The sequence below is a fragment of the Larus michahellis genome, chromosome 9 (assembly GCF_964199755.1).
Source record: "Larus michahellis chromosome 9, bLarMic1.1, whole genome shotgun sequence".
Classification (NCBI taxonomy): domain Eukaryota; kingdom Metazoa; phylum Chordata; class Aves; order Charadriiformes; family Laridae; genus Larus; species Larus michahellis.
Genome location: NC_133904.1, coordinates 50376421 through 50512333, shown reverse-complemented (window position 1 = coordinate 50512333; position 135913 = coordinate 50376421). Strand labels below are relative to the sequence as shown.

The 135913-nt window shown below is 56.9% G+C and overlaps 6 protein-coding genes and 1 long non-coding RNA gene across 16 annotated transcripts in view; 3 read left to right on the top strand and 4 right to left on the bottom strand.

Moving 5' to 3' along the window:
• LOC141748241 (uncharacterized) overlaps positions 1–4700 on the top strand; it is an 8211-nt gene extending 3511 nt beyond the window's left edge. Inside the window, exon 3 of the long non-coding RNA XR_012588954.1 lies at positions 2693–4700. This is a non-coding gene — a long non-coding RNA (uncharacterized LOC141748241). The remainder of the gene's footprint in view (positions 1–2692) is intronic.
• Positions 2670–8638, bottom strand: LOC141748240 (uncharacterized). The gene is made up of 10 exons (XM_074599954.1): positions 8539–8638; positions 7966–8310; positions 6758–7027; positions 6134–6250; positions 5482–5583; positions 4774–4896; positions 4461–4553; positions 4097–4189; positions 3776–3833; positions 2670–3208 (listed from the first exon to the last, which is right to left on the bottom strand). The coding sequence occupies exons 2-10, from the start codon at positions 8273–8275 to the stop codon at positions 3157–3159; spliced, it is 1218 nt and encodes a 405-aa protein (XP_074456055.1). The 5' UTR covers positions 8276–8310; positions 8539–8638; the 3' UTR covers positions 2670–3156.
• An 8581-nt stretch (positions 8639–17219) lies between these two features.
• Positions 17220–22520, bottom strand: LOC141748615 (uncharacterized). Of its 2 annotated transcripts, none has more exons than XM_074600985.1 (5): positions 21907–22520; positions 20790–21197; positions 19648–19752; positions 18882–18922; positions 17220–17820 (listed from the first exon to the last, which is right to left on the bottom strand). In XM_074600985.1, exons 1-5 carry the CDS (start codon positions 22160–22162, stop codon positions 17635–17637), a joined length of 996 nt encoding a protein of 331 aa, XP_074457086.1. In that variant the 5' UTR covers positions 22163–22520; the 3' UTR covers positions 17220–17634. The 2 variants fall into 2 exon arrangements, with proteins under 2 accessions (XP_074457086.1, XP_074457087.1); XM_074600986.1 differs by having other exon boundaries at positions 18882–18916.
• A 1473-nt stretch (positions 22521–23993) lies between these two features.
• Positions 23994–27716, bottom strand: LOC141748148 (uncharacterized). The gene is made up of 4 exons (XM_074599653.1): positions 27629–27716; positions 25805–26206; positions 24865–24983; positions 23994–24590 (listed from the first exon to the last, which is right to left on the bottom strand). Exons 1-4 carry the CDS (start codon positions 27687–27689, stop codon positions 24456–24458), a joined length of 717 nt encoding a protein of 238 aa, XP_074455754.1. The 5' UTR covers positions 27690–27716; the 3' UTR covers positions 23994–24455.
• A 7450-nt stretch (positions 27717–35166) lies between these two features.
• On the bottom strand, positions 35167–52536 carry TMLHE (trimethyllysine hydroxylase, epsilon). Of its 3 annotated transcripts, none has more exons than XR_012588970.1 (10): positions 52397–52536; positions 51908–52159; positions 47111–47292; positions 45339–45515; positions 44281–44560; positions 43037–43156; positions 39669–39905; positions 38821–38959; positions 36282–38155; positions 35167–36175 (listed from the first exon to the last, which is right to left on the bottom strand). XR_012588970.1 is itself a non-coding variant. In XM_074600311.1 (10 exons), the coding sequence occupies exons 4-10, from the start codon at positions 47289–47291 to the stop codon at positions 38024–38026; spliced, it is 1266 nt and encodes a 421-aa protein (XP_074456412.1). In that variant the 5' UTR covers position 47292; positions 48048–48179; positions 51908–52159; positions 52397–52536; the 3' UTR covers positions 35167–38023. The 3 variants fall into 3 exon arrangements, 2 of the variants coding, with proteins under 2 accessions (XP_074456412.1, XP_074456411.1); XM_074600311.1 differs by adding an exon at positions 48048–48179 and having other exon boundaries at positions 35167–38155; XM_074600310.1 differs by having other exon boundaries at positions 35167–38155.
• A 16328-nt stretch (positions 52537–68864) lies between these two features.
• SPRY3 (sprouty RTK signaling antagonist 3) lies at positions 68865–82399 on the top strand. Of its 6 annotated transcripts, none has more exons than XM_074600788.1 (2): positions 68865–68969; positions 75445–82399. In XM_074600788.1, exon 2 carries the CDS (start codon positions 75492–75494, stop codon positions 76410–76412), a length of 921 nt encoding a protein of 306 aa, XP_074456889.1. In that variant the 5' UTR covers positions 68865–68969; positions 75445–75491; the 3' UTR covers positions 76413–82399. The 6 variants fall into 6 exon arrangements, with proteins under 6 accessions (XP_074456889.1, XP_074456893.1, XP_074456891.1 ...); XM_074600792.1 differs by lacking the exon at positions 68865–68969 and adding an exon at positions 69322–69405; XM_074600790.1 differs by lacking the exon at positions 68865–68969 and adding an exon at positions 70616–70638.
• Positions 82400–94339: 11940 nt separating this feature from the next.
• Positions 94340–99501, top strand: LOC141748465 (uncharacterized). Of its 2 annotated transcripts, XM_074600582.1 has the most exons (5): positions 94340–94707; positions 95085–95350; positions 95644–95806; positions 97371–97759; positions 98010–99501. In XM_074600582.1, exons 4-5 carry the CDS (start codon positions 97576–97578, stop codon positions 98879–98881), a joined length of 1056 nt encoding a protein of 351 aa, XP_074456683.1. In that variant the 5' UTR covers positions 94340–94707; positions 95085–95350; positions 95644–95806; positions 97371–97575; the 3' UTR covers positions 98882–99501. The 2 variants fall into 2 exon arrangements, with proteins under 2 accessions (XP_074456683.1, XP_074456685.1); XM_074600584.1 differs by lacking the exons at positions 94340–94707; positions 95085–95350; positions 95644–95806 and having other exon boundaries at positions 97057–97759.
• Positions 99502–135913: the final 36412 nt, after the last annotated feature.

Below are 135913 nucleotides of genomic sequence, written 5' to 3'. Positions count from 1 at the left end.
GGGCTGAGAGGGACCTCGTGCAGTGCCAGGGGACATGCCAGGGGACACAAGTCCTGTCCCTGTGGAGGAACAGCCCCAGGCACCAGGGCACGCAGGGGCTGGCCGGCTGGGAGGCAGCTCTGCAGAGCCTGGGGGTCCTGGTGGACTCACCACCTTGACCACGAGCCAGCAATGCGCTCGTGCAGGAACGGCGGCCAAGGGTGTCCTGCATTAGGGGGAGCATCACCGCAGGGTGATGGAGGTGACTCTCCTCCTCTGCTCAGCGCTGGTGAGGCCCCATCTGGAGCGCTGAGTCCAGTTCTGGTCTCCCCAGTACAGGAAGAACTACGGGCGCTCTTACTGGAGAGAGTCCAGCAAAGGGCCACGAAGACGGTTCAGGCACTGGAGCATCTCCCATCGGAGGAGAGGCTGGGAGAGCTGGGACCGCTCAGCCTGGAGGAGAGGAGGCTGGGGGGGGCGTGTCTCATCAAGGGGGATAAAGATCTAAAGGGGGCCGTAACGAAGAGGGAGTCAGACTTTTCAGTGGTGCCCACTGAGAGGCCACGGGCACACATTAAAAAGGAAGTTCGGTCCGAATACAAGAGAAGGCTGTCTTACTGCGAGGGTGAGCCAGCGCTGGCGCAGGTTGCCCAGGGATACTGCGGAGTCTCCATCCTTGTCCGCACTCAGCAGCCATCTGGCCTGGTCCTGAGCAACCGCGCACCCTCGGCGCGTCTAGCTTAGCTGGCTGGATTAAATCAGCCATTTGTGTTTTTAAACCTTAATGATATTACAGCAAAGCAGACAATCTGTTGCCAAGGACTACAGAAACGTAAAATCAAATAATTTGTCTTCACTGCTCCTGCTGCAGCAGGAAAGCAGGAAGTAAGGCTGAGAGATATATAAACATGCCCCCCTTCTTCCCATCTGTTACTGTTAGAGAACCTCCTGACATCGCTACAGGCTGTGGTTTCCCTGTATCCCAACGGCTAAAACCACCCACAGAACTGGGGGGAGCGGGGTAAAACCACAGGGTGCTCAGAGCCTAAGCCCCCACTTTTGATTTTAATGTCTATTTTTCTTACGTCTCCACCTTACTTAACTCCTGATGCTGAGCTGCAGGCTGCTCCCAGGTCAGGCCGTTTGGAGAGGGGTTGCGGGAATTGTACACAAGAGGTTAAAAATGCTGGAGATCCACGAGGCAGGCGAAGGAGGGGGTTTTGCGGGGTAGGACTGTCCTGTTTTGGCTAAAGATTGCAGGAATAAGCAGATAAACAGTATCTTGAAGTTGGTGGCGTCTGGAGCGAGAGCTTTTGCTTGATTATCCGTCCTAGGAACATCAAAGCTGACGCCCTGAACACGACAATGAGCTCCACGGCGGCCATGCTGAACACAGATGACTCCCCACCCAGATCGTGGGAGGGGAACGGATAAGGTCAGGATTTAAAGGCCACTGAGGAAAGTCTCTCTGCGGGAGAGCAGAGGCTGGATGGAGACCCAGAGGAGGCGGAGGGGGGCTGTGCCCCTCTTCCCCCCCAGGCCCCGGTGGGCACCATCACCTCCTGGTGTGGGTTACCCGGGACAGCATTTATGGTGCTGGCACCGTCACCGCGCGTTACCGCCGGTGCAGCCCGTGCCTTTACCAACGGCGATTCCCAGCCTGTTCTGTCTGTCGCTTCCGTAAATCACCTATCTTTCCGCTTTGTGAAGCCGTCCCAGGGACGCTCCTCGGAGGGGCTCTGGGCAAACGCTGGGAACTCTGCCCGTGAGGCGCCGGGGCCCTGGCGAGCATGGCTCCTGCCCAAGGGAACGGGATTTCTCCATGTCCTCATGATACCAGAGGCCCTGGAGCCGTCGTGTCTCTACGTGGGAAGAGGGGGAGCGGGGGGCGCTGAGATGTGGATGTTAAGGATATGACACACCTTCAAGCAGGAAAAAACAAGGACTTAAAAAAAAAAAAAGTTAATAAGGATCCAGAGTGCTGCTGAGCGCAAGGAGCGAGACACACACCCCCCCCCCACGCTCCCCCCGGAGTGCAGAGTAGGCAGCACCCCAGTCCGGGCCCTCCATCGCCCCCCCAGGACCTGCCCCACAGCCGAGCCCCCTCCTTGTAGGCAGGAAAACGCCGGGCGGGGTAAGTGGAGGGGGGTGGGGAGGAGATCGTATCAACGCTCCCCCACAGCTCAGGGCTTGTACAGAGTGATTTGCATTTAAGCAAAACCATTAACGAGCAGGCTCAGGGCAGCTGCTGCCCCCCCCACCCCAGCCTTGTGGTGGGAGGGGGCACACGGTCCCCCGGAGATGCTGCCCATCCGAAAGGGGACAGGCAGCAGCCGGAGCTGTGGATTCGGGGGGAGAGAGCCTGACACCCCCCCTGTCCCCCAAAACTGCCCTGAAATCACCCGTGGGGGCAGGGAGCAGCCAGGCGCGGGGGCGGGCGGCGGGGCGGGGGGGGGAAGGGTGGGGTCGGCGCTTTTGGTTACCCGCATGTGTTGAAAAAAAGATCCGGGCTCATTACTGGGCTAAACTGGTGTGAGAGACTCCTGCCGCGACTTCTAAAGGCGCTTCTCTACTGTAGGGCCTGGCTTGAAAGAGAAAGAAACGGAAAAAAATGCGCATTTGGTGTCCCACCCCCCCCCCGCCCCCCCCGCCGCTTCGGTGTTAAAAAAATAAAAGGGCAGAAATGAGTTCATTTCGTGACCGTTTATTACAGGTGTCGCAGAGGATCAACCCCCCTGAAACCGAGAGCCCCGAACCCACCAAACCTGGGAGGAAGGTTGGGTTGACTCAGCCGAGTGAGAAATGCCCCGACCGACCTCCACCGGGTGGAGGAAGCATCCTTGCTGCTGCGCCGAGACATCTCGAGGGAGATGTCCTCCCGACACAGCCGGGAGGACGAGGCAGGTGGGACGTGCTGAGCATCGCCGCTGCCAGGGGCTCCACTGTGCCCGTACGGACCTGCCTGTCCCCAGGCAGAGGCCAGGGCTGTGGTGGCGTCTCTCTGTGCCCTCCCTTGCATCACCCAAGGACACGTGGAGACCCTACAAATGGCTGTGATACTCCTTCCTCTGCACCTCCGGATGGTTTTGGCCAGGGGAAAAAAAGAAGCTGGCTGAGCCCGTGAGGTTGCGATGGGTTGGGTTGACTCAGCCGAGTGAGAAATGCCCTGACCGACCTCTACTGGGTGGAGGAAGCATCCTTGCTGCTGCACCGAGACATCTCAAAGGCCCTGGGAGGAAGAGGCGGGTGGACATGCTGAGCATCTCTGGAGCCAGGGGCTCTGCCATGCCTGTCCGGACCTGCCCGTCCCCAGGCAGAGGTGGGGGCCTCTCTCCATGCCCACCCTTGCATTCCCCAAGGACACACGGAGACCCTACAAATGGCTGCGATACTCCTTCCTCTGCACCTCTGGATGGTTTGGGACAAAGAGGAGCTGCTCCCCCATGAGGCTGTGATGCCCCGGGGGCTTTCCCACAGGTTGGCTAAGCCCAAAGGCACCCATGGCATAGCCGAATCCCAAAGTGCTCGGATGAAACCAGCAGGAATTAAGGCTTAAACGCTTCAGGCTGAGGCCACGAAGGAGAGGTTTGTGGGGAGACTCGAGCGGGGCTCAAGCGCTTTGCTGGATGGGGACCTCCACCAGAGCTACCCGGGGTGAAAGCAGGGGCTGGCAGAGCAGCGCTGCGCTGCATCTTTCTTGGGGTCTAAGACTTAAAACAAGGATAATTCCCTTATCCTGCTCTTTTCCCTTCAAGACGGTTTGAATTTATGGGGAAAAAGGCAATGGGGGATCTACCTCTCCTTGTCCACGCAGCCGGCGTCACGTTCCTTCAGCCACCCCTGAGTCGTGTGATCTGCGAACGGACAGGTCTGTGCCCAGGCGTCGGGAGGAACCGCGTGAGAGGCACCGACGGCGCAGCACAGGATGCTGCCCTCGGGGGACGGGGTCTGGGACTCATTGGGGATGGGACACGCTCAATGGAGGGGTCTTGGCGTCTCCACAAGAGCCAAACACGTAATTTTTAAATAATTCACACGGCTGCTTGATGGCGTGGGGACAGAGGGAAACCAGCTCGGTAAACACAAGGCAGGGGCATGCAGGAGCGGGGAGACTTACAGCAGAGGAAGATGGCGAGGAGCGGGAGGGCCGACACGGCCGCCGTGCTGACCGTCAGGGTGGTCACATCCACGAACTCCGTGCATCCTTCTTCTGCGGCCAAACAAACCCGGCGTCAGCACAAAACGCCGTCCGAAGCAGAAGGAGAGAAAGGAGAAAGGCAAATGTCTGTGTATGTTGAAAACTAGTTTTGCTTTTGCAAAGATTTCACTTCCCCGGAAACCCCCAATTTGTTGGCTTTATTTTGGAGCAGGTCTAACTCCGAGTGGCCGAGTTGGAGGGATGTTGGGGTTACACATCGTGGACGAGTTTTAGCCTGAGTGTGGCGAACCCTTGGGGTGGTCCCTGGGGCACCCCCTCTCACCGTGGCGATGGTGGATGTTCTTTATGAGGACGCTGGTCGTCAACACCACCGAAACCACCCCTCCGGGAGCAGCGTAGCCCAAGGTGCGCTGTGCTGGCCGAGGGAAAGGCGACAAAGCGACGTTAGTGCGCGTTAGGGGACACAGGTGGGGAGACCCGCCCTCACCCACGGGCTGGTGCAGAATCCACCAGCCTGAGTTAGCGCAGAAGTAGAAATAAAGTTTTCATTTTAAAAAGTTGAGATTTGGGGCAAAGTAAAACCCCCGTTGACCAGTTTTGTCTCCCTCCCTGCCACCCTTGGTAAAACCGCTCGCCTGTTTTGCTTTTGAGTTGGGTGAACTTTGTAGGCTGGAAGGTGACAGTGGCGGAGACGAGGAGGTTCACCACGACCACGTACGTAAGGGCAATCTCTGGCAATATGATCGCAATAGAAGGGCCTGAAAGAAAGCAGGACAAGGCAGAGCAGCAGTTCTTGCGCTTGCCAGCCACCTTCATAATTTTGTTAACGCCCCATTGTATCCCTTTCCCCCCTCTCCCGACTCCCAGCCTTCCCAGTCGGTCCTTGCAAGAACCCTCTCCATCCCTTGATCATCCCTTGTCCCAGCAACCTGGGCTGGTGGGAGGTGTCCCTGCCCAGGGAAGGGGGTGCCACTGGGTGGGCTTTAAGGTCCCTTCCCACCCAAACCATGCTGTGATTCTGTGATTCTATGATTTTCCATGCCCTTCTGCAGTTAACTCTGGGAAAGGGCTCTGGGTAAAGGAGAACAGCTGTAGTAACTGTATGGATGGTGGTCCAGGCGCCCATGACTAGCTGAGATCGCGCCTGGGGCAGCCACGTGTGGCTCTGGCCGGGTCTATTCCCGCATGTTTAGCTGCGTGACCCTCCCTCTGCGGGGCGCTGCCTTCCTCCCTGACCTCCGTGGGACTCTGCCTCTCCCGTGGGCTCTGCACCCCGTATGGTTTGCACAGCAAGGATTGCTTTGGGGTCCCCCACCCCAAACCGCCCCGCGGCCACCTCGTACCTTCCTCTCGCATCCAGAGGATCCCGGCGGTGCCTGCCAGGACGGAGGCGATGCACACCAGCCCGCAGGTGTAGGCGCTGAGCCACCTCCACAGCTCCCCCCCTAGACACACAGAGCAGCGTGGGGTGACAGCTGTGACCCCTCCTGATGGCCCGCGCCAGCCCCCACCCCTTCCTTAGGGTGGGATGCAGCCCGTCCCCGTCTGGGATGCTCCGGGGTATCCCTGGCCAGGGCCCGGTGGGTTTGACCTGCTCTTTAGCATGGGTAGCTGGGAAGGGCTCTGTGCCCCCCGGTACAGTGTGTTAAACTTATCAATGGAGCCTTGTAGTAAAAGGAATGCTCCCGAGAAACATCTTTTTCCGTAAAAATTTCAATCGATTGCCTCAACTCTCTAGGACAAAAATGTCTGGGAAGTGCGAGGATCCAACCCCGCTTGAAAACAGAGTAAAATCAGTTTTCACCGTTAAAAAAACATTTGCCAAGGAAAGTTTTTCTACTCTTAGGAAGACCTGCCAGATGACATGAAGATGAGGTGTTTCGACAGGTGGAAAGGGAATTAGCTGATTACCAGCTCTTCCCACAGCAACGCTCCTCGCTCTCCCCCACCAGAGAAGGGAAATGGGGTTCAGCTGCCCCCGAGCTGCAGACTCACTTATTCTTAGCTTTTCAGACTGGCAGACGGGAAAAATTAATCCCCATCCCGAGATGGCAGCAAAGACCAGAGCAACCACCGCAAGCCTCAGCGCATCCTGCAAGGGAGGGGAGAGACCTGGAAAAAACCCAAGGAGCCAGGAGTCAGGCCACCAGCAGGACCAGCATGGACGGCGCTGGTGGGCCATGGGGCTTCTCTGTCACCAGGACAGATTGAATTTATTCTCCAGCTGGTGGCCAAATCAGCGCTTTCTGGTGCGGTCGATGGTCCATGAAATGCCCAACGTGGGATGTGTGCTGTGCACAGGCTTTCCATCCACCACCCCCTGCCCATGTCCTCCTCACCATCACCTTGGCCAAGTGCCGTCACTTGGGACCTTCTCCAAGAGGGAACAGCCAGTCTCCTGCCAAGGATGGTGCCTTGGTGGGATCAGAGACTGGGAATTGCTGCTGTTCATCCTGCCGTGGGGAGCTCCTGTCAACAGCACGTGGACCACAACCCTGGGAGGGCGGCCAGGCCTTGGGGGATGGAGGCAGAGGGATGGGATGAAACCACCCAGGGAGCCCCAGGGAAGGGTGGAGAGCAGGAAGAGCGGTGGGAGGGTGAAACCCCAGCAGCGATCACCTGCAATGGTGACGTTCAGGGAGGTTTCTTGCCAGCTTATCCCATTGCTGGCGTTGCAGGAGTAGCAGCCGCAGTCCGACTTCTTCGCCGATCTCAGGTACAAAACGCTGAGGCTCTCGGAGAGGCGGAAACCTCTGTCTGGGGGAAGGGGCTGCCCATCTTTCTTCCAGGCAACGGTGTCCACCCTGCCCTCTGCCACATCGCAGAGCACCTTGCCGGTGGCCCGGGCCACGAGGACACTGGTCCACAGCCGAGGGCGAGACACGGGCTCTGGAGAGGGGACAGAAACACCAGCACGTCTCTCAGACATGACCTGGAGCATCCGCGATGGGGATCTGGGCTGCAGTTGTCACTGCAGCATCCCTGGGGCTGCAGCGGTGCAGTGGCAGGTGCTTCCCCTGGAAAGTCCTGTCCTGGCCAGGGCTGCTCCGCTTTCCAGGTTTGGGGCGGTTTCTTTTCCAACTGAGTCATTGTTTTTATTGCGTTTGGGTAAATACGGGGCATTTTAAAATATGTGAGGAAATGAGAAAAAAGAGGAAAAGGATTCAGATGCCTCTGGGATTTCTGTGTGGTGGAAAGGAGAAGTGGGCGGTGAAGGGCTGTGGTGGCATTGTAGCAGCAGTGTTATTATAGCAGGAAAATATAGCGCCAGAGCAAATTAAGGGAAGTGCGAAGAGCAATATTGAGGAAGAACTTCTGTGTTATTTAAAGTGTGCTCTGATCTCTGCGACGGTGGCTGGCGCCTGCAAATTGCAAACAGTCACCATGGTCTGAGGGGGAGATTTTCTGTGACGTCTCCACCCTGCTGGGCTCAGTTCCACGGGCTCTGCCAGGGCCCCCTCTCGAAAGGTGCCGGGGGTTCTCTCCGCAGGTGGCAGCGGGTACATAGCATCCCACCTGTCCCTCCGTCCCCGCACAAGGGAGGGAATTGCCTTTCCAGGATGGAGCCCAGCCCTCTGTCACAGCCAGGCACCCTAGAAGGTCTCCTTGGGCAGCACCACCAGACCTCCACTGGGACAGGTTGGGAACCTCTTCCCAAAGTCTCCCTGGTGATGTCTCCACACATGGCAGGTTCAAAAAAACCTCAAGATTAGACTTAACTCAAATCCCTTCTCCAAATCCCTTTGGCATATGGGCCATATACAAATAATGCTGCTGCTCTGCTTGCACCCATCACCCCGCTCCTCCCTCCCATGCCCACCACTTACTGAGGACTTCCAGCAAGATTTGCAGGCTCTCCCTCTCTCCCACGTTGACAGTCACTTTGTAGATGCCACTGTCACTTTCGTGGACGTCCTCCAGCAAGAGTGATCCATTGGATGGGTGGAAAATGGCTCGTCCTGCGTAGGGCGGGTGGATGGTTGGGCTGTGGGACCCGCTGTAGTACTGCAGGATGGTGCGGGAGCTGGTGCCGTTGAGGTGCTCCCACCGCGTGGAGTAGATGTGCGTGACGTTATCCGGCCCGGGAAGCAGCACCGAGGATCCCACAGCGGCAGTTTTTCTCTCGAGGGGTCCCATCGCCTCGGCAGCCTCTTGCAAAGGCAGCAGCAGCCCTGGGTGGCAGGGGAAGGGAAGGTGGTCTGGGGAGACGGAGCAAGTGGGCATGGCTTGGGAGAGGCTTTGGTACCCCCTGTGCCAAGGACACACGTGGGGCACCTGGACTGCTCGGTCACAGCCTCTCACAAAGCCATTGCCATCGCCCGTCGTGCTGCCGGGCAGGGGGACATCCCGGCCAGAGCTGATACGGGTGCCTAAATAGAGCCCGGGCTCCTTGGAGATACCTGGCTGCAGGGCTGCGAGCCTTTTCTGCTTGAGCTTTGTGGTGGCATTGCCTCCCAGCCTGCGCCCAGAAGGGACTTTCTAATCCTGACCTAATTTCCATGGCTCATTCCCAATTCCTGGTCTCGCTTGGGGCTGAAGATGTCGACACCCTCCCAGCAGAGCGGGACGCAGATGTCTCCCCCAAACACAGGGCAATTTCTGGCCTTGCCATGACTTGGGCTCGTAACGGGCGCTTGAGGACTTGAAGAGGAGCCGCTGTTGTAGGTCACAGCTCCAGCCCTGAGGAAAAAAATGAGCTTTCTAGGAAAGCCAGGCAAAAATCACTGCTACAGCCCTATCTTGTAAAGGTGATTAAAAAAAAAAAAAGGTGAGGTTAAAGGGTTTAAAGCAAGGAGCCAGCCCTAGGCAGAGGAAACAAAAGGAAAGGTATTTATTTATTAGAGAGTAGATATCTGTTAGGTATTTATCTATTAGATTAGACATTAGGATGACGTTCTTTACACTGAGGGTGGTGAGACACTGGCCCAGGTTGCCCAGAGAGCAGGTGGAGGCCCCATCCCTGGAGACATTCAAGGCCAGGTTGGACGGGGCTCTGAGCAACCTGATTGAGTTGAAGATGTCCCTGCTCCCTGCAGGGGGTTGCACTGGATGGCCTTTAAGAGTCCCTTCCGACCCGACACATTCTGTGATTCTGTGATTCTGCGATTATCCACCCAGGCAGAGGGGCAGTTAATGGCAGCGGCAACCCCAGGACTCCTGAGAGGCACCAGGATTTCTGCTAAAGGTGCTGGTCTCCTCGGCGGAACCGCCAGCCTGGCCCTTCCGTGGGAGCGGGGGCTCTGAGCTGCCCGGGGGCTGCGGGGTCTGTGCAGACCCGCAGCCCCCGCCCGCCTCGGCCCTTCGCCCCCCAGCCCGCGCCGGGATGGCCCCACCGAGCAGCCCTCGGCGTGCGTCCGCCCCGCCACCCGCCAGCCCTGACAGTAATGATAGGACACAGGGTAACAGCCTCAAACAGAGAGGGGAGATTTAGGTGAGATCTGGGGAAGAAACTCTTGGCTGTGAGGGGGGTGAGCCCCTGGCCCAGGTTGCCCAGAGAAGCTGTGGCTGCCCCATCCCTGGAGGGGTTCAAGGCCAGGTTGGCTGGGGCTTGGAGCAACCTGGGCTGGTGGGAGGTGTCCCTGCCCAGGGCAGGGGGTGGGAATGAGATGATCTTTAAGATCCCTTCCCACCCAAACCATTCTGTGATTCTGTGTGATTCGCATTTCTCACTCTCATAACCTGGAGAAGCAGCTGTCGGCTTTTATTTCTGTGCCTTCAAGCCCCCCAACCTGTAAGACGCGCCGGGAGAAGGAACAATCTCGTGACTGAAAATCCCCTTGCTGTAGCAAAACACTGTTTATACGGGACATGCGGGACCACTAGCAGAAGGTAAGAGAAAATACCTCATCACAGGCATCTTTTACTACTGCGATATCCAAAGCTCATCCTATAGCCACTCAAACAGAGCTCACTGACCCCCACGGCATCTGAAAATCTAGCTTATTACAATTAAAATATTAGCTTATTATAGCTTATTATAATTACATAGCTTATATATAATTATATATTATTATATATAATAGGTAATTATATATTATAACACAATTATATATTTTTATACCTTATTATAATATAATAATTATAATATTATAATCTAGCTATATTAAGTGGGTTTCTTTTCTATTTCAGATTCTCACCCTGAAAATCTTTGTACATTAGTGCTTCAAGGCAGCCAGTACATACGTAAAGGACCCCAGAGAGACAGCTCACATAACTGCAATAAATTTGGTGTTATTTCGTATATCAGCCCCGGTATAAATCTATCCGCAGTAGACTTTTAGCCCTGGCACCGCGCCTAACGCTTGAGCTGCCTCTGCCTCCTCAGCCTGTGGGCAGCGGAGCAGAGACACCCTGCCCGTTCAGGTTAAGCGTTTTGCCCCGTCTAAAAAGTCAAATCTGTAGGGACCAGGGATCCCCGTGCACGGCTGCTGAAGCCTCAGGCTCTCCGCGGGTCTCCAAAAGGCGAGGATCTGGCCCGGAGCCTGCTGGACGGCACGGGCACCTCGCCCAGCCTGGGCACCATTTACCTGCCAGGAGCATCCAGTTGGTCCCCAGCAGCTCCGCGAGACGGCACATCAGCATCTGTCAGGGAAAAACGGCACAAAAATTGCCATGTTTTTAAAAATCCCCCTTAAAAACCCGCTCTTTAATGAGAATAACAGGTCAGGCTGTACCGTGTGAGGAAGGACTGGGTTCCTGACGATGGTGAGGGCAGTGCTGTGGATGGTCCCAGCCTGGACTGGCTCCAGCCTCACTGTTTTCCTGCCAACTGCTCCTCTCCTTCTTTGCTGCCTCCTCTCACGCGGATCCTTCCCGGGTGGCAGCTCCCAGCTCTCTCCTGGCTCCCTCCCGCTCTCTCCCGGCTCTCTCCGGTGCCGGCCGCTCCCTGTCGCGGCGGGCGGCGTCGTGGGAAGGCAGAGCTGGCTGGTGGCAGCAGCGGCTCCCGGCGCTGCGATGGCTGCTGTGCCGGGGATGCCCAAGGGGACGTGCGGCAGCCCCAGGGGGCACACGGGCAGAGCTGCTCATGCACCCCAGAAACGGCCCCCTTGCGAGAAAAGCCCACGCCAGGGAGAATAACCCACCTGACTCCGCTTCTAGGGGAGGTTTCCTATTTCAGTTCTTGCAGCAATAAAAATTACAGGGGATGTCCCGGATCATTTCCATGCCCCGAGGCCAAGAGATCCGTCCCCGTCCCTTTCTTACACTTCGCTCATCTTCCATCCTGCCCCCGGGGAGCGTCCCAGCTCCCGGAGCAGAGGTTGAGCTCAGCCTCCAGCCTGTTTCCCGCGGTGGCCAGGGGCTCGGGCAGGCTCCCCAACACTTGTCCCACTGCCGGCAGCTTTTTCCTCCACCGAGGCAGGTGTGGACCGGGATCATCCATGTCCCACAAGCTTTCTGCAAAGGCAATTTCAGTTTAAGGCAGAGACATTTCTGGGATCAGAGGAGCACGTGGGGACCTGGGAAGGGCTGAGCTCTGCCCCAGAGCACCAGGGAAGCTCTCCTGCCCTGCCGAGCGCGGCTGGCCCCGTCCGACTCCCCCGCACCAGCAAAACCAGAGGGAGACGGATGCTGGGCAGGACAGCTGCGCGGAAAGCGTTGGGAAGCGGCGGGTGGGTGTAGATGTCGTGGGGTCCAGAGCACCGACACGATGACACCCGTTGGCTCCATCAGCCCCGTCCGTGTGGCCCTGCCAGCCAGGGAAAGCACCCAGCCCGCACCGTCTGCCTGGAGCGGGGAGAATAAAAGAAAACATCAGCCATTTGGTTTGGGGGACAGCCCAGCCCAAACCCACCACAGCACATCCGACCGGTCCTGGTTTGAGCAACACAGGACTCATTTCTCTTCTAATGCTAGGGAAAACTGCCCTTTTGGAAGGCTCTAGTGTCTGAACTGGTGAAACTATTTACTTTACAGCCAGCTCTGGGGTGTGGAATTCAAGCTCTTGGTGTTTTCAAGCTCCCCAGGTGCAGGGACGAGGAGGAGCAACACCCGAGCACTTGACCCAAGCTGCCAACGGGATTATTTCATCCCATGAATGACACATTCAATATAAATTAGAAAGTTTGCTGAGGAGTTCTCTCTCTCTCTCATCCCGAGCACTCCCTGCCCCGGTGCCGGAGCCCTGAGCCCTTCCCTTCCTCCGCAGCCGCAGCGCTCGCGGGGTCCCACGTTGGCTGTCCCTGCGGGGAGTGCACGGCTTCTGCTGGGGAGCGGGCTGGGGATAGTCCTCGTCTATTTTCCATTAGTATTGGGATCGATATTGCTTCTTTAGTGTTATTAATGCTAATTATCTAGTCTTATTCTATTAAATCTGTTTACATTTCAACCCTCGGGCTCCCTCGTTTTCCCGATTCCCATTCCTGGGTGGGGAGGCGTCATCAGGTGATGGAATAATTGTCTAAAGGACAATAAATTGCTGTGGGTTCCTCAAGCCATAACAGACCCTTATGCTGTGGTCAGTCTGATGCTGACCTTGCCACCCCTTGTCCCATTTCTTGACCCTTCCTTTCTCCACCTGCCTCCTTCCAAACAAATATGCCTGTAATTACTTTTCCCCATCGGTCCTTATTTTGCTACATCCATCCCCAAATTTAGCATTCCTGGCCCCTTTACCCAGACAATCTTGGCTTTAGCCGGTATTGCCAATTTGTTGTTACCTGGGCAATGTTGGTGTTGCAAGTCTGTTCCACAGGAGGTCCCCAGAGCTCCTCACGCTTATCTGAGAAGTTCGGTCATAGAGTCACAGAAGGGTTGGGGGATGAAGGGACCTTAAAGCCCACCCAGTGGCACCCCCTGTCCTGGGCAGGGACACCTCCCACCAGCCCAGGTTGCTCCAAGCCCCGTCCAACCTGGCCTTGAACCCCTCCAGGGATGGGGCAGCCACAGCTTCTCTGGGCACCCTGGGCCAGGGGCTCACCCCCCTCACAGCCAAGAGTTTCTTCCTCAGATCTCATAAAACTTCCTCAGATCATCTTAAAACTGTTCCCCCTCGTCCCATAGCTCCCCTCCCTGCTCCAGAGTCCCTCCCCAGCTTTCCCGGAGCCCCTTTAGGGACGGGAGGTACCTTTAGGTTCGGTTATTTCTCATTTCCCCTCCTCAGCCACCTCAGCCACGCCTCGTGTGCCAGTTCCGAGTTTTGTTGCTCCTCACGCTGTCATTTGTCACGGCCGCTGATTCCAGCAGTTCCCCGTGCCCTGGCCGGGCTGCGTGGCCTCAGGCTGGAGCCCCGGCAGCCACCGTGTCCTTCGCCTGGGGCCCCGGGGGGACGGACGGACGGTTTTGGAGGGGAAGGGCAATGACCTTTAAGAGGAGCGGAGCTTACGGCTAGCTCAGTGTGAACTGTGTGCCCAGGAAAACTGTCTGGTTTGGGGTTTTAATTTTGTGTGTTAGAGAGGAGGCTGCTCCCACCCAGAGTCTGCCTGTCACATTGCTTTGTGCCCGACTGTGCGTTTTCATTTTTAATTTAACTTCTCCTTTATCCCCTGCCCAGCAAAGTGCAGTTTCTCTATTCCCAGCCGCGCGGTTCCTCAATGCGGGGCCGGGTATTTGTGTGCTCACATCACACGTCCATCGGCGTTTTGTCATGGCAGGGAAGCGTGCTGCATTCTGCCTGCAGTTTATGTGATTTTGGGACGTCTGAGAAACTAAAAGCAGCTGGAAGCAGTGCGAAGGCACGGGCACAAGACACAGGCAGGAAAATGTGATTTATGGAAAGGAACAGCTCTGTCCTTTCCCCAGCACATTCCTGGGGTGGCCCTTGGAAGCTGCAGCGTTTGGGGTGACCGTTCCCCCGATGGTGCCTTCAGAAGGACGCTGAAGGGGGAACCTTTCGCTCTCCAGGCAGATATTTCATTTGCTTGCAGGACGGATGAGCTGCCGTGGATGAGTGTCGCCCACCCGCCGCTCCCACCACGTCCCCGTCATCCACATCCACCTTCATTAAACTGCTCCAAAGAGTAATTTTTATCAGTCAGGCCCCTCTGGCCGCATTAATCCTTCCAGGTTGCTGGAAGGAAACTTTAAAAACATTCTCCACTTAATTTTAAATAAACTAAATGAAAAACCGAGGCAGGCTTCTGCTAGCGCTTAACTCCTTTCACAAGTATTTTAAAAGCTTTTCCGGCACTTCGTTGCACCCTGCGCCCTCTGAGGGGCTGGGAGAGACCAGGCGGCAAATACAGCGGCGCAAACCTGTAAGTGTTGGCGGGGAGGCAGAGGCTGCACAGCTGCTGCTTGGGGGAGCGTGGCTTACTGTGGTTGGGGAGAGATAAGAAGGGCAGGTGACCCCCAGCAGGCGAGGAGCTCATGCCACAGGCTGTCTGAGAGCACAGCCCCGGTCCCTGCCTCCCACGCTGCCGCGACCTCAAAGTCACGACAGGACGATCGTCGGTTTCTGCTAGAAATCAGAAGTGCGCAGATGAGAAAGCCGATTGCATTGTCTAGTCAAAATCAGCATCCCTGTTGCAGGCAGCGGTTGGAGACCCCTCCACCGCCAGCAGGACCAAGCCCAGGATGCAGCAGGCACGTGCAGGGAGCAGCTGATGGCTGCTCACCCCCTGCTGCGGTCCCCAGGCTGGAGAAGACAAACCGCCACCCCCCTGCAGTCAAGGGCAACGGGGAAAGACTCATGAGTCCTGCCCACAGCGGGACAGTAGCGTGCTGGGGCAGTCCGGGCAAGGAGAGGGCTTTGCTCTGGCCGGTGTGCTCCTGGCCATCACCAGTATCCATCTGGGTGCCCAGTGGAGGTGTCCACGCAGAGCTTTGCATATGGGGGTTCCTGAAATTCTCCGCCTAGGGTTAAACGAGAGAAAAAAAAGCAATCAGTAAAAAGGAGTCGGATTCACCCGGTCAGTCCCAGTGGAGAAGGTGGTGCCTGGAGGCCCAGCCGTGGGACACCAGGGGACAGCGAGCTCTTCCAGCCTGAGGACACACAAAGAGGGGCAGCTCGGAGCCTTGGCAGACAACTGTAATCTTGACTGGGCTGTGTTCATCGCTTGAAATCAGCTCGGGTAGCCGTGATACGCATCCCATAGGCCCTGAGCAACCCCCGTATGAGGGACAACTGTGACATTTTTTGCCTCTAAACAAATAGTGTGGCCAAATCCCAGAAGGACAGAATAGCTGAGGTTGGCAGGCACCTCTGGAGATGAGCCAGTCCAAGCCTCTGCTCAAACAGGGTCACCTAGAGCAGGTTGCCCAGGACTGTGTCTGGCTCCAGTTGTCTGGCCCGTTTTCAACCGATGAAACTGATAAATCTGCTTATCTAACCCACGCTTCGCCAGCTGCTCTATGAGGATGCTATTGGAGATGGTGTCAAAACCTTACTGAAGTCAAGGTAGACAACACTCACTGCTCTGCCCTTGTCCACCAAGCTATTGCAGAAGGCTGCCAGGCTGGTTAAGCAGGATTCCTCATTCAGAAATCCATGCTGACTCCTCCTGATGACCTGCTCGTCCTTCATGGGCTGGGAGATGGTTCCCAGGATTAGCTGCTCCATCACCTGCCCAGGGACTGAGACGTGGCTGTCTGCCCTGTAGTTCCCTGGGTCCTCCTTCTTGCCCCTTTCTGAGGACAGAAGCTCTCCCCCAGTCTTCAGAAACTTCTCCCAGTTGCCACAACCTTTCACAGACTATCAAGAGTGGCCTCGCAATGCCGTCAGCCAGCTCCCTCAGGGCTCGTGGGTGCATCCTCTCAGGGCCCATTGGCAAGTCCATTTTGCTTAAACTGCTTCTGAACCTGATCCTCTCCCACCGAGGGAGTCCTCCTCGCTGTGGACTTGCTCCAGGCCCTTGGATTGCTGAAGGCCTGTCTTGCTGGCAAAAAAACGAGGTGAAGAAGGCATTGTCCTTTGTCACCAGGTCCACCTTCATTCAGCAGCAGTCTCAAAGGATGATATTCAGCCACATGGGCCTGGGGTGGATCAAAACGTGGAAGGATAAATTATGACGAGCAGCGAGGCCGTTGAGAGGACCGGTGCACCGCTCGAAGTCTTTAGAAGACAATGCGCTGTGCGGATCCAGTGGGAGGAAGCTTGCTCTGAGATGCGACCAGCGAGCGCCTGAGTCTGCAAGCACCCAGCCATTTGTAGCCACAAGGAAAGCCACACCGAAGGTCTTAATGAGCAAATATAGAAGGGCCTGGCGGGCAAAGCCCCGTGAAGAAGCTGCTCAAAGAAGGAAATGAGAAGGCAGAGGTGGCCAGTAAGGCTGAGGTGTGGGTTAGAGACAGGGATGGGAGATACAGCGTGGGCGAAGACCAAGCATATTCTGCGGCGGGAGCTCAGGGTGAGCAAAGACACGGGGAGGAGAAGGCAGAAATAGGGAAGCATGACGAGCGTCGTGGAGCAAATGTGGCCAGCCTTGTTTCCCCTCACTTTTTTTTTCCCTCCCCCATTAATTTCTGCAGTTTCCTCTCTGTTTCGCAGGCAGAAGCGGGACCCCGGCTGCAACCCTGCGGGCGCTCGGTCTCTGGGGCTGCAGGAGGAGCTGTGGGCTTGCTGCGAGGACCTGGCAGCGGCTCGGTGGTGCGAGGCAAGCGTAGGGCCTGTGTCCTCCTCCCGCCCCGGGCTAAGCTTGCCATCCACCACAGAAGTGCAGAGTTTCAACAGCACGAAGCGAAAAATGCAGTTTTTCTGTTGGTGTATCCGCCAGCATCGAGGGCTCATCCTTTTGTAGCATCTGTTTATTATTAGTGACGAAGCCCCATGTTTTGGTACACACTACCCGGCTTTCCGTGGAACCCGGAGGGAAACAAAATCGATTTATGCCCTCACTGAACTTTAAAGATGCCTGAAAATGCCGGTGCTGCTGGGGGAGACGTGGCCTTTTAATTTTAAGCTAGAATTACACAGCTCAGCTTCCTTCCACCCATGCATACAGTCCTGAGGAAACAGCATTACGTGCCAGGACACCCACTGCAGAGAAAGCCCCATCTCCTCGTGCTTCAAAGGGACGTTGCAAACCGACAGCAGAGGAACCTGCTGCCCCGGGATCTCGAGGTCAAGCAAGTTTCATTGTAGGAAGAGTCTGCTCAACAATTACTTGCCAAATTTATAAAAATAAGGACAACTTTTCAGGTCAAAGGGTCTTATAGCCTTTTAATATGACAAGACTATTGGTAGTGAATGGGGGACACACAATGAAAATCCATGTAATGCTCTCCGTTACCCCTCAAGCGAAGGCGAGTCCATGGAAGCAAGCTTCCCAGGGACGAGCTGTTGGCTTGCCTTTGCCTTAGGCATCTTTCTCCTACGCCGGGTGTCTTTGTACTCTCACAAAGTCTCAAGGAGACACTAAAACCAGCTCACCCCTCGAATTCCAGAGAGTCTGCAGTTCGAGTCAAACTAATGCATTTCTGTGTGCCGTGGCTCCAAACCCCTCACGGCCCGGGCTCAGGAGGGGGAGCGCCCAGGGTGCAGCATCAGCGACAAAAACATCCTCTTCGCTTTGGGGCACGACTGCCTTCCGCAAAGCTCCCGCTTGAGGCAGCTCCCACAGTCAAACCAGGAGATGGTAGAGCCCCGTGTCCAGTGCTGGTGGCCCAGGCTCGGTTATGGATGTGTACACGACCTCCGATGGCGGTCTGGGCTGTGGCTCTTCAAACCTGTCTCCAATTCTGGCATAAATGGTTGCCATGTCCCTCGCCGCAGTGCTTCCCATGTGGGGCTCCTCCACACTGGAGACCTAGAGAAGTACAAAGGAAACACCGAAGATGAGGGCCTTCTCCAGAGGCTGCCTTGGGACCAGGAGGGGTCCAGAGCTGCCAACTGGCTGCACGCAAGGAGGAGATGGCAGAGGCAGGAGCTATGTAAAGTCCAGAGAGCTTTACCCGGGGTATCGGTGGGGGAACATTGGGCCCGGCTCCCCCACCCCATGGATGCAAAACTGGCTCAGCCCACCAGGTAGGAAACAGGGATGAAAACCTTGGCTGAAGTTTTGTCGTGGTTTCCAGACCAGAGAGCACAGGGTGGGGAACCTACCCTCGACCTTGGCTATTTTCGCCAGAAAAAACAAAATCACAAAACCTTCTTTGCCCTCTTTGTGTGGAAACAACTGTAGGCTGGTAGGATCTGCAAGACGTGCTCTCGGGAGCACTCTGGTACTTATGGGACACCTGCCACCCCCACGGAGACATCCTCCCCAGCACTACGTGGTGGGCAGAGAAATGACTTGAGCCATCTTGCTCTCGCGTCTCCTACTTACAGAATCATAGAACGGTTTGGGTTGGAAGGGACCTTGAAGATCATCTGCTTCCAACCCCCTGGCCTGGGCAGGGACACCTCCCATGGGACCAGGTTGCTCAAAGCCCCATCTACTTGGGTTTCTGTGCCACTTTCTCTCTGCTTTATTTATTTTTCACAGGTAAAACCCTGTTGAGTCCCTAGGTCGTCCACACGGGTCCCTGAAGAAGTGCTTTAACATGGACTCATGAGACGGGGAAGCAGGGAGGGCTGATTATCTGCACATTTCTCTGCATTTTCCTCGCTGCTGCTGGCCAAAGCTGCCCCAAGGCTTCCCTGCCGTGAAGGTTGAGGTTGGTTTGGGGTCTGACAGGGAGGGAGGTGGAGGGGAAGTGTCCAGCTGGGCAAAGGGCAGGCACTTGGCAGCCTTCCCTTACGATAATGAATTAACTTCCTAATTTTATATCCAGCCCCGATTCTTGCAGCTCAGTATGTTGTATTCGAGGCAGCGGGAAGCAGGTACCCAGCTGCCTGTGCCCAAGAGCCTTCACATCCCCCCTGTACCTGCTGTTTAGTGATTCTCCTCTTCTTCTGCTGAGCTGCACCTAGGAAAAGGACAGTTTTATTATCCAGCAGACACACTGATGGTCCTCACCTTCCTGTCTCCCAGAGCTGGAGAGCCAGGATTACGCCCTTGGCGCTTTCAAGAGGAGGGTGATATGGATTTTGCCTTTAAGATGGAGATTTCTCTAAGTACTTTCTCTAAGTGCAAGTGAAGTCTCCCCCGTGGAAAGACACGAATTTGTTTCCTGACAAAGGCATCCTCAGCGATGAAGGTTTTCAAGGCATCGCTGATGGAAGCCGTGGAGATAGGCACCTTGTTGACTTACTTTAAAGTGGAATCACCCCAGGGTATCTCCCCAGCTGGGGTTTTAAAGTAAGTACAACAGAATAGTCATGGCCACATGTAGAGGATGCATTTCAGAGTCCATGACCTCGTACCTCTTTGACAGACCAGATACATTGCAGGACCTTGATCCTGGTCTCAGCACCAAAAGGTGTGAGTTCTCCAGAAAACCTTTGCAACAGCCCCGTGCCGTGCTTCTGCTTCGTTAGGCTGCATTACGAACTTGAAATGTGTTCAGCAGCTCTTGCGACTGGAAGGAGGTGGCACGTCTGGGAGGTGCTCTTACAGAAGGAACCATTTTGGTGTGAAGAGCAGAACCCAGGCAACTCCTGGGCCCTCCCTCCACTGCCTTCAGTGCCCAAGAGTATGCCTGGGTGGAGGATGGAGCCTGGAAGGGTGAAAAGCAGGAGCAGACCCACTCACCCCGGCGCCGTAGGCAGCAGAAGAGCAGGAACAGCAGAAGGAGGGCGACTGAAGAACAAATTCCAATTGCCCAGTAATAGACGTGCTCTGGCTCCTCGGTGTTCGCTGTTTGAAAGAAAACAGGCAGTGAAGTGTTTTCTAAACAAGCAATTGCAGCAGTTTCACCGCATTTTCCAGAGCGTTCCTGCTGATTATGGCACTCTCCTGGGATCAGCAGGAGGAGCTGGCGGGGCAGCACTGCAGACGCGCGGGCCAAAGGGAATATTGCATTGCAAAAAGCCCACCCCCATCTCCAGCTCGAGTATCGATGAGTTTCCCTTCCTGCGCCTCTGCCTGTGCCGCTGGCACCCACCGTGCCGCGGGGGCTGCCGTGGCTCCGACACCCCCGCACACCGAACAGGTGGCGGAGATCCAGCGGAGGAGGCAAAAACCCAGGGAGGGGATTGGGAATTTACTGGGTGCAAAGCTGGGACTTCAGCCCCGCCGTGTTCGCTGCGGAGAGTGACGAAGCAGGGCAGGGAACAGCGAGAGACAGGGTCAGGGCGAGCGGGGGCATGAGGCACCTCACCGGGGCTGGGGTCAGGGCAACGAACAGCCCGGGCTCCGGCAGGTTAACGAAGGAGCCCGTCCTGCCCGAGGGACCGAGGCTTAACTGACCGCCCTGTGATATACCCGTCCTGCGCAGGCGTAAATCGCGATCGTTCGGTGTGTTTTCCTTAGCCCATGAAGGCACAGATTTATCCCTGAGCGCTCTCCCCTCCCCAGTGAGTACCGCGTTTGCTGCGGTGCAGGACCCGGACCCCAGCTGGGGTTTCCCAGCCCCTCTCTGCCCCGTAGCCGTCCGCAGGTGCGAGCGCCAGGCTGGCAGAAGAGCGTTTCTGGTGCAGAGAGACCCAGCTGCACAGGAAGCCCTTGCGCTCTGGTAAAGCTGGCAGTGCGGGACAGGATGGGTTTCCTCTCAAAAGAAGAAGAGAGACCTACAGCACCGTGTAAGACATCCTTGGGACTCCTCCCTTCCCTGGCAGCAGCCTGTCCCTTCGAGAGGTGGGACAATCACCCTCCCGGCGCCCGCTCCTTCCCACGCAGGAGGCCCGGGAAGCGCGGGAGGCTTGGATGCGGTGGCTGAGCAGGCTCACACTTACATGGATCTAGATGCTCAGGGGTGAAACGCTGCTCGTGCACGGCCAGGGAGATGTGCCGGGTTTGGAATGATGGTCCGAAGGTGACACTGTAAACCCCGCTGTCACTAAGCTTCAGGTGCCGCAGCAGCAGGGAGCCGTTCTCGGGGAAGAGCTCAGCACGGCCACGGTACGTGTGTTTGGGGAAACAGGATGCAGAGCAGTTCCTGGGAGCTCCCCCGGGACCCAGGGAGCAATTAGACACTGTACAGGTGATGATCGTGTTCGAGGAGTTACGGAACGTCCAGTGAATCGACACCGGGAAGCGAGAGGCAGCATCAACCGTGTAGGAGACGGGCAGGAGCACCGACTGCCCCACGGTGCCGTTGAGCGAATCCTGATGGATTTGGACGAGGACAGCCAGGCTTCCCCCTGCCGAGAAGGGGCAGGGGCAGCTCAGCGCCAGCGTCCCCCCCCCGCCCCGCCCCGGGGAGAGCAGGGGCTGCCCCGCTGCCCCTTCCCCTCCCCGGCCCCCGGGCGCCCGCAGCCCCCCTCGCCCCCCGCCCGCAGCCCCCCGCGCAGGAGCCGCTTCTCCGCGACACCCAGCTGCCGCAGCCAGATTTTTGGGGGCATTTGTAGGGGACCCGAGCGCTGGCAGTGCCGGGCTCTGCCTCCCCGGGGCTCGCAGCGTGGTCTGAGCTGGCCTGAGAGCCCCAGCCGGGGCTGAGAGATGGCTCCAGACCCCCAACACCCCCCCAGCGCCGTTTGTCCCTTGGCACTTCAGTGCCCTGCGCTGCGTCACGGCCGGCTGTTGCCCCTCTGCCCATCTGCACGTGAAGCAGCTCTGGGTCCTCCTGCCCCCATGGGAATGGGGGAGGCAAAGGCACAGCCCCCCCCAGCTCTTCATTACTAGCGGGTGGATGGAGCAGCTCCGGCCACCACGGCCCTGCCTGGGACTGATGCCAGCGCAGGTCCCCCACGCCACGTGTCGTGGGGACGAGGGTCCTGGGGGCCACCGCTGAGGTGTCACCGCCACCCAGGCAAGGGGCTCCAGCAGCATCACCCTGCCCCGCACCCCTCTGCCGGCTGCTGCTGGCGATGCTCCCCGTCCCCCACGACCCCCAGCTCAGCCCAGACTCACCCAGGAGCAGCAGGAGGGAGCCGAGGCTCCAGCGGTGCCGGCCGGCCGACATCTCCTCCGGTTGTGGGGGCCAGCCCCGAGCACAGCAGGGGAACCGAAGCGGGAGCTCTGGTCGGTCGGTCACCACGCCTCCGGCACGGGGTCGCACCCACCAGCCTCTGCAGCGAGGCCACCAGCGAGCATCTCCGAGCCGGCGCCTCGGCAGGGGAGGAAGTCGGTGACTCTTCCTCAGTCCCGTGCGCGCCGCAGGGTTCATTTGCGAGCGTGCGAGCCCCGGCTTTCTTCCTGTGCTCGGCAATCGCGGCTCACGGGCGGCTCCGAGTGCCAGTGGTGGGACGCGGGGCAGAGGGGGGGTCCCAGTCGGGGACCAGCCCAGCCTGGCCCCTTGGATTCCCAGGGAAGAGCCGGCTCCGCTCCCCTGCCCTGCTGGTGCTGGCCCTCGCCCAGGGAAAGGGTCTGCAAAGCTCCAGCCAGAGGCGCAAACCCCCAGGTCCAGTGCAGGACGAGGAGCTGCACAAGCCCTCCCTGGGCAGGCAGGGATGCAGGCAAGCAAGGATGCAGGCAGGCAGGCAAGGATGCAGGCAGCGCTCCAGGCAGGGATGCAGGCAAGCAAGCAAGCAGGCAGGGACGCAGGCAGGCAGGGATGCAGGCACATCCCAGCAGGTAGGCCTACAGGCTGGGATGCAGGCAGGCAGGGATGCAGGTGGGCAGGCAAGCAGGTAGAGACATAGGCAGGGATGCAGGCAGGGATGTGGGCAGGGTGCAGGCAGACAGAGATGCAGGCAGGGGTGCAGCCAGGCCCCGGCAGGCAGGCAGAGTGCAGGCAGGTGGCAGCCTGCAGGAAGGAGAGGAGGGCCCATGGCTGCAGAGAGGCACAAACCCACAGGCAGCAGGTCCAGCGCGGGACTGGGAGCTGCCCAAGCCCTCCCTGGGCAGGCAGGGATGCGGGCCCCAGGGATGCAGGCAGGGATTGCAGGCAGGTCGCAGCAGGCAGGCTCCGGCAGGGCTGCAGGCAGGCTCTGGCAGGCAGGCAGAGATGCAGGCAGGGAGAGATGCAGGCAGGGATGCAGGCAGGTCGCAGCCTGCAGAGAGGAGAGGAGGCTCCACGGCTGCAGAGAGGGAACAGCTTCTCCCCGAGCAGGGCCAGGGGAAGCCCCGACATGGCAGTGGTTGTGCCAGGAAGCTGCTGCGGCTGTGGAGGGGGGGACCCGAGCTCGGGAAGGGGGACAGTGAGCTGCCAATGTGGGAAGAAGGGAACAGCTCGGCCCCCGGGAGCCCCCAGCCCCCTGTGTCCCTGTGCCAGCTCCTCGGGGCCGCACTCCTCCGCAGCTCCTGCTGCCCCTGTTAACGATGGCCAGCACCCTGTTAGCTGGGGGGGGAGTGGGGCGGTGGGTGGGGACCCCCTTGCACGCAGCCGCCCCCCCCATGAGACAGCCAGAGCAGAAGCGCAGCCCCCTCCGGCTATTCGAACTCGGTCTTGGTAGCCGCTGTTCCGAGCTGACCACGGCTTGGTGGCCACGAGAGCAGGACGTGGGCTGGTGCTGGGGGGGCCGGGCTGCAGCGGGGACGTGGCTACCAACCTCCGCAGCCCTCCCGGCTGCCACGCCACGGCCAGAGGTGTGTGGGGTCACCCCCTCTGCCCTGGTCGCACGCGGGGAGACGCGAGCATGGATTCCAGCCGAGGCATCCCCAGGTGCCCACTCTTCCGCCCGCAGAGAACCATCAGCAAATCCCCGGCAGAAGCGGCCCCTGGCCCCCGGCAGCCCCGCGCCGAGGATGCCTCGGCCACCTTGGGCTCGCCAGAAGCTCTGGGGAAGTTCTCTGCCCTCTCGCTCGGCCGCTGGGCCGGCCCAAGGGATGCTGCAGAGGCAGCCCCGGGTTCTGCGGGGAGCAGGCTGTTGGAGGAAGGGTGTTTGCTTGGCTGGGGAGGGGGCACGGAGCGGGGAGGGGGTGTCTGGGTGCGTGGCTGACGAGAAGCCGGTCACCGTCCCCTCCCCGGGGTGCGGAGCGGGGCCGGGGCAGGAGGAGCCACACCAGGTGCTGCCGCCGAGGCGTCCGCACCGCGGCTGGCCCTGGGGGCCGTGCCAGGGTGGGCGGCGCTGGCGTGAGACCCCAGCCCCGGTCCCGCCGCCCTGCGGGGACTGAGGGTGGGGGCCGGGCACCCTCCACCCTGCGCCCACGGCGGGGACGGGGCGGCTGCCGCTGCCCGGGGCTGGGCGGGGGGGAAGCGGGGCCAGTCGAGGGGGGTCGCTGGGAGAGCGTTCCACGCTGGGGAAATCTCTGCCCGGGCAGCAGGCACCTCCCGGGCACAGGCGCGGGTGCCGAGCGACGGGAGGTGCCGCGGGGCAGAGCACGACGGCTCTGCAGCAGGACCGTCCCCGCGTTCCCCAGCCCCGGGGAGGAGCCGGAGCGGGAGCCACCGGGCAAACGCGGGCGAGGAAAGAGCTGGGTGTATTTCTCCGGCGCAGGCGTTGCCGTCAGGGCGCTGCCCCGAGCGGCGGCACCCCCACGGGGTCCCGCTGCTCCCCCCCACCTTCCCCCCCTGCTCCTCAGCAGCGCCCGAAGGCGTCGGGACGCGGCGTCGCCCCCCGCGGCGGAGCTGCTCCGGGCTGCGGCCGTCTCTGCCGGCTCCAGGGGTGCGAGACTGAGCGGGGCTCGGTGTTCGACGCCTCCCGGGAGTTTGGCTGTGGGCACAAAGCAGGAGTCACCCCAAAACGCCCGGCTGCAGCAGACCGGCGCCGACCCCGTCCCTCCTCCCACGGCTCCGCTGTGTGTCTCCGGGGGGTCCTGGCCGTGTGACGGGTCTGCTGCCCGGAGCAGCCTCCCCAGAGGTAAATCCCCCCCATGGCGTGGAGCCGGGCTGCCCCATCCCCTGCGGAGGAGCCCGGCAGTTCTGCCCTTCCCGTGGGATGCGAGAGCCCAGGTCACCTCCCCCGGAGAGGAGAGGTGTGCGCTCACCCTGAGCCACGGGAGGTGGAGGAGCAGCTGGAGGAAGAGCAGGATGAAGCAGTAGCAGCCTCCGAAGACATAGCAGGGGATGCGCGGGGCAGTCCCTCCTCCTCCGGCCGGCTCGGTGTCTGTGGAAGGAGACATGGGCACGCTCCCGGGCACGGTTCGCTGCGGAGCTTTCCCCGTGTGCGAGGCCTGGGACCGACGTGCTCGGCCTGACGTGGGCCGCTGCCCGCTGACTCCTGCTCCCAGGCCCCGACGCACACCCCACGGTCCCTCCTGCTCTCCATCTCCTGGGCTTCCTGCCTTCCCCAGGGGCCCGCAGGACGTCTCCGTGGGGGTTCGACACCATCCCCGAGCAGGGCAGAGTAGCTGAGGGCCCTCAACGCCTGCCAGACCCTCCCAGAGCTGGTGTGCGGCACCATGTCCCTTCCCGAGCGCAGCACAAGCCCTTCCCAGGGGGTGTCCTGAGCTGCCCACCCCCCTGCCTGCCTGCCCGGGGCCTCCTCCTCCTCCTCCTCCTCCTGCCTCTGCTGAGGAGAGGGAGCTCTGCCGCCTGCCCTGCACAGCGGGGAGTGCCCAGGCTGGGAAACGCTTCCCATCCCCTCTGCTCAGCAGGGCAGCAGCAAAGAGGACCCTGACCTGCTCCATCCCACAACTGCCCATTCTGCCCTGGTAACTGCACCGATGGCAGCCCTGGGCATCAAGGGTTACTCCCTGTGAGATGAGGAACGGGAATATGAACCCCCCATTGCCCCAGACATGCCACCCCTGGCCAGGGCCCCCCGAAACGTCCCCTCTCGATGGTGGCGAGTGCCGAGATGGGGTGAGGGACAGAAGCAGAGGACGGGGTGGCCAGGCTGGTCCATGACCCTGGCTCCTCTCCCATCTCCAAAGCCCGTGGGCGGGAGTCGTGGGGGTCAGGCGCAGGGTTGGACCTTACGCTTACCTGGACACTCAGGGGGGAAATGCTGCTCGTGCACAGCCAGGGAGATGTGCCAGGTTTGGAATGATGGTCCGAAGGTGACACTGTAAACCCCGCTGTCACTGAGCTTCAGGTGCCGCAGCAGCAGGGAGGCGTTCTTGGAGAAGAACTCAGCACGGCCACGGTACGTGTGTTTGGGGAAACAGGATGCAGAGCAGTTCCTGGGAGCTCCCCCGGGACCCAGGGAGCAATTAGACACTGTACAGGTGATGATCGTGTTCGAGGAGTTACGGAACGTCCAGTGAATCGACACCGGGAAGCGAGAGGCAGCATCAACCGTGTAGGAGATGGGCAGGAGCACGGACTGCCCCACGGTGCCGTTGAGCGAATCCTGATGGATTTGGACGAGGACAGCCAGGCTTCCCCCTGCCGAGAAGGGGCAGGGGCAGCTCAGTGCCAGTGTCCCCCCCCCTCTCCGCCCCGGGGAGAGCAGGGGCTGCCCCGCTGCCCCTTCCCCTCCCCGGCCCCCGGGCGCCCGCAGCCCCCCTCGCCCCCCGCCCACAGCCCCCCGCACAGGAGCCGCTTCTCCGCGACACCCAGCTGCCGCAGCTGGATCTTTGGGGGCATTTGTGGGGGACCCGAGCATTGGCAGCGCCGGGCTCTGCCTCCCCGGGGCTCGCAGGGCACTGCCTGGGCTGGGAAACACCAGTCAATCAGCCCGAGAGCTAATTGCTTGTCCCCTGCAGGAAGGGGCACGGCCAGGGCTGGGGCTGGCTCTTGAAATGCCCTCCCAGGGTGGAATTTGTGATTTCCAATGCACATTGTAAACCAGAGAAAGCCTTTCCACATGTATATTAGCATCACATAGATGAAAGCAGAAGAGATCTTCTGCAGTTACATCCGTCCTGCCCTTCTCACCCTTCCTGGGCTGTCCCGAGACGACCAGTGGGGAATCACACGGTGGTGACACAGCCGTAGCAGCGGGGACACAGGCGTAGCAGCGGGGGGGACACAGGCGTAGCAGCGGGGGACACAGGAGTAGCAGCGGGGGACACACAGCCGTAGCAGCGGTGAGCAGAAGCACAGTGAAAGGCCGCGCTGGGTCCAGCAGGACACTGCTCTCTCAGGGGGTGGCTTTGGCAGACGCTTGGCAGCGAGTGTATGAACCACGTTGTTATGCTTCCGCCCAAATTTCTAGCCTTCTGTGGTTCAGGTGAGCACTCCATGGTCACTGTCAGCTCCTTATCGTATCAGCACAGCATTATCCCAGTCCCAGCTTTCACTTCACAGAACCACAGAGTGGCAGGGGTGGGAAGGGCCCTCTGGAGATCATCCCGTCCACCCCCCTGCCAGAGCAGGGTCACCCAGAGCAGGTGGCACAGGCGGGTTTGGAATGTCTCCAGAGATGGAGACTCCCCCACCTCTCTGGGCAGCCTGTGCCAGGGCTCTGCCACCCTCACAGCAAAGAAGTTCCTCCTTGTGTTGAGGTGGAACTTCCCATCGTCAAGTTTGTGCCCGTTACCCCTTGTCCTGTCCCCGGGCACCACTGAGCAGAGCCTGGCCCCATCCTCCTGACACCCCCCCTTTCAGTATTTATAAGCGTTGATGAGCTCCCCCCTCAGTCGTCTTTTTTCCAGACTGAAGAGACCCAAGTCCCTCAGCCTTTCTTCATCAGAGAGATGTTCCAGCCCCCTCAGCATCTCGGTAGCCCTTTGCTGTCCCCTCTCCAGCAGTTCCCTGTCCCTCTTGAGCCGGGGAGCCCAGAACCAGACACAGCGCTCCAGATGTGTCCTCACCAGCGTCACACACCCCCCGAGTCGCTTTCCGCCGGCCCCCTCCCGGACTCACCGGCGAGCAGCAGGACGGAGCAGAGGGTGCAGCATCCCCGCAGAGAGCTCATGTCTCCCATGCCTTGGAAGTGCAGCGAAAGCAACACTGTAGGAAGTCAAGCATCTGTGCTGACCTCAAAATTTGCATGAAGCAACACGCTCAATGGTCAGCAGCTCCGGGCCGTCGGCTTTTAACCATTTGAGACCGCCCTGGTGAAGTCCGGCTGCAGGAAGGTGCCTCTGCAATCTCCCTTCAGCTCTAAACGATGACACGCAAGGACCGGGCGGGGGGGTGCAGCCAGCCCGGGGGGCTCGGGGAGGTGCTGGAGGGATGAGGGTACATCAGAAGGTTGGTGTCGAAGCAGGGGGGTGAGCAGGATGGGGGGCAAGGACGTTTCAGGAGGCCGATGGAGGAGCTGCAGAGGATAGCGATGCTCTGGGAAAGAACAGCGGCTTCTGGAGGGCGGGGAAAGTCTATAAGGGTTTGGGAACAAAGGAAAGTTGGAGGATGGCATTTTACTTGATGTTTTTGCCTCTTTCCCCAAGGCTGCTCTCCTTCGCAAGACACCCTCGAGTCTGTCCCCCATGGCCAAGCCCAGGCAGCGATGAGGCAGAGCTCGTACCCCAGCACAGGCAGGCACTCTCCGTACAGCCGGCTGCCGGCAGATGGGCACGGCCAGCGAGCACTGCTTTTACTGGCACCCCCAGACCCACACACAGCCCCCACGGGAACACGAAGGATGGGAAGGGCCTGATCCTGCTCCTGCTCTCCAACTGGTGGGGCCGACACTCGCTCGCAGCTCTCACGCTTGGGCACATCACACAAATGGCCGGGACCCGGTTCCTCTCCTGCGCCCAGACCCACCGTCCCTCCTGCAGGTGGTCCCAGACCCCCAGTCTGACACCCAGCCAGGCTGGTCCCGGACCCCCGATCCTGCCCCACAGCCAGGCTGGTCCCACTCCGCTGCGGGGCCAGGGCCAGGCAGGGACTGGGGAGGACACCCACAGAGAAGATAGGTGGGAACTCTCCCTTTTATCCCCCCTCCCCTTTACTTCGCTGCACTTGTTCCCCCCGGCCTTGACTCCTCCCAAATAAACAACCCCCCCTTCATTGTTTTTCACCCCATTCCTCCCAGTTTTGCTACATCCATACCCCAGTTCAGCATTTCCCATACCACTACCTCAGCTATCTGGTATTCCCGACAAGGCACAGGGCTGTGCAGGACTCGGCTCCCCAGAAGGTCCCCAGCATCCCTCCCCGGCTACCTGGGAACTTTGACCATTTCTTACATTGCAGTAACAATATCCTTGGACTGCACAGATCAGAATTGTTTACTGTCACGATTTTAAAGAGGATTTGTCCTCTAAGGTCTGGCAAAGTGACCGTCACCTTCACGGCTCTGCACCCAGCGAGGGTCACGGCCAAACGGGGGATTTATGAGCTTGAATGTTCGCAGAGAATAAACCCAGAAGTGATGCCGGCACAAAGCACCCAGAGTTTGCGTATCCCAGATTAGGCCGAGGTCTGAGCAAGGACCTTGCTTGACTTGGAAACACTCAAGAACTCATTCTCAGCAACGAATTCGGCCTTATTCCAGCGGTCAGCCAGGTATTCCACAGCCATCCCTGTGCCAGAGTCACTTCTTGTTATTACAGCACATTCACGGTCCTGATCCTCTTTCATAAGCTGTAGCTCTGGAAGCTGTGGTTGCTTTTCATTTTTTTAATATTAAAAAACCCCAAGTATTTGATGGTTACACGAAGTACTCCGCGCAGATACTTCCCCTCTCAGCACCGGAGGAGGGGGTTTAGGCAGCTTTTCTGAAGCCTGTGAAAAATTCAGAACTTCCCTTTAATTAAGGTGGATTTTGTCTCAAAGTTTTCTTGGAGATCTCCTTAGCAGCAGAAGCACAAAGCGTTGTGGCTCTAAGGGCTTCAAGTTTGCCGACAAACCCAGCGCAAGGAGCTTTGAGGGCTGAAGCGAGGGACGGGTGGAAGCTCTGCAGGAGTCTCTCCCTCCCCGAGCTGAAGTGTCCCCCGGCTTGTCAAAGTCCCCCCAACCTCATGAGGTGCATCACAAAATTCGGGTGTGCTCTGCCACCGCCCCGCGACATCCCAGCCCTGAGCACAGCACTCGGCGGCGTCCGTCGCCTCCAGCCTGCTTTGGGCTGGTGGAGGTGACAGTCACGTCGCAGAAGTCCTCACGCGCTTCCAGAAGCCCTTCTCTGCTCCGGTGGCGCCTCGCCATGGGAGGGCACCCGTGTGGGTCAGCTCTGGGGAGAGCAGCCGGGATTTAGGGGCAGATGCCAGCGCTCTGCAGCTGGCCACAGCCACCAACGTTCACCTAAAAAATGTCCTTCGGAAACGGCATTTGCAGCTGCAGCGGATGAGCTCGTCCTCGCCCCCGACACCTCCAGCAGCCTCCCAAGAGGCAGAAGATCCCTTCCTTGGTACTTTTCTGGTGTTGACACAGAAACATCCTGCCTACCCTTCACACCTTCGTACTTGTTGCTAAAAATAAAAGTTTAGTGGCACAGGTGTTGTCTTTAGATGCTTCCTTTGCTCCCGGACCTGCGTGCACGCTCAGGAAATGGTGTCACCCACCACCACCAAGCACCCACTGCAGAAATACCCGAGAAATACCATTTCCATGCGAGCTGCCGGCATGTCCCGGCAACCGCGGGACCTGTGCTTTGCTCCAGGGACCACACGCCCACTGTCACGCCACGGCTATTGTAGAGCCGGAGCGATGCCCGGGCAGGAGGTGCCAGTCCCGGGGTGCAGCGTGGGCTCGGCGCCGCAGGACAGCATCGCCTGCCTGCAGGGTGGGAAGCCACCGCCCCACACGATGACGGGGACCTCGCAGGGCGGCGGCAGCAAAGGCAGGAGGAGGCTAACCAGCAAGTGAAAGAACTAGGAATGTAAGAATCCCTCCATCTACAGCAGAGCTCGAGAAACCACACGGTAATAAGGATGTGCAAAGCACCAAGAGTAACGAACAGGGATTAAAAGTGCATAAATGTTAAAAATATGACCATTTGCAGCAGGGTCCCTGGCACCCCTGAACTGCCGGGCTTCACGGCAGAGCCTGTCGCCCACGGGTGGGCGAGACACGGCCCAGCTCCCACCCCCTCCTTCCTGCCCCGAGTGTGGCCAGGGCCGTTGTCACCCCAACTACTGCTGCCCCAACCTGTGTCGCTGGGGGAAAGACACCTGCGTGTGGTGAGGTGACGTGTCTGGCTGGCACTTGCCATCTGACGGTGACGCTGTACCCCCCACGCTGTCGGTGAGCTGTGGTGGGGACCCGTTCTCGGGGAAGAGCTCAGCGCAGCCACATCCAACGCGTCTGTTCTCCCACAGGGAAACCGCCCCTGCCGCTAACACAGAATCACAGACTGATTTGGGTTGGAAAGTCAAAGGCCACCCGGTACCACCCCCTGCCCTGGGCAGGGACACCTCCCACCAGCCCAGGTTGCTCCAAGCCCCGTCCAACCTGGCCTTGAACCCCTCCAGGGATGGGGCAGCCACAGCTTCTCTGGGCAACCTGGGCCAGGGGCTCACCCCCCTCACAGCAAACAATTTCTTCCTCAGATCTCACCTAAATCCCCCCTCTTTCAGTCTGAAGCCATCACCCCTCGTCCTGTCACCACATGCCCTATGAACTCATCTTCTGAAGAGTTACACCCACAAAAATCTGTATTCGTGAACATTTGCCACGCGACAAACATCCCCCCCTTCTGATCGGCAACATTTACGTCATTTCTTTAGCACCGACATCCTGCGTAGGTGCTGGGGCATCCCCAACGCAAGCAGCATCTCCGCCAGAAAACACACCGTGCAACATGTCTGCACAGCACCAAAAATGCCCAGTTTTTCCCAGCTTTTGGGGAGGACAAGCGGGAAAGAGTAAAATTGTCTCCTTTCACGTTTAGCCTGGAAACCGCCAGCATATTTGAGATATAACAGTACGTTTTCCTAGCGAGGACCAGCTAATTTTGGGACACAGCAGTTCCCTTCTGGCTTCCTCCTCCAAAACCGCTCTGGGAACAGCGGAAAATCCCCTGCCCGACTATATATCAGAGCGCCCAGCGAGTTATTGCTGCTCACAGAAACAGGCGCCTTTCCCACTCCCAGGACTTACTGTCCATTCGTTTCGTGCACAGAAAACCCCCTTCGCCTCCCTTCCCTTCCCCAGGGAAAGCTTTGAGGCTGATTTTATGGGCCACAATTCATCAACGCACTGTGGGAAAAGCCCTGCCCTGTTATCACCTAATTGCCTTCAAATCCTGTCACCTGGGGCCACGGTGAAGGACAAGCACTTGTTTACACGATCCAGAAAGATACGCGCAGTGGCTGCAAACACGTGGAAAGGACGTAGAAATAAGATGAAAATCTTGTGCAAATCAAGATTAAAGCTGAGAACGGGAGGAAAAAGCTTACGTGCATCCTTCATCCAGGTGTTTTGCTGCAAACCTGCGGATGCAAAGCCTTGGCAGGGCTGTCCCTCTGCTCCGAGTGGCTTCAGCCTGTCTTTAGGGAGCTCATCCCGGCGGAGCGCCTCAGCTTCTCCGGGTGAGTTAAATTGAAGTCCTCAAGGACGTGGATATATATAATCTTGTCATTCAACATAGATCCATTTCTTCCTTCCCTAAATTTACACAGGGAATAGTTTTTCCCCTTCTTGCATGTCTCGGCATAGAGCGTCGCCACCCGTGGCTCCTGTGTGTTACATTAACGTGCCCTTCAGCCAAATCCCAACCTTTAAAAGGAATAACCGCTGGCAGATGGAGAGCGGGCAGCACCCAGCAGCGTGTGACGCCCACCAGGACCAACCGCTGCTTTCCCCTGAAAAACCAGTTTTCTGCACAACCACTGTATTAACAGCAGGATTTAGATGCAGGAGAAGGGGTTAACGCCCCGGCTCCCGCGCTCAGCCCCGTGACTTGTGCTTTGTCTTCCACAAGTCTCATTTTTTCCCCCTCTCTTTTAACACTGAAGTCTGACTCGGCAAATGTTGGGAGTGAAACTCCCGCTAGCATTTCACCAGAGCTTAGGTACGCGTATTTAAAATTGTCCTTAACTGGTGCTGGAGGGGGATTGTTTCTTTAAACGTGCAATGTTTTCTCCGAATGTAACTCTGACGTCTGGGAACCTTTATTCCACATCATCTCGTCTGCTTAGCAGCAGCCTTTCACCTCTTGCCTCCTCTTATAGCTTCTGCTTTCCTCCTCTCCAGTGTTTTCAAGCTCAAAATCTTCTTGGAATTCCCCACTGGTATCTCGAGCTCTGCAGAGACCGGCTCGCTCTGCCCAGGGGGGGCCAAACAGGCGTTTCTGAACCCCAAAGCTGGTTTTGCCTTAATTTTTTTTTCCCCCCAGTAAAATAATAAAATTCCCCGCCTTTACGATGTTTTGAGGTTTGGCTGTTCTGAGAAACCAAAGTGCTTTTGAGCACCAGGTTTTATGGTGAGCCCTAGTGGCTGTTTTCACAGAAAACTCCCTTTTTTGCCCACCTTTTGTCTCTCTGTGCCGGCAGGCGGGGGGGTTCTGCCAGCCCCGTCTCCGCTGTGCCCTTACCCCAAACGCCTCAGAGGTGCTGCAAGGCGTTCATTAACCCCCCACCAATTATATCTGTCTGTATAATGGGCCGGTGTGAAATATCAGCAGAATAATTAATCACTGGGAAAATCTCGCTCTGGGGCGATAGTCCCCAGACTCCTAGGAGTTTAAGATCTTCCCTTTATTTCATTAAATCTATTGAAGTTACTAGAGTCAGACCTTAGTGATAATTTGCTTCCCTCCCTCATCTAATATTTTTATCGTGGTCACATTCCCCAGGCTCGAAGTGCTACGACAATACAGTTGATGACGAGTAATGAACTGGAAAGGTACTGCCCGTTAGCAGTGCAGCAACATGGTTAATGAATACCCACCTCTGGCTGATGACAAAGGAGATCTTTGAAATTCAAACAGAAAAAGGTGGGGAGAAAAGAGGCACTGGGTAAAATGAGCAGATACGGAGTGTTTGGCTCCCGGGAGAGGCAGTACTCACGCGTCCCTGCTCAAAACTCTCCACTTGAGACGTCTGCGTTGCTGCTCATTATTTAAGGGTTTAGGCAGAGCAGGAGGCACAAGGAGGAGTTTCCAGGAGAGTCTGTTGCTCAGGTTTGCTGCGTGGTCTGCAGATATTAAATACATTTAATATTTCCCATGCCGTCAGCAGCAGCCCGCCCTTCCTGCCCGTCTCCCAGGCGAATCACAAGGGAACGCGCTTGCACCATCTCTCTTTCCTCCAAGCTGCGATAACCTGCCCCGTTAGTTTGTTCCTGCCTCGTTTGTCTGTGAACTCCTATTGCCCCATGTCCATAGCAACCCCCTCCTGCCTCTCCGATCCCGACAGCTCTGGTCTGACTACGGTTTTTACTCGAGGCAATAATTATTATATTTTTACTACATACTCCTATATTATTAGTATATATTATATTATTATTACTATATATTACTATAATTAATTATTATAGTACTACATTGTTAGTTAACTTAGTTAAAGTACCCTGTTAAAATAGCTTCAATGTTTTCCAGTAGCCAAAAAGGAAAAGAAATGAGGAATAAAGCTAAAAATGCAAATATTTTTCAGTTTAGCTAAGTGCAGAATTAAAACATTCTTTTATATAAAGAAAAGGCTTTTAATCACTACATGTAGATGATAATCGAGGGAAGCATGGCTCAAGCGGTTGCAAGAACAAAACACATAGATTCTTCTCCCTTTTTTGGTAGCCTCTCTTGCTACCAAACTCTTCTTTGCTGGGTTGAAAGTGGCCTATTTATTTTTTTACAAGTCCTGGCTGCACCAGGGGACGGGAGGGGGGGCCACAGGAGGGGACCAGAGGGTGGACACACCAGGAGATGAAAGAGAGCAATCCCGAGACCTAAGCAGAGGGCTTTGGAGCACGCTGGGAGGAAAACACAACACTCTTGGGGCATACTGGAGGAAAAACGGGGGTTCCTGATGCAACCAGCAGGTAGATGGCGGGGGGGTGTGCGTGCTCTGGTTTGGCTGAAGGACTGAGGGCTCTGGGCAGCACCAAAAGCTGAGCGATGGGCTGTACCGCACACCCACGGGGAGCAGAGCAGTCCCAAGGGGATCCCGGGGTGACAAGACACCAACCAGAGGGATGTGGGGGGCACTGGAGGGCAAATGGGGCAGCTCCATTTTTCTCCAGGCACCCTCAGATCACCCCCCCGTGCTCCCTGTATCCCTCCACGTGTCCCCTCTCACCATCTCCATTCCCCTCCCCGCCTGTCTCTGGGATGACGGGCACCACCTCCCACAGCTCTTGAGAAACGTCCACAGTCGCACTGGCTTTTGAACAGCAATTCCTGGAGTTCTCAAAAGCAACGGGCACAGCCCGGCAGAAGAAAGGACGGGCATCGCCGCTACAGCCCTAGAGCCTGGTGGGATGGGACTTGGCATTGACTTTTTCATATTAATTTCTTGCATCTTCTGCCATCGTGTGGCCAGTGAAAGAATGAATGACGAGAAGTCAACGGAGATGCATTGGTTTACTGCTCCTCGCGTTTATTCCACCTTTGAAGGGTAATACAGACTTATTCTCAAGTTCATGATTGCTTGAAATATATATTTTGTGAAGCTGACCACTTTATAAATCATTGGTTTGAAGACCTGATTTCTCAGTTTTGGAAAACGTGTTAAACACATAGATTGGATCCCCAGAGCAGTGGGAAGGAGAAGGAAACAGTTCATCATTTATTGGCTGGAAGGATTGAAAAAGCTCGATTACAAAACCTGATCCGGTATCATTACAGCAAACGGAACCTGTTCCATAACACGGCACAACAAAGGCCTGTAGCAGGCAGGCGGCAACTGCCAAGAAGCCCTGTTCCTTCAAACAAAGTTTTGATGCTCACAAGCCCCTTTGGAAGAAGCGGGGAGAGGTGGAGCACGGGATTACACGCAGCCCTCCCCACTCCACATCTTATTGTTGGGGTGGCTGGATTCATTTCAATAATACCTATGAGGGAACGTGGTTCTTTGACATTCACGGTGAACAATTTTCCCCCAAACAGATCACACAATCACCTCGAGGAGTGTTGGCTTGGAGTTGGCTCAGAAGAGGAGGCTGGTGGCTGAAGAGCACAGCCCTTGGCAGAAAGGCACCTGTGTCACGACAACCTGTGACGGAAACACCTTGGCTGGTTCTCCCTTGTGCTAGCCAGAGTCCCCCACGCTCCAGCTCAGGGTAGCGGCACATTTTCAGCTTGCAGCTGATAAAGATGGAGGTCCCCTGAGCAGGGGCAGGTAAAGCTGATCTCACTGACTAAGGGAAGGTTTCCACACGAGCTAAGCACTTTTCCCTCATCGCCTGGGGGCACAAGGAGGGAAAAAGAGCTCAGGAAATCCTTAATACCCTCAAATAATTTGAAAGAGAGCTCCACTGCCCAAGGGCATCAAATACTGATCAGGGTCCTTTGTCAACCAACACAAAGACTGTTTTGTGGCACCAGCTCCTGCCCCATGCTCCAGCCCACAGCTTCTCCCAGAAGCACTGGGTGAAACCAAGCCCACAGCATGTGAGCGGGGCTGTGCGAGGGACAGCAAACATAACCACCGTGGTTTGCTACTTCAACGTGACTAACGAAGATTTGTAAAACTTCGCATCTAAGTTGTACTGGTGTAACCTGCACCTAAGGGCAACCTACAAACGAAACGCCTGACAAAGAGTAACAGAACGTACGCTGCAGGCTGCTCAGGGAATCCACTGGCTCAGCCTAGAGGAAAATTCAGGTTCCTGCCTGTGCCTGAGGCTGCTGTTCACAGGCCCTGGGAGACGTACCCGACAGAAGCCAGCTCACTTCACGCTTGTATTACCTGCACCACTGCTCCTGCGTCACCTCCTCACACATCCCCTGATCAACAGCTTCCTGCCAAGCCTTCGCTCAGAAACCCCTTTCAACTCCTGATCACCGCAGCGATGGCTCACCGCAGACGCAAAATACTGTGAGAGACAGCATCAGGCAGCTCAGTCCACACGAAGAGAAGCTTTCAAGGGTGTCTCTTAGCACTGGGATCTATATATTCAGTATTTAGGTTAAACAAAGGCAGCAAGTTTAGCATATACGCATCTGCGCTGCACTTGTACCTTGGACACGAGAACATCTTGCTTGCACAGGAAAGCCAGGAGTGAGAGGGACCAGCCCGGTTTTAAGGTCCAGTCAGAGGAGTGAATGCCGCCGAAGATGTGGAAGAATGAAAAATAAACAAATGCTAAAGTCCCTTCCTGGTTCTAAAATTCCAATGTTTCTAATAATGATAGGATTTGCCTTTGTTCCTTGCACTACGGCCCTTCAATGTGCCAGACTCCGGTCTATCCTGCAGCTGCCAGGAGCTGAAAGGCACCTCTGGATTCACCACCTTCATAGGCAGGAGAATCTGGTCAGGGAAAAAAAGGTCAGCCTCATCGAGCAGCCAGTGTAAAGATGCCCTAACACAAATTCCTTCTTCAGAAAAGGGGAAGGAGCAGGCAGAGTAGGAAATTTGTCAGCAAATACTGCAGCTGCTGCGTCTTTGCCCTTGATACAAGCACAGTGCAACAGGCAGAAAGAACACAAGCATTACGTTACTGGAACTCAGGGAAACGTGAGCAACACATCCCTCGTCTAACACAGTCATCTCTCCTTCCCAACATGCAGATCTTGCTACTTTCCCCATTCCCTCTAACCTAAACCTTTTCAGAAACACCCTAACTACACCAGGTTCTCTTTCCAGGCCATCCCTCAGGCAGCACGGCTCCCATCAGTGACTGTTATGGGGTACACAGTGTATTCAAGAGTAGTCACTGAAACACGCCAACAGCCCTCACTTTGAGCAGTGGCATTTTCATTATATAGGCACCAGAGACTTTCATTTCTCTAGACAGGTTAAAGTCCAGGCTGAGGTGAGACAAGACCCCCACGATTTCCATTCTGCTCTGCTAAAAAAAAAAAAATCCAAACCTAGAATGTCCAGCTGACAAAAAGGCTGAACAACAGGGAAAAATACAAAGATTTAAAATCCTGAAGGCACTTGATTGGAGGAGCACTTCACATCAGTAGGTGCTGGAGAACTTCCCGGGGTGCGATTAACCCTGACTCAGCAGAGCTGTGACAGACTGGCTGGCTGGAAAGCCCAGGCTGGGCGCACAGACAGCAAGAGCTGACCATGCTGGAAGGCAGAACACGGTCCCATAAAGCTCCCGTAACCTTTGGCTTCCACCTGCTCCCTCTCCTGAACAGGCTCCGAGAACTGCTTGAAAAGGGTGGAGGTGTCTGAGGTACGTGCAACATCTTCCTCATGGTGAAGCACCCGCACGGCGGTGCTGGAGGTCGGACTGCCTCCCCGCGGAGGGTGCTCTGGGCTAAGCCTGCAGTCCCAGTAAGCGTGCGGTGTTCAGCACGTCATCTCGCGTCAGGTAGCAGCCACAGAGCTGGCGGTACCCTGTGAACGCTTCCCGGCCGTGCAGGACGCGCCAGTTATCTATGAACAGTGCCTGCAGGGGAAGAGGAAAGGTGTCAGAGGAAGGTCAGCCACCGCAGCCAAGGCCAGGACCCTCTGACAGGACAGGTCCCGGAGCCGAAGATCCCTCGAGACTGGAAGAGCAAGTAAGGGTATGGCACAGTGGGCATGACCCTTCCCGTTCAACTCTGTCAGATGCACATGAGACTACAGCCAGCTGTTTTGTGTGATCTAGCACAGCTGTTTTATCTGAAGCCAGCAGTTCTGCTCTGCTGCTAACCACAAGTTAAAACACGACAGCTAGCAAAGCACAGAAATACATTCTGAGCCGCTTCTTTGCTCTTCTACCGGAGAGGTTGGGCAATAGTTCACCAGCAACAGAAAGTGGCCATTTTCAGCCTCTGTGGTGTCACTTCCCCCCAGGCATCCTTGGGAAGAGAGAGGTGTAGGGGCTCTGATATGATCATCTTTGCTGCCTTACCTGGAAGCTCATATTCTTTCAGGACAGTAGGAACACATACAACAGATATTACAACACTGTAACACAGGCCACCTTAAAACAGCTGTAAGGAGGAAAACTGCAGCATATGGAGCTTGCCTGGAGCATTTACCTTAGTGGCAACAAGCGTGCACATCCAAAGGAGCGCCCTGCCTCCCTCCCTGTACCAAACACACAAGCCTCCCAACTCCAAGTCCTACCTTGCCCGGCTTCAGTTTGACCCACAGTTCATTTTCTGGTCTCCTGAGCTCTGTGGTGAGTGTGCGGTGAGCAGCGTACCAGCGATGCACAACATCATAAGGCACGGTGTTGATGACAGCACGATCGTAGTTATTGTACCTAGAAGTAAAGAAGAGCTACGAGACTGCCCACATGGCTCCAGGAGCACAGCCAAGAATTTCCAAAGGGATTCCTGTAGGATTAGTCAGTATTTAGGGGAGGTTAGAGAGATGACTAGGGAGGTTATGCTGCAAGTGCAGGATTTTCAGGAGACTACACAACCCTGGGAGCAAGGAGGAGGTTACTGTCAAGTGTAAAACTGTTCTTGCTGGTTTTCCATGGAAGGATGCGCCACTGCAATGGGCAGGACTGAGGGTTGTGCAGAGTCAGTGGGAAGCAGAAGCAGTGCTGGACAGCCTCCTGCACTCAGCCAGTTTCAGAAAGCAGCCCAAATTTCCTTTGGAAGGGGACCAGTCTGCGCTCCCCCTGTTCCCTATAGGCCAGGCTAGCTTCTAGAGGCTTTTTCAGGGAAGGGCTGAATTCTACTGCCTCTCAAATTAAATGAGATGAGGGCACAGGGCTGAAGGGATGATGACAGGAGTGAAAAATCAGAGCTCAGCACTGACACTCATCTATGTATTGGTGGTTCTGACACTTCCGATAAAGCAGCAATGTGCAGCCCAGGAGGAAATGCACGGTGTTTCTGTGGTTTCACCCCACCCCTCAAACATATGTTGCTTTTCAGTTTACAATATCTTCTGGAACACCACTACCATCTGCCACAATCCCCTCTCCTCCCCATAAGCAAGAGACCTCATGTTGACGTTACCTGATCAGATAAAGCTCGTTGTTCCAGGGATAGACATTGAGAACTGGCCCAACTCCGATCATGTGGTTGTGACAGTCTCCCACGTTCTCAACATACTCGTGCTTCAGGGGCACCTTGCTGAGGAGCTCGAACTGATCAGGGGCTTGCCGGAGAACCTGCTCTGCCGCGTAGAAACCATCCACCAGCAGCGTCCGCCCGCCCGTGCCCTCGTGCTTCAGGCAGTGAAACACTTGGATGCTGCATGGGCAAAAGAATCAAGAATTAAAGTACACCAAGAGCACAGGAGAAAAGACCTTGGCTGCCCGCCCCATGGACAGACAGCATTGCTCTTGGACCCAGTCAGATGTCAATGGATGCATCACCCTTCTCACTTCACTAAGACCTGCCAAGGAATGGAGACAGACCAGCAAGAAATGGCTGTACCTGCCGTTTCTTTAGGCCCAATCTCAGACATTTGGCTTTCCGAGAAGGTGGTTAACTGCTTACACGGCCTCCCAGATCAAGTGACATGAGTCTGGGAGACTTCAAGTGGTGCAGGATCAAGCCTGTGTCACCCAAAGTCCATCCAGGCAGTAGGATGTAGAGGTTCAAAAGCATAAAACCAACTTCTCTAGAATATTTCAGAACAAGAGGACAGTTAAAGAAATGCTGGTTGTACTGTTGAGGTCTCCAGGAAAGACGAGGGGAGTCCAGGGTGACTCTAATTCAATGGTCTCCCACAAACAGTCAAGAGAAGTCCCTCAACACCCTTAAAGACCCTTTGGAAAGCCTGGAGCAGAGAAGCTTACCTACAGGGACATCCCCTCCCCAGTGGGAAGCCATCCAACTCAGCTTCTGTCCTTCTATTCCATCTCTGAAGCTTCTCCTTCCCTTCATCCAAGCAAGGCAGGCATTGTACAAATCGGTTAGGAACAAATACTCAGGAGCTGCCTCGAGCCACCTACTCCCAATTTTCACAGTGTACAAACTTCACTTGATAAAAAATTAATTGCGACCTTCTGGGAAAGCCTTTATCTCCTGATCTCCCTTCAGGGCCTCTTAACCCAGTCCCACAGCAAGTGATGTGGCAGGAGCTCCCCGCTCCACCCTCACCTTTTCACCTGGGTGCTCCAGCCTCCCCTCTACCCACAACAGGTTCAGGATAATTTTACAAAATCAGTCCACCAGCACTGGAGCAAAGGACACACCGTGCCTCAAAGGCACCCGCCTCCTCCTGCGGCTCGGGGCACTGAGAAAGCCTCTTCTAAGGGCAGGCTCTATGGGTACAGTCTTTCCCATCGCTTGGGGAGTTTCTATCCTCTACCCTTTGCAATAATTTAACTTGAAACTTGTCAGATTTGGTTGATTTCAGCAAAGCAGTGGGGGAAAGCAGACATTCAAATGAACACATCTTTCTTGAAAAACACCCCATTTCATTTAGAAGCAGGTCAAAGACTGTTTCAAGTGATTTGGAAGCAAGTCTGAAACAGTCTGGGAAGAAGGGATTTCTGGCAGAGATGGGGGCTCAGGAAAGCCAGAAATTCATGTTTTTCCTGCACAACTATGGTTTCGCAGGATTGCAAGCACTAATAGTTAGGCCTGCTAAATTAGCCCATGCTGTTGTTTGATACACTTCAGTTGGCTGCAGATGCGAATACGCCTACCTGAAGGGAACCCTTCCAAGTGGAAAAGAAAGGTATAAAAATAGCTAATGAGCACTATAGTTCTGGCACCAAGCAGTTTAATCAAAGCTCTTTTGTAGGCTGAAGTTCTGATTACTAATTACTTGATTTGATTTTAGGGAAGATTTTGTGAGCTCCTAACACAAGTCAGCCAAGCAGGTAACACTGTGCAGGTCACGAAAGCACACGGGTTCTGCAGGCAGCTGTTCACCAAAACCAGGGAAGCCAACTAGATCTGGCTTGAAGCATGTGGCAGCACCCATGCTTTATGCATATACTCCTAGCCCCACAGAGCACAACAAAATCCACTTACTTTGCTCCTGACACTGAGCTGCTTCAGAACAAACATCACCACCCAAAATCTTCCTGCCTGGCTGGGCAGAGAACAGTGCTGAGGGTGCCGCCTGGGTAACTCTACCTTCCCTGGTCTGAAGGGCTGCTCCGAAATCCACATTTGTCCCACCAGATCTCACCCCTTAGTCCCCCTCTGCTTCCACAGCTCTGCACCACGGGCCTTTCCCATTAAGATGTTCAGCAAGTCAACTGCCTCACTTGGGAAGGGCTAATCCTGCCCCAGGGCAGGAGGCGTGGACTGGATGACTCCTCTTTGTAGCCCTAGTTCCCCAGGAGATCACAGCACTTCCATCAGCTCTCCCCCAGGCTGTTTCCCGATGATTCCCTTCTTGACTGAGATGAAAGCGGACAAAAAAAAAAATTAAGCTAGAAATTAAGCCTAAATCTCTTGCACTTCACTGTGAACCACGACCAGGGCTGCTGCCTTTCTTTCTCCAGCTGTGTGTAAAACTCACAGCCCAGAGGCTGTACCAGAACAGCAGTTTGCAAACTAGCATTTGGGAAACAATGCTGTAGCTACAAACAGCTTCTAAAAAGCACAGACGGGTGCAAATGTCGAAGGGCTGGGGAAGCCTTGTTTCTGGCTACCCACAGGGCTCCACCACTGTGCCAAAATGCAAACCCCAACCTGTTTGAACCGAGGCAGAGTGACTGCACAGAGCATACGTGAGCACAGCACGTACCGCTCGCGGCTTGGGAGGGCAGAGGCAGTGGCTGCAGGCTGTGCCAAGGCTGTTCTCCCTCCTTCCCTGGAGGCTACCGCTAACAGGGCTCAGCCAGCGAGAGAGAGGTGCTCATGTGGGCGAGGAGGGCTTGCTCCAGGTCAGCAGGATCAAGTCAAAGTGAACTTCTGCAGCAGCTTTGTCCAACAGCTGGTAAGGGACACTTGCGGCAGGAGCTGAGCCTTGCCAAAGATACCCAAAAGACAAATCAGGTCAACTGCTCATTTCCGGGAGGCTGAATGCTGTGTGTCACTTTTGACACCGAGGAGGGTGATTTCAGAAGAGACTGTCAGATAAGCTTCAGGGTAGCACAGAAGTGATTACAGCACTGAGCCTTCTTTGTGGCTACAAGACTACTTGAACCACAGCGTACCACACAGCAGCCAGTTATCTAACAGTCAAACCCTTCATTGCCTGCATTCTGGAAGACGTAGAAGTTTCAACCATAGGAAAAAGTATGTACAGACTATCCCACTCCACAGGGATCAGACAGGCCCCAGAACTGCTGTGTGACTAGCAGAAGTACAATCCAGTGGCAGCACTGGAGACAACGAAGCCTGTGCTGATAGAAACGGCATCACTGAGAATCGCTCCTGCCACTGTGTGTCTGTGAAGCAGCACAAGCACTTACCCGCAGGGTTCCTGGAAGTAGGTTGTGTCTGTGTGACGATCCAGAGCCAGCTTGGTGTAGGCTGTGTCTCCCCGAGAGAAGTCAGAGGTAAAGTACCACATTCTGCCATAAATGGTCTCCCTGCAAAAGAGGCAGGCAGTTACCACAGTGCTGCGGGGACCAGCGTGGTGGTAGAGCAGACCCTCTCTTGCATTTGAGGTTACTCCCCTCCATCCTATGTACTGAGTAAATTAAAGCAAAACAACTTAACAAAATTCACATTGTCCAGAGATGGGGCTTCTAATACCTCCTCTAGTATTGAGTTTCACTATTTCCTCCCCAAAAGACTGATGGCAATGAGTCTTGCTTCCCCTCCACAAATACAGATCTTTCCACACCAAACATCAGCCAAATCAAGGAAGCCACTGAGCAACACGAGGAGGTGCCAAAGCGCAGCCAGCCCTTGCCTGTACCACCGCAGGGTTGCCCAATAATCCCATTTCTTGTTCTTAGGATCCTGCATTTTCCCCCGCCTCCCCCCGACAAAATGCATGGACGGGAAGAGACAAAAGGCAACGACAAACAGTACTCAGGGGGTACAGGGTGAGGGTACCCGGAGAAAAAAGTTGGCTGGTTATTCCTTGGAGCACCTCATTTCTATTTGGAATGACTATTCATTAAAAGAAGTCCCTCCTCCTCCAGTGGCCCAAGGCAAGTTAAACTGTTTCTGCAGCTTAGATAAAACTTGCAGCTCAAACCCCAGCTTGCCACGCTGCTGGTGTGTTTTAAACACAGAAGAAACATTTCTCAATATTTTTCTTTAGGGAGAGCTACAAAAGGTTTCTGCTCTCCCTGGCTCCCAGGGCCAGGGCTGCCCTCCTAACCTTTCAAGTCATAACAGGAAATGTCTCTCTTTGCAAAGCTCAAGTCTTCCCAGACAGGCAACTTCCTTCAGTCACTCCTCTGTGCGCAGTCCCACTGTCACAAAAGTCATCACATGCTCCCGAGGCAGCTCCACAACCTGGTGACTCCAGGCTCCCCCCTAAATAGAGTGCACTGGGGGATCTGAAATATTCCACCTCAGTTCAAGTGGACTGCCCAGAGACTGCAGAAGACCCAGACCTTTTGTTTGCAAACCAGGCTGCACTGCACAACACGTAGGGATAAGACAGCAGCACCTTTCCAAACAAAAGTAAAATTACAGTCTGCCCTTCACAGCTCCTCTCCAAAGCTGTCAGTGGCCTTCCCAGGGCAGCCCTAGTTACCTGATTAAGCTGATCCTTTCCGCTAAGATTTCTGTGTCCTCTTTGGTGGGAGTGACATTATCTACGAAAGCAATCCCGTATAACAAGAAGTTTTGCAGGAACTCCTTCAGCCCCTCGTCTGTCTCCAGGAAACTCCGGCAGTCGACGGATGGGACCTGGGCTTGGCGGTAGATTTCTGCGTTCCAGAGAATGCGCGGGTGCATGACCTGCTGCTTCTGCCCCTCGTAGCTGTTCTTCACCAGCCACTCCAGCCCATACCGCGTCACGTGCCCGTCCGGCCCTTCAACAAGGGAGAAGAGTCACAGTAACCACAATTGCACTGAACAGCCCGAGATTGTGGTCAGTGCAACCATCAGCCTAGGACAGTCCTCACTCTTTTAATTTTGTTTGGTGACAGATTCTTTGCACCCTGATGCCACCCAAAATATTATCTGCTTAAGGCCACCAGTCCTAAAAGCATTGCCCCTGCTGCAACAACTCCAAATTCAGAGCTAAGTGTTTCAACTTCAGCGGTTTTGTTTTCTATTGACAGGACTCCAAGGAGAAGTAAAGCACTGAAATCAAGCCCATAAATAAAGGTAAGCTACAACAAAAGGAAGCAAGCAGCTGGGAAGCTGAGGAGAAAGCTGAGGAGAAAGGACAGAAGATGTGAATTCTGATCAGGGACACCAGCTCAAATAGGACAGGGTAAGAAAAAGAAAACAACCGTTTCTTGACCAATCTGTTCACTATCTGCATTGCTGCTGTGTTCAAACAAACCAGTAAAATACCCAGACCCTGAAGATACACACTTCTCTACCCAAAAAGGGCTGGGGGGAGAAGGGGAGGAAAAACAGACACAAATTTAAGATTAAGACATGTTTACAGTAACAGCACTGCTCAGATGAGCAGTGTTTAAGTTCTGCTTATAGCTAAATCTCTTCCCAAAACAGCTACTGATTTAGAGATAAGGCTGCCCTCTCGCAGCAAACCTAAGGGTGGGATTCATCCACAAGGCTCCCTCTGAGCAGGGCTGGTGGTCCATAAAACACACAGGGTACAGTCACTTTGCCACTTACACGTGAGGAAGAGCGTGGTCTCATCCACTCGGACAGCCTTGGGTTTGATTCCCAGGTCCACACTAGCCGTGTCCAAGCTGCGCTGGTTCGTCTTGGCATTGTAGCAGGAAGCTGAGCGGCAATGGTCCCGCAGCCAGACAAAATCGAAGCGCATCAGGGTGTTCGCATACCTGAGCTCTGCAAAGAAGGTCAGGCTTGAATGATGCATCGGCGCGAGCAGTGAGAAAAAACAAAGCCAAGAACTGAAGCCGAGAGCCCACAAGTTATGATCCTACTCATAGGGGATGCAGAGGCTGTGAGACTTAGCACCTCTGTACATAAATTAAGCTAGCTCGTCATACGATGAAGACCACACAGAATATCTTCATAGAAAGCCTGGCTCTCGCCATGGTCTCCCTTCTTACCAAGTCTACAGGCAATCTCATCCCGCAACAGGAAGGAGCACAGCTAATAAACATGCTGGCCACACACTTACCTCTATCGTCTCTCTTCAACAATGGTACATTCGGAGCTGTACAGCCGCTGCTGTACGAAACATAGTTGTAGTCCCCAGCACAGGAATACAGGTAAGAGTCAACCAAATAATCACACCAACATCCAAACATTACAGACAACATCACCACCTCGACGCAAAGCCTTGATATCCATTTAGCATCACAATAAAGCTTCTCCTGCTTGTTCCATCCTGGGACAGCTTAGGAATACTCAAAGCCCTTCTGAAGGGGGTCAGAGCCAGCAGAGGCAACAGGAGAGCATTCCCCGCTCTAGCCCTACTCAGTTTTGAAATCCAAGTATCCGAGGTCATTTTGCAGTGGGAAAACAATATCCTTTCTTGGGGTCACTATGTTGGATAAAGTGCTGAACAATTCCCTTTGGTTACAAGTGACTCAGAGCACCAACTAGCCTCAGCAGACATCATCCAGGCAGACAGGCGCTGGAGAAACCAAACAGGCCGTGGGGAAACATGTGCCTCAGTTACCAAAAATCAGCATTAGACAGCATTTACAACTGGCTCGCTGCGTCACCTTCCATTAAGACACACTCTCCTTGCTTTTTGACTAAGCAGTCTCACAGTGAGGTACACTTTGCATCAAAAAAGGCTTTTGTGCCCCGCTGGCTCCTGCTGCTCATAGAATTGTCTAGGTTGGAAGGGACCTTTAAGACCACCCAGTCCAACCATTCACCTAACACTGCCATAAACCACCACAAAACCATGTGCCTCAGCACCACATCTGCCCATCTTTTAAATACCTCCAGGGACGGTGATTCCATCACTTCCCTGGGCAGCCTGTTCCAATGTTTGATAACCCTTTCCATCCAGCCACACAGATAGGCTGCTTGCAAACCTGCTCCAACAACTGCGTTTCACCATCAGTGTTTTAAGGAAAACCGGCACAAGTGGGTGCTAGGGAGCAGGGCACACACCAAACCAGCCATCCTGATTGAAGTCAGAGCCTGGAGCATTACACAGAAGACAAGTGACTGACAGGGCAAGGCTCAGACGCAGTTATTGTTCAGGAATCCCTTGATTTGATTTCCAATTTAGCATCATTTTGTTTGTCATAAAAGACTTACTACCAGCAGACAAACCTGCTCCTGCCTTTGGGAATTCCCAAAGGGAACACAAAACAGACACCAGCGTGCATCCCTCTAACACAGGCCATTTCAGAAAAAAACCCCAAAAATCACTCCCAGGGAACGAGGTCAGGAAAGTCTCACTCCTTTCCCCAAACCAACTCAAAAGCAGATACACACGCACCCAACACACCTACCTAGATGGTCACCATGTAACTGCCAGGCACACTTGAGGGACTCTGGGGCTGTGTGATGCCAGCGAGCTGCAGCAGCGGGAACGGTCCTTCTGTCACAGGGCAGCCACAGCGAGCTATGTCGAGTGCTTCCCCTCAGCTGGTACGGCACCTTGAAGAGCCACGCCAGCCTCCTGCACCACATCCTGAGCAGCCAGGAGAGAGAGAAAGAACAAGGTGACTCAGTTGTGCTACTGCATCACATCCCGGTGTGGATCTCTGTGCTCGTATGCCAGCACCGTAAGCACTTCTCGGAAAGCTGGTATTGTCCTGCACAATTCAGTCTACTAACAACGAGGCAAGTGAGAACTAGCCCACTGAGGAGGAAGAAAAGAAGAGGGTACAGTGACCGGCAGCCTGGCCAGAGGAGCAAGTCACCTCCCAGGCACCATTTGGACATGAAAAACAACTAAACACAGAGTTTGGAGAGTCTGGTATTAAACGCCTTCACTGTGAAGTCCAAGTACCAGCGTCACTTTTGCATTCTCCCAGTGACAAGGCAACCAGGCATGCTGCCAAGCTTTTTCCAGTGCCTACAATCTACGCTTATTGTTAACAACACACAACAGACTACGCAACAACCTCCATGAAATTGAGTGCTTTACCCTTGCTTAGACCAGCTGCAGCAGATACTTCTGCAGACATCACCAACACCCTGGAGGAGGACCATGAAGTTGCATGTGAAAACTGGCTGCCCTCAAAAACTGCTTCCATTACATGCAACAGGGAATTAACTATTAGGGGATCAATGAATTTTTTAAACAAACAAGCTGATCCAATCCACACACATCAGCTGGAAACAGAAGGAGGAGAGACGAGGGTGTCTTGCTTATTTTGTGACAACCATAAGCAACAGCAGAAAACAGTCCTGAGAAGAAACCACTGAGATCCTAGGATTTACCAGGCAAAGCAATTCCAGAAGAGGCAGCTGTGTGTTCAATGCTCTTGTGCAAAACACTGGCAAAACCTCATCTGCTGCAGGTCTTGTCCCCTCTCCAGCCTTCCCAGTTTGCATCACCATTCCTGGAGAGAACTAGAGTGATCAAGGAAGCAGAGAAAAGTGACCTTGGGTAGAGAAGCAAGAACTAGAGGAAGCAGTAAGCCAGCCACTTCTAAAAAAAGTACGCAAAACAACAAGGAGGAAGAAAATCTCTGTTTCCCATGAAGGACACAGCTGGCACAGAAGAGAAACCAGCCATGGTTAACCTTGGGCCAGAGATTAGAAGGTGATTTCTAAGAGGGAGATTTGTAACAACTCTTCAATACAAAGAGTGAAGCCTGTGAAACTCTTTATCGATGTTGACTGAGCTGCAACATCCTGAAAGGCTCCAGCATCCTCACTACAGACAGAGAAACTGGGGCACCAGAGAACTTGCACAGCCTGAGCCAGAGCTACCGGGCATCTGAACACACACGAGAACACTCACTTTTCCCTTTGGTGGTCTCCAGCCAGAATATGAGTTTTTGTAGAAATGCCAACGCTAAGTTCTGGAAGAATGCTTTTCAACCCACCCCAGCTTTGAAAATTTAGTATAGGAAAAAGAATTAGCCAACTTTAATACACAAACTTCATAACTAAGTGAAGAAAATCCGCAGCTATAGAAAACCAGGAGCTGATTACAATGTTTAGTGGCTTTACAAAGCCTAGAGAAATAATTTAACCTCCTGAACCAAGCACTCCAACTCACAAAGCTGAAGACTATTCTTTGAGACACACAGGACAGAAGACTCTGTCCAGGTTGGCTTTTGGACACGAAGGATATCCACTAACCCAACAGAGGGGGGAAAAAAGACGCAAGCTTGTTTGCACGCGCCTGATATCGCCTCACACAGGACCCAAAACTGATAGGAAAAGCTCATCTACAAATCCATTTAGAAAGTGGCCTCTGCCTGGGGCAGCTCCAGCTGTAGTTATCTCTTTCTGCACGTGTTCCTTTTATCTTGGCCTCTTCAATATCAAAACTTACCAGCGAATAAACACAGGTAATGGAAAGTGACCCAGATATTTAATCTAATCAATGAGACCTCTTGCTTCTCTGCTGTTCTTGCTGGAAGCAGACATCACACAGTTCACAGAGAAGCCTTAAATTAAATCTTTCTGAGATATACTAAGTCTAAGAGGAGATGGAAGTAAAAAAATCGATATGATTAGACAGGATTTACATTTTGCCTTTGTGTTTGTTTAATCAGAACTAACAGCTCTCTCCTGGCTGGAATTAATTACATGAACAGCTAACTCCTTCCCCCAGTCCTCCTGTTTACCTGACCTTTACGCTTCTCATCTTTACGTTGTCCAGACCACACGCAGCTCACCTGGGCAACAGCGAAAGGCAGCAGCTGAGAGATTCCCAGACAAAATTTCCCTTGAAATTCAAACAGAAAGGGCAGGAGGGAGAAGTCGTTAAACTACCCTATGCATAAACGCAAGTGGACTTTGAGAAGGGAGAGGTGTTCAATTACCAAGTCTGCCCTGCCACCCAAGCGAGACAAAATCCCGTGCGGACATTAAATATGCATATCTTCTGCATGGCTCACCATCCAAGAGTCCACCGCAGGGTGGATGAAAAATAGGAGTATGCATGGAACCCACGCTAGAAGTGACAGGGTGAGCCGGAGGAACAGAGCTGTGGGTGCTGGAGGGAAAGACAGAAAACTCAAATATACTGTAATTTGAGGAACTGCTGTAAGTCTCTTGAGAGAAAAGACAAGAGAGACACTGTGAAAGGAGGAGGAAGGAAGAGTGGGCCTCACGAGGGGCTGGTCCGTCCAGGAGACTTCCCGCCTGGCCCCTCAGCACTTTGTCTCACTGCTGACACAGGCAGCATTTGAAGTAACTAATACTGGGGGTTAAGCTCTTTGATAAAAAGCCACAATTACCGTTTTGAGCAAAGAAAAATACCAAGCTGGAAAAATGAGTAACCAAATAGTTTCAGCAATGAAAACATGTATGGAAGGAGAAATCACACAAAATCTGTGGTCTTTAGCCAGCCTTCAGCCAAAACCTTCCAGTAACACGGTGACACCGGCCTGCTGGCATTAGGGAAGCCACTCTGATGCCCTGGCTGCTGATGCCGTGATCAGACCTGTTTCAGCACTCTGTGACAGTGTGTCCAGCCTGTTTTTCAAGCTCATTTGGCATCTGAAAACAATTATCTGTTTTCCATTAAGCATTTCCAAACATTCAGTTGCTTACACTCACACATCCTTTTTCGTTGCTAGAAGCATCCAGCTAAAGCAAAGGTTTCTGCTCATAAGAAACAGGAAAATTTCAGTAGCGCAACAAGGCTTACACTTCAAAAAGAGAGAGAAAGTGAAAATAAATTGTTTTTCAAGGCAGCCTGAGACATACTGTCTGTGAATCTCAGACAGGGCACGCATCCTGCTGGCCTCTTGGCTACATATGGCTCGTATAAACTGACATTTCTATCCGCTTCGGAAGACGTACCCCAACACCACACAGAGCCACTGCTTGAGCGAAGGTAGCACAGATAGAAAAAGTAGCGCTGCAAAGGCTGAGACAGGGCTGCTGCCTTGAGGGGGCTCTGCCAGAACCAGATGAGCCCAAAGTACACTAACCTGGTGACATACACCCTGCTGTGGCAGGCCAAGCCCGCTGGGATGGCTGGCATCTCAGACACTAGATTGCCAGCAGAGTTAAAGGTTTAACAGCCCGAGGTGACCCAGCTTACCTATTAATTACAAAAGAAACAAAAGGCAGATTGGCTGCCCCTGCTGAGAAAGGCTCCTGCCCCCCCGCAGCTGCAGCAGACAACTCTATTAGATCTCAGCTGTCAGGAATCAGATTCCCCTTCCAGCCCTGCCCCGCAAGGGATTTCAATTAAATTAAGGAGCTAATAAAGACATCCCAGACACTGCCAGCTTCACAGCTACTTTATTTTCCTAGAAGTAAAGGTAATTATCTGCTCACCCCACATTTAACACCAACCACCTGACTCCAGACCCCCCTTCCCATAACCTTATTGCAGTCTCCTCTCTGCAGTTTCTTCATCTATCTCAAGCAAAACCCTTTCAGGCTGCCCAGCTTAGCAGAAAAAAAGCTATAATTCTTTTTTCCAGCAAAGCAGCCAGCCCTCGTGGTGTATCTCCCCCACAGGGATACTTATTGCAGTAAACTCTTATTATTAAATCACTTCATTCACCCGTTCTGGGTCCTGCCCCGGCAGAGAGGGGCCAGGCAGCTCTCCTGGGCAGGGAGGGGTTGTCTTTTACCAAGGAAGGGGAGACAACAGCTCTGCCCAAGAGCTGCCCTTGGCTGCAAGCTTTCATTCACAGACTAACGGGATCTGACCTCTTAATCCCTGCCGACCTCTGGGTCACAAAATGTTCATAGAACAGTTTGGGTGGGAAGAGACCTTAAAGGCCACCCAGTGGCACCCCTGCCCTGGGCAGGGACACCTCCCACCAGCCCAGGTTGCTCCAAGCCCCGTCCAACCTGGCCTTGAACCCCTCCAGGGATGGGGCAGCCACAGCTTCTCTGGGCAACCTGGGCCAGGGGCTCACCTCCCTCACAGCAAACAATTTCTGCCTGAGATCTGATCTCAATCTCCCCTCTTTCAGTGGAAAACCCTTCCCCCTTGTCCCATGGCTCCCCTCCCTGCTCCAGAGTCCCTCCCCAGCTTTCCTGGAGCCCCTTTAGGGACTGGAAGGTCTCCCTGGAGCCTTCTCTTCTCCAGGCTGAACCCCCCCAGCTCTCTCAGCCTGTCCCCACGGGAGACAGCAACCTGGGACAGTTCACGTTACCTGGGACCGTGCGAGCAGGGGGCTGAGGTGGGGGAAAAGATGGAGCGAGGCTTCAAGAGGGGCTTGGGACGTTAAACGAATTAGACGGTCTCTGCTGATGGCCACGGCACTCTCTGCTCCCTTCTCCTGGTCCCTGCACCCACCAGACCAAGAACACTGCTGGAAAGCCTTTACACATTTACTGCCGCACAAACATCAGGATGCCGATGCTACCCGAGAAGCCAATGGCTCTTAAATCCGGGCCTCGCTGACCTTTTAAAGACAAAAATAAAATAAAAATAAAGTAACAACCACGTTACAAACTGCAACTTTGAGCTCCGGGGTCCCTCAGCTGAGGCGGCCCAAGAGCAGCCCCCGCACCACCACCGCCCGTCCCGGCAGCGCACGGCGGGCCCCGGGAGGGAGGGACGGACCCCAGTGAGTGCCAGGCCCGACCCACGCCGCCAGGCCCGGGACCGGAGCCGGGCTCTCCCTCAGGCCCCGACCCACCTCGGCAGCTCCTCCTGCGCGGCGTTCCCGGTCCCCGAGGCCGCGAGGGAGCAGCGAGGCCGGGCCGGGGAGCGGCGGCGGAGCCGGAGCCGCCTCAGGCGGCGTCAAACGGCGGCGGGGCCGCGGCGGGTCCGCCCCGGGGCGGGGCCGGGCCACCGAGCGCGGGCGGGCCCGGCTAGAGCGCCGCCCGCCATAGAGACAGGCCGGCGGGGGTGGGGTAGAGCGCCCGCACCATAGAGACGGTACGGGATGATGAGGGGACAGGGGCGGAACGGGCCAGGCCAACGCCGCCCTCCGCGGGAGAGGGGCAAAGCACGGCCTGCATCGGGCGGCAACGGGAAACGCTGCCGTGAGCGGTTCCAGCGGCTGTAAAGAGCTGGGAGGCCGCCGTATAGAGCGCCGCGTACACCATAGAGACCCAGCAGGGCAGCTAGAGCACCGCACACACACCATAGAGACCTAGGTGGGCGGTTAGAGCGCCGCAGCGAGAGCCGGTGTCCTGAGAGCGTGGAGACGGCGGGAGCGGCGGAAAGTCGCTGCGCACAGGGAGTGTCTGTGGAGAGGGTCCCGCCGGCCAGCAGGCGGGGCGGCGAAGAGGCGTATTACTGCTTTAACCGTGGAGCTCCCCCGGGGTGGGGGGAGACCATAGAGAGGCATGCTGCAGTGTAGAACGTCGCGGGGCGTGCGTCACGGGGCGGCGCCGGGGCCTCCATGTTAATGATGGCCGCGGGCCGGGCCTGGGGGACCTGTCGGGAGATGCCAGCACCGGCCGGGGGCGGGGAGTGGGGCTCAGACACCACCTTTTGGGGTATAAAGTGCTGATTTTCATTTAAAGGCACCGTGACGCCGTCTCGCGTGCGGGGGAGGCGTGGAGCCGGGCGGCGGAGGCGGGCAGGCCGCGGGTCCGCCCGCTGGAGGGCCGTCTCGCCTCGGTGGTGGCGGCTGCCGCCTCCCCTCCGCCTCGCTGGGAGCCTGTTCCCAGCCCTGAAAATGCCCGGGGGCTTCTCCCAGCCAGGCCTGCTGGTGACCCTGCCCTGGGCAGGGGACACACACCGCGGGGCTCCTTGGGGCAGCAGCTTAGGTACCGGGTGCGTCAGGTTGTTCTCCGGCACGAAGCATCTTCAGGGCAGGATAGTGGTACCGAGCTGCCTTTGGGCACGGGGGGAGCGGGAGCACGCAGGTGGCAAGGGGTGAGACAACATGACACACGGTGGCACTGGAGCGCTGAGGGTTGGTTACGTGTGGGTGGCTTGAATCCCTCCGTCCTATGCTTAAATGTGATGTTTCTGTAGAGGGGTTGATACCCGCCCCCCATCCTCTGCTCGTCCTATCAGCAGTTGTCTGCTGCGCCTGTGGTGCTGAGGAGAAGCCCCTCCCGACCCTGTTCCTCCCTGCGGGTGGCTGGCTGGCCCGGAGGGTGTCCCAGGATGTCCCTGACAGCTGGGGACAAGCTGTGCTGGCAGGCGGTGGGGAGGGCAGAACCTGCTGGAGCGGGCTAACCCAGCACATCGGGCACATGCTGAGCGGTGCTGAGCCCCGGCGTCCTCAGAGGTGCTGCATGGCCGGGTGACTCTGGGATGGGGACCGCAGCCCTGGGAGCCAGCTGCCCTGGCTCACGTGCTGGCGATGGGACAGGTCGAGGTCTCAGTTCTCCCTGCCCGCTACCTGTGTAGACAAACCGCCCCAGTGGAGTGCCCAGTGCGTTTACCCAGTGTGGTATCTGTGCTGTGCTATACTTTCCACACCCAGTTTTCCAAAATTCAGGCTTTTTGAGTCCTTCCAGTTACCCTGCCATCGCACTCCTGTGGTCTGACAAGAAGCAGAGCAGCCGCATGCTGTGATTGCCTTCGCAGCGAGGGGACGTGGTGGTGTGTCACCGCCGCTTGCTTGTTTTCCAAGAGTGTTTTTCAGGAAAGGGGTGGGGGCGGCGCCTGGAACGGGGAGAGGAGCTGGCGGGGATCTGCTGCTTCCCAAAAACTTGGTGCAGCTCCCAGGGGAGATAAACAAGTTAGTCACTCGCTGAGCTCATGGCAGAGGCATCTCAGCCTCCATGAGAATTTGTCGCGGGCCCTTCCCAGGCTGCCAGGGTGTGAGTGTGCCCCGGTGCTGGCTCCCCGGACGAGGCGATGGCTGGCCCTGTGCTCCTCGTGCTTGGGCAGTGCCCGTTGCCTGTCCCTTGGTCCTTCTGTGCGCCGCGGTCCTGGCAGGGAGCCCTGGCCCCTCTCCCACTCGCGGCACCTCTGCCACAGCCCTGGAGCCGAGCAAGGACTCGCCTGGGTGTCTGCAGGATCCAGGCGCATTCCTGATGCGAGCAAATATGAACAAATAGTGCATCAGGTGAAGGGCTGCAATCAGGGGTCTGGGGGAGACTGGGGGGCTCTGAGGAGGGATGATCCCCCTCCCGTGGTGTCCTGGTTTGGGGTAGAACAGCCAATTTCCAGTAATTTTAGTGGCTGGGCTGGCCACTAAATGAATGACACGTGGTGTCTCTGTTTGGGACGGGCAGTGCGGCGGCATCAGGAGGTTTCACAGTTGGTGGCTTGTGAGGTTGTGCCACCCTTCGGGGTGTGGAGCGGGGTCTCTGGAGCTCGCTGGGATTTGCCGTCCCTCTTCTGCCCCGCAGAGCTGGGTCGTGTGGGGCCGGGGCTGCCCCTCGGAGGTGCGCTGGCTGGCTGCCGTCTCTCCTGGTGTCCCCAGCACTTTGGCCATGCACCTGCCACTTGGCCCCGGCACATAGGATCTCATGTGCTGGGAAAGAAAGTGCCTGGGAGCTTTTTGGGGATTTCCCAGGGAGAGTTGGGATCTGGGAATTTTCTACCCCCTCCCCTTCTTCTCCCCTCCTTCCTCCCGCAGCGGCTCTCACTCGCGTGCTAGTCCTGGGGTCACAAACGGTTTTAAAAAAAGCAACAGCCCACACAATGCTCTTCCCTTCTCCAACGGGTGCTGGTGACGAGATACTGCATCCGGCCCGGAGGATCCCAAATTAGCCTGGGAACGGCGCTGCCAGGCTCTGCTGACAGCTCCAGCGCTGTGGGGCTCTGAGCTCAGTAACGCATCACCACGCATGGAGGAAAACTGCTCCGCATCCTACAGATGCATCCTCTGTTGGGCTCGCTCCTTCCCCTCTGATGGGTCTTGCAAGAAATGGGTCTTTCCCTGCTTGCGGGGTCTCTTGGAGGCTGCGTTGTGGGCGCTGATGTCAAGCGGAGCTCTCTGTGACGTGCAGGGCACACGCGGGTTTCTCTCTGCACGTGGCTCCTGGGCTGGCCAGGGGGATATTTCCACAGGTCAGGATAGGGAATTCACATTTTACAGGAAATGTGGCAATTTCCACAAAAGCAGCAAGAACAAAGGGCGGGCGAGCAGATGGGGGATGTTCCTGGAAATGGTTCGTAGGACAGAAATTCAGAAAAATGTCACTGCGGGTGTCGGAACTGTTTCATTTTGCTGCATGTCCAGCCTGACCTGAATGTCACCGTCCAGCCACGCTCAACCTGATGCAACCCAAGCAGCACAACTCAGTGCAACCCAACATGAGGGAGGTGGCCCAGTCCACCTCAGCCCAACACGAACGACCCAACACAACCCGACCCAACAGAAATGATCCAACACAACCCGACCCAACACGAATGACCCAACCCAATACAAATGACCCAACATAACCCAATATGAATGACCCAGCACAAACCGACCCAACAAAAATGAGCCAACACAACCCAATGTGAATGACCCAGTACGACGCAACCCAACACTAATGACCCAACCCAACAGGAATGACTCAACACAAATGACCCAGCGTAACACAACCCAGCACAATCCGACCCAACACAACCCAACACAAATGATCTGATCCAATCCAACCCCACCCAACAGGAATGGCCTAACACAAACCAAGACGAATGACCCAACATAACACAACCCAACTTAACCCAACTCAATGAGAATGACACAACCCAACCTGACATGAATGATGCAACGTGCCCCAACTCAACACAGTCCAACAAAACCCATCATGGATGACACAGCACAACAAGGTCAGAGGAAAATCCAGAGAACCTTTTAGAAAGGTGAGGCAGAGGAGGGTCCATGGACTGGAGCTCCAGTTGCTGACTGGTCCTGACCTATCCCTGCTGCAAGGCTGTTGTAATGAAATTTAAAGAGCAAAACAACCTCTGCCTGCCAGGACTTCCCCTCTAAACAGGCTATGAACTGGAGAAACGTGGCTGTGTGTTAGGGACCTGGGAGTCCAGGGGGATTTTCTGGTGTGTAATAAGGGGTTGAGCCTCAAGGGGTCGAGCCTCTCTGCTCCTCCTAGCACTCTCATGACACTAGGACTAAAGTCACCTCTAAACATCTGTCACTGACAGTGACTTTGGTCAGTGATTTCAAGAGGATTGAGGGAACAGAGCCCAGCAGGAGAACCTGGAGCGCGCAGCTGTGTTACGAAAGCGAGCTAAAACTGAAGCAAAGCCCCTGATGCGGATGCGATCCTGACTGCGGTGTGCGGCCGCTTGCACAGCGCCTGATCCAAGGGCCATCGGAGCCAGGGGACGTGTGCCGGGTCCCTCCGGGCACAGCAGTGTGCTGCCCACGGGGCCGCTCGTGGTGTCGCTGGCTTTGCTGCTCCGGCGTTACTTCTCCCCGAGGCCAAGCTCCCACTCCCAAGAATGCATCACATCCCCATGGAAACACAAATGCTTATTTATTTGACTTGTTTCGGTATCATTTTTTTTTTAATTTAATTTAATTCCCATTCCCCCCCCCTCTCTTTTTTTTGGTTATTTGAAGGAAGGAAGGAAGCCCAAACTCGGATGTTTGTTTGTTCTGTCCTGGCCGATGTTCCCTTGGTCGCGCTCCAGTGGCTGATAAACTGGCAGGGAACTGGAGCGTGGAGCACGGCAGAGCCTGGGAAAGGCCGGGACCCCGCTTCCCCCGGCCTGACGTCAGGGTTTCTCTCCGATTAGCTTGGCCTGGGGGCCGCGGGCTGCCAGCTGCCTCCGCTCCCTCCGCTCCCCCTCAGACAGCCAGCGCCTTTGTCACAGCTCACGGGACCTTTCTTGGTGGGACGTCTGCAAGGAGAACATCTCCCCATGATCCCTCTGCCCTGCCCTGGTGTCGTCTTCTGAGCCGCTGACCCACGGTGTGGCTGGGACCCACGGTTCACCCCTGGCTGTGGAACCATGGAGGGGGGGAACCCGCAAGGGAGTGCGAGCTGTGCTCTTCTCACAGACCTTCACCCTCTTCGTCCAGGCAGGTCCCACTAAACCACAGACATCCAGTGATGTCCGAGCCCAGTTCAGACCCCAGACGGAGGAGAAGGGGATGCTCCAATTTCTGAGCAATCCGTCAGGAGCTCATCCCACGGCTCCTGATGCGAGCCATTGGGTTGGAAAGTCTCTCCTTCCTCCAAGCTGGAATGTGGTCTCAATGTGGCCTGTAAAAGGCGAATATTTATAGGGTATTGAATATGTGCCGTGAGTGAGTGACGGGTCGGGGGCTGGAGGCTTTGTTGTCTTCTGGCTCCCTGCTCCCAGCTGAGGGCAGGGATGTGGGTCAAGGGAAAGACAAATGTGCAACGGGGGCTTGGTCAGATGAGGAAACTTCTGAAGCTCTCCTGGGAAGAGCATCTGCACAGGGGTGTTGGGGTGGCTCTGGGGGAGGTGAGACCCTGCCTCGTCCCCCAGGATCCCTGGGGCTGGAGACGCATTTGGGTGGGCTCAGAAGACGAGTCCCTGGAACCCTTGCAGGGTAAACGAAGGTGCTGGAGGTGCTGGAGGGAGTGGTGTGTTGGAAAATGCTGGAGCAAGAAGGTGACAGGGGGTTGTCTCTCTGTTAGAAATGGAGCATTCGCTCTCAGTGGACTTTTCTTTGCAGCAGTGGAGGGGGCCTGAAGACACGCTTTGGGTGTCCCCTCCTTTGGAGAGGACAGTAGGAAATACGGGTGTCACCCTCTACCACCCAGCTCCTGCTGGTGTCCTCATGCAGGAGATTGGAACGTCTCCCAGCCAAGGCACCGCAGGCGGCTCCCAAACCTCCTGCCTTGGCCCCACACCCCAGCAGCTCTTCTACCTCTTGCTCATCTGCTGTGGAGCAGTTTTTCCCAGGGCTCCCAGCAAAGTTCCTCATCTGTTCCAGCATCTCAGCGCCTTGCGCGAGTTGGAGGGGATCGCTTGAACGATGCAGGGCACCGCTGTGGGCATCTGGGGCCAGCGAGGAGAGCGCAAGTGGCCGAGGAGGAAGGTCTCTCTCTGCCCCTCCTTTGCCACAATGTCTCCTGCCCCTTCCCTGGTCCCAGCAGCCGCTTGGCAGCTCCCCGGCTCCGCTCCCTTCTCCCAACCCTCCGCATTTGCCGAAGAGGCCACTCCGCGCCGGGCAGCCTCTGCCTGCGGAGGAGGGTGGTGGGCACCGGGGTCTTTCCTGGGGATGCTTTGGGGGGTGCCCAGGCTCCGTGCGAGGCCAGGTCACCCCCAGCACCATGCGGCGCAGCGGCCACTGTGCTGGCTGGCTGCCTGCCGGCCCGGGCACTCGCTCCAGAGGATAATATATAGCTTTGATGCTGCTAATTGGAGCTCTTTCCCTACACTTCCTCCTTTCAATCTTCCTCCGCCCTCGGCTCTGCAGGGTCAATAAGTGATTCGCATTAAAGCAGAGTCTCTGGCGGTTCCCGTGTGTCTACGGCAGCCGGGTCTCTGCCGGGGGGGCTGGGAGAGGGGGCTCCATCAGCGGGGTGAGTCCTCCAGACCCTCCAGGGGCGGGAGACAAATCCTGGCAGGTCTCCTCCGTCCAAACCTTCTCCTGCCACACGGCTCCGCTGCCTTTCCCCGAGCCTCTGGGGTCCCCCTGCTCCTCCTCTGCCTCCCCCCGTTGCCTCAGCCCCCGCCTCTCCTGGTCTGATCCCCCTGCCCCGCTCTGGCCAGCAGCAGACAGCCGCCATCGATTTTCCTGCTTCAGCAAAACCAGCGGTGAGGGGAGTGCGAGCCGGGGCTGGGCCGGGCTGACACGTGCGATGGCAGCGCTGTCGCGTCCACAAGCCGGGCATGAGAGTGATGGGGGAGCCTCCTGGGGAGGGCCGTCACGGTCCCCCAGTCCCTGCCAGCGCTGAGTCCGGTTTTCTGGGAGACCTGGGTGGCTCTTCCTCCCCCGTGCCCTGAGCAGGGCATCGTGAGATCCAGTGGTGGGGAGCTGCAGCTCCTCCGTGGGACCTTTCTGGAAACCCTTCAGCGGGGAAGCAGGAACCCCTCAGCCCAGGGATGCTTTGGGGGTGAGCACTCCTCTGCTCTCTCCAGGCACACTCGGGTGGATCAGGATGTACTTTCCCCAGGCAGCCCGTGATTTTCTCAAGCCCATTCCCAGCTGGAATCCAACATGTCCCCCTGAGCTGCCTGGGGACACCAGCCGCGGAGGAGAAGCTACGTCCAACATTGAGGCTGGCTCGTTGCCCTTCTTCCAGCCTGCTCTGTGATCACCCCCAGCGAAGATGCTTTGGATCATGGTGTCTTGGAGAGCAGCAGCCAACCTCCTCCTCCGGCCGTGCCCTGGGGGTCTCCCGCATCTCCCATAGCACGGGAGTGGGAAGGATCCTTTCCAAATTACTGCAGACCGAGAATAAGCCATTGCACCTGTCAGAAGTGGTAAACTGAGTCAGGAACTGTGAGCTGACTTAATTTCCCAATTTCCATGAACGTGTGTTCGGTGATGTCCTCCAGAAAGGGAGGAGTTGGCCAGTGTGGGCAAAGATGAGTCCTTCCTTTGAACTTTACAGCCTGTGCCCTTGTTGTGGAGCAGCAGGTCCTGTCCCAGGCTGCTCTCACACCCTCCGCTTGTGGAAAATAAGAAAACCTTCAGCCTCACATTGTCCCCGCGGGAAAATGGAGTGTCCTTGGAGGGGCAGACACCCAGGGTGCTGCCCACGGAGACAGGGAAAAGGTGAACCTTTATACAGCCCACATTTCCCCTCCTGTGCTGGGCGTGGATGCTCTTCCTGCCCCAGAGCGGATCTTTGGGGAGGGAGGAGATCAGCCTCCCCCGGGGGTGAGCGGGAGAAGGTGGGACGAGGCAGGTGGAAGCCATGCAGAGAAGGAGCCCGTTAAATCCAGGACCTCAGTGGCTCCGCGTGTCCAAGCTGAGGGTTGTAGCCCCACTAGGACCCATGTCCCTTGTCTCCAGGTTTGCCCCATGGCTCCCGTCTGGGCTCCCATCCCCATCCCTGTGCCCGATCCCTGGTGCCGGGGGCTCAGGCCATGGCTCCTCTCCCATCCTGCTGGGAGCAGCACCGCCATCGGGAGGGGACACAGCCCTGTAACGGGGCTTCCCGGATCAAAACTGCCCAACGAAACGCCGTGGCCTCTCCTTGCAAGGTGTCCAGCTCTGCTGGATGTGGTCCCCGAGCAAGGGACATCCCGATGCCACCCACCTCTGAGGCAGGGGACAAGAGGGGTGCTGTGGGCAGGTCCCTTTTTTTTGCCAATCATCACATAGTGGTCGGGCACTGGAACAGCCTGCCCAGGGAGGGGGTCGAGTCACCATCCCTAGAGGTGTTTAAGAAATGTGTAGATGTGGCACTTCAGGGCATGCTCTAGTGGCAGAGACTGTAGGGGTTTTTGTGTGTGTGTGTATGGTTGGACTCGCTGATCTCAAAGGTCCTTTCCAACCATGAAGATTCTATGATTCTATATTTTGGAGTACGGGCAGCTCTGCCCGCATTGAAGGCAGCAGGACCGCGGTGGGTCACCCCCTCTGCTCCCCCGCCCCAGCCCCAGGGATGCCCTTCTACCCGGGGTCAGCGCTTTGGCGGCTGCACAGCCCCTTTCCCCACCCGCCCCGACTTTCCCACTGCCGGCAGCTGAGCCTGGCCCTGCCCCAGCCTTTCCACGGCCCCTCGGGTCCCGCTCGGAGCGGAGGAATGCGATTCTCCAGACCGGGGTCTCTTTGTCCTCATAAGTGGCCCTGACGGGGGGGTCTTGGTGTCAGGGGTGCTTGGCACAAGGCAGACAGTGGGGTTGTCCCCATGCAGGGAACCCCCCCAGCTCAGCCCACCCTGGTAGGACAGCATGGACCGGCAGCATCCCTGGGGAGCATCCCTGGGGAGCGTCCCCGCACTGCCAGGACATACGTGGCCACTCTGGGAAGCCCTGGAAGTAGCTGGGGGGAGAGCCCAGCCCCATATAGGGACCTTCAACCTTCTCCTCACCTTTCCCAGCCCATTAAGGGGCTTTAAGCATCTCTGCTGCTCTCTGTCAGCGCTCTGTGGGTGCTGAGGAACGGAGCCGTGGGGCTGGGGTTCCCCCCGCCTTGGTGCCGGTGTGAGAGAAGACCCCTCCTTGTCGCGTGCTCAGCCTCCCGTTCCTCCCGGTTGTGGGTCCCACCACACCGAGTGCCGGTGGCCTGAATCTGCAGCCAGACAAGCTCCAGTGGCTGCTGAAAGGTGTTTTCCTGGGGGGTACGGGCGGCTGGGGGACACCGACATCACCCCCCTCTTGCGGAAGCCTGTCTTGGAAGATGCTTTTCCTGGGAACCACGGCGAGGGAGGGATGAGCCGGGTTTGTGGGACCCTGGAGCAGAGCATCAGCCCACCGCGGGTCTGACCACTGCCCTCCCTGCCTCGCTGGCTCCCGCCGGGCTCGGTTTTGGGGGGGTGGGGGAAATCCTCTGGCCCCCGCCGTGCCGGAGGTGGGAGCAGCCCTCCCTGCTGGCCTGGGCTGCGGAGCCTCAACCTCCGAGGCATCGCCTGGACCTCGGGGGCTTCCGCATGGGCTTCGGGCACCTTCTGCTGTGCCACATGCAAGGGGGGGACATGCCCAGGGGATTTTTGGGGCTCACACCAGAGCAGATGCCCACGGGGAGGTGGGAGATGGGCTGTGTTGGGGGGCAGCGAGGGACGGGGTGGGGCAGGGGGTCACAGCCGTGGGGCAGAGCCTCTCTCGGTCTCACCTCAAGGAGGTGAGCGAAGGTCAGCAAAGTTTTTCCCGGGCCCAAAAGCGCTTAGGCAGGAGGGTCCGAGCCTCCAGATAACCACTGTTATTTAATTTATTTTTTCTAAATAAAAAAAAGGAAGGAAGTTAATAAATAATGTAAAGTGGAGAATGCATTAATGAAAGAGAGAGCGAGGGAGAGAGAGGGAGAGAGAGGAAGGGACAGGGCAGAGTGAGAGCGCGGGGGTTGGGGGGAGAGATATTCCTGCCTGTATCGATTGGATATGATTACATTAGACCTATCAAATATTCATACTACATTCCACAAGAGGTCATTGTGTGTGTTTTTCCAATTTAGCTCTGCCTTGGCGCAGGGAGCAGGCTCCGAGTGGGAAAAGGGCTGCGCAAACGGCTCCAGCTCCGCGGCCCCAGGGCTGCCGGCTCCCCCCGCCGCAGGGATGTCACCCTGGGCCGGTGACGGGGACCGGGCGGGATGTCGGGGCTGGGGTCGGGTGGGGAGGGGGATGCTGGAGGGGGTGTGAAGGGGATGCTGAGCTGGCTGCTGGCCCCGCGGAGCCTTTGCAGAGCCCCTGAAGGCTGCGGGTCATGTGTGGACGCAGCAACCGCTGCTGAAATAGAGCCGCGAGGACACGCGTGTCCCAGCTCCAGCACCTTGCTCCTCCCTAGCAAGCGTTTCTCTCCCTCCCCGGGCAAACTCGGTGGCCACTGGTCACTATTCACTGGCCGCTATAGGCTGTTCCTTACCCAGGAGCACCTTAATGGGGGATTTTAACTGGGACGTCCCTTCGCCAGCTGGGAAGGGGTCAGCCCAGGCCACGGAGGCCAGCGGGAGGTGGATGTGATGCCGAAGGGAGGGCAGGCAGGGATGTGCAGCAGGTCTCCCACCATGGTGCTCGTCTGCCAGGGCATGCTGGCTCCTCTCACCCTCCCTCCATCCCCTCCGCGCTGCCTTTGCCGGCTGGGATCCTCCCCCTCCCCCTGGGAGAGGGCCACAAGGGAGAAGGACCCGCAGCGTCAGTGGTCCTGTCTCAGGTGGCTTTCAAGGACACAAGAGAGCGATTGGGCTGGGCTGAGCCCATCTTGCAAAACCCACCCGGGGCGGTCCTTTGCCCTGGGGAGGCAGCTGGGGGGCTGCTGCCCGATTTCACTTCGATCCGAGGCACTTCCCTTGCCCGTGCCTCAGTTTCCCCATCCTGCGATGCTCCTGGCGGGGGACGCAGCCCCGTACCTCCACCTTCCTGCAGCGTCACTGGGCTCCCGCTGCCATACCTGTGGCCCCCGGCCCCCGCTGCCCTCCGTCCCGCTGTGGCCCCGGGCGGCGCGAGCCAGCGCTGCGTTCTCTCCTTACATTAATAAAAATTTTACAGCACGGTGGCAGGAAATGCATTTTCAGTTCATCTGCTGCAGCTATTAGATTACCAGGAAATGGCTGGCTGGCCGGCGGCCAGCGGCTCCGAAGGGCCGGCGCACACCCGGCATGGGGTGGAGGGAGAAGGTGAGCGGAGCCCATCGCGCTGGAAGGCACCGGGATGAGCCTGGTCCTGATCATCTTGGATGTCCCCGTGCTGTGCCAGGCTGTCCCCCGCCGGCTCTGCCCGTGCCCCTGGGTGCCGGCTGCGAGGCTGCCTGGGGATGCGGCGCAAGGGATGCTCCGGGCTGGCAGGGACGGATCCATTCCCTGCTGGTTTATAGAGTCACAGACTGGTTTGGGTGGGAAGGGACCTTAAAGCCCACCCAGCGGCACCGCCTGCCCTGGGCAGGGACACCTCCCACCAGCCCAGGTTGCTCCAAGCCCCATCCAACCCAGCCTTGAAGAAGGTTTTGGGCAGCTGAGGAGGCATCTATGGACGAACCATCCCAAGAGCAGCAGAGCCCAGACCGGCTGCAGCCTCTGCTGGGGCTCAGCTGTGCTAGGACAGGAGAGGTGTGGAAGATTTGGGGCTGGAACAGGGAGGGTACATGCACCGAGGGGGGAAGGTCTCTGCAGAGGTTGGTTATTCCAAGCCATGGGATTTTGGGCTGCCGGGCTGGGCCGGAGTCAAGGGGAGCATGGGAAGGAGTTAAATTTGTGTTGCCTTTCAAAAAGCCGGGAGGAAGGGGTAGGTGCTGGCTATAAATACCTCCGAGGTGGCGGTGCTAATGAAGGGAGGGAATTGTGAGCAGCCCCTCGGAGAGGAGGGCCAGCAGCAGCGCTGGCTCCTGGGCCCGGGGGAGGGAGGGGGTTTTTAGGCTAGAGGGTGTTTTCAGGAGAGCCCTCTTAGAGATGACTGCGGCCGGGCGCCGGAGCGGCCCCTCCAGGTGGGACGACTTCGTGCTGTCACCCCCCTGAGCCCGGCCGGCCACGTGCCCTGGGTTCCCCGTGTGTGAGCATCACGCACCGAAGCCAACGTGTCCCTGTGGTGGGGACGGTGCCCTGGGGCTGCGGCTGGGCTGGCTCTGCCCCAGCTCCCTCTGCGTTTCGCACCTTCCTGGGGTGCAGCGGGTGCTCCCTGCTTTTGGGGTGCTCCCACGAGCATCTGTGAGTGGGGCTGGGCTCCAGAGGGATGCTTGAGGCTCCCTGCCTGTATCCGGCAGCAGCTCGGGGGTCTCCAGCCCTTGCTTGGTGTCCCAGAGCCCCTGGTGTGTGGGATGCTGCTGCTGGGCAGGAGGGGACCCCAGCCCCCGGCTCCCCCAGCCCCGCCGCGGTGACATCCCCGCTCCCGTCCCTGCAAACTGGGAGCAGATGGGAGAGGAGACCTGGGCAGCGGGAAATGAGGGATGGCGAAGGGGGAAAGCCAGGGATGATGGAAGGGAGCGGAGCAGGCAAGGGAGCAAGGTGTGGGGAGAAAGCAAGGTCTGAGCCTGGCTGAGGTCTATGGAAGTTTAAGAGAAAAGAAACCCGGGTTTGCGTGGAGGGGACCAGCTATTTTTAGCCATGGGTAGGATGTCAGCTCTGAAAATAGCCTGCTACCAGATCCTAATGAAATCCTCTCTCTTTGGCTCTCACCCGGAGCGAGTTTGGAGGGGGAGGATCGCTGTCACACCCGCAGCCGAGGAGCTCCTGACATTCACAATGACTCGCCTGATTTTTTTTTTATTATTTTTTTTTTTAATTTATTTTTTTCCTTCCCCCTCCGGTTTCTCCTATTCTTCGCCGGCTCTGCCTTACGCCGAGCAGAGGAGTCACCAGCCAAAAAAGTGAATGCGGGGGCGGTGCTGCTTAGCTACGGCCAAATCCCAGGCAACATGTGACCAGATTGGCAATTTAATACCAAGCCTTTCTCCCCTGCACTCGCGCGCGCTCAAGTTAAAGTGACATTGAAACGGGAGCTCAAAGTGCTGAAGGCAAAGAAATCCAGGGGAGCTGCCTCCCCCCTTCCCCGCCGCCTCCATCCCCGGGGAAGGAGTTTTGCTCCGTGGGGCGTGACAGGGCTTGGTGCGGAGCGGGCAGGGGGGTACCCAGGGGAGGGAGGATGCTCGGGTCAGGCACCTGGGCTTGGAGATAGAAGATCCGCTGCAGGGTGTGTGGGCCAGTGGGTCCGCAGAGAGCTGGCCACCCCTGGGCGTCTGCAGGAGGGATACCTGGTACACGTGGTGGAGCTCAGCCTGGGACCTCGGGGAAGCCTGAAGAAGACGTGACACAGTAGGTGGTGGCTGCTCCTAGAAAAGGTCAGGGAGGTGGAGAAGCAGCACAGGGAGCGTGGGGCACAGAAGCCAGGGAGAGAGATGGCCCCGAGGGCCTGGGGACAGAAGAGACAGTCGTGGGAGCATCACGTCCCCATCAGGGCAGGGGTTGAAGGTGCCGTACAGACACAGGCTGGATGAAGAGCGTCTGTCCTGCGGATGCAGGGTCAGGCCTGGCAGGAGCGACCGGTTCTCCATGGGCTTTCTGGGGACATTCAGGGTCTGGAGGGTGCAAACCCCTTGGAACCTGATTCCCAGGTGGGTGTAGCAATGGGTTTTGGGTGGGGACATACACATCACCCACCCATGGCACCCCGCACAGACCTCAAGCTCACCAAAGACAGCCTGTTCCTGGTGGGAATGAGAAGCCTTCAGCTCTCTGGTGGGAGACACCTCCCACCAGCCCAGGTTGCTCCAAGCCCCGTCCAACCTGGCCTTGAACCCCTCCAGGGATGGGGCAGCCACAGCTTCTCTGGGCAACCTGGGCCAGGGGCTCACCACCCTCAGTGTCACACATTTGGAGCCACACTTGCTGCTTGAGTCACGTCTTTGCTCTGGTTTCTCTGCTGGGAGGGTGATGTGGATTTGGGTAGGGGACCTCACGGGGACAAACATGTTTTCCATAGAAGAAGAGCTGCCGGGGAAGCACAAGGGAGCTCATCAACGCACAGGGACGCCCTGAGCTTTGCCCAACGCTTGGTGCTTGCTCCACACAATGGGGCACGGGAGGGGGGAAAATATATATATCTGCTTTTCTGTCCCCCCTGGGGCTGGGTTCTCACGCCGGGTACCAGCTCAGCCCCTGCGCCGGGTGCTCTCCCCCGAGACGGCAGCTCCGCACGGGGACGGAGCCATCTGCATCAATGAGTCAGCAGGACCCACTTAACACTTCTCCAGCAGGATCTACTCCTCCTGACAGAATGGGCAGCTTCTGGCAAGCTCCGTCAGCGTGTTACAATCTCAGCTCATTAAAGGGACGCATCCTGAGCTCTTTATTGATGTTTGATGCTGCCTGGCTCCATCTTCAGAGAAAAACTCACATTGCAGTCAATGACTACACCCCCGCGGTGCTGCAGGCTGCGGAAGGAGCTCAGGATCGGGCTCGCATGGCGGGTCGGGCGCAGCTCTCCTTGCTACGAACCTGCAAACCCTGGGGTTTTACCCCAAAGCGGCCAAGAGACCTCTCAGGGCCAGAATCCTTGTAGGGCATTATCTTTCCAGCGACTAGGGAAGGTTGGAAAGGAAAATGCCAGGAAGGGCTGGATTTTTTTTTCCCTGCTTGCTTATCCCTCTTTGCCGGGCAGAGGAACTGCGTGATGCGGAAGGGAAATGGTGTTTTCTTTCCCCCGGCGCTGCCAGTCTGCTCCGCCTGAGCCCGGTGGGGTGGATGTACCTGGCCTCCTCCTCGCCAAAGCGTGTGTGGGGAGCCGCACGGCCCCCCGCCCCAGCAGAATCGCGGTCTTTTAATAAGTTCCCCGGCGCTCGCTGTTGCTTCTGAAAAGCCAGTGGCACTGTCTGGCTTCAAGTGGCTTTTACATAATACAGACTGTCAGGCTGGATGAGCATCACCGTCCCTCCTGGCCCTAAAATCTGTGAATCTAAAAATTAGAGGGCACCAGCACCTCATTGTTTCTGGCTGATTTAATCAGGGGAATCGCATGTTCTCTTTATCCTTTTTTTTTTTTTTTCCTCCTCTCCCAACCCCCCCCCGCATCATCTTTAGCTGAAGATGAATTTGCCCTCCCCCTCTGCCCCAGCTTGGCTAATAGCATCAGCAGAGATCAGACGTCTTCAGCCTTGCTCTGGGATATTCTCCTCTCCGCTGCCCGCATCCGGACCGATTCCCAGCGGGAAGTGGCGGGTCTGTCTGCGCGGGCAGCACCAGGGTGGCCAGCCTTGGAGGCGGCTGGGCAGTCCCCAGCTCTCCCAGTCGTTTTAAAATTACAACTACGTCCTTCAGGCCCCGGGTTCCAGGTTTAGCTCTTTTGGCTTTGTGAACACGTGTCTAGAGAAACACTTTTTGAGGAGGAGAAGGCAGGCGAGTAACCCCCCGCCTTTCCTGGGGTGCTGGGGATGTGCCGGGGGAGCAAAGCAGGGAGGAATTGCTGGCAACCTGCGGGGATTACCAGGGATGAGGGTTCCCCCAAGGCAGAGGTGCACAGCGGGCGCTGGGGGCTGGAGCTGGGGACACGGGGATGCGCTGCTGCCGCCTCAGTGCCCGGAGCTCGGTGCTATCGGCTGTCCTGGGTGGGAGATGGGCTGAGAGCCGCTGGAATCAGGGCAGGGAACGGGCCCCTGGGAGCTGCTTCTCTCCCCGTCCCTTTGGACAGGACCCCAGGGGTGTTTGAGGGGTGGAAAGGTGGCAGATCCAAACTGGGAGGAGGAGGGAAATCAGTCCCACGGGGCAGCTGAGAGGAGCTGGGATCAGACCTGCAGGCAGTGGCTGAGAAGGGGCATGGGGACGCGGGGCATGGGGACAGCGGGAGCTGTCACAGCGCGGCCAGGGGGATGTTAAACCCTGCGTTCAGGGCAGCCGCTCGCTCCCGCAGACCTTGTGTGGGGAGAGATTATCATAAATCAGAGTCTCACACCTTCCTCTGGCACGGCCGGCATCATGGCTGTGCACTGTCAGGGGACCACATCCCTCTTCCGACAGCCAAAAACCCTCCGAAAACCTGCTGGGGGCTCAGTCCCGGACCCTTCCTTTGGGAGCGGCTCTCAACTTTTCTGCTTTGCAAATGCCCACGGGTTCCCAGCCCTCCTCTTCAGAGATGCTGCGGTCAATAACTCCCCAGGAGGCTGCTATTCCCCCTCCGCTTCCCACCCTCCCACTTGTCTCGGTATCTCTGCATTCATGCCTTTTCGGCCCTCCCTCGGCAGCGGGTGAGGAATAAAGCGGCGCTGGCTGAGCACGACGCAGGCTGTGCTGGGGATGCTGTGAGCCAGTGGAGGGAAGCCTGAATCACCGGCACCTCAAGGTGGGAGTGATAGATTTGGGCTGGGAGAAAGGGAGGACATCCCACGTGCTTTTGGGAGTCAGGTGCTCGCAGCCGGCTGGCAGTGGCTGGGAATTGGGCAACTCGGATCCTTTCTGCACCTTTAAAGACGGAGCTGAGAGCGATGGGGAGAAGAGGAGGGGCTGGTGGGAGCGCAGGGAGATGCAGCGTGGAGGCTCTGAGCTGCAGCCGAGGCTGAGGGATGCTGTCAGGGACTCGTTCCTCTTGGAGTAACTCCTCCTGGAGGAGCAGCTCCGGTGGGATCCTGTGGAGATGGAGAAACCCTCAGCCTAGAAATGCCTAGGAATGAGCCTGGAAAGGCTCAGCTGGGAACCACACCGGGAGAGTGGGGTCACTGGCCCCTGCTGGGGAAGACTCCAGCACTTCTGCTGGCATCAACTGGGAGGGAACCGCTGAGGTCAGTGGGATCATCCTGGTTTAGGGCAAAGAGCGGCAGAGCTGGTTTTGTCACCCTTGTTCAGGCTCCTTCTCGTCCATCTGCCCCAGCCCCTCTCACACCCCCAGACCCTGCGCTGCCCGTTGGACGCCGCACGACTGAGCCTCGGGCAGCTGCCTGTCCCAAGGGAGCGGGTCCCCACGTGGGACTTGGCTGGGACGGTCGAAGGCTCGATGGCTTCAACTTCACTTTTGGAGACAGGTTCTCAGCCCTCCCTGAGCTGGTAACGTTGCTTTGCTCCTCTGGCGAACGCTACCAGAAAGGATGGGTGACCAACCTGGAAGTGCTGAGAGGAACAACATGAAGGTGGGAGCTCTGGTGGGGTCCATAACCAATATCCAGCGTCATCAAGGAGAGGCCATGTGTCTTTGGGACTGTCAGACCAGGTCCAGTTTATTTATAAATGGGGCCGAGGGGTATCACAGGGCTCCCTGGGGCTCCTGAGCAGTGGTTGTCGGCTTCGAGAAAGCAGCACAAGGAGGGGAAACATCTGGGACAGAAGGTCCAGGTCCTGTTTGGATCTTGAGTCCGAGGTTTTTGTCTCTGGGAGGATGGGCTGTGTGGGGACTGGTTGTGTGGATCTCGGTACAGAAAAGCCCCTTTCCAGCCCCTCTACCCCGAGCTTCTACTACAGGAGCTAACTCAGGTATTAGTTTAGACTTTTTGGTAGTATCGAGGGTGGACGGCACCTGGGCTCCCCTTGCTGCCCCCCGAGCTGCACAGGGAGGGCTGAGCCGGAGACGCCTGACAGAAGGTGATTGTGCCCATTTCACAGCAATGTAGAGACCAAGCGATTCGCCCAAGGTGACAGAGCCCGGTGGCCGACACCGGCCCTTGGCAGCCCACCCTGCTGCGCTCCCCACTCAACCTGCCCGCGGCGTTGGGCTGAACCGACCCCATCCCGCGCCGCTGGCGTCAGACGGTACCCACGCCACCGAGGCAGCGAGGGCCGGCAGCGTGGCTGTAGCGGGTGTCCCCAGGGGGGACGATGGGCTGGGAGGGGTGGCGGCGGGGCTGTCCCGGTGGGCGCACGGGGGGAAGCGGAGCCCGAGGCAGACGGAAACGTTTAAATAGTGCCTGCTGCATCCCGCTGCTCCCGGCTCCGTTGCAGTCATTATCTGGGGAGCGGATGCCCAGGGCTCTATGGGGACCGCTAATGGGCCGATTCAATTTCAGCTGGATGACGCCACTTAGGTAAAGCATTAAGAGCTCCAGCTCCGGGAAGGCGAGCGGCAGAGCGAGGGAGAGCGAGCGATGCTAACGGGCAGCCACAAATCCCTCCCTCCCTCCCATCCTCCACGCTGCCCCCATTCACAAGGAGCGCCGGGGACCAGCCCGCCTTCACCAGCCGGGGCCGGGCAGCCCCGCCGGGCTCCCCCCCGCCGCCCCCGGCCCGCCCCGGCCCCGCTGCCGCCGCGCTGGGCGCGGAGCTCGGCCCGGCTGCGGGGCCGGGCGGGCGGGCGGTGCCCCGCGTCCCTGCCCGCCGCCGCTCGCCGCTAGGTAGCCCCGCTCCGGGACGGCCCCGGGGCTCGGTGCTGGGCGGGCGGATGGACCGGCGGAGGCGGCGGCGGCGGGGTGAGTCCGGCGCGGGGAGGGGACACGCGTGGGCTGCGGGACGGCGGCGGTGCGCCGCGGGGAGGGGGGGGGGCGGGACACGCGTGGGCTGTTTCCGAGGGGACGGGGGTCCGCGGACGTGCGGCGGCTGTGAGTGTGCGATGGAGCCGGCGGTCCTGGGCGTGTGCGGGCGGTGGGGACGGGGGTCCCGGACACGCGTGGGCAACTCGTGCCGAGGGGTTGGGGGTCCTGGGCACGCGTGGGCTGTTTCGGAGGGGACGGGGGTCCGCGGACGTGCGGCGGCTGTGAGCGTGCCATGGAGCCGGGGGTCCTGGGCATGTGTGGGAAGTGGGGACGGGGGTCCTGGACACGTGTGGGCAGCGTGTGCCGGGGGGTTGGGGGTCCTGGACACACATGGGCAATTCGTGCCCAGAGGTTGGCGGTCCAGGGCACGTGTGGGCAATTCGTGCCCAGGGGCTGGGGGTCCTGGGCATGCGTGGGCTGTTTGCCAAGGAGACAGTGGTCCCTGGACGTGCAGGGGCTGTGAGCCTGCGATGGAGCCGGGGGTCCTGGGCGTGTGTAGGCAGTGGGGACGGGTGTCCCGGACACGCGTGGGCAGTGTGTGCCGAGGGGTTGGGGGTCCTGGACACACATGGGCAATTCGTGCCCAGAGGTTGGCAGTCCAGGGCACACACAGGCATTTTGTGCCAATGGGTTGGGGGTCCTGGGCACGCGTGGGCAGCGTGTGCTGATGAATTGGGGGTCCTGGACATGGCGTGGGCAATTCATGGTGAGGGGTCTAGGGCATGCATGGGCCATTTGCTGAGGAGACGGGGGTCCCTGGACATGCACAGACTGTGAGTGTGTGATAAAACTGGGGTGCATGGGCACCCGCGTGCTGAGGGTTTGGGGGTCCTGGCCACGCGTGGGCAATTCGTGTTGAGCGGGCAGGGGTCCTGGGCACATGCGAGCAGTGGGGATGGGGGTCCTGTACACGCGTGGGGTGTACACAATGGGGCTGATGGCTTGGTGTGGGTCAGAGTCACGCGTGGGCTGTGTGGATGGTGGAGCTGGGGCATCCGAAAGGGCTGTGTGCATGGAGGTGCTCGGAGGTCCTGGAAACGCGTGGGCTGTGGGCACGGTGGGGCTGTGGGGTCTGCGGGCCGGACCCGGACCCGAGCCAGGCGTGGGTTTCGTTGCTGGGGGGGCCAGCAGACGGCAGGGCCGTGCAGGGGGGCTGCAGCCGGCATCCGAGCCACGCGTGGGCTGTGTGCGGAGCGGGGCACAGGGTTGCCACCACCCTGCGCCACCCCACAGCACCCAGCACAGGGTGAGGGGGTCCCTCCGGAGGGAAGCGCGTGGGAAAAGCCCTCTTCTCCCACCTGGGCGCCCTGTGCAGCTTGTCCCCGGCTTGCAGCCACCTCCAGCCTGTAAATCATTTGCTTTTACAATCCCTCCTCTGGCCCATTATCACACGAACTTTATATGTTTGGGGCTGCTGGCGGCCATAAAGCTCGCCCGGTTTCCGGGGCTGGCATGCCTGCCTCGAAGGCAGGGTGTGAGGAGGAGGAGGCTGGGGACATGCTGCCCCGGTCCCCCCCAGACAGGCAGGTAGGCAGGGAGGGTGCAGCAGTGCCCCGGGGATGGTCGGACCAGTGGGGCCGGGATATGGACTGGTTGCAGCCCCGGGATGGGGCTGGAGCAGGGAGGGCTGGGAGTGAGTGGGGGACACTGGGCTCCCCCAGGATGGGGGGGCAGGAGTGGGGTCCCAGCTCCAGTCGTTCAGTCCCTCTTCTCTCCATCCCGCTGGGCTGGAGGACCCACAGATCCTCTGGCTCACGTCCTCTTGGGTCCCAGAGGGACCTTTGCCTCCCCCCAGTCCATGTCTAACCCTGCGTCTGGGGATCGTAGGTCCAGGAGCGTCTGGGCCCCGGTTCGGTGTGGGGGGTCCTCCCAGGACCTGTCTTGCCCGGGATGCTGCGTCCAAGCCCTGGACTCAGATCCTAAGCGTCCGGGTTGCAACGCAGTGCATGGCCTGATTGCCAGCTCCTCTATTCGCCTGCTGTCCCGGGGGCTCTGTCCTCCTCGCAGTGTCCCCTCTCCATCTCCTCCTGCCTCAGCGTGGTCACGGGTCCCCTCGTGTCTCCCGAGCTCCAGGTCTTGCAGGGAGGACTGGGTGTAGCTGTACTGGGTCTGCCCTTTGGCTGCTCTTAACCTCCCAGTTCCACTGCCCCCATCGCACTGGGACCCTCCGCGGCTCTCTGCCTGTGGGTCACCCCTTGCTTCGAGCCCCACACGGGACCCTCACGGGAGCCTCGCGAGTCCTGCCAAATCCCAGTGCACGGGTTGGAGGGGACGGACACCCAGGTGTGAGCAGCTCCTTCCCGGCTGTAAATCAGCGTCGTCCCCTGAACCATCCCACCCCGAGATGGGGTGTGGGCCACGAGGGATGTGGGAACGCGCTGAGGCTGCTCCCCGCTCCCCTCCGCGTGGTCCCAGCTGCAGGCTGAGACGTGCCGTATCTCTGTGGGGGTCCAGGGGGCTCCAGCTCACCGGCCTGGGCTTTGGTGAGACCTTCCCAGGTGAGGAGCTCAGCGGCAGCAGGTAACAGCTCCCACGAAGGTGTTTTGCCTCCGTGGCCCGTTCCCACCCCGGCAGCGTGCTTGCACAACCTTCCCGGGGGCAGCCGTGCCCTCCTCATTCACCTTGATATTTCCGTTAAACACATCGGCCTCCAAATCAGTCGGGGGGGGTCCTGGCAGAGCAGCTCGTTCGCTGGCCCGTATCCCTGGACGGGATGAGCATCTCCCTTGAGATCGCACGGAGGGGGCGGCAGGAGGGGCTCCGTGCACAGGAAAAACCCAAATCTAAGCAGATCGGTTGCCTTTTCTTTCCGGGGAGGGGGATGGGAGAGGCCAGATCTTGCTTGAACAGTCAAAGTAAGTTGCCTTTGCTTTTCCCTGCTCGTCAAGGTCAGCCTAGCTAATGAAAATCAATCTTCCCTCTGCCTCTCTCTGCTGCATGAGCAGATTCTACCTGTGGCCCCTCACCTATTTGAAAGCCTCGGCCGCCGCCGGCCGCCTGGGCTGCTGGCCATCTGCGCGGCCAGTGGGGAGCTTCCTACCGACACAGAGTCTTCCTGCGGGCCCGGGCACCGTGACAATATCTGTGTCACCGAGGGATCACTCGTTTGGTCTGCCAGAGGAGACTGGCTTTGTCCCGGGGAAGCTGGCTGCGCACGGAGAGCACGTACCCGGTATCGCAATCTGGGCTGGAAGCGCTGGGGGAAAGCTCTTTGCCGGGCTCTGGCATGCACCGAATGGCTTCCGTCCTCTGCGCACTCCGGCGTTTTGCAGGCAGCAGAAGTGAGGAGTGTCTCCCTCCCTCCTAAGGCCAAAAACCCGGCTCCATCGCATCCCTGCTCCTGCCTGAGCCCAGCCCCAGCCCCACAGAGGTCTCACCCAGACGCCAGCAGCAAGGTCTGGCAGTGGTTTTGGCGATGGTGCTGATGCCGTGAGGTCAAACCTGCCGGGGGGGTGCTGTGGGACACGGGGGTCCTCCCTGCCCCATTCCACAGCCCTGGGATGGTCCCGACCTTCCCTCTGGATAGAGCAGTGCCGCGGACTCGGGAAGTGCCAGTTCCCGAAAACAACAGCGAGCAGCATGGCAGCCCCGGTGCATGGAGCAAGACGGGGCTCGCCTGCTGCGATGTCTGCTTTCCCCGCTTCCCCCGGGGTTTGTGCCGGGGCTAACGAGAAACCTGCCCGTCTCCGTGTTGGTGATGGGGCTAAATCGGTTCTTGGGTTGTGCGTGGGAAAACGGGATGCTGCGGTGGGAGCCACCAGGACCCGGGGAGTCTGTGGGCTTGGCCTGTCCCTGGCCAAGCGTGTGCCTCCGTAGTCGCAATTTGTTGCTGGTGCTGCCTGAAATGAAATGTGTTCAGATCCCCGCCATCCCATTGACCCCGGCGTGTACCGGGTACGGCACCGGGAGGCTGCTTGGGGTGTGCTGGGAAGCCCCAAAAGAGAGTCTCCTGCTCCAGAGGAGATGCCGTTCCCAGCTCCGTCACTGGCTGCGGATAAGTCCCAGCTTCAAGTTTCCCCTCCTGCAGAGAGGGCTGCCACTTGCCCCTGGGGAAGGAGAGGGAGGACAGAGGGGGTCCCTCAGTGCTGGCAAAGGGTGGGAAATCCTCGGGAAGGACATGGAAAGCTCAAAAGCACGGGGAGATGCCGTGTCCCCCTGTTTCAAGGGACAGATCTCACGGCACTCGCCCTTTGGACGTGTCCAGCCTCAGCGTCCCCAGGCACAGAAGTACTGTGAGTCTGGCTGTTGGAAAGGACTTCACCAGGGGTTCTCCAGCCAGTCTTTGCTTCCAGGTCTTTATGGATGGATCCGTTATAAAATGTAACACAAATGTTTTTTCTGCCTTCCTGCCCCATCCTTTAGGATTTTTAGATGTGCCCTGATGCCGCAGGGTCTCCTCGCTCCTGGAAATGCAGCTCTCTTCCAGCGTGGCTGAACTCAGTTGCGACGAGACGATGGACCCGCCCGCTGAGGACTTCCAGCAGGTCCTGTCCATTGACCAAATCCGCTCCATCCGTGCCAGCAACAACTACGTGGAGAGACCGGCCGTCTGCTTCCAGCAAACCCGCTCCAACCCTTCCCTGTCCCAGCCACCGCACAAGCAGGAGTGGTCCCAGGACCGCCTGGCGTCTTCCACCTTCCAGGACCTGCACCGCAGCCACAGCCAACAGCACCAGATGCCACCCTTGCAGCAGCACATGAGCCATTCCAGCACCGCCAGCTCCGTCTCCCAAAGCACCACCGCCTCCGACCAGCGGCTCCTGAGCAGCCTCACGCCGTCCCACTCCGGGCACTCCCTCATCCGGACGCAGCCCCGGCCCGGCGAGCTGAAAGCGGAGGAGTCGCCGCTGAAGGGGGCTGCGGAGAAGCCCACCCTCCACACCGGCCACCTCTTCATCTGCGAGGAGTGCGGGCGGTGCAAGTGCGCCCGCTGCACGGCCGCCCGCAGCCTGCCCTCCTGCTGGCTCTGCAACCAGCGCTGCCTCTGCTCCCCCGAGAGCCTCCTCGACTACGGGACCTGCCTCTGCTGCGTCAAGGGGCTCTTCTACCACTGCTCCACCGACGACGAGGACACCTGCGCCGACGACCCCTGCTCCTGCGGGCCGGGGTCCTGCTGTGCCCGCTGGGCTGCCATGAGCTTCCTCTCGCTCCTCATGCCCTGCCTCTGCTGCTACTTTCCTACCCTGGGGTGCCTCAAACTTTGCCAGCGGGGTTATGACGGCCTGAAACGACCCGGCTGCCGCTGCCAGAGCCACACCAACACGGTCTGCAGGAAGATCTCCTCCTCCAGCGGCACGCCTTTCCCCAAGACGCTGGATAAGCCGGTATGACCCTCCCGGGGAGGAGAAGCAGGCTTTACTCCTCTTCCTCCTCCTCCACCTCCTCTCCTCCCCATCCCCCTCCTCCTCCTCCGGCTCCCTCCGCTCTGCAGCGCTCCCCCCTGCCCACCATCACCTCCCGGGAATGAGACGGGTGAACTGGGGGTCCCCCAGCCCCTGGGAGCTCGCAGGCGGCTGCGTGGCCAGGGCAGCTGCTGGGAAGCGCTGGTTTTGCACACAGGGGTGAGGGACCCGGGGAGGCAGAGAGCTGCGGGTGCCCTCCCTGGCCGTGCCCCGGGGGGGCCCTCGGGACTCTGCTCTCAGAGGGTTCCAGGAGCTGCTGCTGCCCCGTGGTGTGGTCCTTCCCGATGGCGGGAAGAGGCAGGTTGTCGACGCATCCCCCGTGCAAGAGTCCTCCAGGAGCCAGACCTCCTTCTCTCCCTCTCCCTCTTTCTCCAGCACTTTTCGTGGGCGGCCTCTCTGCTCTCACCCCGCCGTGGGTCCGCTTTCCCCGAGGGGCTGGGGCGCCATGGGGTCCCACCGGTGGTAGCGGCTTCCCTCTGGGCTTGGAAGCCACTGGGAGAAGCGAGTGAGCTTCAAAATGAGGTGGCATCGTATTTTTCCGTCTCAGAGAGGAAGGGAAGGTGTGGGAAGCTTTAGAAACCTTCTGGCAGGGGAAGGAGCTCTCGGAGGCAGCCCAGCCCACTCGCTTCTGCCCGACTGCAGCGAGGGAAAGGTCCCCTCTGGGATTTGGCTGAGAACAAGAAGCTGGTTTGAAATTGCCATTCATTTCTCAACGCCTTGAAGGGCTGCCTCCGGACCGCAAACCCTGGTGGGGCAGGAGCTGCCGCCCGGCTCCATCCCACCACCGAGCAGACGCCACAGGCAGCGGCTCCATGCTCGAGCCCCGGGAGCCCTGATCTGGTACCTTCCACCAGCACTGAATTCACTTTAAAAAACACACCCCAACCCCGACTGTCAAGAGCTGCCACTCGCACCGTGCTTCTGTTCGCACCCGGCCTGGGGGATCCCCGGCGGGGTCTTCTGCAGCTCCTGGAGGGAAGCGGGGAGCAGAAGGGGGTGTCGAGAGACGCGACCCCGACCTTCCCTCCCTGCAGAAGTTGCCTTTGAGTCCTCACCTCCCTTTCCTTGCCCCCCCGGCGTGTCACACCAACACCAGCGTCACTGCTGAAGGGAATCCTGCAGCAGCGGCTGCCTGCGGCAAAGCGGAGACGGGGCTGAAGCCAGCGCTGGGGCTGGGCCACCTGCAGACCAGAAGGAAAGCCGACGCAGGGTCAGGGCTTCGTGGTTTCCCTGCCGGGATGATGGTCAGCCCAGCCCGTGGCTGCAGCTGGGGGCAGCTCCTCCAGATCCTGGACTCAGCCCCATCTCCGCTTGCGGGGTGCCAGCTCCCCCTTGGGACCCTGCTGTCATCGGCCGATGGGTGGGGGGAGTTTGGAGCCGGGACGATGTCCCGGTGCTCAGCTCTGCCCGCCTGTCCCTCCTCCGAGGGGTGTGAGCGCGGAGGGAAGCGAATGGTTCCCCTGGAGAAATATATGCAACGTGTCCCTTGGCTTCCTCCAAGACCCTGCCGCCCAGGGCTCGTCCGTCGCCTTCCCTCAGCCACCTCGTTACGTAGAGTTCTGTGGATCTATTTTTGTATATATAAATATAACGTTAGGATGGCTAGGTCTATTACTAATAATATTCATGATACTGCTGTGAATGGTGCCAGATGCAAGGTTTGGCTTCCTGGTACACTTGCACATGCTGGAAGATGATTTCCCGGTCTGTTTGTCACTAATCCTAGACCTTTAGTTCCTGGGTAGTCGGGAGAGGGGGAGAGGGAGGTTTACAGATTGTGCTGGGGGGGTTGGGCTTTGCAGAGAGGGGGTAGGATTCGGCGCTGGCCGCGGGGTGCTGCAGGAGGTAGGATCTCGCCATGGGATTCCTCTTTCTGTACATTCGCTGCCTAAAAATCGGTGCTGCTCCAAGCTCCCTCTGTTGCAGGGAAAAGCGGTTCCAGGGAGTGATTCATCCCCCTTGAAAACACTATTCATTAAATTATGTTCTGGCAGTGCCTGTCTCCCTTGACCCAAATGGGACCCAAGCATTGGACTGTGGAAGGGGGGATGAATCCCATCCCTGGGGTGACGTTTGTGCCTGGGGTGTTACGGATATGACCGAGGTCCTCACCCTGATTTCACCCAGAGCCTGACGGGGGATGTCGAAAGATGCTTCCACTGGCCGGAGATGGAGAGCCCACGTCCATGAGCTGCGGGGAGTTGGGGCCGATGCTCTGGGTTCCAGCGAGCATCCCCTGGCATTGAGAAGGGAGAGGGCCACGATCTTCTCGGGGGGTGCCCTGTAGGTGTGCGTACCCCACGAGGTCAGTCCCTGTCTCTGTGGCAGCAGTTATAAATTACATTGCAAACATATTTATCCGTATGCCAATAATTGCCTGGCTCCCTGCTTCCAGGCAAAGTTCGGGGGAGAGACTTCCACCGAGAGGCACCCTTCCTTTTGAACGCTCGGTTCCCTTTTCTACCAGTGCTGATTAAACCCCTTCTTCCTAAAAATTGTAAAGCTTTTTTAGGGAGAAAAGGCCCCATTTTCGCTGAGGATATGAGGAAATGTCTCACTTGAATGAGAATGTGAAATAGTTCATTGAAACTTTTTAAAGAAAACTAATGAACAGAATTTTCCAACTTGCTCTACTTTGACTTTTTTTTTTTTTTCTCTCCTCCTTTTTTAAATGGATCCCACTTGTAAATTTAGTTACCACCTCTGTATCTTTGCAATTCATTGCTTCCTCTCCTGATGGTGGAATGACTCAACATGTGAAGCTTCATCATTTTCACGGCCTCCGAAGTCATGCAAGCACGGGGCGACCACCCCCCCCGGTGCTGGGGCCGTGGGATGGGAAGACGAGTGTCCGCACAGCAGCTCCCCAGAGCCAGTTTTGCCGGCGCTGGCACGGCGAGGCTGAGCCCTGCACTACTGTTGCAGGATATTTACCTCCAGTAGCTGGTGGGAGGCCAGGACGCCCGCCAGTAGCCTTCTACCCAATGGGATTTTTCTGGGTTGGTGCAAAAGTCCCATTTCTACCAGGGAATCATGCCACAGCCTGGGTGCAGGGCTGGGGAGCCCGCCCAGGTCTCTTGAATGTCTCATCTCCAAGAAATGACAAACCCCCGAGAGATATTTAGTGAAATACGGGATGCGTAGAAGGGGATCGGAGAGGAGGAGAGCCCCGGGTGGGCCCTGAGGGCTGTCAGACCAGCGCAGGGCTTTGGTTTGATGGTGTTGAGGGCAAAACGCAAAGCCACATGCAAGCCTTGCAGCTAAACTTCTGGAGAAGTTTAGAGCTGTTGGCCGCTGCCCTGCTCATCGGGGCAAGTGGCTTCGCGTGGGGCTGCTGCTTCCCACCCACCTGGGGGCCCCAGCGAGCTCCCGTTCCTTGCTCTCAGCAGAAAGAGCAGGTCGGGATTTGCCAAAAGCTCTCCAAGGAGGCCAGCTCTGGTTCCCTGAGCTCATCTGGTGTCGGGAAGGCTGTGGGTAGCCTCTGGTCATGTTTTTCCCCTGAGCTTTTCCCTAACATCTCCAGACCAGATCCGTCCTGCTCCCTCCCCATCTCCGGCTGCCAGAGAGTTTGGTTTCCCTGCAGAGAGGACTCCAATTTTGGTTGGGGTTGTGAGCCCCTTTCCTGCCCCACCCTGTAATGAGTCAGATAACATCTGCTCCAGATGTTTGTTTGCAGCTTCTTGTCCTGGCAGTTTGGGTTTCTCTCTGTCCTGACGTGTCTTTTTTGGTTTTCTTCTTGGGACAGTCGCATGTTGAGTCCTCTGTTTTCCCTGCACCCCTGGGATTTGACAAGGATGGATCCGCTGTGCGAGGGAACGTTTCTCCAGGTTGGGTGTCTCTGCCGGTTGTGGGCTGCTTTGCCAGGAAAGGCGCAGGGCTGCGGGGCAGATTGAGACAGGGAAAGAGAGACTCAGGTGCCAAAGGAGCAGGAGGCAGGAGCTGCTGAGCAGGACCTGAGCTCCCCCTGCTCTGCTCCCCATGTGGGAGCCTCCTCTTCCCACCCAGACCTCCAGAGCTCCGTCCACGCAAGAGCTCCTGCTGGTGCTTGCTTTCTCCAGGGCTTCCCTTGGTCCCGCTCCCCTCCTTCCCTGCTGGGAGACGTGTGACCAGTCCCGGTACTGGTGAGAAGGGGTCACTGGGGACCAAGGTGGAGTCTCCCTCCCATGCCAGCCCCCCAACCCTCCTGGTGGAAGGGCAGAAGTGGTCCTTGGGCTGCTGTCCACCCATCCCTGTGGGGTTCATCAGTGCCAATGAAGTACTTCAAAGAACAGGGGGGGAGCTTTTTGGGACTCTACTCTCAGATTCCTATAGAATCCCACTGAGTTCGCTCTTCCCCATCCCCATGTGTGAACCCAAAGACTGGTGGGCAAGTGTCATTGGCCAAAAGATGCCAAAGCACAGAAGAACAGTTTATGGATGGCTGCTTTAGTGCAATAGAGAGGGGTGAGCGGAGAGGCGAGAGGAGCTGCTGCAAGGTTTGCACGACTGCACTGCACGGGGAAGGAGCACACCGTGCCCCAAACTTGCAATTTCCAGCACCCGCTTTGTTCGTTTGCTCGCTGCCTCAGGCCCTGGGGTGTTTCGAGGCTGGAGAAAGCTGGGAGGTCTTCAGATACCGGAAGGTCTAACTTTTTGTGATCAGCACGTGAGGAAAGTAGATCAGGGGCGTACCCCCACCCCAAAGCCCATTCTTGGTCTTTACTAGGATCCAGGTCAGGCTTGTGTCCTTCAGGGAGCCCGCGGAGCCCAGACCTGCGGGAAGCTTGTGGCAGCTGGAGGCTGCTGGTCGGCATCTGGTCCATGTGGGCCAAACCAGAGCTGGGATCTCTTTGGGATCAGTCTGCTTCGGGGTATTTCTCAGGGAGCATCGGGATCTCTGGCAAACTCCTTCTCCCAGAGCGCAGGTCGGGCGCTTGCGCGGGTGAGACCTGTTTCCCTGCGCGGGCTGATGTTGTAGAAGAATCCCCTGAGGGCACGAGCCGGGGATGCTGAGCGGTCCCCGTGGAGGGGGACTGCAGGCAGGAGGGACGTGGGATGGATGGAAGCGATCGCGCAGCTCCGTGGGGCAGCGTGGACATGCGAGTGCCGGGCGAGGGGAGGCAGCGCGGGGTGTCTCGCTGGGTCTCCCTCCTGCTGCGCCTTCCTGCAGCACCCCAAGGGGCTTCAGCATGAGCAGGACCAAACCCACCCTGGCGAGCTGGGCTGGGCACTGGGAGAGGAGGTTTCTCACACCCTCTGTTCCACGGCAGCATCAGCCGGGAGGTGTGTGATCCTCCTGGCGCTGGCACGGCTGGTCCTGCCTTGCCCGTGTTGCCGCTCTGCCCCGCAGAGCCCCTCTCCCTCTCCCCCTTCCCCTCCCTCTCCCTCCGCCCATCCTTGCCCAGCCGTTCCCTCGGGCCGTGGCGATGCTCCATGGACCAGCAGTGGCCACCCAGCCTCCTGCCCCCTCCAGGTGTCCTCAGCACAAAGTTCTCCTTAGAAGACAGATCACCCTTGGCTTCAAAGGAGAGTCTCGTACCAAGAACCGAAGCCTCTAATTCTCCGTTTAATTGGTACAAAGGCATTCTGTACAGTGTATAAAGAGATCCCTCCCCCGGCTGTCTTTATTTGGGTTCCTTTCTATAAGGTATAATATATGTTTATAACCTGATGGCTGTTTTTGACAATACTCTTGTACCTTTTAAGGGAAAAAAATAAAAAAAAAATAACCAAAGTATTTATTTGAAAAGTTTATTTTAAAGATAAGAAAAAAATAACCTATTTATTTTAATGCACCCTCTTCTGTTTGGTTTTCTTCTCTTGCAAAGCTAATAACTGTTACTGAACCACTGCTGAGATGAAAGGAGTAATTCTATGGGTGGCTTCACAAGCCCACTTAGAGCAATTATTCAATAAAAATATATATTAATTTTGAACGTGGTCTCATTCTTGTCTCCGTGGTGGCCGGGGCGTGACTCAGGCTCCCGCTTCGGCAGGGCTCGTGTTGGCTGCGGGGCGGCCGGGCTAGCGGTGGGGCTGGGTGCCGGGGGGATCGTTTTGAACTCCATGAGATCTCCCCGGGCAGCCCTCTCCTCATGCTGAAAGAAAACCTCGAGGGTCTCGGCGTGTGCTTCCATCCTTCGACTGTCCCAGATCCTCGAGGAAGGGTAGGCTCCTGTACCAAAGGGCCGGAGCAAATAGGGAGGGAGTGAGGTAAGAAATCCCTGAGATTTGGGGGATTTCAGTCACTCCACAGAGATTCCAACACATTCCCAAAGCCTCTTCTACTGCCTGAGGAGATGGGGTGATGCCACAGGGCAATGGACATCTTCTGCGGGAGGAGCTGCAGTTTGGGCACGGCTGTCTCTTCCCACCAGCTGCAGAAGGCACCTCGGTGACGTGTTTAGCCCCAGAAGGATGGAACTGGGCCATAGCATCAGCAGTTGCTGGGTCGGGCTGGTGCCTCTGATCTCTCCGTGCGTATGACAGGCGAGTTTTTCATGCACTTCTGCACGTACGGAGCCCAGTAACTTCTTCTTGGCTCAAGGGTGCCTTCTGTTCACCTACAGCTCTTCCCTCACAAAGACGGTGGATCTTTATTCAAGCGCTTCCAGAGCACGAAGTCCTTTCACATAGATTGGGTGGCTAATGAATCCCACCGTTAGTGGCACCTCCCTTATTCCTGTTTGCATTTGTTGGCTTCAGCGTCTAGCCCTTGGCTCTGGTAGCCTGTTTCCTCTAGCTGCAAGAGTCCTTTCGTAGGACGGTTCTGCCAGGCTAGACCTGTGCCCAAGAGCCCTCTCAACCTTTGTGCTTAATTGAAGACATGCATTCTCCGTGCCTCTCTCCATAAAGCCTTTTCTCAGGCTGTTTTGCTGGTTTTGGAGTCCTGTTTGTACCGTCGCTGGTATCAGAGCATGCTTTCCAAAACATGTTCCAATGCCACAGCGTTCAGGATCTGCCTCAGGGCTGTGGAGTACAGATGTGAGTCCAATCCCTGCTGTGACTCACTCTTCCCCTCCTTTTTTAAGACAAAAGATGACTTTAGGCCATTTGTCACCCATTGGCTCTTTTCAGCGCCAAAAAAAAATCCCTCTTTCTTGGACACAGGCAGCTAGTTTCACTCCTAGATGCACAGCCGCCTTTTAACTGTGTTAGAGCCCTTTTGGTTTGTGTAGTACCACCTTCCCGAGCCTTCCCTGTCCTCATCAACTCATGCCACCAAATCTTACGGCATCTACAGATCTTTATCTGCCGTGGTCTGTAGAGGAAGGCTGAAGGAGCGCGCAGGAGCTGAACCGTAACGTGAGATAAGCAGAGGCACAGGTGGGTGGTCGGCACACCATGATGACCTGAAAAAGATGGTAATTGCTTGCTCAGACGTTTTGCCTCTCCTGTGTAAAGAAAGTCACTATGGTCCCAGGAGTCACAAAACGTGACAGTAGTTGGGCTTTCTCCCAAGATTAGGGCGATTCTTTAAACTGAACAATCTTTTCTGTTTTGCACCTTTGAGAAGACCAAGCAGAGACTCCACCGGCTCAAGCACACCGTGGCACGCACCGCAGAGCAAAGGCCCCAGGTGAACTGGTGGCAGCACCAGGTGACAGTCACGTAGCCGTACCACCTGGAAGGTTGAGTCACTCTTGCTGGTTTAGCCTAGAATGATAAGCCACTCTTTCTTGGCTAACAGAGCCAGATGTTCAGAGCTGAAATGGCCTGTACCATGCTGTCCTAGGACCAGCACGGCCAGAGCAAGCTCAGCTCCACAAAACCCTCCCTTAGAGGCAGAGAAGGTTTTCCAGAAGTGGATTTCCACCCTTTCGGTGTTGAAAATTTCCCTTGCCTTCAGAGGAAGCAAAGTGAGGCCAAGCTCAAATCCCACTGAGGATGTCCAGGTGTGATCCAACCCTCTGCCTGTGCTGGAAGCCCCCGAGAAGGCAGCATCCCCTGCCAGCCCGGGAAGGAAGCCTGGTGTGCTGCAGGGGAGCAAGGGTAGGTGTTTGCAGCCGAGAGGTTGGCTGTCTAGACAGTGGAAAGAAACAAGCCCTCTTAAGGACTCATTCATCTCTCCCCACGATGGCTAAATAGGTCAGATGACTCATGCCCTGAAAGTGCCTATTTCTCTTCACTGACTGCGAAGGGGGAAGGAGCTCTCAGCAGCCCTCCACGCCGAAGACATCCGAAGGGAACGGACCTGGACCTGTGGCGGTTTCAGCGGGTCAGGAGGGGAATTCAGCCTGTCCTGGGGATCCGAAGAGCTGCTTCGTCAGTGACTTCATCAGTGACGGTGATGAGGAGGCAAAGGAATAATTAAATGCCAGCTGGTTTTTAACTCACACTGATGGTGGTATGCGTGTAGGAACCTACAGAGCTGGGTAGGACCAGGCGGAAGGTCAAATCCAACCTGTCCCCACAAGCTGTAGGGACCTTGGAGCAGGAGTTTAGGCTGGAGGGATTTGCAGAATGGCTTTGCCACATCCACAAACACTTCCTTGCTTGGCCATAGTCATCCTCCACGTAGGGCTGAGGGCAGCGCATTGGCCTGCAGACCTCTGACCACTGCTCTGGCCTGAAGAAGCTAACACTGCTCTGGTCCGGGCAGAGAGGAGAGCACAGCCCGCTGTTGTCCCCCAGGTCTCCCTTGCCTACCGCTGTTCAGAGCTGCTCAGTGAAGTCTGGGAAATGGGGCCCTGGAGGGACCATGAGTTTGGGATTCACCTGGCCCAGTGCAGGGGGGCAGATGTGGGAGCCGGGAGCCTCTGGAAGAGCCCAGACAAGAACTGACACCTGCAGGAGGTTCACCCATGCGGTGGCTGCCGCCCTGGGGATGCAGGGGAGCCTTGCTCCCTACGGGCTCCGTGACCCCAGCGATGACAATGTGCCACGGCCCTTTGGCAAAATGGACAGTTTGCTCCTAAGCACCCAGAAACGCCTGCAGTTTGCTGCCCTGGTATTACAGAGCCGTGCTTTGGCCCTGCAAAACATCACGAGATCAGCTTAAAAATCAAGATGCAGCTCACAGCAGATTCTTGTTTTCTCATTGCTGCTTTTGGAGGCTGACTGAGTCATGCTCACAAGCCTCTTTTGCCAGACACCAGGGCTAGCAGCTTCGCTGAAATCATTAAATGAGCACGGAGATTCTCATGTGAACCCAGGAGCTGGTGGTTTAATCGGCGCCCCAGACGTCGCAGCCCGGGGGTCAGGAGTCAGGCTGGACACCCCAGGCACACATCAGAGAGCGTAGAAAACTGCAATGTGCAGAAAGGACCTTAAACTGGGGATGATGCGCAAAAAGCAGGAGGGGCAGGAGGTCCCTCCTCCAATTTTGGTCCAGTCGCTGACGTGCTCTTTCCTCTGGACACCTCACTTCTTCCCCAGACTTTGCCCTCAGCGGCTACTGAGTGCTGATGCACCAAACGTCAGGGCTGCTGGTCTTCGTGGGGCTCCCACCGTACCCCTCCAAGCAGCACCTCAGCCCCTGGCTCTGCAGCCAACTGCATGTTCAGGTTCTCCACCGATGCCTGAAGAAGTGATGCTTTCCCTGGGCTGGAGACTACTGAGATGCTGAGGGGCCTGGAACATCTCTCTGATGAAGAAAGGCTGAGGGATTTGGGTCTCTTCAGTCTGGAAAAAAGACGACTGAGGGGGGAGCTTATCAATGCTTTTAAATACTGAAAGGGGGGGTGTCAGGAGGATGGGGCCAGGCTCTGCTCAGTGGTGCCCAGGGACAGGACAAGAGGGAACGGGCACAAACTTGACGATGGGAAGTTCCACCTAAACACGAGGAGGAACTTCTGTGCTGTGAGGGTGGCAGAGCCCTGGCACAGGCTGCCCAGAGAGGTGGTGGAGTCTCCATCTCTGGAGACATTCCAACCCCCTGGATGCGTTCCTGTGCCACCTGCTCTGGGTGACCCTGCTCTGGCAGGGGGCTGGAGGGGATGATCTCCAGAGGCCCCTTCCAACCCCTGCCACTCTGTGAGTCTGTGATCCTGTGAGACCTGCTCGCCCGCGCACTCCTGTGGCATCCTCCCTCTCCATGTTCCTGGTGCTTGGGAAGCGGCTGAGGTCGAGGATATTTCTTCCAGGCGCGTTTGGAGGAAAATTGTTTTCCTGAAATGAAACTCAAACTCCAAATTCTCCTGGGTAGCTTCTGAAGGATTTATTTCCTGTATCCACTTCCCCTGTGCCTTGCTGTTATTCGTAAGGACATTTGCATGAAACAGTAGGATCTCAGTCTTTTGATGTGCAATTATCATCTGCAGAAATGACTAATCAATTAAGGACAGTCACTACCAGGCTTTCTATTTATTTCTTTCTCATTGAAACCAGAGCAAATGTGCCCTTTTTCTCAGGAAAATGCTGTTTTTTTTCCAGCCGTCGCTGCTGAAAACTTCCCGACGGATCTGAAAATTACATCATGCCCTTCTGAGTCCCTGCTGTTGTCACCATCAGCGCTGAGCTGGCCGTGCCGCTGGCAGCGAGCGAGCCCGTGTCACCAGTCCTGCCAGCTCCGCCATGGCAGCGGGAGCGGGGACGTGCCAGGAATGGCTCGGATGGCACCTGGGGAGCAGCTCAGGCGGGTGTAGAGGAGTGAGGTTCAAGCTGCAGCAGGGTAGGTTGAGGCTGGACATTAGGAAAAAATGGTGGCCAGACACTGGAATCGGCTGCCCAGGGAGGTGGTGGAGTCACCATCCCTGGATGTGTTTAAGACTCGTTTAGATGTGGTGTTAAGGGATATGGTGTAGGGGAGAACTTTGTAGAGTGGAGTTGATGGTTGGACTCGATGATCCCAAGGGTCTTTTCCAACCTAAATGACTCTATGATTCTGTGATTCTGTGAGCAGGCAGGAAGAGATTTCATCCAAACGGTGGTCCACCATGAGTGGGTTCAGCTCGAGGAGAGGCTGGACTTAAACTGCGGGTCTGGACCTCCCCTGGGCACAGGGGAATTTGGATGTGAAGGGTTCAGCCTGTCTCTAACCACAAAGCCACCCAAAATGCGAGATTCTCTGGCAGGAGGCAGGAGGGCTGGGTTGTGTCTCCCAGACGCAGCTGGTGGCCTTGGTGTCTCCTCCTGTCAGGAGCGTCCCCATGTCTCTGCACGGTGCCGTCTGCCCCAGCCATCGTCCCCGCTCTGTTACAGGGCGCCGGGGCCAGGGTGGGCATGGAGGGACGGTCAGGGAGACGGCTCTGGCTGGGCTGGGGAGGGAGCAGGTGCTGGGCAGTGGGGAGGAGCTGCTGGAGGGACACAGCGTGGTGGTGGTGGTGGTGGTAAGGAGAAAAAGGATAAAAGCAGAGTCCAGAGAGGGAATGAGCCTGCCCTGAGACTGCCAGCACGGGCCACCTTGCCCTGATGCTCGTCGGGACGGTGCCCGACTCCTGTGCTCTGGTGGCTTCAGCGTGTTGCTGGCCCAGACCCATGGGTGCACCTCCGAGGAGACAAACCTGTCCCAGATGAAAGGGTGACCACGGGTCTGGACCAGGAGAGGCAGGTTGTGCACTATAGCACTGAGGCATCCCTGCGCGTGTATGTGTGCCCAGGGAAAGTGACAGGAGGGTCCAGGAGGTCCTGGGTTCCCACCGTCCTCCTGCCTGAGAGATCTCCCCACGCTAGGGGGTTGGACGAGATGATGTCCAGAGGTCTCTTCCAACCTATGATTCTATGAAAAGGAGAGGAACACCCCTCCTGGCCAGACGAGCCCCTGCTCCAGTTCACTTCTGCACACCTAGACACCCGAACTGGCCCAATGTTCACCAGCTGAGGGGGCGAATGAGCTTCGGAGCAATGAGCCAAGGGACAGAGGGGGTCCAGGGGCCTTGCACTTGCCACCTGATAAGTGATGATGGCCAGACGCATCTGGGAAGGAGGTCTGCAGGAAGCCTCTGCAGTGAGCGTGCCAGACACCCCCGCTGCCCACGTTGTCCTGAGCATCCTGAGGAGCAGAGGGGAGGCTCCCACCCCAAAGACTGGGTTCCTCGCCTTTTCTCCTCCCACCACCGCTGCTCCCAGAAGCTCCGCGCGACCCTGACAAAGGGCACAGTGTTGGGGGGTGGCTGGGGAGGCGAGGAAGAGATGAAGCTGAAAGAGGAGCAGAGCTGTTTTGTAACAGCCTGCCCCTGGGGAGAGATCACACCACACCGGAGAAGCGCCTCCCGAGAGGTGCGGCAGGCACGGAGGTGACCAAATGAATTGACACCAGGCAATTCTCGCTGGAGCTAAAGAGACAAAGTAATTGAAAATAAATGAAGGAACATGACACCTGGCTGGCAGATCAGTTATCTATAGCGTACCTTTCCTGAAATAACTGCCTCCTGAACATCATATGCTGAGGCAAAACCAAGGAGATGCACACGTAAAATAGGCCACTCCAGCAGGGACCTGAAGGCCCCTTTATTTTTAATGGAAGCTGTCAGAAGGGTTAATTAGCTGGTGCGCAGCAGTGCCCTCTGTCTGGGGTATCGGCTCCCCTTGCCACCGATGGGTCCTGTGCACTAGGTAGAAGATGCTCCATCGTTCTTGTCCTTGGGCAAACACTTGGGTCACAGATCGATGCAAGGGGGGGCTTTCCTGGCTCTCCAGCCACAAAGGGACATCCCGACACCCTGGGAAGAGCCAGGATGGGGTGCTCTTGCCCCTCGGGGCTTTGCGTAATAGGGTAAGGGGGGAGTCATCAACTCGTCTAAGCTCAAAAATGCCCCCAAAAGGCCTCTAAGAGGGTCATACACAAGCCGCTGACCCCAAACTGGTAGTCTGCAAGGATCGTTCAAGAGTGTTTTACTCCTGTTGGGACCACAGCTTTTGTCCTGCAGAGCCTGGGGGGGGCTGTCCCTCCCCCTGCGGAGGGGTGGAAGCAAAGGCGAGGAGAGGGGAAGGTCCGGGTGGGACTGGCTCAGGCAGTCCTTCTTACACCGGGCATCAAACTCTTCAAACAGCAGCCAAAACCACACCGATCAAGTCACCCCCTGGCCCTTTCCATTGCTTACCAAGGGTGTGGGTCGGTCACATCTTCCCCCTGCAGGCCCCGGGGCACAGGAGGTGCTCGGCACCTTGGGGAACCAGGAGGTTTAGCAGGATTTGGCTGCCGAGCTCAGAGCCCAGGGGCCCAGGCAATGCATGGCTTGCACCATGGTGGCCGGTGGCATGGCCGTGCTCTGTCCTGCACCTCTTGGAGGTCGGTAGCGATAGCACCATCAGCCTGGCCCTGCCATGCGGTCCCTGGCAGCCTTGCTCTGCCAGGGTGCAGCAGCAAGCACCACGGGGACGGGACCCACAGCAGCAAACGGAGAAGGTCCTGCAGATACCTGGTGGCCAGACGTTGCTGGCTGGGGTTTGGGTTTAGACGTGACTGCTGGGTTTTCCTCCCCAGTGAAGCGAAGCTGGGTTCAATCTCCCTTTGGCAGCAGTGCCATCAAAGCCCTGCTGTCCCAAGGAGACACCGCAAGTTTCCCCCTTTTCATCCCTTCTTCTCCTTGTTCTAAAAATGAAAGCAACCAGGGCAGAAAGCAGGCGCCTGTACCTTTTGTGCAGAGAAGAGGAGAAAAAAAATATAAATGGCCGAGAGGCAGGTCTGTGCCTGAAAAAAGAGTGGCTTTCAGACACCGTGTCCCTCGAGTAGCGCGCCCTGAGCCGGCAGGGTTCACACAGCCCCTCACAGCAGGAGGTGAGGGCATCCCGTGAGCTGGGGGGCAAGGCAGGGACGTGCACCCCGGCCGTGGGTCTGCAGCACCTTCCGAGGGACTCTTTCCTCGGGGCAGAGGCTCGTTGAGCTTTGAGGGGGAGAAATCAGGTGCCCCCCCATTGCAAAGCAGCAACGTTGCTGCCGGGGCTCTTCTGTGCCGACGGAGAGACGTTTAATGGGTGCCTCCATCACCAGGGAGACCGAGGCTTCGCACCCCCAAAGCACCCTGGCTGTCTGGCAGGGACAGGCACGAACAATTCCTTTCTTACGCCGAGACGCGCTGCTGGTCTTTCTATTTCACCTTTCCAGGCATCCCGATTTGTAGCGGTTCTCTTGCTCACTTTCGTTAAATGAGGCAGAGGAGTGGACAGGCAGCCAGGAGCGCTGGTGTCCCAGCTGGGCTAAACTTCATGAAAAGAAAGCGAGAAAGAAAGCGAGAAAGAAAGGCTCTCCCTCCCCCTCCCGCAAGCGCGGCTGCAATCTCGTAATGAAAACATGGCCAACGCTCTGCTCTGCCCTCTGCCCTTTACGGTGCAGGTTGCAAGGTCACCGAGACGCGGTCCCCCGGTATTGATCAGGGCTCTTTGGGGCTGGCATATGGCACCAGGTTTCAAAGGCCGAGCAGCTAAAAAAGAATTAAGTGGGGGCAAAGAGTGGAACGTACCAGATTGAACTCCTGACACGCAGGGGTCAAAGATCACCGCAGATAAAGCGGGTGCTGGAATGGCCTGTGCAATGTCAAAAATAAATAAGTAAGCATTAAAAATCAAACACCCCCCAGTGCTCGGGCTAAAAGCCCGCCGTGTTTGGGAGGGAAAGAGATGGGCTGGATGAGTCTGACATGCTAGAGAATAACTCCGGGGGAAAATGCCCTTGTTTGTACCTCGGGATGCGTGCAGGAGTGCCTTACCTGGAGAATGTGCCTATGGACTTTGCCACCTGGTATTTTGAGGGGTTTTGCCTTCCTTTTGAATGTTCCTCAGCTCCTGGAGGACAGAAAGACCAACTGCAGAAAGAGAGAGCGAGCTGGAAAGCAAACAGAGCATCCAGCACCTCTGGCTGTGCAGCAGCATCACTTCTGAACCGGCAAGGTGACCGGGATGAGGAGAAGTCAGCAGCTTCAGCAGTCCATGCTCCAGGGCAGGAAGAGACGGGAGAGGTGGAAGACTCCAAAGAGGACTGGAAATTCAAGCTTGTATCAGAGGTTTTTCCTCTACCAGGAGCCCCTGTGTCCAAAGGGTCAAGCCAATGGGCAGAGTATATGGCAAGGGGTGTGTAAGGAGGTGCTGAGGAGAGAGAATCAGGTTCTGCCCCCTTCCGTAAGTGGGTCCTCCTTGTGTTAGGGGCCACCAGTGTGAAATGTGGTGCAAAAGTGACCTTTGCGGTGAGTGAATCAGCAGCTTCGGCCATAACGCTCATGGGACACTGTGTCCGAGTTATGTCCTGGTGAAGGCTGCGGCTTCGGTACCACACTGCGGGGCTCTTCCTGGAATCAGCTGGTTGTTTTTCTCCTCACCTTACAATGCATTGCAAATGTCAACTCCTGAGCTACCTTCGAAGCAGAAAACTCCATCCTGGCTCTTCCTCCAGGTCGCCAAAGAGGGACAGACCCCTCAGAGAAGGAGAGGGTGCGTGTCCCAGTCCCTTTCCTTTTCCATCCCAGCGTTTCCTGGTTTTCATGCCCCTGCCTCTGCTGACTCTTTGTAGTGTTTGGTAGGACGTGGGTCCTCAGCTAAAGGAGTCATTGACAGAGACAAGCTGTTTGGTCCCCGAGGAACGGGAGACTGCCAGAAATCCAGCAAAGGGCAAGGGGATCTACGAAGCATTTCTGTGCTGGGAGGAGGCTGGTTTAGAGTTCCATGGTGCCTCTTCCCAAGCGTGTTTCAGACCTCGCGCAGGAGCGGGGGGACTTTGTAGGATCTGCCATCTTTTGGGGCAGACGTCATGCGAGGGATCTCACCAATACGTAGCGGCAGGAAGGATGAGTCTCCTCTCCGAAGCAACGACTCCGTAAAGGACCAAACAAAGAAAGGACGGGTGAGGTTGTAGGACCTTCTGCAGCTGTGAGGTTGTAGGACCTTCTGCAGCTATCACAGGACCTTACCAGCCACATCTGTGCTGCCTATTATGAGTCTACCTTTGTCTTCCAGAGCAGACCCACCATAGCCTTCACTGGAGCCCTCAGCCCCACGCTGGGAGCTCTGGGGTGGCACATACTCGGAGTCCATTCAGTATATTAATGGGAGCCCAAGCTTCACATGCTCTGGATGGGCTGGGAGCAGGCAGGGCTGGGAAGGCAGCAGACAGCTCAAGTTTTGCCTTCCTGAGCGTGTGGCGGATGCTTTAAGTCCAAGCCACAGCATGTTGAAGATCGTGAGCCTGATTTTCAACCTCCCTCCTCATCTCCGCGTGCAGCGCCAGCCTCTGCGATCTCCGGAGTCGTACTGAGGGTGAAAGGTACACGGCCTGGAGGGAGAAGGCATGAAAAGGGAGAAGCCTCTCCATTAAGGGGCTCACCCGGGGCATCCTGTGGTTGTTTTGGTTCTCCCCAGCGCTGCGGTGCTCTGTGGGAAGCCTGCAGTGCTGCAGCTTCGTCGCTCGCTCCTGTCTGGGCCAGGTAAGAGCACAATGCATCACATGGTGGGCTCACCTCCAGCTTTGCTAAAGCCCCCCCAAAATCTCTAGTGTTCAGCGCTGAGGGTCTGTGGCTCTTTGAACAAACTAGTGAGCTTGTTTTCCCATCTCATTTTTGTGGCCTCCTCCTCCTCTTCTTTTGTTCTCCCGGAGCCTTTCATGCCCAGCCAAGGTGCTCTATCTTCTTCCCCAGCTCTGCCTGCGGGGACACGCTCCGCTCTGCTATTTAATGTGTCTCCTCTGCTTGGTTCCTGATAAAACGAACGGCTCGGTGTGGTCTGCAGCAGGTCCAAACGCAGACTGCGCGTCCAGACTCTTGTCACCAGGCAGTTCCACCAACACCCTTCCCCCGTGGACACCAAAGCCCCTGGCCGTGAACGTCCAACAGCAATTCCTCAAAACTTCCTCTCCGAGACTTTCTAGCTGCGTACGGAGAGAACAAGGGCCTCCCATAGCGCTGATCACCTTACAAATATTTTCATTTCATTTCATTTCATTTCATTTCATTTCATTTCATTATTTCATTTATTTCTCTCCCCCAGGGAGAGCGTTGTCAGGGTTCAAACCCTTCAAAATTCGAGTGGGGTGAGAGGCGGCTCAGCAGCCAAAGGGAACCGCTGAATACTTGGAGGAACGGGAAAGCGGCTGGCTGCGAAGCCCGGCGACACATCTAGGAGGTAATGCTACGTCTGCCCTCTCCACTGACCCCTCGGGCCTACGGGACAGGGCAGGCAGAAGGGGATCTTGCGCCTTCACATGTTTCTTCTACATCTGTGTAGGTGGAATACTTTAAACGGCATATTATCCCTTCCACTCTGGATTTGTACTTCTCATGAATGTTAGAAAATGTGTTCGAGAACTGCTGTACGATGAGCAGTCAATGCTTAAAAACGCTGCCTTCTTCCCCCCCCCGCCATTTCTCTTGGTGAATTTAGTACCAGATGGTAGCCTTACAGCCCCGAGAATGAAGTGCTCCGTAATTGACAGCATAACATGACTAGCAGCAGAGAAATCTTCCTCCCCGCTCTTCCACCGCTGAGACTCCGCTGGTGCAGAGTGAATAATTCAGCATCCATCTCTCATTCAGCAAACGCTGCCGGTGAGCTGCGCGAGGATGATTTTTATTAACTGGACGGCTGGATGCAATTTTCCAGCAAACCCTGTGTGCAAACAAATTGTAGCTGACTGCTGGGTAAGTGCCAGTGCTTATGACTGTCTGCTGGTACGGAGAGATTAGATGCCCACATCCTGTTACACCATCTCCTCTGCTCGAGAGCTGTTTCCCAAGCCCACAAGTAACTTTGCTGGTGAACAATCATGGTTTCACATCAGAGAGAGTGTTTTCAGCAAGACACATGCTCGTGATGTTTTTTTGTTCCCTGGGAACACTCGAACAACATCGCGCTGCCCAGCCCGGTCTGTGAAAGCCATTGCGGATATTGCTGATTGGGCTCATGGGATCTGACCAAGAAAAACATTTATGAGCCCTTTTGTTTTTGCTCCATTTGTCCGTTTCCGCCTCATTCCAGCATCAGGGTGACCGTGTTAGGAGGTGAGAGTGGCATCTGGGCTCGTTGGGCCCCTTCATTGTCTTCTGCCACCGGCAGGAGAAGTCGTGGACAGCTGGGGACCGCGCTGGAGCTGCCGTGGTGCTCAAAGCCGGGCAGATGCCACCAGCCAGAGCCGGCCTGCTTTGGTTGCAGGTGAATTTCTGGTTTTGACATTGCGCCTCACACACCAGTTGTTGCTTGCAACCCGCTCCAGATCCCAGCAGGTGACGGCCAGTGGGAATGAAAGGTCCCGCCGGCCGCTGTCCCCACCACAGACAGAGGTGGCAGCTATTTTGAGGTCCTCCAGAGCCTTGCAGCTTTGCAATGGCACAGCTAGACGTCTGTTGGGGAGCGTGATGGATATGAATCCTGCAGTGGGCAGGTAAGAAAACTCTGAGTCTGTTGGACAGGTGCCTGGAACATTAGGCTGTTATTGGAAACATGAGGCTTTTATGGTAAGTAATTGTAATGTTATTGGGCGTTTTCCTTAAATAGTCCACCGCACTCCCATATGCCGGCAGCTGATGCTGGAGGGAGAGGTGTGTGCGAGCCCAAAAAAAAAAAAAAAAAAGGAAGGTGAAATGTTGGAGTGTTTTTATTCGGATGGGATGTAAGATGGAGAGCCGGGGCAGCCGTGGGGACCAAAGACTCCTCTCTGCCTCTTTTCCTGAGGCGAGGGGTGTGTGTCCCTGCTGCCTGGACCCTGTCCAGCTCCGAGAGCTCTTTTCCAGCTCCCTACGAGTTCCTGTGTGCTCGCAGATGGATGTGGTATTCTTCTCCTCTTCCTGCCCTCGGTCGGAGCAGGGAAGCACTTGAGGAGATGCAGAAGATAGCGGTCCCTTCGGCAGCGGAGGCGTGTTGCGGGCAGAGAGCTTGTCTTCAGCAGGAGTGAAAACACCACCACCTTAAGTCGGGTCTGGAATGGGCCAGTGCTCGTCCTCACGGCACAGCTCCACAAAGCCTGCGCTTGTGAAGCCCTCGTGGCCTTCAGAGATCACCAGTGCTTGGTCGTTCCTAGCTGCTCTGTAAGTAAGTATGGAGTCTTACAGGGATGAAAGACCCCTGGTCTCCCCAACTTTGAAACGCCTGCTTCGCCCTGCTGTATTCTCCCAGTGGAGTGGGGTATGCACCTTCAACAGAGAAAAACAAACTAAACCCCTAGAAATGCAAGCAAGAGTCCTGATCCACTGCTCCTTTTCCATGAATCAGCGTAATCCCAAAAGACCCAAATGCTGAGTCTTTGTCAGTGTCCCTGGGTGCGATGGTCACCGTTGTAAGCCAAAGCTGTAGTCTGAAGTCCCCTCTGGTTTCTCCATAGAGCCTGGCCAGACTTCACTGCCAGACGGCCGAGCACAGGAGACCACCCTCGCTCCCTCCACCGTGATGGCGGGTCGGAGCTTGCCTGCGGTTGGTAGCTCATCGTGTCACCATCGGGGCTGTCGGCATCTTTGGGAAAGGTCAGCCCAGCCACATGCCAGTGGGTATGTACAAAGCGACCCTTTTGGCTCTTAGTGATGCGACACTGGACGCTTGTTCCCCAAACCCCAGCCAGGGGAAGCCTTTTTGCATCCTGGGAGGTGGATACGGGCATCTGAGGGGCTTGTGGCACTGCACATTGCGGAGGCATCCAGGTCAGAACAGGCAAGGCTTTGAGCTCAGCAACGATGTTGTGCCGGTATGATATTTGTCCTCTCCTGAGCACCTAAGGAAGAATAAGAGCATCCCTAGAGCTAGAACCAGCAAGAACAGCTACAGCAAGTAGGCCACCCTCGCTTGAAATAGCCCATGGGGCAGGATTAGCATCGTTTCCCCCGGGGACCATCCTAAGCATTAAGAGATCTCCCTGGCAAATTCGATATTTTTCTTTTTTCTCGTATCCAGCCTAAAAAAATATGAGATCTTTGCTCTTCACCACCCACCCTTCCCAACTCTCTCTCCTGTACAGGACTGTAAGTAACACCCCGTCACTCCTCAGGCTCGTGGCTGGTCCTGGAGTTACTCACAAGCGATGAGCCATCTCCATGCGCACACCGTCACCATACAGTTGTCCATGAAAGCCCGGCTGCCAACATCTGACAGCTATAAATAGCCCAGAGCTTGTAGGAGGCAGGAAAACACCTTTGAACTCTCCTGGAATCTGATGGAACTGGAGAGCTGCAAAGGCACAAACCATAAATATTTGGCTAAAAATATGCCTGAGCCCTGGCTGCTAGGTGGGGTGGATGGGGGAGGCTGGAGGAGGCGTAAGCTAGCAGTAGAGAGCGGGCAAGTAGCCGTGGGCCCAGACCAGTCCCATCGCAAGCTCAAATGGTGATGCCCTTTGCCAGCAGGAGGGAGCTGGGGAAGGTTTGATTTGAGACCAAGAGATGGGAGCAGAAGGGACCCCACCGCCACTTTTTGGGGCTCAGGCTGTCCAAACCTTCCTGCTGCCCATCTCTCACCTTCCTCCCCATCAGCCCACCCTCCTCCTCCTCCTCCTCCTCCTCCTCCTCCTCCTCCCGTCGCCCTGGAAACCAGAGGCCAGGATGCCTCGGCCCCGGGTGACAGCCCCGCAACAAAGGCGGCTTTCACGGTGCTGGCGGGACGGGGTCGTCCCCAGCGCCCCTTCCTCCCCGCTCCCCACGCACAATGCGGGGCGGCCAGTGCTGGGGGTGGCCCGAAGCCCCGGGGGATGCCCAGTGCCGGCCAGCCCCGGCGGGTCCTGGCTTCTCCCCCCTCGCCGCCTCCTCCCTTTCACGTTTCGCAGGTCAGGGGACAGGGTTCACAGGCTCCTCTCAGCGACGGGGCGAAGGTGGATTAAGGAGGGGGCAAGGGCTCATTCTTGTCCCTGTTGCAGGGTGGAGGCCGGGTCAGGCGTCCTTGAAACCCCTCACACACCCTGGTGGGTCCCCAAGTGTCATTCAGCGTGAAGGAAGTTGTCCATCAAAGCTGGGAGACTGTGGGAATACCTGCGGGCAGTTTGCAGGCCAGGAGATAGGGATCGTCTTGGGGAGCAAACTTCTAACTCTGCTGCTTTTCCCTTTTCCCTCTTCTCCCACAAATAAGCCGCACTTTCCCGGGCCCATCAGACCCAAGGAACTCCCTGGCGCAAGCCTGGAAACAATCTCCCTGCAGCAAAACTTTGCATTTGCTTGGGTAAAGCACGGGGGCTGGAGAGCGACTGCAGGGGAAAATCTGATCTGCAGATAAGGATTGGTCTGCCAGCTCTTCTTGCCTAAACCAGAAGAAAACCCGCCTCAAAGTCCCCGAAATGTCAGATACACAGCAGGGGCAGGCGCATCATTTTGGAGGCAGAGAGACCACTGAGGCAAATAGGCTTTCCCAAAAATATGAGGCAAGAAAGAAGAAATGCTCCTCAAATACACGCAAAACCTTTCGGACACGTACTGCTGGGCAGGAGGGTGCAGAACGCTTCAGGAAACACCCACCAGCAGGTTTGCCCCTAATTATCGCCTCTGCTTTCCCTGCGTAGAGACTGACTGATGAGGGAACGTGCTGCCCACATTTTTGCCAGCAAGGGGACTGGGGATGAGTGGGGGGGCATCATCTCGCTGGCATAAGGCAAACGGGGATGCGGGTGACACGCTGAGGTCAGGCAGTCCCTTGATTTGAGGGTTTGCCTTAAAGCCTGGGAACTGCTGCTTCAAACTGTTCATTTTATTCCTCATCTCTCACTTTTCCCAGGTCCTCCAGCATCACACTGGTGCTGCCCCGGCACCAGCAGAGTGGGATGCTCCCCATCCTGTCCCGTGAGCCTGCAGAGGAGCCGGCAGCGTGGGTCAGCAGCCCTTGCCGGGCACCCCAGAGGCAGTTTCAGGGCTGCGGACACACAGGGCGGATGGGACCCTCAGGGATCCCCCCAGCACTGGGGACGGAGCATCTTCTGCCCTCTGCGCCTGGGTCCCAACCCTTTCCAGCCTGCTGGTGTACCCTACAGGCTTCTAACTCACGCCTGCTTGCTCGGCTGCAGCGGTGCAGCCCCCAGGCTCCCCCAGCCCTGGCCTTGCAGCACCCTTCCCCGGGGTGCCGCAGCCCCGCAGCCCCTTGCCGAGCCAACCCGCCTCCCCCTGCAGCCCTGTCCTGCCACCAGCAGCGCGTGGGGGCAAAAGCCAGCGACTGGTGTGGCCTCTGCAGGGGGGACATCCCCCCAGGCTGGGGTCTCACGGGATGCTCTTGGGAGCTCCTCTCCTCCCGCCGCCACCTCTGCCCTCTCCTGTCCTGCCCCGGGCCATGGTCCTTGCGTGCACAGGGCGGGCGAGGAGTGTCTTCCCCTTGGGCGGCCGTTTCTGGGAAGAGGTCGGTGTGTGACAGAGGAAGGAGCCGCGGTGGCTGCAGGCAGGGAGTGCTCCTCGTACCCACCCTCCGGCTCCTTCCTGCCTCGCGAAGCTCCGCTTTCCTGCAGCCGGCTCCAAGCTCTTCTTGGCCCCTGCCTCCCGCCCGCGGGGCCTAAAAATAACTGCCCTGCGCAGGTCTGGGGAAGAGCTTCTGGGCTGGGGTTGCAGCCCTGGGGGAAAAATGAAATACCAAAGAGACGGTCAGTGCCCTGGACAAACTGAACCACGGCGTGCTGGGGCTGGGAGCTGCCAGGCTTTTCTGCTCCAGCCTTTGAGGGCAAGAGGTACCTTCCCACCCAGGGATGGAGTGGCCCCAGGGCTTTGGAGATGCTGGTCCCGTCGGTGCGCAGCCTCCGTGAGCGGAGTGCGGTCTTGGGAGGTCATAGCCACCCGAGCCGGGCAGGGCTCAGCCCCTCACAGATCACAGCCGGGCACAGCACAGGGGGATCGTGGGGTTGGCAGAGGGGATCCAGCCCTGGGAACGTCCTGGAGCTGTCTGTGCCCCGGGGGACCTCATGGGGAACCCCTGCCCTCCTCAGCCTCAGCTGCTGGGTCGCAGCCCTGCCTTTGGGTGCCTGCGGGATCCGTGTGGGTACCTGCAGAGGGATGGGGAGCGGGTCCAGGAACCAAATCCACTTGCAGTCTAACGGGGTGATGAGTGTTTTGGGGGGGATTCACTGTCTGCACTAGCTCACAGCACACGGTGCCATGTGGGGCCAGGCATGGGGGTACCACCTCTCCCTCTCGCCATCCCTCCTTCCCTCCCTCCTTCCCCCGCTCCCTCTCTGTCCCCGGGAACCTCATGCCTTGTAGGAAATGGGCTATTAAATGCCGTTAATGAGCATCTCTGGCAGCGGTTTCAACAAACGGCTCTTCCCCAGCCTGCTGGATGGGAAGGGATGGGTTCAGGGGAGGGGAGGGTGAGGGGACACGTCTGGGGCTGACGAACCTCCTTCCTCCCTGCATCGATCAGCTGTCAGGCCAGTGGAGAGGCTCAGAGCATTCATTCCCCCGTGACAGCCCGGCTCCGGGGTGGGGAGGGAGAGTGTCCTGGGCTCTGCCAAGCTGGGTGGGCAAGAGGAGAAGTGGTCTCTGGCTGCTGGATGGTTTTATTCTCTTGAAACACGCCGCATGGCTATTTCTGCATGGACAGCATCACAGCTGGCTGGTGAGGAGTGGAGGGTGCCCAGAGCATTTCTGGGGAGGGATGCAGACAAACAAGGGGTCGGTTTAGGCCATGGATGAAGGTTTACGGGATATCTCTGCAGGTTGACCCGGGCAATATTGCCCAGGATGCAAGTTGGTGTTAGCTGGCTCCCTGGAAGATGGGAAACTGCAAAGCTTTGCGACGGAGGCCCTGCAGCCCGTGAGAGCTGCTGCCCTGCCCGCACCACCTTGGCCCCATCCCTCCCCTCCCGACAGCTGCCGGAGTCCCTCTGCTGCCATGGGGGCGCCCAAGCCACCAGGTCGCTCCGTGTTCCAGGACACAGAGCGGGAGTAAGTTCTCCTGTTCCTTCCTCCCCACCAAAATGCCACCCTTGGCTGGGCCCAGCAGTGGATCTGAAGTTAATGGCTTTCCCGAGGGGTGAAACTTGGGCCCGTCTGGGACGATGATCCAGATCCTGTTGGGAGCTTGATGGCAATTGGGGTGCTGAGGCTCTAGAAAACCCCTACTGTCCCCCCCAGGTTTGGCTGCAGGGATTTTTGTCTGCCGAGCCATGGCTTGGACCTGCAGCCCTGCCCGACCCAGCGGGCTCTGTCCATCGCATTGTGGAAAAGAAAACGTTCCAAGGCTCTTCCTTGCAGCAGCAGCCCCTTCATTTCGTTTCCCCGGGGTTTATCTGGCTGTGGAGGAGGATGCAAGCATGCTCACACCTCCTGCTCAGGAGGAAGGCAGGTCGGACGGCGTCAGGCTGCCCCGCTCCGCGCTGGCTGGCCCAGCCGACGTGCCCGTCTTCGTGCGGGCTGGTGGCCCGGGTGGATGTCGCAGGGCCCTGGCACGTCCCACGTCCTGCCCCTCCGCCGCCTGACGCAGCCCCGATCTTTATATATCCCTGGCTTCCTGTTTGTGGGGTGTGCAGGAGCCTCATCGCTCCCTCGCTCGCTCTTTTCCCTCTTGGCTGAGGGCAGGAGGGAGTCAGTGTCCTGGGAAAAGTAAAACTTGAAAGCAAAGCCGGGCTCTTCATTGTCAGGAGGCTCTTTTTTTTTTTTCTTTTTTTTCTTTTTTTTTTTTTTGATGCGTTTCCTCTGGGTCGTTTCCTTTTCATTCGAATGCGGGTTAAAAATATGTTTCCGCTGACATCATCCTGTTGTCCCTTTTCGGAAGAGAACTGGTGCTGGTCTCCGTGAACACCCCAGGGCTTTGCATTCCTCCGACGGCCATGAGAAACACGCCTGGAATGAGCGGCCGGGCCAGCGCGGGGCAGCTGGCGGGGCCGGGGGAAGGACCAGCCGGGGAGAGGGGACTCTCCGACTTCTTGTGTGGGTCGTTAATGGGGCTTCTTGGCGCTGCTCATTGCACGGGGGAAATTCAGCCTCTTTTGCTACCTGACCGGTGAGGGCAGCTTGGGAAAACTGAGCTCTCCTCTCATCCCAAGCAGTGGCTCTTGTGGAGGAAGAGGATGAGAGACCGTGTGCTGCCTGAAGCTGTTGTCTCTGCTGGAGAAACCCACTGCTGCTCTGGAGCTAGTCCTTCCTATGCAGGTGCCGTGGGACAAGCAGATCCTCACAAGTGGTACACGCGTTTTGACCCCCCTGTCTCTGTCCAAGCCCCATCAGCCACGGGCTGAGAGGTTTGAGCCACAATATTGGTGGCCACAGGCTCTCTCTCTTCCAGAGGCAGCAAGCCCTGTGGGACCAGCACGTTGCTGTCTCACCCGGATCCACCCCAGGGCCTCCTTCCCAACTCTCCAGCCTCACAGGACTCCCCCTGCACACCCATGGAGTCCACGCTGCCCATGAGATCCCCTGGCAGGTTCTCCACCCATCTTCCCTGTGGTGGTGAGACGTCAGTTATCGCTCCTTGTGGAAAGGCTGGAGCTGTTGGCAGCAGGTCGATGGCTCAGAGATGTGTGGAGGGAAGAACACAAGGGCTGCTTGAAAAACCAAGACCTTTGCTGCACTCCAGTTGGAACTCCATGGGAGAGAAGCTGGAGCTGCTCCCTCTCCGGAGCCTGCTGGGGACGGGGGTGAGGCTCAAGCGTTTCTCCCTGGCTTGCCGCACACATGCTGAGAGGTCCCAGGGATGCCGGAGGAAGGGTTATGGCCAGCAGCCCCAGATATTTATACAGCTGCGGCTTCGCGCTGTTTGCTTTGTGCTGGGTGGCCCTGAACTTCCACCAAATATTTGGCGTGTGGGGCAGAGGGTCCGTGCGGCCATGGCTTGTGCTGCTGGCCTGGACGGGGAGTGAGGGAAGTAGCTGGCCTGGTCTCTGATGGCTGAAGCTGCTGAGAAAGGATTTCTCCCCGAGGTCTCGCCGTTTCCCATCCTGATGCAAGCTTGCGGGAAATGAGAGGCCAAATGACTATTTTGGAGCTGCTGGCTCCAAAAAGGCCACTTTGTTGTGCCAATCAGCTGCAGAGCGAGCTTCAGGAGGGAAAAGCTGTCCTAAGAAAAATGCATCTGTGGAAATCGGGACGTTTCAACTACTTCCAAACGTGTTTTTAATGAGGAGAGATCTGGAAGAGTGGAACAGCTCCAGTTCAAGTGAGCCATCACTTTCTGATGAAAGCGGTTTGCTTGGGGAGCTCCTGGCTGGCCCGAGTCACACTGGGAACAGCCATGCTGGGCCTCTCCTTCACGGCCAGGTCGACGGTGCAATGCCTCCTGCCACACTCTGCCGTCGCACGGCTCCACCTCTCCAGGTGTCCCACCTTGGCTGAAAAAGGGACATCTTGCACCATTTGTTTCCTTCTCCAGATACCTCCTCTGAGAGACCACCTCATTGCTCACCTCCTCCAATGCTCCTCCCCCTTCCCCACAGGCAAATGTCAGCCTCCCCCATCCTTCCCTGCCGATTTTCTCCCCCTCAACCTTTCCCAGGCTGGCTGTCTCCTCCCTGCCATCCCCTGAGCTATGGGGCAGCTCTTCCTCGGTCTCCGATGCTTCTGGAGAGCTATGAGGTGCAGCCACCTCCCGAAGTCCCAGGCTGTGACCTGTGTGGTTCCCAAGGGGAGTTCTACACCCCGGATGGGATCTCAGCTGCCTGCTGAAGCTTGAGAGCACTTGGGTGTGAAGAAATGAACCTTTGGTGCTGCGCTGCCAAAGGCATGTTCATCCCCAGTAGCTTTGAGAAGACCTGAAATCTGGGGATGGAGACATTTCTGTCAGCCTCAGAGCAGCACCCGCCTCCTAGGTGCAGAGAGCCAGGTGGTGAGAGAGGCCATGGGGCAGAGGTGGGATGTGGGCGCAGGAAGGCAGCCCGTGTGGCTGGTCCGAACGGGTCTTTTGCTGGCCACGCTGTGCCGGTTGCTTGTGCAGGGGACGTGGTGCCGCGGGGTGAATTTGAGGAGCAGGTTTGTCCGGACTCGGGGATCTGCTGGAGCTGGCACCTGGGACCTGCCCAAAGAGGCACCCGCTGACCCAGGCTGCCAAACACCCCCCAGAGACAGGGCTCCGGGACAGCCCGGTGGTTTCCAGCCAGGAACGACAAATAGGGCAATTGCTCCATCTTGTGACTCAACCTGCAAATGCAGCAGAACCGTCGGGAATGACTGTGGGAATTGACGCCGAGGCTGCTCCTCTCCAAGGCGGATCCACCGGGCGCTCCGGGGGCCATCGCCCAGGCCATGGGCTGGTGCAGGGCCGTGAGCCAGCACCAAACTCTGTTTTTCTTGGGTCTGCGTTAACCGGATCCAGTTCCTGATCTGTCACACCTTACCGTAGAAACCACTGAAAAATCTTGTAGGACGGCACCTCTGCAAGCCTGAGGGCCACCACCCTCTGGCTGGAGTTGTCCTCGTAGCAGCTTTGGGCCACTGACCTTTGGCAGGGCACCTCTGGGAGCCTGGCTCCGTCCTCTCTGCGGTGCCGCGTTAGGCGGCTGAAGGCAGCAGTTGGATTCCCCTCTGGGCTTCTTTTCTCCGGGATAAGAAGCCCTGTTTCCTCACAGCATCTCCTTGTACACCATCTGCTTCGCCACCCGCCTCCCCCCCCGACTTTCTGGGTGGCCCTGCAAATGCCAGTAGCCTCAGGAGAAGGAGAGAGGGAGGGAGAGATGAACAACTGGGGCAACTGGTGGTTCTGGGAGCAGTTTGGGCTTGTGTTGAGACAGGGTGGCGTGTGGCCAGAGCCCACAAGTGGGGGTCCCAGCCAAGGCATGCCCAGTGCCAGCTGGTGTGCTGGCTGGGGGCTCGGGTGCCCCGATGACAGCCGGTGAGTAGGGACAGGAGGAGAGAAAGTGCAGAGGAACTAGAGAGGGGGAGGCTGGGTGCAGACCTCGCCAAGGGCCGGGATGAGGAGGAAATGCATTGCCACTGCAACGGACGCGCAGAGCGGAGGCGTGAAACTGATTTTTGTACTCCCTGAGAACTGAGTCCCATCTGGACAAGCTAAGGCTCTGGGATGCAGACGTGAGGGCTGGTGCCTCCTTCGGCCACATCTTCCCTGTGTCCTGGACTGTTAATTTGTAGCTGGGGTTTGGCAGCGTTGGAGATGATCAGCGTGCAGCTCTGCAGGAGATCACACTCTGCTGCTCTCTAGCAGCCGGCTCCTCCGATTCCTCTGATTTCCTCTGGTTCCTGGCATGCGTTTGGCACTTTTGGGCTGCTAATGGCGTTTTGTGTTTAATGACATCAGCCTTCATCTCACTGGAGCCCTAGAAGTTTATGAGAGTGAAGAAGCCGGTGGCTCGCTCGTGAGGGGGGTGTTTGCGCTGAAAGGCCCCATGGAGGAGAGGTCCCCAGACCAGCGCCGCTCTCAGGCTGCTGCTCGCATGAAACCCAGCCTTGCCTTGGCTAACCCGAACGAGATTCCTGCCGTTAGATTGCCCCCGCGTCCCTACGGGCTTGTGACCCCCCAGCTGCTGTGTCTCTGACCCATGTTCCCTGCCCGCCCGGTTCTGCAGCCCGCCTGAGTGGGTGGCTCTGTCTGGACCAGGTGATTTGGGATGATTTTCTCCACCCCTGTCCCACAGGGGTGCAGAAGCCATGGCACTGCAGCTGGGAATGCAGTAAATTTAGGGCACCGGAGCTGGTGAGGGGTCTGGAGCACAAGTCTGGTGAGGGGCGGCTGAGGGAGCTGGGGGTGTTCAGCCTGGAGAAGAGGACGCTGAGGGGAGACCTTCTCGCTCTCTACAGCTCCCTGAAAGGAGGGGGTGGCCAGGGGGGGTCAGGCTCTTCTCCCAGGGAACAGGCCATGGGACAAGAGGAAAGGGCCTCAAGTTGCGCCAGTGGAGGTTTAGGATGGACATTGGGGAAAGCGTCTTCACCAAAAGGGTTGTCAAGCATTGGCCCAGGCTGCCCAGGGCAGTGGTGGAGTCGCCATCCCTGGAGGTGTCTAAAAGCCAGGCAGACGTGGTGCTGAGGGACATGGGCTAGTGCTGGGTTTGTCAGTGTTGGGCTGGTGGTTGGATTCAATGATCTGAAAAGTCCCTTCCAACCTGGGCAATTCTATGATTCTATGATTCTAAATTCCATCTTGCTCTCCAAAACCCTCCCCACCTGCTTTGGTGGCTTTCTGTCCTTCTTCTCCCCAGAATGGCCAGCCTTTCCTTGTCTCGGGAGGGTTCAATACACCCATCACTGCCCCAAACCCATCTCTCCATGGATGCTGTCCATGCACGCCTCAGCACGAAGCGCCTCTGGAGGTGTCGGAGCCTGGCAGCTCCGATAAACCAGGGATGCCCCAGCGTCTCCCTTTAAGACTCCCTCCAATATCTCCTTCCTCCCCCCCATGAGAAATGATGATGTGGAAGAGGCAATTACTGGGCACCAACTGCATCTCTCTGTCTCCGGGGCTGGGGATGAACTTGACCGACAATGAGCCTCCTCGGCTCCGTTTTAGGGCTGCTCCTTAATGGGAAAGCAGAAAAAAAAAAGAAAAAAGGAAAAAAAGAGGCTGAGAGAAGCCCGAGAGCTCTGCAGGAGAACCAGCAGCAATCTGTTGTGCTATAGATCGCGCAGTTCCCCGTCCGAACATAAAAACAAAAATTAAAACCATTTACGAGAAAAGTCACTTCCTGGTAATTTATAGCCCTTGGCTGCGGAGGAGATGAGGCTGCGGCACCGGGGGATGCTGCTCTCTCCACCTTTCCTCCTCCCTGTAATATTTTAATTTGGGAAAGGCGCCCGTTCAGATCAGTCCCCAAATTCCCATCGCTCACACTCTTCAGAGGAAACCTTCCCGCTGGAAGAGTTTGCACGAGTAACTCAGAAGTCATTGGAATGGCTTGGGCTTGCTGCAAGCGCTCTTGCTTGCTTCGGCAGCGGGGAAAGGCTTGAATGAAATCTGCTCCGGATTCCCCGGAATGGCGTGTGAGTCTCCTTCCAGGCCGCCGGGGCTCCTTTGGTGGCTCAGGATGGATGACCCCCAGCGTGAGAGGCTGTCGCCTATTTACTGGTGGGTCTCCAGTTGGAGACTGGGGACATCTCTGGCAGAAAAGCAGATATTAAGGAATATTAAGGAAAACGGCTTTACTCTGCCCCTCTCTGCTGTCCGGGTCTGTTGTGCTGCCACCCAGGGCGTCTTCTGGAAAAACTGACCCTCTTTTTTGTTTTTTTTTTTTTGATAAATTGCCCGGTGCAAGGGTGGGGAAGAGGCACCAAATATCATGAGGACCTTTTGCGGAGTCACAGGATAGTATTTCTCTTAGCTTCATGGATAAAGCGCCAGTTTGGGGCTTGGGACATCTGGCCTCAGCCCTGTCCCAAACGTCCTGCATGGTGTTACCCGTCCCCAAGCCCCGGGTGCCGCTGCTGTGACACGCGAGGAGTTGTGCTGCCTTTGGTGGGGCTGCTCCGTGCCGCAGGAGAGCCGGAGTGGAGATAACCCTTCCTCCTCCCCCCGGACCGTTCTGGGGGCTGGGGAGCACTGGTGGCTACGGAGTTAGTCCACACAGCCCAGAAAGATGCAAAGTTCAAAAGCAGCCGTTGGAACTTCAGGGTTGTCCGTAGGTTAACTTTTTTTTTCTTTTTTTTTTTTTTTTTAAAGGAAAGTGCAAATGTGTTTTCTCCTAGGAAGTATGGCCGCCTGCCGGGCTGAGTGCCGAAGCCGTCACCCCCAGCAGTGACGGGCGTCCCGTGGGACAGTGCGGCGGAGAGGCAGCAAAGCAGAAAACCCCGAGCTGTCACGGTGCGGGGGAAGGTGGCATGCCTCATGCATCACAGTCCGGGATGTCACCGGCCTCATTGAGATAAATGGGGAGGTGGCCCCAGGAGAACCTGGAAGTCAGTTCCGTTTAGCAGCTCGCAGGAGCCGGCCTGAGACGGGTCATCAGGAGACAAATCGCCCCTCGGTGGTCGCGGCTCATCTCCTCCTGGCAGGGAGAACCTGTGCCCCCCCGTAAGCTGGCAGTGCAGCCGGGGAGGGGACTCGGGCTGTCCTTGCAGGCAGACACGTGAGCCTGGTGGTTCTGTGCCGGAGTGGCAGAGCGTGTGCTTGGGGACAGCCATGGGTCACAGGAGTGAGGATGGAGACGTGTCATGACCAGGAGATCACACATGCATGAGCTGTGACATGAGGTGACATGGGAGGGCATCCTCAAAGGGGTTTGCTAAGGGCATGGCAGGGAGAGGGTCACCTGGCTCTGCTCAGCTCCAGGAAGACCCTCTGAATGTGCCCTCTGGACACTTCGTGGAACTCTCAGGCTTCAAGATATGGGAGGTGTCTAAAGTTTTCATGCATCAGCATAAAAATCAAGACAGACCAGGGAAAGATGATGGGCAGGGTGCAAGGGCCAGGCGTGCGGTGCTCCGAATGGACGATACATCAGCTGCTGCTCAGCACAACGGGTGTGCAGGGAGGGAGAGGACATGTCAAGGCATAAAGGGAACGCAACGAAGAAGAATGGGGCTTTTAATTTAAAACGAAATGCCCAGGGAAACCTCCTGACAGAGAGATGTGTCAGGCCACGGAAGATTACCCAGGGAAGTGCTGGAGGTCCCATGGGGGAGACTCGAAAGCAGATTAGAGGAAAACGCTCTGGTCGTGGTGAGGCGTCCAGCACGGCCGGGAGCAGGGCGAGGGAGGGAGCTTGGCCCCTTCCAGCCTCGGTCACTGCCGGTTGCCTCCAGCTGGGAGTGGGGTTTCCATTTGAGCAGTTTAATCACTATTTTCGGTTGAGAAAGGCCAGTCTCTTTCATCTTTGGACTGAGCGTAGAGATTCTCCACTTCACAGAGAAACTCACGAGCTGCCCGTCCCCCACGGAGGTCGTTCCTTGGATGTGACAGAGAGAAAGTCCAGCCCGGTGGAGGATCCCCAGGGAAAGGGAGGTGTCACTTCCCCGAGCCCCGGGGAACGGATCCATCCGGATCCTGCCAATGTGTGGACCCGGGCTGCGTTTAAGACCCACATTTCTATGTGCCTCCTTTGATTCGACTAATTGGCCAGCGAGCTGCAGGGAGACCCAAGTGCCGTGTTAAAAGGATGAGATGAAATAAGAGCGCAGAATAAATCATGAGCCAATTTCCAGCATTTTCTTGGCTGAAATGGAATGGCTAATCATTTTGATGGCAGAATTAACATAATTACTCTACCCACTGGCCCAGGCCGGGCTGAGCAGTGAGAAAAACAGGCTGCTCTTTCAAAGGGAGATGTTTATGGAAGTGATTGAGTGAGTCGTGGGATTCGGATCTGGGCAGAGACTGGCTTGGTCACGGGTAGCCACGACTGCCGTGCCGGACCCGAGCGTCCTGTTCCCTCCCTGCAGCTGCTGCCTCTTAGGCGGAGGCACACGCGCAGGAATTCCCGTTCAGTATTTCCGCCTTTCACGCACAAGATTCAGGGAGTGATGGCTGAAACCAAGAGGGATTTGAAAAAGAAGAAAAGAAAAAAAAATTTTTGAAAAAGAAGAAAACCAGAAGAAAGTTGGCTAGGTTGTGTTGCCCTGGTTGGGGCAGCAGGAGCTCAGACCTTTGCTTACACCCCCAACAGCTGAAGAAATCAAACCCAGGAAACTTCCTTGAAGGACCCAATCTTACAAGCTACTTTGCACCTACATCTCCTGCTTTCAGAGATGTTTAACTTGATTTTACTGCAAGCAGGTGCTGTCTTCCTATTCCTCTCTTTTCTGAGGTCACGCTCCTTTTTTTCTGTACTTTTATGTAAAACCATCACAGACCCCATAAAGCCAATATAGCAATTATCATGACTTTTAGAAAATAGGGTGTTTGTGGGACTTTTGACTTACCTGAATTGGGAAGGCTTGTCTTGCATGAGACTTCTGTTTTTAATTAGGCTCCATCTTGAGATCAGCAGCTAAAAATTCGACAGCAATAGATCTCACACCTCTTCTGCTTTGGGTTGGATGCTTTCTAACGAAATCTTAATCTGCATCTTGCGTCTTTCCAGATCTCCCATTTGAGGGTCTGTCTCCTGTAACCAAGCAAACTGGGTGAGAGCCTTACAGAGCTGTAAACTGCTTTAGCTCAGGCAGTAGAAGAACATGTGAACAGATGCAGGGACTCCTGGTTTCATCTCCATCCCAACAAGAGATGTCAGGACATTTTTCGTGATGGTTTCAAGCCCTTCTGCTGCTTGTTTCCTTGCTACACTAAGACTAAGGCAGCGAAGCTGTAGTTAACTTGGCTTCTTGACTCTATAGCCTTGATGCTGAACTACAGTCTTAGGGCTGAGAATGTCCCTGCCCCCTTAGGAGCATTTGGGGGTTCTGGAAAAGCTCCTGAGATGCTAGGAATTGGTCCAGCCAAGCCATGAGGTCCTGTGCAGCCCCGAGTTTCTCTGATCCTACTGTTAACGTTTGAAAGAAATTCTCATATTGCTCGGGAAAAAAAAAATTTGATCAGCAAAGCAGAAACCTTTTAATGACAATGTGAGTTAATGTAGCAACAGAGCCTCCAGCCACCCGAGCTTCCTATGAGGTTATCGATTGTACAACAACACTTGTATATTGTGTTAACATCACTCATAAGGAGGACAATCCTTGTTTACTTGTTTTGTTAACATTGGAAGACTCCAGGGCCTTCCCACACACATTCATTTGCATGTTTCTTCCAATGAAAAGTAATAAAATATTAATATCATTCAAGGAAAGGGGGGAAAGAAAGAGGCCTTGGACCGCTCCTCTGATTGAACGAGTGGGTGAGCTGCGTGTTCTCCAGCAGCAGAGCGAGGGAGGATGGAGGGTAGAGGGTGCACACGGATTTCAACCCAGTCACCTGGCCCTCGTCAGTGTGACCGCTGTAAAGACATTTTAACACCTGGCCGTCATGAACGTGGCTGCAGCAATGACTTGCAGAGCATCCTGCAGCATCTCAACCACGGCCTGGACAACACAGCGTGATGTTCTGCAAAGGTTCCCCTTCCCTGAGCCACGCGTCAAGACTGTGGCTGTCAGAGGTGGAAGGAAACACCTGAAAACGTGTCTTTGGGGCCCTTTTTGGTCCCTGATGATTTCTCCTCCTTCTCTCTCATGCTGTTTCCCACCCAGAATGAATGGAATGGACCAATTTTGCACCACGCAGCAAGGCATCAGCTCGTGCCCGTGCCCACTGGCCTCAAGTTGTGCCAGGGGAGGTTTAGGCTGGATATTAGTAAAAATTTTTACACTGAAAGGGTTATTAAGCATTGGACCAGGTTGCCCAGGGAAATGGTTGAGTCACCATCCCTGGAGGGATTTAAAAGATGGGTAGACACAGTGCTTAGAGATATGGTTTAGTGATGGGTTTTGTCAGCGTTAGGTTGAAGGTTGGACTCGATGATCTGAAAGGTCCCTTCCAACCCGGGCAATTCTGTGATTCGGTGATTCTGTGCTTATCACAGGGCTCCATGGGGTCATGATCTCTCGGTGCCGACGCGCAGGGCCCTGGCTGGCCACGCTGCCGCTGCCATGGGCCACCTGCTTCTATTTCCTTGGTGAGGAGCAGAAACACCCTGGACTCCAGGAGCTGAAGTCATGGGCTAATCAGGATGTATAGCCAGCCACCGAGGCCATGTATATTTAATGAGCCCTGTTAAAGGATTTTTAGAAGTGCTCTCCCCATGGACACGACGATGACTTCTTTGTTTATAGTTTTTCCCCCCTTTCCTGTTGCCACTAATCACTAACTCTCTGCTCCTTAATGGCACCTTTGGGGAGCGCTGGGGATGGATGATTTATTTATTTATTTACTTGCTCCAGACTGGAGCAAAGCATCCTCCCTCCCTGCCACCGCCACGGGCGGTCGCAGGTCTCAAGGTCCATCTACACAGGAGCCTTGTCCGGGGCAGTGACTCCAGGCTGTGGTGGGCCGACAGAAGTAGGGTCTGGATCCATCCCATCCCTGGCTGACAGCTGGGAAAGGCTGACGTGATGATCAGAGAGGAAGAGGAGGGGAGGAAGGATTGGAAGGTGGCTGAAGGAAAACAGGCTCCTTCCTCCTGGGCACCTGGGCTGGGAGGTGAGCGCGGTGGAGAGCTGCCTGGTGGCCCCAAAACACGGGCAGATGCTTAAAGTTTATATTTGGTGCCTGTGAGATGGCACTATAAATCTAAGCACTGCCGGTGCAGCAGAATTTGTCCATCAGCCGCCTCTCACCCTGCCTGCGCCTGCCCGTCAGTTGGGTACCCAGCCCCGCTCTCCTGGGGTTTGGGAGCCTTCCTCTACGACCCTGACACCTGCCTCCTCCTCCTCCTGCCTCCCATCGCTGAAGACGTCCAAGCCCTGTCCCCTCTCGCGGGCAGTGGGCTCCATCTCCAGGAAACTCCCCCTTCTCCGCACATCACGAGGGTCGGACTCTCTGCATCTCTTCCCAGGGCCCTTCTCCTTCTTCGGGGCTTTGCCAGAGAGAGGAAGGAGCAGCCGGGTCCAGGGGGACCCCGGGGGAGGAGCGAGCGGCTCGTAATGTTAATGTTAATGTTAATGTAATGTCTTGTTTCGCTCAGCCGGCCTCTTGTTGATGTGACCTACTTTGCCAGAGACAGACCCAGGCACTTAGTGCTGCGTGCGTGTGAGCGTGGCGGCTCACGGCCCCCTGACCACATCCTTCTCTCTGCCGAGGTTCCCTCCGAGCCCAGGGAACCACGCGCTGTCCATCACCTGGGTGCAATCCACTCGGGTTACGCTTCGAAGCTCTGAGCTTCCGTATGACACAAACCCAAGGGGATCCATCGTCCTCAAGCCTCCCAGGAAGCTCACGGGAAGCTGCTGACCGTGTCCCAGTGCAGAGATTGCTGTAACCTGAGGTGGGGACCCCATCAGTGCCCCTGCCGGGGGTTGGAAGACCTCCCTGCTGGGTATCCTAAGGCTCCTCCTCTGAGCTGAAAGTCCCAGGGAGAGTTTTCCTTAATCCTGAAACTAAAACTTTGGGGAAAAGCTGGAATTCAAAGACTTGAAGTGCGGTTTTGCTTTATCCCAAATCAGGCTGGGAAGAGAGACCGGGGAGCATTCGGAGTTGTGCAGCTCTCGGGTAGCGCTGGCTATCCTCGGTTAATTTAGAAGGGTGCGTTGTGTCATCTCAGCTCACCCGCGGGCAGCAGGAGGAAGAAGGGAGGCTCCCTGGCTTTTGGGAGTCAATATTTTTGATCCGTCTCTGAGTATTCCTCTTGGGCTGGCATTCCTTTGCTACAGCCGCCAGACCTGAGGACAGGGCACCTAAGAACCAGAGGCAGGGACGCATCCTGCACAGGGTGGAGGAGCCAGGGCACACCTCAGTTCTTGGCCCGAAGACCCAGGTGACAGCCCTGATGCCCTTGGTGACCCTAGACGAATACTCGTTTGTGATATTTATCTTGCTGGCCCTCTTCTGAAGTGGCTGAAAGTATCTTCTGTCTCACACAACCTTGAACACTGCCGGTTGGAATTGGTTCTAGGGGAAAAATTGCCTTTTTAAAAAAATTTAGAATTTTTTTTTTTTTGAAGGCGGAAGACAGAAAACCCTGTCTGCTTTCGGAGGGAAGTGTTACATCTTTAATTTCGTGAAGAAGAAAAAGAGCCGAGAGCTGAAACCTGCTGATGCAGGTTCCCAGGCTTCTACCCCCGGTACAGTGCCCCAGCGCCACGCAGCATCTTCCGTCTCGCCAGGTCACAGGTGCCAATTTGCTCAGGAAGGCTGGGGGTCTGGACCTCCCCCTGGCCCCCTGCTACCGCTGCCCAGCCGACGGCAGCCTCCCCCGGCCTCGTGTAATGTAATGCAATTAGAGAGAAGCGGAGCCGGCCCCGGCCCCGCGCTCTGCCCAGCTGGGGCTGCTGCGCGTCGGGGCTGCTGGGGCTGCTGAGCGGCAGAAAACTCTCCTTCCTCCCCGCATTAATTTGCACTTGGTTCTTGCTGCTGGCTCTTCCTCCAAGCCAACCGGGAGTGCTTTTTAATTGACTGGAGGGAGCCAGCTGGGCTGATGAAGGGCTCTCCAGAGCCCAAGCCTTTTGCCTCCGTAGTGTTCTCAGCCACCGGTGGGTAGGGCAGCAGGAAACTAAGATGGGGAATTGAGCTGGCTCTTCTCTGTGAATGCTCCCAGGCCTCTGTGGTTGGAAACTGGTTTTCCAGCCCACGTCTTCGTCCCTCTAACTGGAAGGCGATCCCTCGTTCCTGTGAGAGATGTCACAAGGCAACCAGTTACTATTCCCAGACGTCCTGCTCCTTCCCGGTATGCTGTACTTTGACAGGGAGCTGTGGTCAGCCCAGGACAACCTCTTACCATCAGCTAAGCCAGGTGTGACCCTGGTGGCACTGAAGCAGAGGACTGCGGAGGATTACCCCGATTACTCGGTTCTGGTGAACCCCCCCCTGCAGTGCTGCCTCCAGCCCTGGGGCACCAACAGCAGAAGGACACGGAGCTGTTGGAGCGGGGCCGGAGGAGGCCCCAGAGCTGCTGGGAGGGCTGGAGCCCCTCTGCTGTGGGGACAGGCTGAGAGAGCTGGGGGGGTTCAGCCTGGAGAAGAGAAGGCTCCGCGGAGACCTTCCAGCCCCTGCCAGTCCCTAAAGGGGCTCCAGGAAAGCTGGGGAGGGACTCTGGAGCAGGGAGGGGAGCCATGGGACGAGAGGGAAGGGTTTTCCACTGGAAGAGGGGAGATTGAGATGAGATATTGGGAAGAAACTCTTTGGTGTGAGGGTGGTGAGCCCTTGGCCCAGGTTGCCCAGAGAAGCTGTGGGTGCCCCATCCCTGGAGGGGTTCAAGGCCAGGTTGGACGGGGCTTGGAGCAACCTGGGCTGGTGGGAGGTGTCCCTGCCCAGGGCAGGGGGTTGGAATGAGATGATCTTTAAGGTCCCTTCCCACCCAAACCGTTCTATGATCCTTTCTGTGCTCCTAAACTCGCACAAGACCATTGCAACTTGCAAAGAATAAAGGCAAGAAGCATCCAAAACCTGGCCAGGAATTCCGTGTGTGTTCAACCCCCCAGGCTGCATTCCCAGCCAAAGGAGCCTGGATAAATGGCCACACCTGAGCCCTGACTCCCGGGGCCCTGCCCGCTTCTGCCTGCGCCTGCGCGTGTCCGCGCACGCGTGCCATGCACGGAAAGTTCTGCAGCAATGCTAATGGCACGGAGAAAAGCCATTAAAGGAGGAAGAGTTGAGGTTACAATATTGTGCTGAAAAGTTTATTGCTGCCTGCAGAGACATCAGGTCTGTACTTCCAGGATTACTCAGTGCTTAATGCCGAGCGCCGGCACATTAGTTTTGCCGGGAAGCCCATTTGGGGTTCTTCCAAAACGGAAAAATTAAAGGGCTTCCCTAATAAATGTGCTCTCCAAAAAAAAAAAAAAAAGAAAAAAGAAAAAAAGGCTCCAAACCCAGCTCAGGAACCCAAATCGAAGCAGCCAACGTGGGAGAAGGGCAGCACCGCGGAGCCCTGCGGGGAGTCCTGCTGTCTGAGCCGCGGGTGGAGCAGCGTTTGCAGCTGGCAGCTGCGGGAAGAAGGAACACTCGTACCTGCTCCCTTCCTCCGTTAGGGCCCCCCGAGACTCGGCTACATAGAGATAAAATGCAAATTTACACAAGACTTCGGGTGCACAGCAGGTAGATTCGCTTGGGCAATTCTTCCTGTTTCACAATAAAAAGGAAACAGCTCCAAAGAGGCTTGCTCAGAGCCTTGCTCTCCGTCTATTCTCTGCCCACAAGAGTGAGAAGCCAGGTCTTTCGACTCCCAGTCTCACATCCAGGCTGTTGGGCCACTCTTTTCCCAGCATTTAGCGTACGTCTGGGAAGACAATCAGTGACCGAAATAGATGCAGACTGGGCGGTGTGGCAGCCGCGCTCTGGGGGAGCGGCAGTGCCGCAGCCCTCGGGCAGGTGCTCCGGCGCTTCTTGCTCCTGCCCTGGCACCTCACTCCGATCTGAAATCAATGAGAGTAAGGTGCCAAGATGCAAGTTAGACTCTGCGTCTCTTTGCAACCAGTAGATACTATAACTTCGCATAGGCACTGCCTGGAAACCGAGTGGCGCGCGGACCAGCAGTTTTGTGCTGTTCTCAGTAGGTCCTTAAACTGCCCCTGCCAACGGAGAAGCCCTGAGGCCCTGCTTTGGGTGGGTTAGGGGTGGTTTGTCTGCTCTTGCCTTCTCCAAGAGAAGGCGGTGGGTGTGCAGGGATGTACGTGTGTTCCCAGGCGGGGGTTCGGTTTGGTTGACCGTGCCGGCGTGTGCCGGGGAACGGGTCCTGCTTGCCTTGGGAGGGGAAGGCGGGAGCTCTGCAACAGCCCCGGGGAGATTTATTCAGCGATGTTGGATCACTCACCAAGAAACGTCATCTGCATGGGGGAGTTTTCTCTTCACGGCGTCTTAAGAAGGGAGTTAATGCCGGGCCATGTGGTGGAGCACCCTGTAAGACCTGACGTGGCAGGTCGGTGGGATGGTAGGTGCCGGTATGTGCTGCCGGTAGCCGCGGGGCGGGGAGGACGGCCGCAGCCCGGCTGTGCGCTGCACTGCAGCTGTTGTTGGCCTGGGTTAAGCAGTGCTGACGCTCAGGCTTAAGAAAGAAGCTCGAGGCTGTTCTTGTTTTGCAGTCAGGTCACGAGATATCCAGAGAATTCTCTCCCTTGCTTTCCATTCCATTTCAACCTATCGTTTTTTTTTTTTCCTCCAAATAAAACCCATGGCCCTTGTTTCTGCTGCAATCCCTCTTTAGCAAGTCAATGCCAAGAAGGGGATTTGCAGATATGCCACCACCAGCTGTTGCCAGCCCACCTTTCCAGTGCTCTGGAGAGCTAGCAGGATATTTCTCATGTCTCTGTACTTGAGGAAAAGCAATCAGAGTAATGCAGACTTATTGCTTGAGAGTGCTTTGGCCACACGTGTGCAGCACAGTGGCCCGTGGCCTCAGTGAGATGCCTCAGACTCGTTGGGCTTCCCTTGCAGAAGGTGTTTGTCTCCCACGGTGCTTTCACTCCCTGGCGATGTCTCCCCTGCTTGCCCTCCTGTCTCACAAGGCAGCATTCAAACTGGAAGAGGGGAGATTTCAGTGAGATATTGGGAAGAAATTTTTCACTCTGAGGGTGGTGAGCCCCTGGCCCAGGTTGCCCAGAGAAGCTGTGGCTGCCCCATCCCTGGAGGGGTTCAAGGCCAGGTTGGACGGGGCTTGGAGCAACCTGGGCTGGTGGGAGGTGTCCCTGCCCAGGGCAGGGGGTGCCACTGGGTGGCCTTTAAGGTCCCTTCCAACATAAACCATTCTGCGATGCTATGATTTTATGCTCCTGGTGGGGGTGGCACAGGAGGCATGGTCCTGTCCTGGTCTTCAGTGGATCCCCTGGGAAACTGCTGCATCCTAGTCCTTCTGCAAGCCCTGTGTTCTCCCACCTCCCAGCATGGCTCCTCCAAGGCTTGCTGGGTTTCACCCATCGCTCTTCCGAAGGGCTTGTAGGGAGGACATGCTTGCTCACCCCTTCAGGCTGCTTGTTCCAGACCTCTCCATCCATCCCCACTAACAGACAGAAGCAGACATTGTTTTGGTGAGCTGTAGAAGCTGAGTGTGATCTATTTGAGGTCATGCACCCACTGAGCTATATTCTTCAACCTGCTGTCCTGATCGGTTGGTGGTCTCATACATTTATTGGAGATTGCACATACTCTGAAAGGTTTTGTGGTCTCCAGAACCAGAGAACCAGATGTGGGAACCAGATGTCTGCTCTCCTTTCTCATAACCATCTGGCCATTCCTGAGGCTAGATCCTCATCCGATACCTGGGGAGCTCCAGCTGTCTGCAGCAAGGAGGAATTGGTCCTTCTGGCTCAGTTTTGGGTACAATTCCTGTGCCAGGGACATTGTCTGCAGTGGGACTGGAAAGATTACACGACAGCTAAGCTAAGTGCGAGGATACTTTGGGAAGAGCAAGGAAAAGCAAAGGAAGAAGAAGAGAAAGAGAAGAAGCAGAGGGAAGGAAAGCCGAACCAGCAGCGAGGCACTGAGTGCTCTCCAGTGCAGAGACGGCGGGTGGCCAGTGGGGCAATGCGGATTTGCATCACTTGGGCCAGCTCCACTGCTCAGAGGTCCCTTGGACTGCTGCTCAGAGTTCGTGCCTGAGACCGCACAGGATGCCCCATCCCCCTGGGGTGGCCCATGGCGGGGCGGATGGAGCTCAGCGCCGCCACTCACCTGCAGAGCCGCCCACCAGTCTCCTGTCTGAAAGAAAGGGGTTCAGAACTTCCCCCGACATCTGCTCCCTTGGCTTCCCTCCTGTTCACCCTGTCCTGATATACAAGGCACCCCCAAACTCGCCCCAGACGTCTTCTGAAGGCACCAGCCCTAGGTAAACCTCCTTCCGCATGGGAAGAGCTCGCATTCAGAGCCAGGCGTAGCAGGGTGGACGCTCACCTCAAGCTGGCTCTGAGCCCTTCCAGGAGCTGTATTCAGCTTCAGTAGATGAAACTAGAAGAGAGAGAAACCTGCTGTGCCCAAACTTAGTAGAAACGAGGTGGCAGGAGAGGATGGGTTGGTAAGAGAGCAGGTTACGGGGAAGCAATGGAGCCTGGGGAGGGGGAAGAAGAGTATTTTAACCTCAGGGAGCTGTGAATTTCCTTGCAAAACCAAACCATTTTGGAAAGTCAGTAAGTCCAAGTTTCTCTCTCCCGGAGTCTGGGTGCTCTGCCCACCGAGGGATCTCGAAGCCCATCTGTGTCTCCCTCTTTAGTGCCTGAGGTTACATTATTCTCCATTTACAAACCCTGCCGGGGAGCGCCGGGAGAGCAGACACTTGCACTCCCCCAGGCAGAGGCCTGGCACACAAACCCATCTGCGTGGGGGCAACGCCAGCTTCTCTCCTCGCCACAAATCCCTCTCCTGCCTTCCCAGGAGAGCAGCTCGGTTCACTCTCTGAGCCGCTTTGGGCGGTAGGTTCATTAGTGCGCATTAGACAGGTCTCTTCCAGAGCTCACAGCGTGAGGCAAGGAGTCGTGAGCCCTGGGGAACACATTCCGGCTTCTCCGCGCTTTCCCTCTCTGCAGCTCCTTCCCCGGGCCTCAGTTTCCCTGCGCAAAACAGAGGTGTCTGACCTCAGTGCCCCCGGCTGCTGTTAAATCCATGACTCCTTGTCCTGCCCACCAAGGGCTGTTGCCTCTCTCCTTGCAGGAACACCTTGCTTGTTGAAGCAGATTAACGTGTCTTCTCTCTGCTCTTGTCCTTTTTTTGCCATTGACGTTTTTTTCTAGATCTTTTTACCTTTACCACTGGACTTTTTCCAGTTTCTATTTCCTGCTAGAGACAACCCTGTTTCTACATCCTAGAGTGGTGGTTCGTCAAGGCTGGTGGCAGCTACGGGCAGAGCCAGACAGCGAGAAGGGAGGGAAGGTCAGTATCTTTGTTTATTAGGCTATATACAGCCCAGGGAGGGGCTATCATCTTTGATAGCCCCGTGACTGCTGTGAGGAGTTGTTGTGATGGAGCTTATGGGTCAGGAGGTGGAGTTAAATTCAGCTGTGAGAAACGGGAGCGAACAGGGACCTTAAAGAGAAGGTCCAGCAGAGGCCCCAGCGCTGGCAGCCAGGGGTGTGGGGACAGTGCACGTGAGCTGTGGGTCGGGGACCCCTTCTCCTTTTTGCCCTCCACAGGAAACCTTTTGAGAACGAGTGCTGAGCACTTGCTCCACTTCTTGGGCAGGTGATGTGGTTTTAGGACCCGAGATAGTTAGAGATAGTGCAGGTACAAGGGCCCGCCTCAACTGCAGAGGGACTCTGCATCATTTCCCACTGTGATCTGCTCCCTGGATTAGCTTTTGCTGGTTCTTCCTCATCCAGATTCCCCCCAGGGAAAGCAGGAAAGTTCAAATTGCAGCTGAGCTCGAGCCCAGAGCAGGAAGACGCAGTGGAGAATTCCCCTCTGTCCAAAGTCTCGGCTCCATCCTTCCTCCCTTCCTTCCCGTACCCTGCGGCCCGGGAAGAGAGCAGGGACCGTGTCTGCTGGCAGCTCCCAGCCCTCCGGGAATCGGTGTGTTGTGTGTTATAAATTCCACGGGGGAAGACAACGTCGTCTTTCACAACTCCTGTGTCAGCCCTCCCATCCTCACGAGTATCCAAGCCAGTTCTCTGATTAGACTGATGCAAATGAGCTTTTAGCGGTGACACGGGGCCTGAGGTTCAGGAGAACAGGCTGAAGCATCTTGCGCGGTGCTTGGGAGCGGGACAGCTTACTGGCCTCATGGCAGCCAACGCTTCGCCCTGGGAGATTGATGCAGGACTTGGGCTTGTCTTTTCTGGTGTTTCTTCATCATTTTTTACTCAAAAACCTCCCCTGCCTTTGGGGAAGAAGGTCTGTTGCTCCTCTACTGGCTCTATCTGGGTGCTGCTGTGCTGACCACTGCAGAGGGTCTGCAGGCTGCCAAGGCTGCGTAACTCCGATCTATTCATCCATGGCTATTTTCCAGTCTCTTGCATTTGGTTCTGCTGTGGGACAAGTTCCTGGTGGACTCGTGGAGACCGGCTTCTCGAAAACAGCACTTTTCACCTGCAAACCAAGGGCCCCGTGATACGGAAGTCATCCGCAGCGGGGAAAAATATGAGGAACATCCAGGCTCGTACCACCGCTTTCCTAACCAGAGCTGCACTTTAAAACCAGGCATTTCCTTTCGCCAGTCAAACACCTGTTTCTGCTAAAAAGCCACCCACCACCAGTCTCTCCGACTTGAGAGGCTAGTATTTTATTTAGGGCTGATCCATTTTTCTTTTAATTCAGATCAATGCAGGTTAATTGAGAGCAGCTTATTTTTACTTCTGCTGGTATCTGCCTGCCAAGATCAATACCAGTCATTTCCACTTAAACCGTTGTACCTTTACTGGAACTACCAGAGCACCCAGCTCTCCACGCGGCAGCGTATCACGGACCAGCCCCGTACATGTGGTTCCTCGTGTGATAATTGAAACCCGTCTCTCGTCAGTCTGGCTGCAGCGGCATCCTCGTAATGCTGGGAGGAAATGGAGAGCTGCTCAGCCTCAGCCCGGGGATTTATCTTACAGCGCGAAACATTTGCACACTAAAAATACTCAGCGAGGGGCAACCGTTCATTGATCCCTCCCGCGTTAATGGGGCCGCAGAGATCCCTCTGGCCACCCTTTGCCGCTAGATGGGGCGATGCAGCAGCAGCTGCAGCCCCAGAGCGTGGCCCGAGAGGTGGCTTCCCCGTCCCTGTCCCAAAGACACCGAAGGGGTGGCTTTGCTCAGCCCGGGAGGGTAAGGAGCCCTGTGTTCCCGGACCCTTTAGCAAGGGCTGGCTGGGTGCAGAAATCCCCACAGCCTTCCCGGGAAGCGTTGGGCACGGGTGGGCTTCCTGCAGACGTTGGAGGTGGCACAGACGGGCTTCCTGGGGAAGTTGGAGGTGGCATGGATGGTCTTCCTGGGGAGGTTGGAGATGGCACGGATGGGCTTCCTGGGGAGGTTGGAGGTGGCACGGATGGTCTTCCTGGGGAGGTTGGAGGTGGCATGGATGGTCTTCCTGCAGAGGTTGGAGGTGGCACGGATGGTCTTCCTGGGGAGGTTGGAGGTGGCATGGATGGGCTTCCTGGGGAGGTTGGAGGTGGCACGGATGGGCTTCCTGCGGAGGTTGGAGGTGGCACGGATGGGCTTCCTGGGGAGGTTGGAGGTGGCACGGATGGGCTTCCTGGGGAGGTTGGAGGGGGCATATGGGTGCTCGGATGCTGTCTGTGTTTCTGGATCTCCAGAGGCAAATCTTCATGGAGGAACCGATGGGGACGTGGGTTTGGGACCAGTCTGTTGCCTCCCAGGGTTTGTGCCTGCCCAGTGGAAGAAGTCTTCACCAGTGGAGATCACTGGGGAAGGCTGGGGATGGTAAATGCCGGGTTGTGCGATAGGAGAGGGACAGCACAGAGCGAGTGAAATGTTCTGCCTCTTGCCATTTCTGCAAAGCTGGACGGCTCAGGCAGCAGTTGGTGGCCAGAGGGTTTGCCTGGTGTCTCCAGCTGCATGGGGACGGTGGCAGCAGGATGCACTGCCACCGCCGGGTGACACAGGGAGGACCTGACCCACGGTGCGACTGGGCTTGACTTTTGCTGGCTCTCACACAGGGTTACAGGGGACTTGGAGCAAACACCAAGAAAAAAAAATGATTCAGATGGGAGCTCTGGAAACTGCGTCCAGCGTGAATTCAGGCCAAGCCACTGTCCCCTGTCTCCGTGTCATTGTAGCATCTCCATTCCCACCCCGTGCTACTGCACAGGGATGCAGAGCGATGAATAACCACAAGCCCATTATATCCCCCCACCCTGAGAAAGCTGGATGCGGGGAATGTTGCCAGAGGAGGGTGGGACAGGAGTGTTCCTCGTCTGCGTGCAGCCAAACCCAGGCAGGCTGCAGGACGTTGTGCCATACAAGGTACATATTTAGGACAAAGTGCGTAATTTATGATTTGCATCAAACCCTACGGGCAGCGTGGTGGCCCAAACGCGGCGGCCTCCACATTTCCCTGCCGCCGTCCCCCCCGTCTGCCTGCCCCCACCTTCCCTCTCGCCTGCCTGGCCGCCAGCGCTGGGTTACCCGTCTCACCGCTCTCCGAGCACCCCGTCCTCCCGCACCAGCCGCCGGGGAGGAGTCCATGGACGCATTTTAAAGAATTATTTTTGGCATTTCATTAGCTGATACATTAGTGGAGAGCAAAATCAGATGGACACAGGGGAGGCAGAAGATCCTCTGTGATGCATCAGTTCAGTGTTTAAAGGGCCTTTTCCTTTTGCTTATCGGGCAGAGGCTCGCTTTAGTCGGGACTTTGCTGGAGCAGCTTTCTGCTCCCATTGCCATCTGTCCGGCTGTCCGGATGAAGGCCAGCTCTGGAGGCTGCTGGGGCTTGTCCAGCAGTGAAGCAAAGGGAGAAGGAGCCATCAAAGCCATGGGAAATTCATTCCCTCCTCCTCCGCCTTCCCTCACAGAAGTCCCTGCCGTTTGCTGCCCTTGCACACCGGGATCTCCCAGCCCAGCTGACGGTTGGGGAAGAGAAGAATTACCAGTTTCTTGGTGGGTAAAACCAGCGGGCTTGCAGAAGCCGTAGGGACAGAGCAGTCGGTGAGTCCTGGCCATAAATGTCAGAGGATAATGGCTTTGGCCCGCACTCCTCAAGCAGAACTGATTTAAAGGGTCATTAAAAACTGTTGGTGTCCGTAAGGGTGGGACACAGGGGCTCCCGCCCAGGTCTTTTATTCCCTCTGGCTGTATCAGTCAAGGCGATGGACTTGGAGAAGCCATATGTCAGCTAAATGTGTCTCTAATTGATTTGTGGATCTGCATGGAGTGTAAACATTTTACCAGTCAGAGAGCAGCTGATCGGGAGAGGAAGGAAGAGGGTGGTGGGAGGGGAAAGGACGGGAGAAAGTCTGGTGGGAAGCGGCAGGGGAGCCTTGGAAAACGACTTCTGTCCAGACCCATCAAACCCCAATTTACCCCTGCCCCTCTGCGGGGTTCCCCGGTAATGGAGTCACTCCCAGGGCAAAAGTTAACTCCAATTAGAGGGTTTGAAGGGAGGGTTTTCAATCCCACGTCTGCCCGCAGGAGCCGTGTCAGCTCACGTTATGGAGATGGGCCGGCAGCGGGCAGGGGAGCAGCTGGGAGCAGCGTGTGGACAATGAGGGGTGTCCTGGGAATCCTCCCCGTGCGAGGACACGGCCCCAGCTCCCCCCGCCCCTCCTCCTCCTCCTCCTCCTCCTCCTCCTCCTTCTCCTCTTCCTCTCTCCCAGCGATGGACAACTGTCTGCGGACTTGCTTACACTCAGCTCATCGCTTCTCACCTCCGGCGAGCCCGGTGGGACCCGGGGCACACGCCATGCCGCCTGTGTGCACCCAGCCCACCGACCTCTGCAAGGGCATGACCTCCCCCACCACCAAATTGTGCCTTCGGCACCTACGTGGTGTTCCCAAACCGGCAGACGCCCCATAAACCATGTCTATGTACTCCTCCCTCTGCACAGCCCCTCTTTTGAACCCCTTCTTTGCCAGCTCTCCTGGTTTACCCGGTCTAGTGGGAGGTGTCCCTGCCCAGGGCAGGGGGGTGGACGCTAGATGACCTTTAAGGTCCCTTCCCACCCAAACCATTCTGTGATTCTGTGATTTTATGACTCTACTCACAGGTGAACCCCAGCCCTCCGTGGGACCAGCCAACGTGGTGACACTGGGTGAAGCTTGGTGGGACCAAAGAGGTAAATCGATGAAAAGGCTGATGCTGCCCTGCCAAGCTGGTGGTGAAGAACCATAAAAGAGGGACCGGGAGCTGGGGGCAGCACGCGGGAAAGGGCAGGAGGGTGCAGGAACAGCCTTAACCCCTTGGATCACTGGGATTTTTCTGGAGGGGTGGCCTTGAGGCAAGGATGAGGACCGAAGCCACAGTGTCACCCCATGGGAGAGCCCCGGTGGCACCTGAGACCCCCGGGGAAAATCTGCCCCCAATGTCACCAACACCACCAGGATGTCGCTCTGTGTATTTTCTTTCTCACCTCGTAGCTGCCACCTGCCCGAGGACGGGCTGTTCTGACGGCAAAGAGAGATGGACAAACAGAGACCTTTAATCCCCCAGATTCCCTAAATTCAACTTTCAAGATTTCACTCCAGAGCCACAAAGAGTAGGGAGGTTTCAGGGGTTACCTTTCTGAGCATGAAAAATAGGCTCCATAAGAAATCTCCTGCTTCAGCTCAAGAAATAACCAGCTCTAATGAGCCTTTTGGTAAAACTGCAAAAACTATCACATCTGCATCTTTTACAGAATATTGTGGAACTTTTTATTGGAATAAAACACAATGAATTGTGCTTCAAACCATGTTTTTCTTTCTTTTTCCTCTCCAAGCCTGTCTTATGCAAAGCTTCCACTTGACTTGGATTTCACGAACACGTTCAGCCCAACAGAACTGAGACTTGTTCATGAAACCCAGGTCAAGTGCAAAGAGAAGAAAAAGTGGGGAAATTATTAGAAAATGTTAAAAAGCATTTATTGGGGAGGGGTGGGTTTGTTGTTTCAAAATGATGGTCTGGTTCTTAAATAGTCTTAAACTGGGAAATGACAAGCTGAAAACAGCTTAAAGCCGAAGTCCAAATAACTGCCAAATGAAACACAATGAAATAGGGTAAGGCACCTTTTTCATAGGAACATTTTTTTTTTCCCCCCAGGTGGAGGAAAAAATAATAATAATCCAGCCTTCTGACGTATCCAAACTGTGCGAACAGGTACAGCAAAGCCCCCTGAGTCACTGCTGTGGGTTTTGCCGTGCGTGTCGGCACAGGCTGGGGCTGGAGCTGGGCTGGAACCCACCGAAATACACCCCCCCCCCCCAGCTCCAGCGACGCCCTCACCCCCCCCGCGTTCCCCCGGCCCCGCTTCATCCCCGCTGCCGTCTGCCGGTGCCCTCCGGCCAGGAGCGGCCGGGGTGGCTGAGTGCGGCGGGGGGCTCTGCCTGACAGCTGCCGCCGGCTCCGGTGACCCCGCGGGCCCCCGCGCCGCCTCCCGCCCCGCGTCTGGCGGCGGAGGGCGATGCCGGGGCCGGGCGGTGCGTGTGCGCTGGGAGAGGCGCCCGCCGCCGCCTCCCCCGGCAAAACCTGCCCCGCCAAAGGCTTTTCGAGCCCGGGCCGAGGCGTTGCGAGCTGCCGGCTGTCGGGCTTCGGGAGGGGAGCCCTCCGCGGTGGTTGCCCCGAGCTGGGAACGGGCAGCGGCGCGGGGGGCGCCGGCAGGCAGCGGGGCGGCCCCCGAGCGACGGGGCGGGTGGGTGCAGCCCCCAGCTGCCGGGTCCAGCCCTACCTTTCCCTGCCTCGGGGTCACAACGGGCTCCCGGGTTAAAGTGCCGGCAGGGAGGGTTTGGGGCAGGGTTGGGATTTAGCGAGAGAAACCGCAGGCAGGAGCAGTGACCGCTGTCGTTGAACCCCCTCCCCAGCTCTCCCCCCATCTCCCGGGGGAGACGACCCCTCTCTTCCCCTCCCAGCCATCCGCACTGATTTTTATTCCGATCTCACTGAACCGCCCTCCCTGCGGGTTTGAAGGTGAGCATCTCCTGCTCCCGGAGCCGCTCTGCCAGGCTGTGAGCAGCATGCGGCGCCAGGCAGGGACGTGCACGGCCACCCGCCACCCCGTCACCCTTTGGGTCACCGCTGTGGCCAGGGCAGGACAGTGTCCCGCACCTTGGCAGGTGACTCCGTCTGTCCTTGCTGTGCTGATGCGTCTCCCGTCGCTGTTATGTTTGAGAGCATCGCCGTCTTGCACGGAGCCCTTGCAGCGCGTGATAAATTTTGCAGAGGGTGCGATGCCCGGAGCCCACTCGGACTCACACTGTGACCGTGCAGGGCTGGCACAGAAACACGGAGAAAACAAGACATCTGCAGCAAGGAGAAAGGCAAACGGGGGAGCTGAAAGCACAAGGAGGTATCTGCAGGAGGGGGAGATTCCCAGAGAAATGGAAACGTCAAGGTTTTTTTGCGCGCCGGGGCTCGCAGCCTGGCAGAGCCCATATGGGTTACGGGGGGCAGCTCCTGCAGGCAGTTTCTCTTCCCGTGGCGCAGCTGGTGGGGGTGAACAGTGGGGTGGGAGAGGGATGTTCAGCTCCGTGACCCGAGGAGTTCATGGGGCAGCAGGTCCCAGGAGGGCTGGGACATGTTCCCCCTGCCCCTAGATGCTCAGCCAGGCTCCTTCACCCTGTGGCTGCCAGGAGATTGAGCTCGCTGAGGATCCGGTGGCTTTTCCCAGCGACTGCAACCTTTGGCAGTGCCCGGGGAAGGGGACAGGGACCTTCTGCAACTGCACTTCTTGGGAACAAGCCTTTTCTGAACATCTCATCCTTCCTCCCCGGGGATCATGAGCAGCCCAGGGGGAAACTGCAGGGTGCAGGGTTGGTGGTGGCGTGGAGAGTGCTGAGTCCCACAGGTGTCTGCCTCTGCCCGGGGCGGGAGAGGAGGGAGAAGAGCTTCCTTTGAGGTCTGTTCGAAGAGGAAAGCAGCACCAGTGGATTCCTCACTGCTGAGAGCTGGCTGCAGAGGAGCTGTGCCCGGATTTATTAGGCAGTGCAGAGCCGAAATGGAATGACTGGCTTTCTGCAAGCTTTGGAAAGGAGCTGGCTTTTCGTAGCAAGCCCCCGCCATGTGCTCTCCTTGGGAAAGACTGGAGACAGCGGTGCCAAACGGGCAAAGACCTTCAACGGGAGCAGGATGGGGTGGTCGCCCTGGCCGTGGTCACAGCTCCGCCGAGGAGGTTTGGGTGCCCGTTTCCCACCACCCTCCAGCTGGAGAGCGTGGGGACCGGACTTGGGGGGGGGTTGGGGCCGGGAAGGGCAGGGTGTGAGCAGGTCGCTGCTGCGGCATCTGCCCGTCGCCTCCTGCACTGTCAGAGCCGGCGGGGGGGAGGCGAGCGTCAGCCGGTCCCTAAGAAACGGGGCTCTCGTTTCCTCCCCAGTAGACATCCATTGGCCGGGCACCAGCTCGTGCTCGAGGGACGCGTATCGGGTGGCCGCGGCTTGCATTATCGGGCGGCTTCCCCGCTCCATTTCTGTCCCTGTGTCCCTGCGACGGAGATCAGGTTACGGGACCTTCACAAAGCACCAGCCATCTATTATTCAGCCGCTCCGTGACCGTCGCTCTTGGCCTGCGGAGCTGAGCCCACCCGGCCTCGCGCCCGCTGGGGCAAGGTGGGCCTCCGTCAGCGCCTGCGCGGGGGGATGATGCTGTAAATCACCCGCCGTGGATGAGCAGGATGCGAGCAGAAGGCTGGCGGAAACCACCCGGAGATACCTGGCTCCAGGTATGCTTTATATAGCCCCAGCAAAACCCATCCCACGGATTCCCGTCAGAGGGACTTGCGGGAGATCAGCATCTCCTGCGCCGCCGGGACGTGGGGAACCTCCCGGAGGGTCAGCCCATGGGAGATGGGTCTGACCTCCCTGACCGCCGGGTGGACGGGGGGCAAAAAGCCTCATAAACCTCATAAACCTGGATAAACCTCGTCCGGGAGAGCTGGGAGGAGGGAGCGGAGAACACGCTCTTGGCCGTGGCTCTTCGTTGAGGGCATCGCGCACGTCTCCTGGATGGCGAGGACCCGGAGACGTTTAGTGAATGAGAAACGCTGGGGACAGAGCGAAAGGAAATATTTCTGCGCTGTTCCCCAGGGGAAAAATCATTCCCCCTGGGTTGTGTCTTTTGTGGGGAAATGTTGTTTTGCTGACACTGAAACTGAATTCGGGGTTGGCGGCATAAATCTGTTTGAGTGAAAATTCAGTTTGGAAACGAACAGGCAAATAAAAACGAGCAGCATTGATGGCAGTGAAGTTGTGTTTTATTACAGTTAGAGTATAATATTTTTACTCTGTTTCCACATCAACTACGTTCTAATTCATGAAACTTACCTTGCTTTTAATTTTTTTCTTTTTTTTTTGAAGCCAAGTAAACATATGCATTATAGCACTGTCATAAACATATAACCCATTCAACCCAAACGTCAAGCCAGTCTCCCCCTCTCCCTTTCTCCAAATACCAACTTTTACAGGAAAACCCAATCGTAGCCTTTTCCATCAAGCAGAACTTCAAGTTCCTGCATGGCTCTGTGTTTCTCACCAAGGCACCTGGAGAATTAACCGTCCCGAGTAGCAAAGACAGGGGAAGGTGGCAGACCCCGGCACAGGAGTGGGGTCTCTGGTGGCCCCACCGGTGGAGTAACATCTCATCGCTCCCCAGTCTACACCATCCACGCTTTGGGCCCGATGAGCGCGTCTTTCCTCCGTCTCTCTTCCCGTCAGAGGCTGGGATGTGGAGCAGAAGAGGATGGAAACACCAGCAGGATTCCCAGCTTCCCGAGGTTTTAAGTGCTGCTGGAGACCCAAAACCCTGGGGAGACCAGGAGTCTCCAGATCAAGTCCATGGAGAAACACCTGCTTTTAACCAATGGTGGTTCCCCAAGGATGTAACAAAAATAGACCTCCTGCTCTTCTCTCCCTGCCTTCCCGGGGAGCCTGGTGGGGCTCGTGCGCTCCGTCAGCACCCATCTGTCCCCTCCCACCCTCCGACGCCTGCTCCCGGGCTGGCTTTCCGCGGGGACCTGTGCCTGCAGAAGACCCGGTTGTCCACTCCACGCTGCGCCGTGCGGCTTCCCTGCCCGCCTCTCGCCTGCCCTGCCTTTTATTTCTCAATGGACACGCTTAACGGAGATGTCTTGGGTTTTTAAAAATAGTTAATATTTAAATATTAATTGAGCCATTAATTACATCTGAGCCCCAGAACAAAACAGCTGTGAATAATTAATGAGAGGGCCTATGGTAAATGCCTCTAATAATTCACAAAGCAACAGAACCAGGTATTTTCAGAGCATTCAGTGAGCGGAGAAGCGGGGGAGAGGGGAGGCGAGCAAACGCAGGACGCGGAGGGAAGGGGCTGAAAGGAGGGATGAAGCACTATGGGCTGCTTGCTGCCGTTCTCCCCAGGCTTTCTCAGCGTTATTCACCTCCGTGACACCCAGCTACTGGGGAGGGGCTTTCCTCTGCGATTTGTAGTGGGGAAACTGAGTCACGGGGAGGTTGAGTCTCCCCGAAAAGCGGAGTCAGGAAGACAAGTAGGGCTCCTGGCACACTCCCACTGCTGCATCTCAGGTGTCGTTTTGGACCACGGTCTCTGGAAAACCTCTCGGGCAGAGGTCTTGCACGGCAAAACGAACCAGTACGTGGGCAGGAGGGGGGTTTTATTCGTACCTTTCCTTTCCCCTTCCTCCAAGATTTTCAAACGCTGACTCTGGAGGCTGCAGTGGGGAAGGTGATGCTCTGTGAATACACGCACACACTTTGCAGGGCCTGGGGATGGATCGGCACAGGATATTTGCGCTTAATAACTGTAAATCTTAATTACAGGTGGCGTGAGCCTCACGTAACGCCGAAGGCTTCAGAGCTGAACACACACAGCCAAACGACAGCGAACCCTTCTCTGCCTCCTGGAGCCGGGCATCCTAACGGTCCCTTCGCGCTTGGGCTGGTTCGTGGGGGGGAGCGCGACCAACGGCGCCCATCACCCGCCCAGGCCTTGGGGCAGAGACGCTTCCCCTCCCGCAGCCGCCGCAAGCCCCATGTCCCGGAGGCCGTGGGTTTGTCGCCGCTGCCCCAGCGAGGCTGGAATCGTGCTCCAGCAGCACCGACCCCTCTCCGCGGCTGCAGAAAGCCCAGGCAGAGAGGTTGGACCTCCCTTGGGGCACTGACCTTCCAAAAGGGCAATCCCTCCCCTGACGCCGCAACAGGCAGCTTCTTGCCCTCGTCGCGCTCAGTAATACTTGCGCCACGGGCAGGAAGCAAACCCTTCCGCGTGTTTTACCATCCCGTTTTCCGGCACCCCGGTCCCCACCACTGCGCAATAGCCCCATCCTCGCTCTGCAGCTGATTGACAGCCATTAAAAGAGTGCAGGTTGCCATCCCCCATCCTACCCCTACAGATACCCACCCCACACCCCAGCGGTCCCGAAGCAGCTTCTCTTTGCGAGGGCTGAAAATGATACAACTCACCATGTGCTTGAAAATCCCGACCCTCTCGACCGTATCAACAACCGTGTAATCAGCAGGCATCAGGACCTTCCTAATGAAGCGCCGCCATTCTCCCCAAGCCACATCAAGTGTTCGCTAAATGGGCCTTTGTTCCTTTTAACAGATGAAAAATTCAGCCGTCTTCCTTAGCTTATTGACCTCCTACAAATCCAGGAGAGAAGGAAGTGGATCCCTTTTTGTCTCTAATAGCGTGAGATTCGCAACTTTGAGTTATATAGAGAATAACAAAACGGATTGGAATAATTATTATCAATGTCTACTTCTCTATCTATGTGGATGTAGCATTTTTAAATTAACCAAAAACACTTGCAAATCTGCATAACCAGTTACCCATGTTCCTAATGCTTTCAATTTATCCTAATAGACATTTAATGAATACTTTATAAAGCCTTAGATGGGGAATTTTAAAATCAATGGTGCTATTTTATTGCTGTTTGTATTATCTTTATTTGGACGGTGTCTTAGCGCTCTGATGCCCATCGATTTCAGGCCTTGATCAATGAAACAAGGTTTCGGCTTAAATACGTTGAGGTGCGCCAGAGGAGCTGGGTCTGGGGGGGGACGGGTTCTTTCCCAGGCGAGGCTTGGCCGGACCCACGCTCAGGGCGCAGGCTGGGGGCAGCGCCAGGTGATCCTCGAGATTGCCCTGGCACGGTTCTCCTCTTACCCCGTGGCTCCTGCCGCTGCTGGGCTGACGACAATTCGTTATCCCCCAAGCGGCTCCGCTGCGGAGGGGGCGATCTGTGCCCCTTCTTCTGCTCCAGCCCATCCGGTCCCAGGCTGCTGGGGATGCTCGGGTGTTTTATCCGCGCTCCAGCCGTGGGCATTCTCCTAAATCCCTCTGAAAGCCTCGTGCAAGCTCAGCAGCACTTACCTCTTGTGGTGACCGTACCCAGCGCTGACGGATGGATACGAAGCTTGACAGCTTCTCCCATCAGCGTCAGCTCGTTCAGTTCCGCCTCCATCGATTCCCCTTTTCTGCCCCTGGTTCCCTCCAACCTGGCCGAGGGTGGGTGAATCCTGCGATGAAACGGACGAGGTCCCCAGTAACACCAGTGCTTTTTTTTTTTTTTTTTTTTTTTTTTTTTGGCTGGGTTTTGGGGAAGAGCTGCCTGAGTTAGGGGACATGGTGGAGATTTTTCCCCTTCGGATTTGACATCAGCACCAAATTGCAAGGCAACCTGGAATTTTTTCCCCCTGTCTGGAGGTGACTGCAAATTCCACTCAAGTTTCTCAAACGGGGAAGATGTCACATGAAGTATGAGTGTTTATTGCGCGATTTATTGTGAATTTCCATTTAAAGAATGGGAATACGCAGAATGTAGAGCTCGGCTGTGAAGGGTTCATGCCGCTTTGCTGTTCAGCCCACTGTACCGCTCGTGCAACACCTCTGAGCCCTTAAACCCCTTTCCTGGCAGCTTAGGAGGGGCCCCGGAGGGTTTTCAGCAATAGGAGTTTGAATCAGAGGCTGGAAATCAGGTTCAAACAGCAAAATCAGGTCCCCTCTGTTCTCCTTGGCTAGTTTGGGACTACAGGACCTCAGCGCAAGGCGGGTACCGTGAACCAGAGCTTTGGTCTGGACAGCACTGGGCTCTGGGTGTGCGGGTTTGCTCCCACCTGCGGCAGGGGAGTTTCCTCAAGGATGTCCCTTATGTCCCACATTAAACTGCTTCGTGCACAGCGCTGGATCTCTGGGCGTTAAGGTGGTGCTGGTCCTCCTGGTAACCTCACGCCTTCAAGGGAAACCGGGAGTGCCGGTGCATGCCAGAAGCAGCTTCCAGCCTTCCCACAAACCTGCTGATAACGGGGCGGGGGGAGACCTCCCGTATTTTCCCAGGTTTGGCTCCAGCCAGGAGGAGCTGGAGAGTTTATTCCCTTTGCTACAAGGCTCCGGAGCGAAGGGAACTGGATAGCGTCAGCTGTGAAAAAAAGGAAAGAAACATCTTTTGGGAGCCAATACCACCAAACTGAACAGAAAGAGGTGGGTCCCTTCCCGCCAGGGACAGGTACAAGTCCTCACTCAGCCAACAGAAGCTGCTGCCCACTGGGACCGGAGTCCACATTCCCCCTTACCTTGCAGGAGGTCACGGTGATGCACGTTCCTGGGAGATCTGCTTTATTTCGCATTGACCCCTTGAAAATTCCCAAGGCTAAGGACTGAAGCGGAGATGTCTTAACCGCTGGACTCAAGTCATGATCACACGCATCCCCTGTGGACGCTGGATTGTTCCCAGCCAAGTGGAAGAGGTTTCAGAGGAGTGGAGAGCTCTGAGCCCCAGAATAGCCTGAGGCCAAGATTTGGCTCCAGCGTGAGCGACCTGAGTTTAAGTCCCTTCAGGAAGCGATGGGAATCATGCTCAGGGCTTCCCCTGGGATACTGAAGCTTTCCATCATGAAAAGATAATCTTTTCTCATCGTTGCCCTTATGAACAGCGTGTACCTAAGTCCTGTCATCCATCCGTCCCCCTTTGCCTTTGTGAAACTCATCTGCTTTGCTTGGCCATGCTGTTTTCACTTGACGCGGGAGGTTTTCAGGTTTCGGCAAGAAAATCCCAAATCGGATAATTTCTGAAATCTCCCTTCTGCTCTCCCTCTGCAATTTCCTAGTTCGGCCAAGCAGCCGCTATCTGTAGAGCCCTGCTCCTGGGTCAGGGCTGTGGCTCAGCTGCACCCCTCCTGCTAATGCATTGCTGAGGGCGCTAATTAGGGCTCCCAGGACCCAGTGCACAGCAGGCGCAGCCCATCGCACGTCCCCGGGCACGGCCAGAGCACACACAAGGCTTCGCGTGAGCCCTCCCTGACCTCTGGGCAGCAGCTCTACCACCCATCGCGGCCTGCCGCTGAGCTCCTTGGTGGCCGCCTGGCGTGTGCAGCTCGAGGCTTGTCCCCAGAGTCCCGTCCCAGAGGCTTCGGCACCTCCTCGTGGGGATCTTTCTGCTCTTGAGCTGCTGATGTCCTCTGGGAACGCGCGAGCTCCAAGGGCTGGAGCGCTCTCCCTCAGAGCAGAAAGCTGATGTACCCGGTTAATGTTCTCCATCGTCCCTGCACATCCTTCCCCCTCCCAGCCCTCTGGACCTGTTCTCCCTCCAGCCCTTTTCTACCTCCTGCGCGGACATGCAAGCATTTTGGAATTCAAAGATCAGCCTCTCTCCCCTCTGCCCTTCATCTCCAAAGTGCCCGCGGGGCACAGACCAGGTTAATCTGCTGGCTGCTAATCTCCCCAGTGGCAGGGGATAAGGAAAGGGACAATACAGGAAGGTCCCATGGCCTGGAGGGCTCTTAACCCTTTCCTCCCCTGAGTCCCCCAGGTCCCGCCTTCATCGGCCTGGCGGAAAGGCCAATGAAGGTTTATATGTGAAGGTCAAATAAACCATCCCACTCAGATATTCCCCCCATCATGTCTCTCCACCTCCTCTCTGAAAAATGCTCTCTCCTGTAGGTTTTGTTGGGCACTTTCCTCTCCTGTGGCTGCAGAAGGTCTCAGGGGATCCAAAGACATTTTGACGCCTTATTGTTCTTGCTGTTTCGGTGGTAAGTTAGATAGAAATCTGTGCCTGTTGTGTGTCCGTGTGCCTACCACTGAAGTGGAGATGGCTGTAGCTACGCTCACCTGGCGTGAGACTTCTGGTTACCATCAGGCGGTTGCCAAACAGGACCGCGTGAAGTAACTTGCATGTTCGGTGCAGGGGCTGAGCCGGTGTCAGATGGTTTTCTTCCAACCTGTGCACTGCTTTTCAGCGAAGCAAGCTGTCCTGGCATGGTCCTGAGCTCCTCCAGGCAAACCCGGGGGAGATGCTCCCCTGCCAGGTGGTAGGACCACCCTATGGGTGGGCAACCACCTCGGGGGCCGTTCACCTGAGCGCTGCGAGGATGCCCACAGCCGGGGAGGAGAAGCGCTGAACACCAGCCTCTGAGCGACCAAAGCACCAGGGAGTGCACGGGGAAGGCTGGTGCCCTCTGGGACCAGAAACATGGGGTTAAAAATGGGGTGGGATGAGTGCAGTGTGGACGCAGTACCTGAGAGATGGGGCTGCTTTGATCCCATTCCCCAGGAGACGCGGGTCCCCGGGCGCTGTGAAAGCACAGACAGCTTTGTCTGCTCTGAAAGGAAAGAAACCTGCCGACAGGATAAACTTTCTCCTCTTTAGATGCCTCCCCTCGGCTCCGCTGACGCCCTGTGCTTGCTTTCCCCGGAGGAGCGGGGACAAAAGCGTGCCCCTGTCACCAGATAGCCTTGCGAGGGCTCCCGGCTGCCCCTGTGGGCAACCTGCCCGGCCAGGGAGGGAGGCACTCGGGGGGGTTTGTTTGCAGAGGGGCACTGGAGAGCCCGGCTGAGCTGCTGCCCAAGCGCAATTTGGGCTCAGCCCTCCTTTGTCCCCAGAACAAAACCCGCCTGCACCGTCCAGCTGCCGCCGCGCGCTCGCCGGCCATTGTCGCTCACAGAGGGGCTCTGGGCTAAAATCCCCTCTTTTTTTCCCCAGCCGGGGATGTTGGCCCTGACCCTGCACCTCCGGAGTGGTCTGCTCGGACCACTGACCCACGGAGCATCGGGCTGGGCTTCTCCTCCTCCCGCTGGTGTGAGCGGAGGGGGAGCGGGGCTCGAGGGGCGCTGGGCAGGGGGGCGAGGGGGGGGACGGGGCTCTGGGACGGCAGTGACAGCACACGAGCGAGTCGCGGAAGTTTCTGCGTTCTGGCGGACGAGAGCCTCATTTATTCAGATGAGCTTTTCCGCCTGCGGGTCTCCCAGAAGCAAAGCAATTTCCTCAAGTGGCTTTGACACTTGGAATTAGTCCTTGATTTGTTTTTGCTAATTCCCCTTCCCCGCTCCAGGAGGGTCAGGACTGAAGATGCCGAGGTGGTTCAGCGGGGCCGGCTCAGGTCGGTGCCAGCCTCCGCTCCCACCCAGCCCCATGCGGCTCCCCCAGACCTCACCGCAGCGGGTCCCGCTGGCCTCGGAGCATTTCGGCTGCAGCCCCCGCTGGCGATGCTCGCTGGAGGCATCCTCTGAGGCACAGCCCAGGCTCTCCAGCGGAACAGAAAAATGGTCCAGCCCAGGTGAAAAAGACATTCCTGTTTCAGGTGGTCGCGGTGATGCTGGTGTGGGTTTGGTGTTGGTCGGCGACTGCTGGCTATGGCCGCGGGGGCAAGGGCACAGGGAAGAGACGCAGTGAGGCAGGATCTGCAGGCAGAGCTGCAGGGAAACAGCTATCCACCTGCAGGCACCCCGACACCGCCCGGCTGCCTGCGCTTAACGCCACTTTATTGAGGAGACTTCTTTCTGCACTCAGTTTCCATCTTGTGAACACCAAGGCACAGTTGGCTTGGTAGAAATTGGTGGGTTGTGCCCAAATCTTTGCTGATGAGCCGGCAATGCGTGCTGCAAAGCAGAACCCCCCCCAGCCTGGGCTCATCCCCAGCAGCGTGGGCAGCAGGGCGAGGGGGGGATTCTGCCCCTCTGCGCCATTTGGGGGAGACCCCCCTGCAGCGCTGCCTCCAGCCCTGGGGCACCAACAGCAGAAGGACACGGAGCTGTTGGAGCGGGGCCGGAGGAGGCCCCGGAGCTGCTGGGAGGGCTGGAGCCCCTCTGCTGTGGGGACAGGCTGAGAGAGCTGGGGGGGTTCAGCCTGGAGAAGAGAAGGCTCCGCGGAGACCTTCCAGCCCCTGCCAGTCCCTCAAGGGGCTCCAGGAAAGCTGGGGAGGGACTCTGGAGCAGGGAGGGGAGCCATGGGACGAGGGGGAAGGGGTTTACACTGGAAGAGGGGAGATTTAGACTAGATATAAGGCCAAAAGTTTTTACACTGAGGGTGGTGAGCCCCTGGCCCAGGTTGCCCAGAGAAGCTGTGGCTGCCCCATCCCTGGAGGGGTTCAAGGCCAGGTTGGACGGGGCTTGGAGCAACCTGGGCTGGTGGGAGGTGTCCCTGCCCAGGGCAGGGGGTGCCACTGGGTGGCCTTTAAGGTCCCTTCCAGCCCAAACCCTTCTGTGATTCCATGATTCTGTGAACCCAGGACTGTCTGCCAGGTCTGTGGACCCTGGCTCCGGAGTCATGGCAGAGGCTGCGCTCTCACAGCCGGGCACAAACGGTGCATCAAGATCAAAACACGCACAAGCAAAACCCTCTGGATGAATCTTTGCCAACTCAAAATGCTGCCTTGAATGCTGACACGTCCTGGTTTGATGCTTTTCTCTATAGCAAACT

Excerpts from the sequence above, each read along its gene's own strand:
- LOC141748240 (XM_074599954.1), bottom strand. The coding sequence starts at position 8,275 with ATGGGACCCCTCGAGAGAAAAACTGCCGCTGTGGGATCCTCGGTGCTG. Across the intron at positions 7,028-7,965 it reads AATCTTGCTGGAAGTCCTCA|AGCCCGTGTCTCGCCCTCGG; the intron begins GTAAGTGGTGGG and ends TCCCCTCTCCAG. Across the intron at positions 4,897-5,481 it reads CCTCTGGATGCGAGAGGAAG|GCCCTTCTATTGCGATCATA; the intron begins GTACGAGGTGGC and ends GCTTTCTTTCAG.
- LOC141748615 (XM_074600985.1), bottom strand. The coding sequence starts at position 22,162 with ATGAACCCTGCGGCGCGCACGGGACTGAGGAAGAGTCACCGACTTCCT. Across the intron at positions 21,198-21,906 it reads CTCCCTCCTGCTGCTCCTGG|GGGGAAGCCTGGCTGTCCTC; the intron begins GTGAGTCTGGGC and ends CCTTCTCGGCAG. Across the intron at positions 17,821-18,881 it reads GGAGAATCACTAAACAGCAG|GTCTCCAGTGTGGAGGAGCC; the intron begins GTACAGGGGGGA and ends GTACTTCTCTAG.
- LOC141748148 (XM_074599653.1), bottom strand. The coding sequence starts at position 27,689 with ATGGGAGACATGAGCTCTCTGCGGGGATGCTGCACCCTCTGCTCCGTC. Across the intron at positions 24,984-25,804 it reads TTTCCCCCCTGAGTGTCCAG|ACACCGAGCCGGCCGGAGGA; the intron begins GTAAGCGTAAGG and ends CTCCTTCCACAG. Across the intron at positions 24,591-24,864 it reads TCCACCTCCCGTGGCTCAGG|CCAAACTCCCGGGAGGCGTC; the intron begins GTGAGCGCACAC and ends TTGTGCCCACAG.
- TMLHE (XM_074600311.1), bottom strand. The coding sequence starts at position 47,291 with ATGTGGTGCAGGAGGCTGGCGTGGCTCTTCAAGGTGCCGTACCAGCTG. Across the intron at positions 45,516-47,110 it reads GTTACATGGTGACCATCTAG|AGCTCAGGTATGCGAACACC; the intron begins GTAGGTGTGTTG and ends CCTTCTTTGCAG. Across the intron at positions 39,906-43,036 it reads TACTTCCAGGAACCCTGCGG|CATCCAAGTGTTTCACTGCC; the intron begins GTAAGTGCTTGT and ends TTGCCCATGCAG.
- SPRY3 (XM_074600788.1), top strand. The coding sequence starts at position 75,492 with ATGCAGCTCTCTTCCAGCGTGGCTGAACTCAGTTGCGACGAGACGATG.
- LOC141748465 (XM_074600582.1), top strand. The coding sequence starts at position 97,576 with ATGTCAGATACACAGCAGGGGCAGGCGCATCATTTTGGAGGCAGAGAG. Across the intron at positions 97,760-98,009 it reads CAGGAAACACCCACCAGCAG|GTCCTCCAGCATCACACTGG; the intron begins GTTTGCCCCTAA and ends CACTTTTCCCAG.